This window comes from Rhinolophus sinicus, linkage group LG02 (genome assembly GCF_036562045.2).
Source record: "Rhinolophus sinicus isolate RSC01 linkage group LG02, ASM3656204v1, whole genome shotgun sequence".
Classification (NCBI taxonomy): Eukaryota; Metazoa; Chordata; class Mammalia; order Chiroptera; family Rhinolophidae; genus Rhinolophus; species Rhinolophus sinicus.
The window spans coordinates 59,910,318-60,054,496 of NC_133752.1; the positions used below are offsets into that span (position 1 = coordinate 59,910,318).

The following is a 144,179-nucleotide window of genomic DNA, read 5'->3' on the forward strand; positions in this document are numbered from 1 at the left end:
CCTCTCTTTCATTTATTGCCTGCCCGAGTACCACTGTAAGCTAATGTGGTTGGAACTACTTTGCTGTTCCTGACACTCTATCCTTTCCCATTTTCACCCATACCTGGTAAGGATGAGGTCTTTTTGTAAAATAACATACCAAGTGGTTTAGCATAATAACCTACAACAATATTAGCAGGAGAGGGACAAACATTCAGTTACACAATGAATAAGTTCTGGGAATCTAATTTACAGCATGGTGACTATAGTTATATTATTGTATTATATACTTAAAATTTGCTAAGAGAGTAAGTCTTAAGTGTTCTTATCACATAAAAAAAAATGGTAACTACATGAGGTTTGGAAGTGTATATTAACTTGCTTGTGGTCATCATTTTACAATGCGTTGTATACCTTAAATGCCATATTTTGCCGTATATAATGCACACTTTTTGCCCAAATTTGTGAGTGAAAAATAGGGATGTACATCATACATGGGTAGTACTAATTCCATATGTATATAAATGTTTTTAATTCTTTCATTTATGCTTATGAGTTAAAAGTGTAACTGTAGAAATCAATAACGATATCTGTATGCAAAATAATACCCTGGAATACGATAATCAGTTTTGTTGAATTTACCACAAACTTGCAACAACGAAGAGTTCTTGGCCTTCTATGAAGTATAACTATCGTAAATTTGTTACCACTACATAAAATTTCTTGTACCCTGTATCTGTCTGTTCTTGTGTTTTGTAATTATTTGTTACATAAAATTTCTTGTACTATAATGTTAAAAAATAAATGCTAAAATTCCTTTAGAATAAGAAAACAAGTACCAAAATTTAAACAAAAAAAGTTTGAATTAAAAAATTAAAACGAAATATTTTTTCACTGAAAGTTTGGGCCAAAAACGTGGGTGTACATTATACACCAGAGCATATTATACTCAACAAAATATGGTAATAGTTGTTCAACAAATAATTTGTTGATGCAAACAGGAAAAATCAATCAAAATGTTTTTTGTTTGTTTGTTTTGCAAATGTTTAAGATTCTGACTTCAAAATCTAAACTGAGTACAGGACTATTATACTGAGGCAATGAGTAATAGATGGGTAAGGGTTTTATGTATGTATGTGATGAAACTAGAGATGAAAAAAACAGATACTTGGACAATAAGGTCCTAAGATAACTACTCAATATTTACTGAGTAATTATTAAATGCCAAGCACTGTGAAAAGTGCTTTATGTGCACTCTCATTTAACCCTCATTGTACAGATTGCTAGCTAGAAACTCAAGGCTAGTATTTTGCAGAACTAGAGTTTGAACCTGCCTTTTCTCATTCCAGGGTCTTTGCACTTAAATACTATCCGTTACCGCTACTGATGGTAAGATTAGAAAAATGTTACAAGTCAATCATTTGAAGAACAAATTCCTCAAAGTAATAATACACTTGTATGTGGTGTCTTTGAAGTCTCACGAGCAATTAAATTCTAATCATGGTAACCAGGGTATACACTCAATTTTCTCATAACTTGATTAGCATGTCAGAAATTATAGAAGTAACAATTGTATTGGAATCAATTGTGTTATAGCTAGTTTGAAGGAACTTATCTCCTAGTACAGTAGAAGTATTAGTACTAGATGGTAGGGTAAAAGGTGTTTTGACTCCTTTAGCTCACTAGAAGAAAATACCTTCTTTATTGTGTTTGCCCAATTTTGTGGTGTAAATACTCCCTCCTTTACCTATTTTAAGCTACCAATGTGACATCACATTACTAAGCAGAGCTGAGAAATGTGCAATAATATACAGTTAGATAATACACAATAGATATAAATGTGTATAACCTCAAGAACATAGATAATATTAAATTATAGTTGAAAAAAGTAGAAAGAGGTAAGTTTTGAAATTTATTACTTTTGTTTTTAACATAATTTATTTAACTATAATTTTATATAATCTAACTTTTAATAACCCCTGTATTTAATAACCAGTTTGCAAAATGTCTGAATATCTAACAATTGGCTCTTGTAAGTATTATGAGCCAACTCCAGCACCCTTCTGCCCTTAACTGTCCCTCAGATACACAGCTCCCATAGACACGTTTCTCTAATGTTATAGTATCTCCTGGCCACAGTTGATGAGAGTAAGTAGGCATAGGAATAAGTCCCAAGTCATTCCTCTCAGAATTTAGAAATGGAAGCAATCCAGGGATCATTTTCTCTGTGTGGCTTAACCTACAACTAACATGTGAATATTTGAAGTTAATCACTTTTTTACCATAATGTGGACTGAGTAGCAGATAAGACTGATCTTCCAGTAAAGAAACGAGAAATAGCAAAAGGAAAAGCAGAAATGGGAAAACACACATCTCGGTTGTCTTACAGAATTGTAGTTTTCAACTGTAGTTCTTCCCGAAGCTTGGCCGCATTTTACCCTTGGACTTGGACAGATAACTTTGTTTTCTGTTTAGTTAAACAATGAGACCACTAGACTGAGGAAACTCCAATGTCATGGCAGCCTATGTAAACAAACCAAAACCTAAGTTTGTAAATGCCTCAAGGTTACCAACTCAGAACACCTAAGGACAACCAATCACAAACAACGGATTAGGATTTAAGCTATAGGCCATCAAATAACTCCGTCTTTGCTTCTGCACTTTCTCTACACTGTATAAGTCTTTCCCCTGCCTCCTGTTAGTGGAGTGCTCCTCATCCCTTCTGATTTAGTATTACCCTCTTTCTATTTTTGCTCAAATAAACTCTTAACATTTTTAATATGCCTCAGTTTATCTTTTAACGCTGGTCATGATGCAAAATGGTATAGTCACTTTGGAGGGCAGTTTGGCCATTTCTTACAAAACTAAACATACTATATGATCTAGCAATCACACTTCTTGGTATTTACACAAAGGAGTTGAGAATTTATGTCCATACAAAAACCTACACATGTCGCGTCCAGCAGGACAAGAGTTGTGGGAAGCGAGGAGGGCGGCACAAGATTAAGAAAGACAGTAGATGAGAGTAGAGTGCAAGCGGGGCTAAGGGACTGCAGCCTCAAAGACTGAGCCCCGAATCTGTCCAACCCATGGCTTTTATTAGTTAGATGTGGAAGTAAAAGAAGTAAAGCTTGTCAATCTCAAGATCTGTGAATCCCATACATTACAGTAGGAAACTGATTTAAGCCAATCACCCTTGCCTGCAGGCAGTGGAACCATAAGTCTCAGGATAAGTACTTCACCTAGGGATAAAACCTTTATGCATATGAATAGATGGAGAGCACATCACTGAGTCACTTCCCCTGCAGGTTGTGGGAAGGAATGCAGCCACAGAGGCAGAGGCTCTCCTTACCCGGGGGAAGGTGGGGGGCTGTGCCCACCTCTATCAACCCTGCGAGTTCCCCAGATGGTCCCCACATGACTGTGTCTGGCTTGGGTTGTCGTCATTGTCGTCCGTCCCCCCACTCCCACCCACCCACCCCCCGCCCCGGGAGTTGTGCCCTTCTTTGACTAGCCAGCCATCTTTCTGGGGCCAAACAGGGAGACATAATGTATAAGCACAAAGGTGAAGCAAAGTCCCTGAAAGGATCCGTCTCACAGACTCTCCTTTCTTTAGGGGCAGGTATGAGGAGACAGACGGGTAGGTTGCGGCGTGGCAACATGCACATGGATGTTTATAGTAGCTTTATTCATAATTGCTAAAATTTGGAAGCAACCAAGATATTCCTCAGTACATGAATGGATCAATAACTGTGGTACACCTAGACAATCAACTATTCATCAGTGCTAAAAGGACATGAGCTACCAAGCCATGAGAAGACATGGGAGTAACATAAACACACGTTATTAAGTGAAAGAAGCCAACCTGAAAAGGCCATATACTATATGTTTCCAAATATATGACATTCTGGAAAAGGTAAAACTATGAAGGCAGTAAAAAGATCAGGGGTTGGAGGTGGGGTAAGTAAGACTAGGTGGAACACAAAGGATTTTCAGGGCAGTGAAACTACTCTATATGATACTATAGTGACGGATACATGTCATTATACATTTGTTCAGACCCATTGAATGTACAACAGCAAGAGTGAACCCAAATGTAAAGTATGGACTTTGGGTGATTATGATGTGTCAGTGTAAGTTCATCAGTTGTAACAAACGTATCACTCTGGTAGGGAATGTTGATAATGAAGGAGGGTATGTGTGGGGACCAGGGGTATATGGGAAATCTCTACACCTTCCTGTCAATTTTGCCGTGAACCTAAAACTGACCTGAAACAATTAGGTCTTTAATGAACATAATTACGAGACTTTTTACTTGGGTAAGTTTGGATTTAAATTGTGCCAAACTCTGAAGCAGCTTCTAGGCCATATTTCCAGGGACATTTTAGAAATGTGTGGGGTAACTGGAACACAGATGTGCAGCCACTACTTTTGTGCACGTGTGATTGTGCATGTCTCTGAAGGACCTCAACACAAGCTGTGCTTCTATAAATTAATGCTTCTATTTCAGCTGACTCATTTGACCAGAAAAACCAGTCACATGCCACTACAAAGTAGAGAAAGGTGTCATGAAAAGAGAGAAAGAATGAAAGGCATTTAAAAGCTGAGTAGTTAAATTTACAGTTAGTTAATCATTGCATTTGCTTATCAAGGGCAACCTAACTTTCTAGAGAAAGAAAAACAAGGTAGAAAGCAGATGGATGGTTGGAATTAATATGAGCAGGATTTCTGTAGGGTATTAAGTCTATCCTCCTTATCTCCATCTTAAATCTTAATTTTAACCAAATCTCAAGTAGCCTAACCCACCTTTCTCACTTTCTCCCCTCCCTGCCTCCTTTGATGTTTTTCCTGAGTATTTAATGAACATCTATTACATGGTAGGCATTGCCCAAGACATTGTTTTTTGTGCCAAAATAAGGAGTTTGATCGTCTTTATCTGGAGTTCTCAAACTCACATCTTATACTGTGCATAAGATTCATAAGGATAATTTCTTGTAAATGCAGATTCCTGGTCTTAAACCCAGAGCCAGATTCAGGGAGTTGTTATAATCCCAGGAATCTGCCATTTTAACCACATCTCAAGTTATTCAAGGGAATAACTTGATTGGATTTACATTTTAAAATGATAATCAATCTCTATGCATCTAGTAATTTGGTTTGTGGGCAGTCTTTCTGCAGATTTTTCTCTCTCTGGATTCAGGCTCTCTGTTCTGGTTTAGACTCTGTGGCTTAGCTATCTGTCAAATTAACCTCTGTTTACTCTGTGTTCTAACCTGTGAGGGTATGTGGGTACCAGAATACCTATTTCAGAGAGTTACTGTGCAGATATAGCAAGTAAAATATGTGTGGTGTTTGCACATAGTAGTAAGTACTCAAAAAATAGAAATTATTATTATTGTTTTTGTTGTTGTTGTTATTGGTAGTAGTGTTACCCTGGTTTCTTTTTAGAGGGAAGAGGAAGATGGAAAGTTTTGTCCATAAAAAGTGGCTCTTGGGGCATGACTAAATGATTACTGCAAAAGAGAGAAGGGTTTTCACTGCTTCTATCATCTAGAAATAAGGCCAAGATCATTGTGTCAGTATTGTTAAAAGAAAACCACAGGCCCGAAATGGAGTCATTCATGCTAAAAGCCCATGATACCAAACTTAGATTTATACATGATCTAATTGCAGTTTCAGCCTCTCCCAGAAATCTAATCATGATATAACCAGTCTGGAATTTCCTGGTCAAGCACCAGTAAGGTAATCTGTCACATAGGCCCTCTCCATTCCCATTGGAAGAGGCAATCTGCATGATTGCCCAAAGCTGCTATTGGATGGAGAGTAGCGCTGGAAATTACATGCTCAAATAACCTTTGCTCCTGAAGCAAAACAGCTCCACCTATAGGTTCCGATTGAAAATGCATATGGACGCCAGATGCTCCAGGAAGGAGAGGACCCAACTGCAACACTGGAGAACAGGTCAGAAAACTCAACTTTCTTATTGCTGGTCAGTCCTTCTGTCTGGGCAGATGGGAACACTGGCAGGGCCAAGAACAGTGAACCAGTAAAAACAAAACGAAGGAGGAGGCTCCAACTTCCTGGAAGACAGGACTCTCTCAAGAAGGAAGTCTTGAAAGGAATCCAACCCTTGATTCAAAAATTCAAGGATCTAGGACTTATTCAGCCCTGCTGGTCACCGTATAACACCCCCATCATGCCAGTTGAAAAACCTAAATCTCAGGAATATCAGGTTTGTCCAGGATCTGCGGGCAATTAATGAAATAACGGAGGACCTGCACCCGATGGTGCCTCATCCGTATACCTTGTTGTCTGGCATTCCCGGTACTTCCCAGTACTTCCCTGCGCTAGATTTGAAGGATGCCTTTTACTGTACACCCTGGACCCACAGTCACAAGAGTTGTTTGCCTTTGAATGGCAAGACCAGGACTCGCTAGTGAGAACTGAATATTGCTGGATTGTGTTGCCACAGGCTTTAAAAATTCCCCTACCCTCTTTGGGGAAAACTTGGACCACGACTTGCAGACCTTGCAACTAGTAAACGGAGTGTTTCTGCAATAACAAGATGACTTGTTAATCACTGGTGACTCTGAACAAGATTGCCTAAATAATACCATAGAAACTTTAAATCACTTGGCAGAATGTGGGTACCAGGTCTCTCGAGAAAAGGCCCAGATCTGTAAAAACTGGGTCACCTTTCTCGGGTTCCTTCTTGACCCTGGGAAGAGAAATCTTCTCAAAGACAGAAGGAGTTAATAACATGTCTTGAAACTCCAATAACTAGGAGTCAGTTACAGGGATTTTTAGGAATGGCTGGATTTTGTAGGATTTGGATCCCTAATTTCAGCCTCGTGGCCAAGCTCTTGTATGAGGACCTAAAAGGAGTGGAAAGATTGCCCCTTGATTGGACTACTGAATGTTAAATCACCTTCCAAAAATTAAAGGAGCACCTAAGCTCTGTTCCTGCTCTTGGGCTACCCAATGTACCTAAGCCATTCCACCTATATGTTCATGAGAAACAAGGTTTTGGCCTGGGGATGTTAACCCAGATGATTGGGACTATTCAGCAGCCAGTAGCTTACCTTTCTAAGAGCTTGGATAATACCGTGCAGGGATGGCCCAGCTGGCTACAGGCTCTAGACTCCACCTGTGAACTGGTGCAAGAGGTGGAAAAGTTCTCTCTTTGATAACATATGACTATACTAGTGCCACACCAGGGTTGACATTACTAAAACAAAAGGGCAGACTATGGTTAACGGCTGGGCAAATATCTAGCCATCCTGTTAGGTAATCTGAACCTCCAACTCCAAATGTCTCTGTCCTAAATCCAGCAACACTGCTACTCCTCTCCCATGAACCATTAATACATGCCTGTATTGAAACTGTGGAATTAGTCTATTCCAGTCAGCCAGATCTACAGGACCAACCCACCCAGGACCCAGACTGGACTTTCTTTGTTGATGGAAGCAGCTTCATCAACAATGGGAGATAGAAAGCAGGGTATGCAGTGGTTACTCTGGATGGAACAATAGAGGCCCAACCTTTATCGGCAGGTACATCCGCCCAGAAGGCTGAACTCATCGCACTAACCTGTGCACTTAAACTAGCCAAGGGAAATGAGTCAACATTTACACTGACTCTAAACATGCTTTCCTGGTGTTACATGCACATGGGGCTATTTGGAAAGAATATGGCCTCCTTACAGCTGGGAAGAAAGAAAGAAAACATGCCTCAGAAATTTTACAACTACTTGAGGCTGTCCAAGAACCTGCCCAGGTAGCTGTAATGCACTGCCCAGGGCATCAAAAAGGTGGAGATCAACTGACGACAGACGACAGGCAACAGGCTGACTTTGCAGCCAAAGAGGCAGTCCACCTACTTACAGTTATGGCCTGGTTCCCATAATAGATCTCCAGAGACATCAGCCTGCCTATTTAGAAACAGACCTACAAGAAGCATCCAAGAGGGGCTACACACAAAAGAGTTTGACAGGGAAATGGAAGGTCAACTCTGAAGGGAGACTCTTCATGCCCTCCTCACTCCTGCCATTAATTTCTCCAAGAAATACTTGATTATATAGCTCCCTGGATCACTGGACTTCACTTGCCTCAAATAGCTCAGGGCATTATCAATAAATGCTCAATTTGCCAGAAAAATAATCCAAACATGCATCTAGACTCTAGAGGCCAAGGTTGTCAATACAGAGGCCCGCTGCCTTTTGATGACTGGCAGATTGACTTCACTCAAATGCCCAGAGCATGGGGAAATTACTGGTACCTTCTTGCATGCATAGATACTTTCTCAGGGTGGATAGAGGCATTTACCACCAGAATGGAAAAGGCAGCTGAGGTAGTCAAGGCACTACTCTGAGAAATCATCCCCAAGTATGGATTTCCCCTAAGTCTGCAAAGCGACAATGGCCCATCATTTATCGCTGCCATCACTCGGAGTGTGAGTATGTACCTCAATATTACCTGGAGACTTCACATGCTGTGGAGGCCCCAGTCCTCAGGAAAAATAGAAAAAAATGAATCATACTCTTTAAAAAGACCATAGCAAAACTCTGCCAGGAAACACTGCTATCACGGACTCTTGCCCTGCTGAGAGTCTGGGTAGCTCCCCGAAGCAGGCTTAAATTAAGCCCATTTGAAATTGTTTATGGGAGACTATTCCAGGCCTTATGGGACATAGCTGCATCTGAGTTTAACCACAATTTACATGTTAGAAATTATCTTAGGGAACTTACCAAGGTAATAGAGACCACACATAAATTTGCCCTTAAGAGGGAGCCGGCCCTATCAGAGGGACCATACCATCCTTTCAAGATCGGAGACAAGATACTGCTCAAAACTTGGAAACACCAAGGACCCATCGACCAGTTAAGTGAACAGTGGACTGGACCTTGGATGGTGCTCCTGGCTTTGAACTCGGCCGTCAAGCTTGAGGGAATCCAGCCTTGGATTCACCACACCAGAATAAAGAAGACAGAACTAAATGATAGGAGAGAAGATACTGCAACATGGAGAACCACGCCACTAGGGGACCTCAAATAGTTGTTCTCAGTGCAGGATGTTCCTCAGAAGGACCAATACCATTTGAAAGCTATGAAAATATCTGGGTTTATCTGGCCAAGCATGTATTTAGTGTCTCTGATTTTTGCCTTTCAGGAGGGATGTATGTAGAGCAGACCTTCACCTCCTGCTTAATAGGAGTTTGTACCCCACTAGAGACTATTAGGAATCACACCATGTTCCAATTTATTATTGACAAGCCTATGTCATACTCTGAGATCTAAAACTAGGGTCCTATTATCACCAGGAAGGATAGATAGAGCTATGTTTCCCTCAGGGTCTCTGTGGTGACCCCAGCTGAGGAATGTATAACATTTATGGGTTATACTAACTCTTGTTTTGTCACTACAGCCCACAAAGACCTGAACTGCGGTCCCACCAACTCAGTGAGTTATGCCAGTGGACATGTTAACTGCCTGGTGGTTCCTCATATGTGGAAAAACTGTCTATTCTTATATGCCAACCAATAGTAGGGCCTTGCTCCTTGGGAAGGTTAACTGTTTTGATGCCACAGAGGGCCCACCCAACCAGACATCACAGAGAAATTGCTTTAGACCCTGACTATATTAGTGAGTTACACTTGTTTAGTCCAGCTGCATATGTAGCTTTGTCTCTATTTGTAATGCTGGTCATGACTATTGCCCTGAACGTTGAAATCAGTAGAACGGCCTACTCTATCGTAAAAGCCCTGAATGCTACCACTCAGGCCCTCCATGCTATTGGGGAAGAACTAGGTCAGGTTAGAGAGGCCGTACTAGAAAATCGGGCTGCTATAGATTATTTGTTGCTAAGACATAACCATGGATGTGAGGAATACAAAGAACTTTGCTGCTTTAACCTTACCGATAATTCCCAGTCAATTGAGGGGAAGATTAAACAAATTCATAATACTATATCTAATATTAAACAAAGAGAAGGGTTCTTTGGTTTTGATCTATCCCCACTCACCTCCTGTATCCCCACTGTTGCCAGTTTAAAGGAAGAATTTCTTATTTTTCTTTTGTTTGTAATTGTAGGGTTTATGTCTTGCTGATGTATTCAACATATCCCCACTTGTACGTAGGTCCATTGCCAGCTGGCTGCCACATGCCCTATGGACACCAGAAACATGAGCTTTTCTTCAATTTCATGGTGAACAACTTCACCTCAAGCTAGTCACATAGATATGGACTTTGCCTTTTGACAATAGGGACTTGAAACAGGGCCTGGTTGGGACCCCATAATACAGGCCTTCTAGCATCCAGGCCTCACATTTTTCTTGACCTGTAGCATAATAACAGCAGATCATCCCCCTGAAGCTTGAGCGCAGAATGTCATGGTCCTAGTTCCCAGCTTTAGAAAATTACCCTGAAACTTATGACTAATACCCTTATGCTTATAGATCACAATCTTTATGGCCTAGCAATCTGTTGTCCAGGCTACTCCCACCATTGTTCCTGGGTTGTTGACCACAATAGAGAGCTATGTTGCCAGAGGGAAGCCTCCATGGAGCAGAACAGACCCCCCCTGAACTGTCTTGTAGCCTCTGGAGGAATGCCCAGATTTTCCCTTAAATACCCTTAGCCGGTCTGGGAATGTTAAGGCAGTTTGTGAAGCTGTTAACCTGCTGTCTCCTCAGATCACCGGTGTTCTGACAATAAACACTTACTCTCAATAGCCCAACTCCTGTGTTCAGCTATTAGCTGAGTGGCGGAGGAAGCACGAGCCCCGAACTCAGTTGTCCTCAAAACCAGGAGGAATGTAGGACTTCCACCATTTATATGGGGTTGAGCCAAATTTGTGTGAACATTAAAAGACAATCTACTTTAGTTGATAACTGGGTCACACCTAAAAACAAATGCTTTTGAGGAAAACCAGGTAGTAGTACAGCAACAGAAATGTGGCTAACAGGAAAAGCAGAAGCAGAAGAGAAATCTTTTTAGTGCTCTGTCTTTACAAATGTCACTTCCAATTTTCCCTACAGCTGTAATCAAATAAAATAATCAGTCTTTCTGACTCCATCTTGCTCAAACCTGCCCAGTTCCTGTAACATGTTGGTGAGCAACTTTTGCTTAGCCCTGCACATAGATATACTAATCATTAAAGAAATCTAACCTGTAGCCTGGGAATTACTGAAACAGCCTCCCTGCTCTAAACTACCTCCCCAAAGAGATAAGAAGGTATATACAAAAATAATGATTATTTATCAAAATCTTATAGAAAACTTGTGACTGGGACCACAGCAACTGGAGTTTGTTGACTAAAAGCAAAGAAGTTTCACTACCCCCCTTGGACTCTTGTTGACATACAGATGTCTGTGGTCATCAGTCACCTCCTGATCTCAACCCTCTCCATTTCCCCCCCTTCCCCAGACATAAAAGAAGCCAAAATTCTGTACTTTCTGAAGGTGTTTCTTTAAGATGCTAGTCCACCATCTTCTTGGCTTGTTGGTTTTTCAAATAAAATTGCTTTCCTTGCCCCAACTCCTTGTCACTTGACTTATTGGCTTCCCTTCAGGGAGCAGTTTGAGTTTTCACTCGATATCACAACAATATTGAACTACTCACCTGTGCTTAACTGTTTTCTCTAGCAGACATAGAAGCCCTTTAAGAAAACAGTTTTTGACATAAATAATGATTCTAATTGTTAAGTGGTGTGTAATTTTCCTTTATAAAAGAACTAACAAATGCATTAATCATTACTGACAATATGGAATAAGGATGGCTGGAAAGAATATAAATTGGTGCGTTATCAAGAGGGCAATTGTGCTTTAATTATAAAAAACTTAAAAAGTACCCATACTGTTTGACTCAGAGATTCGACTTCTAGGAATTTATTTATCATAGAGAAAAATATGTAACAACTTAAAATATAAAATTCAAGGAATGGTTAAGTAAATTATGATACTACAATGCTCTACTTCCATTTCAGTATATTTTAAATATTCTTTCTGTGTCTTTGAGGTTGGAAAGTAAAAACTACATTTCCTAGATGCCCAGGCTGTTAGGGTTGCAGAAAGGTTTGGGTTCCACCAGTTGGGATCCCTAGACTTGGGACCCAAACACAGTGGGCTATTTTTGGTGCTTTGAACCCTGGTAGATCCTGCATTGTTCAGCCTGCAACTGCAGCCTCTCTGTTTGAGGACAGCCCAGTGGCAGTGTTGCCTGGAGATAGCAAGATTAAGGTGTCATTCTGGGGAGTGGAAGTTATTTCCGGAAGCTCACTTAGAGCCTGCTTCTACAATTCCAAATAGTTTAAGACATCTAATATCCAACAATAAATTCTTTTCTCCTTAGACTAGATAGAACAGTCTACAACTGAACCATATCCAATAGCACAACCATACAATGCAATATGACATGTCAAATTAAAAATCATCTAATCAAATCTAATATTTAATGATAAGAGTAAATTCTGTAACTTTTTTACTGGACAATTTGTTTTTCACTGATTTATAACTTAATCATTATTTATGTCAAAAACTGTTTTATAAAGGAAAATTACACACCACTTAACAATTAGAATTTCTTTTGCTAGTGAGTTTGAACATTTTAATTCTCACCATACATAAATTACCGTCAAGTCTTTAGACTACCTGTTTCCTCAGAATTTCTCAGCAATGCATTTATGCATTATCTCAAATGATGGGAAACTTTTTGTTTCGTTTTGTCACCCATGTATAATTATTACTAGTTGAATAAATAACTTTAAGATCTAGTGAACCCTATGTTAGTAGGTAGACAAAATTCTCTTTAGGTCTTTCAAGTAAATACCAAGAAAACTTTCTTCTCTTAGTGTCTCCAAAATTAAACTTAGTTAAAGTCTGTAGGCCTTAATTTAAAAGATTATGCAACTTGATTATGATGCAACCAATTCATTTTAGCTGCAAATGCTAGACTGGAATTGTAAATGTCTGAATATCTATCAGTATAATTTTATAAGTTCTGTGATTACTTGTGAAATGGTCCAGGCTCTGAATATCTTGCCACTAACCGTCGGAGCGTGGAAGAAAAGAAGCTCTGTAAGGAAGAACACTGTGACTCAGGGCAGTCTGAAGGGTCGAAAATGCAGCTGTCATCCCATCTTCTGGAACCTGTTTAATAGCGTCACTATCCTTCCCTGATTTAACGTGGCCAGATGAATTCCTGGGGGTCACTCGGGCTGTCAGAAAAACAGTTCCCACATCTTTTTCTTTTAGCAGGCAGCATGTACAGCATCCAGACTAAAATGTTAAGAGACTGATTGATTGATATTTTTTCTATTCCTGGGGCTAAAGATCCTCCCTTTTCTTGCCAAATAAGTATTGGGAGACTTAGAGGAGGCATTAAAGAGGAAGCTTGTTTTATTCATATTTAATGATTTAGTGGGGAAATAACTTAATTCACCTTTGAAACCGGAATATTAATTTTTCACCAGGTTAAGACAAGACTGCATACATACGCATTACACTAAACAGCTATCTTTAAAGGCTATGTTTACAAGACTATAAACTGTCATCACTCTCCATCTAGTGGCAAGATGGGTTAATTGAAAGCAAGTCCCTAAGAAGAAATATTCTGAAATTTGAGTGTTAGAGCCAAATTTTAGAAAGTGAACATTAATTATTAACTTATCAGATAAACCTCATCACTATTTTGTTAAATTTTAATAAAAATCCTATGTAACATAATCCATGATAGTGATTTGATATTATATCAGATGATCTAATTTTGAAATTAAAAGAATACCCTTGCTGGATAGAATATTAATAATTACAGGCCTATTCTTGAAAGTATTTTTCTTAATGATTTTATGATTTTAAAAATCTTACTGTTCTTAAGGACATGCTGAATTATTTCTTAATTGTTTCAGGGAGAAAATTTAGAAAATACATTGCCAATAAATTTAGAGCAAATCAACATCAGAATTGGGCAAGAGACTTTTGGTACAACAACTTTGCAATCTGGGGATATTAATTAGGATATGATGATATGCGTAACTAGCAAAGGTAGCTGGGAGTCCTAAGCTAGCTGGACACTTAGCACTGAGCCCATATAGGTAGTTACAGTGGACATCTAGCTGTTCCAATATGTTCAACTTCTCTTAGGATTAGTTGGTGTTGAGGCTATCTGGTTATTAAATCATTTAGATATTATTCCAGATCATAGGGACACAGGAAAAAATGAAAAAGGAAGAGGACTACAAGTACTATGAAAATAAAGTAAGCAAACCAAGAAATCTTTAAAAGAGAAAGCCAAATTAATAGACCAGCTAGAATAAGAATTTTTAAGAAGTATAATAAATCACCTTAGAGAAATAAAGCAGGAAATTGAAACATGAATCAAGAAAATCAGTTATGAAGGACTAGTTGGAGATATTGAATATAAAGAATCAAATCGATGAAATAATGGAGTAAGTATATTATCAGATATACCTTACTACTGTTTTGTGGATATGTTTTTATCAGAGTGAATACACTTGAACAGTAGTAAGCTAAAAGACTTCAGTTAATATTTCCAGAAGGAATTAGGAAGGGACAGCATGGTGCTAAAAAACTGAGAGAAATTAAGACATAGGCTCAGAATTTTGCAAGCTTAAAGAATGATATTAGTATCCAGATAGAAAGAGCAAAGAGTAAGTGTTGAAATAGGAGAATTTTGGCTCTCTCTCTCTGAACATTAACACAGAGAGGCCATGTGAGGACACAGTGAGAAGGTGGCTGTCTGCAAGCCAGGAAGAGAGGCTTCACCAGAAACCAGCCCTACTGGCATCTTGATCTTGGACTTCCAGCCTTCAGACTGTAAGAAAATGAACTTCTGTTGTTAAGACCATTAGGTCTGTGGTATTTTCATATGGCAGCCCACGCATACTCATAGAGGCAATAGAACAATTCACCCTCTGAGCCTCCAAGAAGGACACCTTGATTTGGGATTTTTGGCCTTCAGAACTGTGAGAAAATAAATTTCTGTTGTTCAAGCCACACACACACAAAAAAAAACAAAGAATTTTGAAGCCAGGATTTTTTGTCCAATTAATTATATGTAAGGTTAAAATAAGTTATTGTAAGGTACACAAGGCCTCAGAAGGCTGACACTCAAAGATTCTATTTGAAAATACGCTGGGAGGAAGTGTTTAAACAAGAAAAAGAATAAATCCAGAAGGTAACTACGTGTGGGAAATGTGAAAGAAGTAACGCTTTTCATTGAGTTCAGATCAGAAACTACTGGAGGCATCTTCAATACAAACAGCTTCAGGGAGAGACAAGATTGGACTGGTTTCTTTATCCCAGAGATTTCGTAGAGTATACATGTGACAAATGTGTCATATGTAGATATGTATATATATTGGAGGAAAAAAGGCCAAAAAAGACCTCCCGTGAGTTTATTAACAATACAAATTGGACATGTGAAAATGCACTGTTTCCTATAATTAGAGGTAATATTTAAAATATATAACACCTAGTACAGCATGGGGCACTGACCAATCAATGCTGACACCAGCCAAAGTGCTGGAGCAGGTTCCAGGAGGCTCCTGCTGTGCCCTTCACCTGGGGATTACATTTGGGTGGGTTTGGGCAGTGGGGAGGCACCAGGGAGAGGTGCAGTATAGCGTCTATTTACCAACAGATATGAAATTGTTCAAAATTGTAACAAATGGTATGGTCATGTACACTGGTAGAATAGCAACATGCCTTCACGTTTGATGACATCATGGAATTCTCTGAAACACGCTTTAATTGTTTTTTGAAACAAACCCTGGATGGATGTTATATTCCGGAGAGACTGAAACAGTTCTGTAGTAAAAAACAAACAAACAAAATTGGCATATCAGAGAGCCTTATCTTCTTTACATTAAAGTAAAAAAAAATTAAGTAGGAGATATTAAGTTATAATAAAGGAGAGACTATAATCAAATATAATTTTATTCAAGAATTTTTTTTCTGACAAATCAGCTTGCAAGTTTTTCACTAGGCTTACTGGATTGTAAATATTCAGTACCATTTTCTCTCCTATATTTTAAAGAAAGGCGATTTAAAACATGGAATCCCTTAAGAAAAATTTTAAAAAAGAATATAAAAGATAGTTTCATTTCAGACCTCAACCAAACTGCAGCTGGAACTAAGCCCAGTAGATTTCAGCAGAGCCACAACTTCCAGCAGACCAGTCTGCACGCCTATGAGTGAGAAATAAATGTTTGTTATATCATTGAGTTGTGCAATTGTTTTTTACATAGCGGAAAATATTCCTTTTTCTCTTGTGCATTTATTCATCATTTATTCGATATACATTGAACATCTCTATGTTAGGCATTGCTATAAAAATCATAAACTGTTTTTTCTTTTAAAAGATTGCTTAGACACATTTCTGATAAAACTAATTAGGAAAAGGAAAGAAGATGCAAATAAATAAAAGCACCTATGAACTTTGCATTCTACAGTTGAAACAGAAAATACAGAAATAAACAGGAAAATCCAAATGGCTAATAAGCAAACGAAGAATTATTTACCCTTACAAGTAATCAAAGAAATGCAAATTAAAACACTAGTTAGAAAACCTGATAATATTAAGTAGTGGTGAGGGTGTTGGGAAATAAGAAACCTCCCATCCAGGTTAAGGGACAGTAAACTGGTTCACCCATTCCAGAGAGCAACTTGGAAGTACTTGGTAAATTAAATACGAGTGTACTTATATTCTCTACGGGATATAGCAATTACATCCTAGGTCTCTTGCATGTGACGGTAAGAATATTTTTTACACAACTCTTTGTGTTAATTAGAATGGAGGAACCCTAGATGTCTATCAGGAGAAGAATGGGAAGTAAAATGAAAGATAGACATATAATGAATGTTCTAGATTAATATATAGCTAGGTGAATCATACAATATTATGGCAAGTGGAAAATAAAGAGAAACAATATGAGATTTATAAAAGAATACCTTTCAAGAACATTGAGTGTACACACCCAGAAAACAACACTACATTTATTTTTAAGGATATACCTGTGTATCTATATAAACATAGAAATGACAGACTAGAAAGGCATATATTAAATACACAAGTGTAGGAGAGAGATGAGGATGGTGGATGAATGGAAAAAACAGTAAAATAAAAATGTGAAAGTAAAAAAAAAGAGGCATTGGACAGATGCTGCTAATGTACCAACTAATACAGAGTGTGATTAATTCAATTTTGTGCACTTGATAGTCTAAAATTACTAATATGTGGTAGAACCTGGAGTATGGGGTCCATGGTAATTTGAGAGAGAATATGAAAGTCAGTGTTGTCTGAGAATGAGGGCAATAAATTAGGTTTCTGATGATTCCCTCCTCTTAGAGAAGATAATAAATATCACAGTAATTATATTTTAATTGTTTTGGTTTGGTAAATGATACTAGAATAAGCTACAAAGCTCTTATTGACATATCTATACATACAGAGGGTGCCAAAAAGTGTATACACATTTTAAGAAAGGAAAAAACTGTATTAAAATTGTAATACTCAATATATACCAATAATAAAAGATGAATGTAAGTCACATTTGACTTCTGCAATTACACATTGCTACCGTAATTCAATTCAACTTCAAAAAGTAATACATAAATAACATCTCTTAAAATGTGTATACATTTTTTCTGTCAATGCCAGTATTAGTAAACATAAATGTTGAAAACATATTTTAAAAGAAAGTGATGTACCATGTTCATCAAAACCTCACCTTGCTATGTGACATATATGGTGATTTTCTTCATTGTGGAATTTCTTTTGCCAATGTCTTGTTAATTAATATAATGATGCTGAAATTGCATTCATATATTTTAATGTGATATCATAGAAATCACTTCAATTGAAGCTATCATTTTATCTTTTTAAAATTATCATTCATGACTTTGAATAAGGATGATCTATGGAGCTCAGTGGCTCTCAAAATTATTTTTCTTGCCTTTATCCTATGCTCTGTGTCCTTACTCTCTTGCTTCCTTTAAGTAATTACAAAAGAAAAAGAAGGCAATGTAGTATACAGCACAGTCTATTAGAGGAAAGAGCTGAGATAATATTTTCTTAACTGTTGAATGTGAATATTAAGAGGATATTATGCTTCCATGTTGAACATTCTATTATATTCAGTGTGTTTTGACCTCACTGGCTGCTCCTTAATTGATGGTGCAGTGAATGTTCCTCATAGGAAAAAATGCCAACTTTGCATCTCAGGAATCTAAAGAATGTCTTTGGCTGCTGATGAAAGAACTTCAAACAGTTAAAGAGAAGAGAGAGAGAGAGAGAGAGAGAGAGAGAGAGAGAGAGAGTTTTAGGGTGAGAAAAGAGACATTACCATTTAAGAAAGAAAAAGATTATGGTATCAGAATAATGATTACAACCCAGCTATTATCTGTGTCTTTCATCTTTTAACTAATGAATAAGATTAGGTTACTTATTTCTTTGACTAGATGAATTGAGAAGGAAAAGTTCAGCAAGATTACCTAAGAAACCTGGTTATTATGGTAAATTGGTTTGTATTTACTCTGTAAGTGGAAGGTGACATTGCTTTCCTTTTTTTTAATCATAATTGCATTTATTTTTTTGTTTTTTTATGTGAATTTTTATACATATAGCATTTCAAAATGTTTTTGTGTTGTAGAAATGATTTTGAAGTCCAAAGACAGATGAACAAACTAACCCTGTGGGATCTGACTGTGTTGGAACAAAAAGCTCCTGCTCAGATTTCTTAGCACGTGCCTGCTGGTTGCCGTTACCCGTTCTTCATGATTTGTTCCCCAAAGAAATAGGATTTATGAGATTTTGTTCCACTTCTGATTTTGATCCATTCCTCCAGGTCAGGCTAAGTCACAAACTCCCAGGTTCACTGTCACAATAAGCAAGGTAACTAAGAATGACCTACAGTACTTTCTTTCAGAAGATCAATCATTCAACTCACTGAATGTTAATTACTAGTTTTGTCCTGGAAGATGGACATTTCCTTTGTTATTCTGTATAGGAAGAAATATACTTCAGAGAGCCACGGTTATTTTATATCCTAATGTAGAAAGGTCATGTGTTCTTTTATGAAACAAACATCTGAAATTCCAAAGTCTCTATTTACAACACAACACAAGCAACATTAGTTTTTGTTTGTTTGTTTGTTTTTCACCTTTTTTCCTTCAGTTGTTTGACATGACTCTATATGAATACAGGTGATCCTTCTGCTAGATCAGGAACTATAGTTTCACTAGTTAAGGCAATTTCATGGAAACTTATCCACATATACTGTATTTTTGTAAGTTTGGAGTTGCTACATCAATTTTTATAAAAAGCTATTAGTTAAAAATGGTATTGTAGGGCCGGCCAAGTGGCTCAAGTGGTTGGAGCGCAGTACTCCTAACGCCGAGGTCAGGGGTTGGAGTCCCACATGGGCCAGTGAGCTGCACACTCTACAGCTAAGATTGTAAACAATAGCTGTCCCTGGAGCTGGGCTGCCGTGAGCAGCCAGAGATTGGTGTAAGCTGCCCTGAGCTGCCGCGGGCTGCTGCATCCTGCCGTGGGCTACCTTGTGCTGCCATGAGTGGCCAGCAGACGGCGAGAGCTGCCGTGAGCTACTGTGATCGGCTGACCTACAACTTGGTGATCGACCACCTCAGCCGGGGGAGCGCAAGACTCATAATACCAGCGTGGGCCAGGGAGCTGTGTCCTACACAACTAGACTGAGAGACAACAGCTTGAACTGGAGCAGGGGAGGGAGGTGGAAGAAGGGAGGAATAAAAATGGTATTGTACATATAAGGTGAGATATGCAGGCTCTTATATCTTTGAATAGATTAAGGTAATGTTGAAATTAGATAAATACTTTGACATAAATATGTATAAAAATAATATATCTCAATAATCTATTAAATATAATCTTGATATTAAAATTGTTACAATAATATCAGTGTTTTCATCTTCTGAGATCTTTCCAATTCATAAAATATTTTCATATCCATCTTTTTAGAAGCAGGAACTATTTTATTGATTTCTATCCCCTGAAGCCCCTAATTGACAGACATAGCACAATAGGTATCTGAAGTAAATATTTATCTTTTGTTCTTTTTTACTCAGAGTACAAACTCCGTTTCTATATTTGGGGGATTCTCCACCATATGCATCTTTGACAGAAGCCCCAAGGGCCATGTACTCTATATCCCATCATCCTTTTCAGGTAGGACATAGGAATGTGATGTGGCATCAACTAATCAGCTGTACCCATTTGACTTTGCACTGGAAGCTGGTGATACAAAGAAGCAGGAATGGTGGAGAATCTACTCTCATAGTGATAGCAGCATGTAAGCAACAACTTGTTCCAAGGCACTGGTGGAAGTAGAACTAGTATGGCATATGGTGTCCAGTGCCAGAGGTGGGTAGCCGTGCAAGTGGTGCATCCAGCATTCACCAATGGTGGAAAGGGTCCCCTCATGACCCTAGACCTATGGCTTCATTTGTGGTTCTGGCTGCTGCCTAGTGTCCTTTGTACCTTCCCCTTCCAGTATGTAGTTCTTTAGCTTTCCTGGGAATTTTTTAGCTATATAAAATCCTTTCAATAAATTACTTTTTGACCTAAAGTAAAGTTGACTTCTGTTATTAACCCCGACCAATAAAATACAGAATTGATTACATATCTCTATAACCTTATAAAGATAGGTTTTATGAATATTGTTTACATATCAGGAAACAAAGATTAAGAAATATTCATTAAATTGGCTAAGATCAAACATTTTATAAGAACTAAGCCAGGATTCAAATATAACTACTCTGATTCTAATTCTGGGGCTCTTTGTCCCTTATCATAGTGTGGCGGTGAACATTAATTTTTCATTTTACTAAACATACAGGAAGTTTATATTTCTCAGCCTTTCATGTCATTAGTTTGGAGCATGTAACTAAGTGAAAGTGACACTGGCTACTTCCTGAGAAGGCCAGGAAAATGGCTCCTCAATTTTGTACATACTCTCTTTCTGGCCCAGTGGCTGGAAGTGCAATGGTAGAGCCTCACCATGGAACAAATACAAATCTCTGAGTCATCACTTGCAGTAGAGTCAGCTGGGAGAGCTACCTGAGCCACATCATGAACAAGAAGACAATTTTATTTTGTATTAAGCCTCTCTGATTTCAGGGTTTTTGTTAAAGCAGCTAGTGATCTTCACTTTTATTAACACAGAAATTGGTAACAGAAGTAACTGTCACAATAAATCCTAAAATATGGCTCCACTATCAGCTGCAATACTGAAGAAATCAGTTACTAGACAATTATGTTATACGGTGGCAAAATTTTTGGTAAATTTGTTTCCTGCTTTTCCTTATAAGGCAGACCATGTGCCATTTTGGCTTGTAGCTCTATAGAAAGAGTTTGGAAAACCAAATGTTAGCATTTTGGGGGACTATTGGCTCATTTGGCAAAGTATAATTAAAAAAAAAGAGAAATGATATCAGGAGAAAACAGGCCAATTGGTTAAAAAAAAAAAAAAAAGATAAGGAGAGAGAGAGAGAAATTCAGTGCCTTGCATGATGGAAGGTTCTAATGTCTAAACCCTCAACTGTAAGAGACAGGCTTACTGAAAGATGTGAATGAAAAAATTAAGCACAACTCGGTTGAATAAAGGGACCCCAGGCAAAGATCAGCTTATGGCTATGTCCTTCATTTGCTCAAGACAGACTCAAAGTTGCTATCATCAAGTAAAAAGGGAATCACAGGGTGAAGAAGCAATACAGATCAGACTGGAGCATTATGTCAAGGAAGAAACTATTGATATGGTTACTGGCACATGCAATTGCTCGGAAATAGGTTAAAAAAAAATTAAATTTTTGAAATAAGTTTGCCAATGAAAGTATAAAAGTGCAATAAAAAACATTTGGGATATTAGGATTTAAAATTACCTGCAGATCCCAATCTGGGACAGGAGGCAGGCTTTTAAATCCAAACATTTTCCACAAAGGGTATGTATCCCAATGCTCTCTTTGGGTGTAGTCAAGGAGAGTAATGGACAAGGAGACTTCCATGGGTTGAGAACACTGGATAATGGAGCTCTCCCCAGAAAACAGAATCAGAGCCTAATCCAGATTTTCCTCTGCCTCGAAGGAAATGTCTACCCAGTGGAATTGCAAAACTGGTTCAAACCACTGACAGCTATGTTTCTTATTCTCCTTCTGAATGGAAGTGTTTCTTGTGGTTATACTATCCCTACTCCACCATTGCAATTATACATGTGTTTGAGTATAGATCACTTACTTGTCTTTTCAGTTCATAGGTATCATGGGGCATCATATCTTCATCGGGGGGGAAGGACTTCCTGTCTACTGGAGAGCCTGGATTTGAGTTGATGCAATTAGTGATTAAAGGTTTTGAGTTAATGTTTGATGTGTTGGACGACGAATAAAAAGGGATGAGTGACTAGAAAGGAGGACTGTGGCGGAGATTGGCTATATCCTCACTAACCTTATTTCTTTCTCTTAGGCATATGGGAATGCTATAGTTCAAAGTGTCTCTTGCAGTTAGATCAGCAAAATTGCGGTCATTTGAGTGGTAAATAAAAAGTGGGCAGAAGCCATTTGTGCTATTTCCAGACCTGGTTCCTTAAATGTCCTTCCTAATCTTTCATGCACTCTCTCTATTGTGCCATGACTATAAGCAAAGGATTCTGAGAGTATGGAGCATCCCTGAGTCAACACTTGGAAGAGAGCTGCTGAAAAGAGTTGCCAGACCCACTTTGGACTATATGACTTTAACAAGTCACTAAGATTTTCAGATGGTAAATAGAGTAACTGTCATATTCGAAGATATGATACAGAAGAAATTATGTGGGCACACTCAATAAATTTGTATATATGATTAATAAATAATCCTTGTACAGTCTGAATTTTATCTCTTGGAATGTTGGAGAAGAAGGGGGACCATATAAAAGGGAATTCTTAGATTCCTTGGAATATTGCAGAGTATATTTCAAGTATAAATGAGATCACTAGTGAGAAGTAGCTAGAAAAGTGGAAATGAATAATTAACTCTTCAAAACAGAATAAAAGCAGAAACAAAATGGGGAAGATAAGGAGTGGTATTAGACAGTGATTCCCAAGTGCAGGAATGGGATGAGAGGAGTAGGAGAGTCATGTAAGTGATCTGAAAATTTTTGTGGTTAGGACGGGGAAAGCTTCAGTGGGTCCTATGGATGGGATTTATGTGTTACTGTGGCTGTATTACCGAAGGAATGGTCTCTGTGCCAAGGAGGATAAAAGGCTCAGAATTATGCATCTAAGACATGAGTGTTTAAGACCTCCCCAGGCAAAATTTAGTTAGTGCATAGTGTTAGGCATGGCTGGAGGAATGAATCGCGAGAGACCAAAGTTGGTCTATTAGAATTTATTTGGCATGTTTGAGCTATGGGAGGCCAGGCTAGAAAAGACCATAACCTCCCTTAGCAAAGAGGGGTATGGAGTTTTATAGGAGGGGGTAAATGGTAAACAAGGCAGTTCCCCCTTCAATGTTTCATTGACAAAGAGTTTCAGGGCATGACCAAGCCCTCCAGCTCCACACCCTGGCCCCAGGTCGCAGTCCAGACCTCCCAGGCCAGTTGATCACACGCCCCTAAGAGATAAAGCAAGACAGGATCAAGACAAGATGGCTTTTCAGATAAGGTTTCTGCTCCTGGCATAAATGTGGCTTAACAATAAGATGATGGAAATGTGGTTTTAAGGAAAGTGAATTATTGAAGTTTGTAAAGTAGAAAGAAAAGCTAACTTTTTGAAAGGGAGTCAGATTTGTTGATTTTTAAACCTTCATTAGTTTCCCATCTTTAGAGATATATTCCATTCATATTTTATATTTTGCAGCACTAGCTCTTCCCTTTAAGATTTATTCTATTCATAAGGAGATACATTCACTCCTTTATCTGTGCTTACTTATCATTTCTAGTTTTCAGAGTATTCAAAGGGTACAGTATACTATGAGTGTTAAAATAATATTCTAGTCATTAAAGAGTTTGTAATTCATTTCAACGAAAACTATTAAGTTCCTACACTACCCAGCAGTGAAGATATAAACATGAATGAATTACAACCCCTACCCTCAAGGAGTGAACAGTCAGTTCTTAAGAACTATTATTCTGCACCTGTCACGGCAAAACATTTCACGTCTTTAAGATGAGTTTTTCTCTTTTGTTTCTCCTTGATTCAAACTGGCCTGTGTAGTCTAATAGCACCATGATTCACTTGTTTCTTTTCTCTCCTTATCCTTCCACCTTTGTATATACTGTGTACCACTCCCTTAATCATTAAGCCCTTAGGACATCAGATTCAGGTCAGCTTCAAACAGTCTTAGGAAAAAAGCCTCAGGGCTGTTGACCACAGCAACAGAGTTTCGGTCCAACTGAAGATAACATCTTGACCTCTGTTGTGTTTCAGCTCCAGATGCATGAAGGTGAGTTGACTCCACTGACTAAATCCCCTGGAAACCAGACATTATGACTCCATGACTGGCACCAGGGCCTGACGCAATGATCAAATCCTCCTGCCTTACTTAGCCCTCGCCAATCAGTAGAGCCCATGACCCCAACTCCCTTAGCTGCCATGACTGATGATCTTTCCCCTACATAACTTATCCCCTACAGGCCATGGAGGAGCCAGCTCTTTGAACACTAGTTCACCTGTGTCTCTAGGCTAAATCTTTACTTACTTTGCTGCAACTCCCTGTTTGTATCTTGTTTGGCTTTGATGCGTGCAGGCAAACAAATCCCCTTTTATTTTGGTAACACACCCAACTCCAATGTGTGGATTTTTCCCCCCACACCAATTCTTGGTGGTGTAGGACACCTGCTGGGTATCCTACAATTCAACTCAATTCTGACACTTATCCATCCATAGATAGCATCCGATTCCACAGGTTAAGAGCTCGATCCTAGCAAACACTTCTCTCTACTTCAGATTCAGTCACAAGTCCAGGTTGTTACCTTTCTTCCGACCAAGATATGTAAAGACACGATAGTAATCCAGTGAAATAGTTAGCATAGTGTTTAAGTGAATGGACTCTTAAACACTCTTAAGCCAGATAGCCTGAGTTCAAAATCAGGTATTTAATTTACTCTAATTAGGAGACCACAGCCAACATTAGAGGACATGTCTATGGCGCTCTCATGTCCTACCACTCATCAGTGGTTGCCCCAAACAGGAAGAGATGTGCCTGGCATCTCAGACAGTCCCAGCCAATGAGAGACTGTCATAACCCAGCCAATGAAAACCTACTACACTTCGAACTCCCAGTTTCCTACAATAGACTCTATTTATAACAGCTCCTTCCAACTTCCCCTTTGCTTTATAAAAGAGTGTTTTTCTCTTTCTTCTCTGGATTTGTCTATGGTTTTGCCATAGCTTGCATGTCCCAAATTGCAATTCTCTACTATTCCTGAATAAACCCATTTTCAATGGTAATATAACAGTTTATTTTTAATGTCAACAATTACATTTGAGGGACTTCACAGACAGTGTTAGTTTTTAGAGACTGTGGTCTGGATGAATCCTTTAGCATAACTCGTCATTCAGAGGATGACATTATGCCAAATGAGTATTTATGCCTATTGCGGTCTTATAGAAATAGATCTGACTAGAAGCAGCTTTATTACATTAAGCGTAATGCTTACAACTTGGTCTACAAAGCCAGTTTCACTCTCGCCCTCTTTTATATTGTATTTATAATAGTTATACAGTTTAATTCTTATTCAGAGTAAAAAAGAGGATTGACTCACACTTGAGAAATTTCCATGTTATTAGTTTTAAAACTTGCTCAACTTAGTAAAAACCAGTGGCTCCTCACTTGAGAGTGTGATGGTGGTTTCTTAGAAATGAGTCAACGACATTAGCTCTAATGGTGGGCAAAAAGATGTTTAAATCACACATCATAATTTCAATGGACTATTTTAGCTTAAAGACTACAAAACACCAAATAACTTGTAAGAAGTCTTTTCCAGGTAAGAATGAAAGGGTTTACTAATCCACTGAAAAATGACTGCCTCGTCTCTGTATAAGTGAGATTCTTCACCTTTTGAAAATCAGAAAACTGTTAATTTCTCAATTTTATCCCCAAGGGACTTTCAAAATTTCATGTTCTTCTATGAATTAGTCTGCACAGCATTTAATAGGCTAAAAACAAAGGGAGGAAAGCCAAAGAGAAAAAGCAGTTTTCAGTATTTGCCCCAGGGCTTTGCAACCAAAGCACCACCCTGCTTTTTGAGGTGACTACACCCTCTCTTCTCCAGGCATTAGAGTCTCTCCTGTACATGTACAAGCATTTCTTTCTCAGACAAAGTTTCATTGTCAGGAAAATTCTAGATAGGGATCTCTGAGTTAAAATCCCAAATGACGAGCATCCACCCACCCTTATATTATAATTACTCTATTGGAGCTTTTAAAAAAATAACTACATACATCAACAGTTTCATAAGTACTTCAGTGAGTGGTAAGATTAGTAGGCAAACTCCTAGAGAAATTATGTGACTACAGTTGTTAATGTTCATGTTGTTAAAGTGCTTGAATGTTATGATGGAACCAAGAGACCAAGTTTGAAGATTCCATCAACGTGATGCTGTTGGCTCGGCACTTCAGAACTAAATTAAAGGGATTTGTAAGGATTGTTGCCTTAGCCATATACTGTCTGCTTTGAGGTTTTTCCACATAAAGAATGTCACGCAGTGTTTTAGGGGAACATTAAGAAATGTTCCTCTTTAAGAACCACAGCTAAAGTTGCCATCTGTTAGCTGCTTTGTTATGCCTTTATACAATAACTAAGCTAACTAGTCATCAACATTTTTTTCTCTATTAATTTCACTTGGTTAAATATTTCCCAGAATTAAAATGAGAAGACAAGAATTTCCTGCATGTATGTAAATCAATTTATAATAAAACAACACACAACATAATAGACTATTAGAATTGGGAAAGACCATAGATATGTTGATTTTACTAATGAATAGATTATGTATTTGGTCCAGGAGGTGAAGTGACTTGCACATTCTGGTTGTGTAAATTTCCTTAAGTTATTCCTGGGCCCTTTACCTCAATTTCTAACTCAAATTAACATTATGTAAGTGATCAGACATTCCACTGACCAGTACTCAATTCTGTGATTAAGCTGGGCTTGCTCGCTCCATTCTACACCCTCATTTTACTGTCTGTCTTTCTGGTCAGGTGGAGGCTAGGACTTGGTATAGCAGCTCACGTTAGTAGGAGTGGTGAATTTGCCTAAGTCTGAGCCAACGCTTACCCAGCTGGGCTCAGAACATCCTTCTATATTGTTCCCATAATATTTTTTCATTTGTTGATTTATTCTTTTTAATAGTGTGCATAAGTCTTTTTATTGTGCTTGTGCCTATATTCCATCTTTATATGGTCCTTTGCACTCAGGGTATAAAAATGAACATCTTCATCATTAAGGTCCTCTTAGAAATAAAATAATTATTACTTTTTTCTTATTATAGGTACATTTATTGCAAACATTTGGAAAAATAAACAGAATGAAGAAAAAAATCATTGTATATGAGATAATCATAGTTTTGAAGAAAAAAGAAACTTTGTGTTGGGTCTTAATCTAAAGAGAGTAATAAATGTTCATTGTAGAAACTTCAGACAATATTGATAGTCAAAAAGAGGTTAAAAATTAATCTGAACTTCATATAACGATACCCAATGTTACATTGTTGTATTTTTCTTTTTTGTTATTCTCTGTGTATGTGTGTGTTTAGTCAAGCAGTTTATTTGCAGGACTGGAAAACATAAGAAATATATTTAAACCCATTTATTTCATTTAATGCTAGACACAAGCATTTCTTCATGTTTTAAATAGGCCTCAAGGTCATGATTTTTAGTAGTTGTATAATAGTCAAACAGATGGAAATAAAATATTTAACCATTCTTCAAGTGACTGAAATTTAGTTTATTTTTGTAATTTTATTGTAAATAATGCTCTAATGAACTTTCATATATGTAAATATTTATGTTTCTCTCTGACTTTTTTTGGGCCAAATTCCTTGAAGTGGTATGACAAAATAAAGATAATTTAAGCTTTTAACATACATTTTAAACATTTAACATTTTCTAATTTACCCTACTGTTTGCAACACTGAATATTATCATTCTTTTTAATAAACTTGATGCTAATTGGTGAACAATGGTACATTTTAATTTTAATTTGCATTTTTTATTTCAAAGGAAACTAATATCTTTCAATAGCTTCACCCTTTGTAGATCTTTTCTATGAATTGCCAGTTATTTATTTTCTTTCTATTGAATATGCTCATCTTTCATATTGACTTTTTAGGAGGTTTTTTATTTAATTAAGGTTATTAATACTTTGTCATGTGCATTTAAATATTTCTTCTTTTTATAAGTTTCCTTCTCATCTGGTTTACATGTTTTTGGAGTAGATTATGGTGGTAGTAACCTTGTTATGAGGAAATACTAGACAGAGACAGATGATTGGCCTGGGAGGAACTGATTAAGTTGGGGGCAGGAATAGTGGTTTTGGATTGGATTAGAATGAGGACGACTGGTTTACTCTTTTGGACGAAGACATTATAATTTTGGTACAATAGTTTCTACTATAGTCATGTGCCATTTAACAATGAGAATATGTTCTGAGAAATGCATTGTTAAGCGGATGTCACAGAGTGTACTTACACGAACCTATATGGCATAGCCTACTACTATTTAATTGTATGTGGTATACTTTTATACGACTGGCAGTGTAGTAGGTTTGTTTACACCAGCATCACCATATACACGTGAATGTTGAATCCGCTAAGATATTAAACAGCTACGACATAATTAGGTGACAGGAATTTTTCATCTCCGTTATGATCTTATGGGACCACTGAGTACATGTGGTGTACTGTTTACCCAAACGTCCTTATGCAGCACATGACTATATTTCTAACCCTCCAAACAACACTTTAAATTGCTATCACCATATTTAAGTCACAGAGCTACTAAAGTGGCAAAGGTAGGATTACAAACCAGGTTTGTCCAATGCCAAGGCTAATTCTTATGACTACACCACTCTACTTTTAAGGATTACAGAAGTGTTCTTTCATCCCTATGCTTCTTCAATATGTTTTTAAATGCCTTCTTGGTAGTCCATACAATTAATTATTTCATAAACTCACCATTATTGAGTTTATTTCTCAACCACATAAATGAAGACACAAAGGAACAGAAAGAATAAGTATCTTGCTCAAGATTATCCAGCTAACAAAATTAATCCAGGAAAAGGGGAGAAGACCAAGAATAGTAAGACATATTCTATCAATCTTTTCATCCTGTGTTTTTTCTTTTGCTTTTTATGCCTAGAAAGTCCTTCTTTGCCTAGAGGTGAGAGATAATCAGTTATGTTTTCTTAATTGTCTCTGGTGCTTGATTGTACATTTATATTTAACTCAAGATAATCTGGAATATATTTTGGTGAAAGAGATGAATTAGAGGTTTTTTTCCTAAGGGGAGGACTTGATGAAATGATTCAGTTTTATCTGGAAGAATTATACAGGATAATAGCTGAGAGATATTTGAAGAGAAGAGTATTTGAACAGGAAACTAGTACTGTCAGAAATTTAAAAAAAAAGATAATTATGCAATAATTAAATCAGCATACACTATTTTAAGAAAAAAGCATCAACTTTGTTCAATATAAAGAAACAATTAAAATAATGTGAAAATCTTTTTTTTCTCAAAGAGCATATTAATTTATTAATTAGGGATTTGGTGATTTTTCAGATATAAATAATATTAAAATAATAATTAAAAAATCCAAACAAAAATTTTAGCAAGCTTACTGCTTGCTTCCACAGCATATATACTAAAATTAAAAACTTACAGACATTAGCATGGTCCCTGCCAAGGATGACGTGGAAAATGGTTTATTTTTCAGTTATACATGATGAATATTATACCTCAATAAAGCTGAAAAAAAAAAGTCGAAGCCTAAATTTTCTTATAACAAGACTGGTGCTTAATGAAGTGTGACCGTGAAATAATCCTTTTTGACATGGTATAATTGCTATAGCTATAAACATAGGTGTCATGGCAGAGGTTGGCTGCAGAGGCTTCTGAGCCAATGAGCATGTATTCACTGGCTTTATTTACGTAGGGGAATGCTTTTGTATGCTCCATACCCCTGACACCTTACGATGCATCTGAAGGCAGGATACTGTCTTCCCTCTTCACCAGAGCACCTTTCTACTTTTGAATTGCAATAGGGTTGGGTCATCACAGATTCAGTCTCTCTCCTTGCTGTCCTTGAATAAAGCAGGAAACTCTTGCTGGAATTAGGATGTTAAAAGAGGTCTCAAGTAGAAAGCATTTGGCCTTGACCTCATGTAGACAAGAAAGGAGAGGCTGGAGAGACCATAATCCCAGAATTGAGGAATTTCAAAAATAGGAGGAAGAATTTTCCTTCAACCTTCTATTATTCAACTGAAAACCTATATACACTTATATGTGGTTTTCAGGATGAGGAACTCAATACCGGAAATGGAAAACAAAAGGCTGGCTATGAGTTCCAAGATTTAGGGGATTTATTTGCCAACTTTTCCCCCCTAAATGACATTTACAGAGGGAAAATGTATTTCATCCTAAGACTAGCAAACTTGGAAAGATACCAACTTTTCTATAGAAATTGATCATTTTGTTTTTCTGCTTCTAATTGCCCCAGATTCTTAAGTAACATCTGATTTGTAAACTCTCCAAATGGTAGTCTGGAATAAGCAGGTTTCCTTGTCTCCATTGAAAATGGAGTACTGCTTAAGTGGAGAATCAGGTCTTATTTGTAGTACTCACATTGTTTAAGGCTTCCCCCTGCCCCCAGGTAAGGGATATTGATATAGAAAAGTCTGCCTCTCTGGTTTGCAAAATGTATAGAAATCTCAACTTTCAAGTGCTAATTTGTAAGGACAGACATCTGTTTATTTTTTGTTTTTGTATTTTGTATTATACATTTTAGCTTAAAGTCTTAGGCATATCAATTTCAACGGCAAAACAATAAATACTTATTGAACTAAGAAATTTAATCAAGGAAAAACTTTCAATTAATTTTGAGACTAGAAGGCAAATGGAAGCATATTACAAACATTATTGATTATTTCTTCCTTACGTTGACCATTGGCTATAGTTTGGTTGAAGCGTAGACATTGATATATCCAATATTAAAGAAGATTATAGAAAGATCCCTCCCAAATGTCTCAGCTTTCTCTTCTAGGAAGACTGTATACAGGCTTTAAAGAAAGTAGATATTCCTTTTTACCTTGTAATATTTATCCCTCTGCAATGTCAGAAGGAAACTTTATGATCATAGGCTGACCTAAGAAAAATAATTTATTCTTTTGGCAAATATTTCTAATGCATAATTTACTTTGACATATCTCTCTCAATACAAAGCCTCTGCTGTGTGATGTAAATGAATGTTTTCAAATCACCTCTCAGGAAGAATAGCAAAATAGATGCACCTACAGTACCTATAGTAGAACAGTACTTTCCCTAAGGCAAAGTCTCTAGTTGCATTATGTGTCATACTAGGCAAGTATACTGTAAGGGCACATGCTACATGTCGGGATTTTTGCCAAAGTTAGTTTCTATATATTATTCAGCATTTGTCATGCCTAATGAGAACTTGTGTATTGTGTATTATATACAAGTGGTTGTGTCAGAACCATTTGGCAATTAATCCATTAAAAATGTTGTTATACAACTTTTCAAAAAAAAAGGGCAAGGTAGAAATTATTAACGTATATCCCTTTCCAGTGGCAGTAAAAGAAATATCTTAAATTATTTAAAAATCCAGGTAAAGATATAAATTAATAAATAATGGGAGAACAGGTGAGAGAGTTTTCAGATGAGATAGCCCCGGATGACTTATTTCTTTTCTTTGGACAAGGCTTATTATTTGCCTGGCTCCTAGTTGTGGTTGATTTGAGAGGAAAGGACATCTTACCATTGATTGTTAAAATCCCCAGGCACCTACTCCTTTTTTAGTAGATTGGAACTATCCGGGGATGGTTTTGTGGCTCACCTATTGCTTGTCTGTCGTTGTTGCCCTCATTTGGTTTCATCGGCTGTTGTTCTTTCATAATGCCTATGACTGAGGCAACCCACACATCAGCTGCCAAAATCAGCCAACTACAATTTGTCAAAGGGGATCACCCTTCCAGGCCCATACACCAAGTCTATATAAGGGCCCAAATGGGCTATGGTGGTAACTGATAACCTCTAAGTTATCTTGTTTCCTCTTTTTTCAGCTTTTCTACTTTTTTTTTTTTTTGCATACTCTCTAAAGTTATACATGCTAATTGGAAAACAAATGAGAGGATGAAAAAGAAAAACTGAGAAAATTAGAATGTACATCAATTAGTTTTAAAAAATAACCCAGACCGTACAGAAAATAAAAATGGAAAGGAATCATTTCAAAATATCATTGGATTAATGCGTTCTCCTTTTTCTCCTCTTTCTCCTTTTCCTTCTCACCTTTTTTCTCCTCCCCATCTTTCTTCTTTCTCTTCCTGCTAGTGATTTCTAAGATAATCCAGGCACAAGTGTATGCAGTTGCAAAATATTCTAGTACTAAGAAGAACATACATATTCTCTCTCTCTCTCTCTCTCTCTCTCTCTCTCTCTCTCTCTCTCTCAAGAGAAAGATAGGTAGATAGGTCTGTATATACACATGCTTGCATGTACATTTCTAGGATGTATGTATCCCATACCCTAGATTGGTTTAAGTCACAAGAACACAGTGTTAAGTCTCTGCATTAGGAAGTACTTCTAGGAATAAATATCTGCTGCATAAATAAGTGTAAGTACATGAACCAATAGCTTACTGTGTGCCAGGTTCTGTGCTGTCCTTTAAATGGATAATCTCATTGAGTCCTCACAGTGAAAAGAACTGCCACAATGGTAAACAAATCCTGGTTCTCATTCATTCATTCATTCATTCATCCATCAAACATCACGTATACTCCTACTATGTGTTAAGCATTGTGCTAGGTACTTGAGATATAATGACAGAAATAATCATGATGATTATTTAAAGTTCATTCTCCACTGGATAGTCTAGGAACCTCAACTGAAGGCAAAATAGATTTAAAGAAAGAACAATTCAGCCACAGAAGCAGAAATAAGCAGAGTGCCAAAGTCTACCATCAGTAATAAGAAACAACATCATGCTGGGGAGAAGGCGAGAGGCCACCTCTAGTTTTTGGATAAACCAGCAGGTAAATATCCACTGTGGGGAAGATGTGTCAGGTACATGGAATTATATAACTAAAGTCTATTGTTGTGATTTCATGCTCCCAAGAAAATATTCTGATAATTTGATTTGCCCCGTAGATTTGCCTACCAGAAAAGAACGTGCTGGTCAGGCCAAACCGAAAAATAAGGCCCACTTAACTAGATTGTCAATATTTCTCATTGTAAATTAACAAAACAAGTTTTCTGGTTATATACTTTAGTTACACAAAAAGATTATATAACTATATGGTATAAATACATTGGGGCTGCTTTATGTATTTTACATACTCAAATATTTGATAATTTGATTTTAAATAGGGATTCACAGAAGGCAACATGGGTAAATTAAAATATCACCTTGTGCATACTATTCATTTTTAACTTTTCTTTATTCATGGACTGAAAAAATAAATTTCTATTTTTATTTCTCAAATTATTTTTCAAGGTTAAACAAATTCACGTTTCTCTACTTGCAGAATTTACACTGCTGTTAAGAGGGAGGAATTGAAGAAAATTCACATTTATTAACAGCCAACTCTTTTTTTTTTTTTTTTTTAAGATTTTATTGGGGGAGAGGAACAGGACTTTATTGGGAAACAGTATGTACTTGCAGGCCTTTTTTCCAAGTCAAGTTGTTGTCCTTTCAATCTTAGTTGTGGAGGGTGCCGTTCAGCTTCAAGTTGTTGTCCTTTCAGTGTTAGTTGTGGAGGGCACAGTCTCCAGGTCCAGTTCCCGTTTCTAGTTGCAGGGGGCACAGCCCACCATCCCTCGGCAACCTTGTGGTTGAGAGGACACACTCCAACCAACTGAGCCATCCCGGAGCTCAGCAGCAGCTCAGCTCAAAGTGCCGTGTTCAATCTTAGTTGCAGGGGGCAGAGCCCACCATCCCTTGCAGGACTCGAGGAGTTGAACCGGCAACCTTGTGGTTGAGAGCCCACTGGCCCATGTGGAAATCGAACCGGCAGCCTTCGGAGTTAGGAGCATGGAGCTCTAACCGCCTGAGCCACCGGGCCGGCCCTGACAGCCAACTCTTATTTGGCCCCTTAAATATATTATGCCATTGATTTGCACAATAAGCCTGGGGTAAAAAAAGTTATTCTCCTTATTTTATAAAAACAGGTTTAGGCATGTTTACTACAATTTACCCTCAGTCACACAACTAATAAATTGCAGGACCGGAATTTAAATTTAAAGAGGCTGGATGACTCTTTTGTTTCTTCTGATTTATTATTGACACATTGTAGCCTAAAATTCTGAAAGAACATATAATCTTGTGTGTGTTTCTAAAAGTTTTAAAGTGCCCTAACCAAGGTTTAAGTGGTATTTGAATGAACCAGATTGGGAGAGGCCATGACTCAAGTCTGGCAGATGTGACGTTGTACAAGGATGGGCCTTAGAGATCTGGGAATCAAGCCAGAGGCCTGAGGCTTCAAGTAAATTTAAAACCTAGAGCATTCTTTGTAAGGTTTTGGGAGGCACGGGGAAATGGGTAGAAAATAAGCATATTAGTCAAAGGAACAAACTGAGTGTGGCTTCCAAAGAATCAATTTAGTGGCAGAGAAACTAACAAATACATGTCTCCATAGTAGGCAATTGTCAGGACGCCTAAGGATAGGGTCAGATACATATTAGATCTGAAATATGGCTACAACTTATTTAAATACTTAATATTAAACTAAACTTACACAGTACTAGAAAATAAGACCATCAATTCTCAGTTATTGTTTTTTCTGAAAGTAGCTTTGTAACTTAATAATTGGATGAGGCATAGAATTACAGGTTCAAAGTTTTTTTCACTCAATATTTGGCTTTGGTGTTTTGTTGCAAGCAATGTGCTGATGAAAAATCTGTTTTTATTATTCTGTAAGGAATCTGTCTTCTCCCTCCAGCAGCATCAGGATTTTCTTCTTTAAGTTGATATTCTAAGATTTTACCATCTTGTCTCTGTGTTTTTAATTTTGCATGGCATTCTCTGGCCCTTTGTGAGATTTTATGTCTTGTGTATAGTTGTGGAAAATTCTGGGTGATCACCTCCTGAATAGTTCTTCTACCACATTCTCTCTAAACATGTTGAGAGATGTTATGCCTGGTGGAGTAATTTGATGACTGGTCTTTTGGGTTATGAGTGCTCTCAGTTCCTGTTAGTGTCACCATCTGTTTAGGACACGGCCCTATTGCTCTCAAGTGTCTTAAGTGCCTATATTCATCTTTCCTGCCTGAAGGCAAATACTGCTATTTCTCTTGCAAGAAGGGGAAGAGTGAGATATGCCAGGATTGCCCTGTCTGGATCCTTCTTTTGTGATACTCCAACTAATCATCCTGCCAATTGCTTATAGACATAGCTTCTTCTCCTAGATTTCATCATCTATAGGCATGGAACATTTGTGTTGCTGGTCTCACCTTCTAGATTAAAACTTTCCCAAGAGAATCCTGGACTGTGACTTCTCCCTTGTCTGTATTTTTCAAAGGTCAATTACTGTTTCAGTAGTTCTAGAACTTCATGTTTATTTGTTTGTTTTTTACTATGGCTATTTTTATTTATTTTAAGAATACAGTTTCCTTAATTTCTATGAATTTAGTAGAGGGGAGATTACATCAAAAATTTTCATTTTGAAACTGGAAGTATGTCCTTCACCCTTTTATTCATTAATATGTGTGTTTTGTACTTAATATTATGGTCAAATAATTAATTATCCATGGAATTATCTCAAAAATTAAACTTAAAAAATTAGATTATTCCCTTGTATTCCACGTTTGTTCTTTACAAATTTAGCTCAGTTCTCATTCCTCAGCTCTGTCCATTTCCCCCCAAAACATACATGTACACAGACATACACATCATACACTTAGGATATGAAAAGACATACACTACAGGTAGATTTACTGTAGTTTCAAGCCATAACCCTTCATTAAATGATGATGAAGAAGCAATGAAGGCCAACTGGGAGGTATGGTTGACAGTATTAAAACAGTTGACTTTTAATCTTATTACCCTGTTTCCCCGAAAATAAGACCTAGCCGGACAATCAGCTCCAATGTGTCTTTTGGAGCAAAAATTAATATAAGACCCGGTATTATATTATATTATAGTATACCCAGTATTATGATATGATATGATATGATATGATATGATATGATATGATATGATATGATATGACCTGGTCTTTTATTATAGTAAAATAAGACCAGGTCTTACATTAATTTTTGCTCTAAAAGACGCATTAGAGCTGATTGTCCGGCTAGGTCTTATTTTTGGGGAAACACGGTAGTCATGACTATGGAACAGAGGTGGGTGAAGCACTCATTTAGATTTTAAGTTATTTATTTACAGCCTGATAATAGTCTTTCTTTTAATTTTTCCTAATGTCAAAAGATTAAGGTTTATGGGAAAGAATCTTTTTTCAGGCCAAGTCACACTGTTAACAGGCAAATTTTTTTTATTTCCAAGAATATTATTTTTAAAGTTATTAATACAGTGGACCCATAATTCATACACTTCTTTTTAACTAGGTATTTGGCATGGAGAGTTTAGCTCTGTTCAACTCTGTTGATTTGCTATTTTGAAATTTTATTTCTGAGTTCCTTTCCATTCTTAAATGTCACAAGCAAATTAGAAATAGACTCTTTCTGTGCATGTCTTCTGAGTTTTTATGAACTGAATCTGTGTTTGACTGGAAAAGGCTTTTGTTTTAAAAAGAAATAATATCTATATCCATAGCTATTATTCTACATCCAAGTAAGTATCTTGTTACAACTCTCATCCACATCTACAAAAAGGACATTAATCCAAGAGTTAGAGGGAAAAGCAGAGCTCACAGGTATCATGCAGAGAGGGCCCAATTCTATCTCTTTCTTTAGGAAACCAAAGGTTTCAATGGGCATTACCCCACAAGATTTCTGCCTTAGTAATTAGCAAATAGAGACTCAAATTGACTTGAACCCAGAGGAGGTTTTTAACTAAAGATGCTCCTTGACTTATGATGGTGTTACATCTTGATAAATGCATTGTAAGTTGAAAATATGTGCTCCGATGTTCATTGCAGCTTTATTTATAGTGGCCAAGACATAGAAACAAAAAAAGTGTCCTTTGATAGATGATTGGATAAAGAAGATGTGGTACGTATACACATTTGAATACTATTCTGCCATAAGAAAAGATGAAATAGTGACATTTGTGACAACAAGGATGGATCTTGAGATTATTATGCTAAGTAAAATAAGTCAGACAGAAAAAGTTGAAAACCATATGATTCCAACTTTGATATGTGGGATATAAAACTGAAAACAGCAAAGGAACAAGACAAAACAATGAAGAAACAAAAACTCATAGACACAGATTATAGTTTAGTGGTTACAAGAGGGTAAGGGAGAAGGGGGGTGGTAGATGAGGGTAAAAGGGATCAAATATATGGTGATAAGGAGAACTGATTCTGGGTGGCGAACACACAATGTGATATATAGTTGATGTAATACAGAATTGTACACCTGAAATCTACGTAACTTTACTAACAATTGGCACTCCAATAAACTTTAATTAAAAAAAAAAGAAAATATTGTCAAGTTGAAAATGCATTTAACACACTTAACCTACCAAACATCATAGCTCAGACTAGCCTATCTCAACAAATGTGCTCAGAACACAAAATCCAGAAAACACTGGCAACACAGTACACTATAGAGTACCGGGTGTTTATCTGCATGACGGTGTGGCTGACTGGGAGCTGTGGTGCTGCTACAGCACAGCATCATTAGTGAGCAATGTGCGGCATATTGCTAGCCAAGGAAAAGATCAAAATTCAGAATTTGAAGTACGGTTTCTACTGAATGGGTATTGCTTTTACACCATCATAAAGTCAAAAATTGTAAGTCAACCATGATAAGTTGGGGATTGTTCATAACTGGATTTTTAGGAGGGGGAAAAGCCCTAGACCTAGAAACAGATACTGCTCAGTTTGCAATGCAATCTTCAGTCAGAAATATCTACACCTATGGGGAATGATTTGGATTTGCAAAAGTAATACAGCAATCTAGGGAGACTCTCCCCCAATATTGCTCCTGGAAGCAGCCTTGAAAGTTACAGGACAAAGGAGTCTTTCTGGGAAGCAAGGTGCAGATTGGCTCATCAAGGACATTTCCCTACTTCCCAGAAACCAAGTCACAACATTTTATAGTACATGCTTCTAACAACAAATCACTTTCCCCCTTTCTTTTCTCTAAATGAGGTCTTTTACTATAGTTACTCTGATTTTGATGTGCCTTTATTTGTCCTTCTAAATCCATTGTCCAACCTCCACGCTTCTCTACCCTACTCTTTTTCCTGGGAGGTTGACCGTATAGACAACATCGAAGGATTCTTATGTCCTGGGATTCCAACTGGGTTCAGCTAATGGGGAGGCAGGGAAGCAGATCAGAAGGACAGGAAAGGAAAGGTCAGGGTACTTATCTCTTCATTCCCTTCCTTCAAAATTGCCTTCTGTGTCCCTCAACTGAAGGTCACTGCTTGTCTCAAGCCAAATCACTCTATGTGACTCTCTCTTCTTTGGTAACTTCTGGCCTGGAGGCAATAGTTCAGCTGCTATAAAACCCTGGGTTCCTGCATTATACCTTGTAATTCCCCCACATCCACACCTTAGTAAATATTCCCTTTGTAAACAATTCCTCCTTGAAACAATTCCTCCTCTTTAGTTGTGCCATCTAGTTCTTCTTGGGGCCTTGATTTGATAGAACAGTGAAACTCATCATCTGACCAAGACTGGTATTTTGAACCTGCACAGGAGAGTCCAACTCAACTGTACTGAAAGAAATTGTACAGAAAGCTTCGACTTGACCACTGACCTTGGGACTTTGCTTGTGAAAGTCTAACAGACATGATTTTGTGTAATTTCCCACTGGAGAGAGGGGTGTTTTTGGAGCCACATGGATTATACTTGGTGGGGATATTTTTGGAGCTATAGGTATGTCTTTGGTTATGTTCTAGGCAATTGAAGAGTAAATTGTAGTAAATAGCCACTGTAGTTCTATTTTATGCCAATAATTTTTCTGTTAATTTTCTGTTTATAAAGCAATCTGGATTAGAACCCTTGCCAATTGGACCCCAGCAGCATTGTTTTATTAGAACAAAGAGGTATAATACGACATAAATTGACCTGCCTGTGCATGAAATCCAAAATGATATGAGTATTTGAGATTTTTGACAAAACATTCACCTTAAATAAAGGAAAGTAACCAGGAAAGTGGCACAGATGCAGTCAAATTCAGTATATCACTGATATTTGCAATATTTATAGTATAATCATATTCTTTTTATCATGATATAGTATTTGATATGACTATTTATTGAAGTGATTATTCACATATGAACTATTGTTCTTTTTCATGTTTTCTTCACCTATATTGGGGGTTTTGAATGACATATAGGAATGCTATGACTAAAAGAGAAATTATTGTATATTCTCTTTAGATAATACTAATTTGGTAATACAATGTCCTTTTTTGAGGAGATTGCAGCCAGTCAAAGAATAATTGGTTAACATGACATATCAAGGTTAAAATTCCCTAAATGGGACCTTCTCAAAACTTGCCTTTATCTATTACAGCCAACATTTCTTTGGGAGTCATTGCTTTCTGACACTTCTGAATAATGCATGAGTATGCTGGGAAAACTGTTATAAGAAATCTTGTGCCACTGAGCCCTACCTTTGCCTGGAGCTCAGTGAGGAGGAATTTTGCATAGCATCCTACACACGCTGGCAAAATTGTTCTAACATCAAGTTATAGTAACCTATTCCCCAATTGAAACTTTCCATGGATCCACAAGAAAAGTCTGCTATCTTGGTTGAAATTAGATAAAATGGTTTTAAACACAAAGTTGTTATCTTATTATAGTTGTCATTCACTGGAGGGATAGTTCTGCCTGAAGAAAGGGTACGGATATTGGGACTGTGTCCTTAATGGATTCACTGCTAAAGAACTTCATACTTTTGACAGCATAATAAGAATTCACAATTAACTCTGGAGATGTTGGAAAGGGGCAAGTACACAGTGGAGACATTCAAATTGATGCTTTGGAATTGAATTTATTGATATGGACAGATGTTATTGTATAACATTAAGTAGACAGAAAGACAAAACCATATGGTGTCAGCTAGGATAGTTTTGGCAGCAAGTAACAAAGCATCCAACTCAAAATGAATTAAAAATAATACATTTATTTTTATAATTATAATTATTAGATTTATAAACCCAATTGATCTAGTCTAGAGGTAAAGCAGACTTCAGGGTTGGTTGATTCAGTGACCCAACAATATTATCAAGAAACCAGGTTGTTTTTCTGCTCTGTTACCCAAAATATTTGCTTCATCCTATAGTTGGTTCCCAAAATAATTGCAAGATAGATTGCAGGTGCAATTGAGTATAACTACTTGCTTCCTAATTCATATTAAGATAGAGAAGGCAAGAATAGCTATCATAAAAGGAATTTATCTAGAAGTTTCTAGCAACCATCTTCTCATTTATCATTTGCTAGAATTGCATCAGATGCTGATTAATAAACTCATTTGGCAAAGGGAATGTGATCCTCTTTACACCAGTCAGAATCAGAATCACTCATTGAGCTAAAGTCAGTTTCCCAAATCAGAGTGCTGCTTGTCAATGAAGAGTAGGATGGAATGCATTTGGAGAGTCTAACACCACTTAAAAAATTATCTATCTGTCTGTCTATCTATCTATCTATCTATCTATCTATCTATCTATCTATCTACCTACCTACTAGAAAATTAGTCCTACAATATGACAGTATCTGGGCAATGGAATTACATTTCTTAGAGATTTTTAAAAATTATCAGTCTATCTGTATCTATCAATAGTCTGGAAAAATAATACTATAAAACGTTGATATATGGACAATAGAATTTCTTTTACATTTTTTTTTTTTTGCTTACCTGTATGTAATATTATTCTATAAATAAGCATGAATTATTTTTGTCTCTTTAAACTTTTAGTTGGAAATTTTCAAATAAATCCCCCCAAAAAGTGAATAATATAATGAACTCTCAAGTACCCATCACCTAACTTCAATGATCAATTTTGTTTTATGTAATGTTTTATAACAAGAAACATTTGAACGTTATGAAGTATTTACCTACGTAACATTTTTCTTTAATCCATACAACTCACTTTTATGCAAATCAGAGAAATTAAGTTAAGGATAGCTCAATATTCTTCTTGTCAGTTGTCCAAAAATCCCTCTCAAATTATGTTCAATTATTTCTTTGAAAATTTGGTTCTGCTCATCATTTTACCCTACGTATGATTCTCAAAAATTTGTACTGTAGTATTTCCGACATCGGGGGGAAAGTACATGACTCTAGGAACTTGGGCATATGAAATGAAATGGCTCACTGAAAGTAGAGTTATTTTGAAATCTCATTTTTATTTTCAAAATCTGTGAAAATTTGCATGTATATGTGTTGAATAGAAATGGAATGTTTTAAAACTACTCACCATTGAATACATTTGACACTGTAGGATGATGGTCCATGCTGGTCTTATAGCTTCCTGTCTTCTGAGGCACCCTGACAAACATCACTATGAACACAAGGTTCCTAGTTTCAGAGGCACAGCCTAGACTTTTCTCTCCACTTAAGACCACACTTCTGCCCTTCAATTTTGTTTCTCTGACTTTGAAACTTTATTCTCTTTAAGGACTTTGGCTTCAATTCAGTCCTCTTGCTTTTCCCACCACAGACCTCCTCAGCTTGTGTACCCTACCCTAGGAATTATTCCTCAGATGCCAACCCTAATGAATCTTGTCCTGGTCAGGCCTGGATCAGTACCCTGTAAGAGGATACTGGACTCACAAACCACACGTGTGAAGGTACTTGTACATTCAATAGGTCTTTATTGAGTAACAACTATGTGTCTGGTACTTAAGAAAGACTCGAGTATATCGTGGATAAAAAGGACAAATCCCTATTTTTAAGGATTGTACATTGTCATGAGGGACACAAACAAATGTAGAGACAATTACAAAATGGGCTAGTAAGTGCTACGTTAGGTGAAGTACTATGTCCTAGGGAGCACAAAGCCGGGTCCCTTAAGTGCCTCAGGGATGTCTTCAGAGAAAGTGATGCAATATAATGAGAGGAGAGAAAAGGAAAGGATGTCTTGGTGGTAATTTTCTATATTTGAATGAAAACTTACTCTTATTCAGCCCCATGCAGAATGGTTTCTTAGAAGTAAAGGGATTGTAAAAAATGGCATTCAATATGGAACATGTTTCCAGGATTCTTATACATTGATCTATCAAGAATGGGCTAGCACGAAGAATTTGATTACTTAGGGGTGTGACTTCAAAAAAAGAACTATATTTCTTTCACATTGAACTTTTTTGGTGAACATCTTACGAGCGTATTGTGTATTTTATTCAAGTGTCAGTACTTTTGCTCAGGGTGCTTCTTCTTCCCAGAATTAACTTTGTTTGTTATCCTTGTGAAATCTTAATCATTTGTGCATCCTTGGCCTTCTGTGAAGTCCCTGACAAGCAGGATCAATTGCTTCATTTTCTCCTCCCTCAGCCCTTTGTTTTCTTACCACACATGGAGCGTTTGTATCTCCCTCTCTTGCTCTGCCTTCCTGCTTGCAGAGATCAATTAATCATTTTACCTTCTAACCTCGGAACTCTGTATAGTCATTAAATATAGTAAATATTAAAAATATATGGATTCAACTAATTCGAATATCATTTTATTTTCATATTCAACTCATTATTTCGATTACTTTATCGTTAAAAGACTATACTCTCTCAGTATTCAGAAATGTTACATTTAGTTTTTCTTGTTTCTCAACAAAAGAATGGGGTAATGGTGGTGACGTTGGCATTTGTTCTGAAGCCATATTGCTTCAGTAAATATGATAGGAAACTTATTTCCCATTGAGTAATTCAGAAGCAAACACACCCAATTATGATGAACTCATCTACGGTGGAGATAGAGGGATAGGCCTCGTCCATGTACAGTTAATCAGGTCTTAGTAACGGAGTTGAATGAGAAAATAGAGGCAGAAAGGCCTGTACTTAACCTTTCCTTGTCTTCCGCAAATATGTAGTACATATTGCACCTCAAATTATTTCAGCAAAAGACTATTTTATGTCTGGACTTTTTCTTTTGCAACTTTAGTTCTCCCTTCTCCCTCCTTTCATATATACACCAGGCATAAAAATGCTACATACCACCGTATGTACTTTCGATACTGGATCTTTGATACTTAATCTTTTCAAATCATGAAGAAATAGCATGTTCATTCTGACAGCCTGTTCAAGGGTTCTATTTTAATAATTTGTATCTCATACTTTTAGAGATTCCACATCTAAGGCAGGTCTCATTATCACTTGTATATTTGTTACAATTTTATTATAACAAATAATAAGAGTCACTAATACATACAAAAACAGATTACTATAGTAAACTAGAGTTCAGGATGGTGACAGGAAGCTGTGGCTTCCAGTGATCAAAATAGCTTTGCTTGTGATTTTTTAGAGAAAAAAATAAAAGAGTTGTTCTCTTAGGTCTAGTTTTAAATACTAAGTAAAAACAACATATTTTATAACAATATTTCTGATAATTCTGTAAATGCTTTTGAGTGACTCTGCTGTACTAGTTATTGTGCTAGATGCTATGAGGAATAAAAAATGAATAAGAACAAAGTTATTTCCTTAAAGGAGACTATAATATCAGTTACCTTTTCCCTTCATTATAATCAAAATCATTTTATAACTTCCAAACAGAGACATATGTGCCAAACATTGTTAGGTTTTGCAGTTCAAATTCAATTAATTTAGTACCACCTAACCTCATTTAATTTGGACTTCTTGTATTAGAAAATATCTTTTATACAGTCATCCATCAAATCATTAATATTGTTAAATATTCCTTTCTATCTCTCTCTCATTTTTTTTTTTTTTTAAGAATGAGGAGTTACGTAAAACTATAGATAAATAAATTTAAAAAAGAAATCCACCTAGACTTTGTATCTTTGACTGGATGTTGAATAGTGAATGCTTCTCCTCAGGCAATTTAAATAATACATATATTCTACTGGTTAGTCTTACAGATCAAAAATAGGTGTTTTTTAAAAGTCTTGAATTTAATGACTTATCAAAAATACTTCAAGACCGGAAGACCACCAATCCAGAAGTTAAAAACGCACTATTAAAGTATAGTAACTAACAACCCTGCCAATAAACTAGAATTAGCCTGACTGGGTTGAAATCCCAGGCTAGGCATTTACCAGTGCCACCTAGGTTAAGTTATATAAGTGCTGGGAAAATCAATGGGAAGAGAATACTAGGAAGTAGGAACAACAAGTATAAAGGCTGTAAGGCAGAACTGAATTCAGGGGGTTAAGAGCACACAGAAGGCCCACGTGGTGGAGTGGAGTGAAATCATAGGTAAACAATAATTTTAGATTTATGATAGATACATTCAATGACTCAACAGAAATCATGGAACATCATGATAAAAAACACCACAAGAAGTATAAAGTTTTATGAAAATTAAGGCACATAACTAGATACACTTGTAAACAAGATTTTAGGATGTTGAGTAAGGCTTTTTCTGTTGCTCATGATTGAAAAGAAGAGCTAACTTACCTCCTATGAGAGACTCCAAAGAGATGCCAAAAATTGGGGACCGACACTCCCCCCTACCAAGGGTAGGAATAAAGTGAGGTGAAATAACTTGCTCTCCTAACAATAGCCAGCACCCAGCTTCCAATATGTATAAGGAGAAAACTAGAGAGAAGGGTGATGAAAATCAGCAAACTCCTAGAGAGCACAGTGTTCATAGGAAAAGGTTACTCCTCTTCACAGAGGAACCAGAAAGAGTATTCTTGTCTCCTTCTGAAGCCAAATGGTGGAAGGCATTGGGTGAATCATGTGTAATGATTGTGTCAGTGTGTCTGCAAGAGGGGAGACTGGCCTCTCCTTCCTCAGCTGGCTGGCTGGAAACTACTGAATACACAGGTCCATCTGGAGTTGCTTTGGCAGAGCAGTACGGTGAGAGTTTTCCTGGAGAAGTTCAGTATTTGCCACCTGAAGTGTGGGAGCCACCTATGAACCACAGGCAGTTGTTTACTTCTAGTCTTCAAATTTTTGAAGAAGAGCCCACTGGAGTAGCTGATACTAACAGGGTAAGAAGGGGCTGTAGTCTAGAGTTTGAGAGAGAATAGAGTTCCTGAGAGGGAATAAATATCCGCCTCTACCCTCTCCTGGTCTTCTGTGGCTCTTGGAGGATTCTGAAGATGATCTCAGTGGTTACAATGGCTATGTGCAAAGTAGCATGGAGCAAAGCAAAGGGGCAGGCGGCTGCTAAGTGGGGAAACTCCACTCGGGAAGGAGTTAGGGGAAGAAATGGTGTCACAACCCAAAGTGGACATAGTTGCTGTCCCTGAGGGATTCCTCAGTGATTGAGGGGCTAGGGTAAAGCTGAACACCATTAAAAGAAAACCAAGCATATCAGCAGCACAGAACTCTCAATAGCAGACTCAATTAGCAGTAGACAAAACTGAATTGAACGAGGAAAATACCTGGGAACTTTCCTACACTGTACAAATGGATGATTATGTAAGATGTCTACTACCTCTATCTCCTCTCTCTGATTCCAAAGTTAGAGGAGCTGAAGAGAGAGGAGTTGAGAAGCCAGACTTCCTTCCAACTTCTCCACTCCAAGCAGCGAGCAACACAGTTTAAGCTTGAATTGAGGGGAAAAGAAGGTGATATTTATATCACATGCACAATTAAAGTTTTAATCTAGACAAAAGTTCTAATAACTGAAATTCGTACAAAATGATGGCATGTGCCAAGATTTCAATAAGAAATATGAAAAGGAGATTCTATACAGAAGCCTTGATTGGAATAAAAATAAAACTATTTCTCATTTATGTACCTGTTGCAATACATTACACAAGTAACCAAGCAATGAAACAATATTACAAACCACACCAGATCTACTAAGGAGTCAAAGTACACAAATCTGAAATCACAATCTCATTAGATTTTATTTTATTTAAATGTGAAATTTCATCCTGCTCTTCTCTTTTGATAAAGTACTGATTCTGTCAATTGCCCCTTTGGTTTAAGAAAGATTGATCTTCCCTCAATCAGCATCTTCCCTCAATCAGCAACATGTAATACTAAATCTCCAGGCCTTTTTCAGGATGTGAACTCAGACTATCTCCTAGTCTGTTCTGAGAGAAGTGATATTTAAGAAAGTTCATCTAAGGAACATGATACCTCTAGTTTAGGTACTTTGAGTTCTACCTTTGTATCCAGCTAGATCAGTGGAAATACACGTTCATGACCACATAAATACAACTCCTATAAAAATCTGTCACCAACTTCAACCTCAAAGTTATGTTCTTAGGTCTCTTTAAATTTGTTATAAGATGATGTATTACAGAATTGTACACTTGAAACCTATGTAAGTTTACCAACCATTGTCACCTCAATAAACTTTAATTAAAAAAAATTGTTATAAGAAATAGTTATATAAAACTCTTCTAGTTTTTGATAAAATATTACTTATACTATTCAATGCATTGCTCAGTGTAACCATATATGAGAAATATCTTCATCCACTTAGTGGCAGGGAAATTCCTCTCTTGATATGTTTCTTTCCTTTCAATAATGAGAATTATAAACTTTCTAAGTTTCCTTTGTTATCCTTACTGCTAGGAAGTTCAAAGCCAAATTTGCAGCTCTAAGAGCAAGTATGTTAAAAAAATGTGTAGAACCTATCTGCATTTGTTCTGTTTTCTTTAATTTGATCCCTATTTTTTCAATTTATTTTATATTTTGGGGAGTGGCTGCTTATAAAGAGATGGCGGATAGATAAATTTACTTCATACTCCAGGAAGAGTCTGTTGAGAAGACTGAAAGTTGGTCCCTCAACATGAAATTGATTAATCTTAAAAAGTTTTATAAGACTAACTGTAAAACACTGTTCTAATTAAAGTGGACCCCAAAATGTTATCTTCTTTTACTCACTAGTTTAATAATATTAACCAGCCTATATTGTATATCCTAATAAATTACACAATAAAAATACTGTTTTAACATTATTATTGTCTATTAATTGTAAAAATCTTATCTCTGGTTTTTACTATGTGTATCATTATGTACTGTAACGCTTAGCAGAGCCTCCCATCGATACAAAAAAATATCTCCAGCATCATGAAGACAGTTATAGCAGATGCAGAATATCTAATGGAGGAACAGAGAAAACAAACCACATTTTGGCTAAGGAAATAAGACAGAGAAAAGGAAAGTTAGTGACAAAATAGTAATAGCTTGTTCTTCAGCGGTATTTTTACATGGTCTCTTTTTGCTGAGATAGAAGGTTAATAATTTTGATGCTCTTTGTTTTCTCAACTTAAACAAATTAAGGTGCATAGGTACCTTCAAAACAACACATGATAGGAGGAAAATGACAATAGCTGTGTTTATCTGATAAATAGATCATTTACTAGTTTATTCACATTGGTCAGTCTGCAACGTACGATGCAATAAATTGACCAATAAAAGGATTGCTTTAGCATTACAGAGACATAACCTAGGTATAACTTTAAGGGCTTCCATAAATTAATCAGACTATCATGTACACACATCCATGTATTATCAGGCATATAAAAAAGAAACTTGTTTCAATGTAGGGGATATTTAAACAGTGATAAAAATCATCCATGACTAGCCACACTGGCACTGTACTTCTTTAGCATACTCATGCTTACAGCCATCACATGCCTCATTGTTATGACATTAATAAGTACAGGAAGGCCTATGGGATAGTTTGTTGGCTGGTAAAAACACCTGTGGTCATGTTGCTATTTTACTAGTTATGCAATGTAACATATCTCCTGTGGGTTTCAAGTCCACAAATATATTCCTTCTGACTCTGCTTTCACATTACACAGAAGGACACAGGAAGACAGATTGCTCTGACCTCAGAGACAAAGAGGACAATAAATCTTTGCATACATTTTCTTTATGCCATAGTTTAGGATGAAAGGATTGCAGAATAATATTTGTGATTTCAGAAAAAACAGCAACACAGGAAATAAATATTTGAATAAAAGACAAATTTTTGCTCTAAGAGCCTTTGTTTTCTCTTTGAGATCAATGAGTTTTAAAATGATTGACTTTGCTTTTGTATCCTACTACTTGAAGAATAACTATGAAAGAAAAACTTAAATACATGAAACGCTCTATTTTATGAAGAATTTAGATCTGATCTTTCATTCCTCCTTTTTTCCCTGTCATTCTTCAAATTTCTACTAAAATGTAAGTAATATCATGAAATTTGAGAACACACACTGCTAATGCTCTTTGAGTAGCTTGAATGAAGGCCATTAATATAGCAAGTTCTCATGATTATCTTTTGATATCTTTAGGCCGACATCCACTTAGCCTCTATTTAATATTGCTTTAACCTCTAATTTTCTATAAATTCTAGCTTACATTCATAGGATTAAAAAAAATCATCTTTAGGTATACATAAACCTAAATATACAGGACCATAGGACCATATAAAAAGATTTATTTGGGTTTGGAATTGGGATTTTGGTAAAATACTATAAAGTCATGAGATTCTGTTAAAATGAGTCTGACAAGTCTTGGCCCAAAGTTACACTGAGAAGGAATCTGTTTTTCTTTGAAAGCAAGAGTGTAATCAATATTTTCATAGAATATGAGTACAAAATACAATATAGTATTACTAAGCCAGAGTTAACATTTCATTAGTGAGGATTTCACTTTTTAAAGGCTGTATAAGAACAGTTTAATCTCATAACATGGAAGTTTTTACTTCATTATTGTTGCCTCTATTTTTGACTAAATTATACTTTTAAGTGAGTAAACAGAAAAGTGATACTAAATATTGAATAACTTCAAGTAAATATACATGTTATTCTAAAGTATTAAGTGATCTATTGGCTAGAAACAAAGGGTAGAGGAGTTGTTCTCTCTAGTCTCAAGTACAGTGGGCCCCAATATAGAGGTTTCTTTGGGTACCTCTAGAGAGTGATTTAATTCTTGGCAGCTTAAGCCCACACTTTGTTGTGCATCCCAACTTCAACATCTGTTCAGATGAGCAATTGGCTCAATGGATGTGTAATAATATTAAACAGTATCTGTTTACTTTCTTTATGGTGATTTTCAGGACTGGTCACACACACCCTTTTATACCTCCCTTCCCTCCTTCCTTCCCACACATATTTTTGAGAGCCCATATTGTGCTAGGAATAGGGTTACTGTCTATTAAAAATTCACAGTCTAGTGGAGTTGAGCTACAAGTAAACAGAAAACTCTAGTATAACATGGTGTGTGTTATGATACCTAATGCGAGCACAGAGGAGAAACACTTAACCTAGTTTACAGCGATTAGGAAAGGCAATTTAAAGATTATACCTCACACAAATACACAGATATTTGCATACACATGTATGAACACACTTTAAAAAGTATATTATTTACTTTCCAGAAATAAGACAGTAATGACTCCGTGTTGGCTGATATGGCTGTCTCCAGTATAATGAAAGAAATATACCGTCTCAACTGGCAGTTAACATTTACAAACTACTTGACTTTTCTAGAAGAATGATGCCACATAATTAAAAATATTAATGCTTTTCTAATCTCTGTTATATTTTCAACAACTGACTTACAGTCAATACCCAAGGAAAACTTTCATTATATGAATGGTAGAGTGGAATGTATGTCAGATGAGTTAAAAAAATACGGGTGTTTTCCCGGTTTGGTGGTTCATAAACTATGTGATTTTGACCAAGTCATTTAACTTAATTAAACCTTGGTGTCTTTGTTGGAAACATGAAGAGGCTGATGAAGATGATTTTAAAGTTTCTTTCTAGATTTAAACATCTGACTTTTGTACATGTTCTGGTTTATGTTAACCCTTTTAAGTTATAATTTTAAGACAATAGCTTTCAAGTTCCCACTCCTAGAAAGTGCTTATAAATGATTTATGTTCTTTAGCTGCCTATAAATTTGACTTCGTCCTACTACTTACACAAATAGCCCCACCACACTAGGCAAGACCAGTCAGACTGGTTCTGTTTAGATCATCAGTGACTTCTTTCTTCACCTCCATCCAACCCACTAAGTTGCTGATAGAGCTCGAATGCACACACTTGATTGCAGACCTCGATCTCCACAGGACTCTTCCTTGCTGGTCAACAATGTATCCGTGAGTTCCCTTTTCCTTCCTCTTAAAGTTAGCTTGCAGTTTAAAAATAATGTAAACCCCACCAAAGAATGTGTAGATCTCTGACTTATTTGTTTAATATAGAAAAATATTTTTGATAGTTAACATGAAATTGTCAAGAAATAGATTTCTACTATTTTTATATTAGTGTTTCCTGTTCGCTTATGTCCCTTCCAAAATGTTTTTCTATATCCTTTCAGAAGAGTTCAACAAAAGATAAAGTTACATGGTGTTTACAGCTGTCTTTTAGTTAGTTTTTCTGTTTGTTTCAAGAACAACAGAACATACTTTTAGCTTGGGCTTTGTCTTATTGAGAAAAAACTCTTGTTTTAGAAGGTATACATGATGAAATAATCTGAAATCATGAAGATCCAAATTACATTTATTTCTGTAGGTAAACAGTTTAAATTTTTAGAAAAGTAGATGTTTTGAAAGAATACAAAATAACTTAAGAAGACAATGTGACTAAATTTTTATAGTTGGATTTTTAAAATAAATCCAATGATGTACCTGGCCACAGTCAACTTTTCTAACAGGTAAATCATAATTATTTTGTGGTTGTTTTCTATCAAATTTGAAACTAAACAATAACAAGGTTTCAGTGTACTAGTTTGGATCCTGAAAAGAATTTTATCTTTAGCTTAAGTTTTTATTTTCTCTGATTGACATATTGGCATATTTTAAAAAAAAAAAAAAATATTTCTGCTTTGAGATGAAAATAGTTTGAAAAATTTAAAACTTCCAGTGGAATCTTAATAGGGAAAAACACTCAGGCTCTGTAGTTGATAGAAAGTTCTACGTACTTGTTACGAGAAATTTAATACTTTTCTATACATGTTAATGAAGCAACTAAGAACTGCAGATATTACAAATTCAGTCAGATTTTTTAAGACACCCTGCCTTTTGCAAGTACTTCCCTATAATCCATGATGGTTTTGTGTTCTACCCTTTTTACCTACATTATCTTTGAGAATAGTACCATAGAAAAGAGTGCTTTTATTTAAACATATAATCTCTATCAAATTCAATATATTAAGTAGATTTCAGGTTTTTTCTGTGCTAGGTGTGGGTGAGTCTGGAATTTGTGTAGAGGAGCTATAAAGTGGGGGTATTGGAGTGAATTTTTCTGCATATAGTCTCTAATTTGACGGCAAATATGTACCTATTTTTAGTTCTGCTTCTGAGTAGATGGAAGGTAACTCACAAGGAAAAAAACAAACGAAAACATCTTCCTGATCTAAAAATTGTATAAAAAGTGGAGCACATCCAAGCTTGAGTTGACTTAGGACATGTTAAGAGAATGGACTAGAATGGAAAGGGATTAAATTTACTATGCACATTTGCTAGCGTAAGTGTACCAACAAGAATGCTTTGATGAAAGAGGTATGATTGAAATACTGGGATATATGTAGACAATTTCTTTTTAAGGAAATTTGTTCATAACTGGGAAGAGGCATATAAGAAACAGGCAGAGAGCTTTTATCAAATGGTATGCTCCTTCCTCTTTTGCCAAATTTCTGATAGTCCCTCCCTCACTTTACCTGTTTTAAATGAGAACCACTATTTTAGAGTTTAAGGGTAAGAAGATAGTATTTAGATCAGATAAACATTCTTCTTATGCTGTTATTTCTCCCAAACTCTTATTTTATACTATTCTTTGAGCATGAAGAGATCAACACATGGATTTTATAAACACATGTCCGCAGTAGAAGGTTAAATAATATTTTATCAGGAATAAGTTTATAAGGAAGACAGTTGGGAAGAGAAAAATATAGTTATTAAATATATTTATTGGTGATGGGGATATATACTAACTGTATTCATCAGCAATCACTGATAAGAATTAAAGGTAATGAGACAAAATTCATAGATATTAATATCTATATACTTTTATATAGATGAAGGTTAAATGAATAATATTCAAATTAACCATAATGGACAACTTTAATTTTTCCTCAGTAGAGTAAGACTATCTCTTATTACATGGCCCATGGACCCCCTGCATTAGATTCACTGGATGATTATTAAAAATAGAAAAGTCCAGTTCTCATTCCAGAAATTCTAATGAATCTCTGGTTGAGGCTTGGAAAATGTATTTTTAAAAGTTATATAGGAAATTCTTATTTGCACTAAAGTTTGAGAAGAACTGCTACAGTGTAAAGCTATAAAAAAAGAAAAACTTGTAAGACGGAAAGAAATTAAAGCAGAAATGAAATGGGTCAGCTTTTAAAAGAGGTAGCTCTTTATTTTATTTAAATAGGTATAATTATATTTTAATGGGAGATGTTCTCTCCCTACCCACCTTTCCCACAAAGGGAAAAGAGTACTCATTTATGCAACATAGTGATGAGTAAGGAAGAGAGGATAATTTCAGAAGGTATGGGAAACTGAAGAGACGATCCTGACGTGATTTATGTAGTTGGTGTCAAACAGGTAGCGTGATCTTTTTTGGATTAAAAACCTGTTTGCATACAGGGAAAAACCTCAACATAAAACTAATCTAGTAATAGTCCCCTTGAAATTGGGCAACAGACAGTGATGCTGAAGGGCCACTCTGTTGAGGGTTAGGCCCAGAATTGTTGTATGATTGTGCCGCAAGTGAGTAACACGGGGTCACACTCCTCCTTCAACCGAGATCACTCCTGGTCCATATAACAGCTTTCAGCAAGTTCTTACTATGTACTCAGTCCTGTGTGGAAGAAACTATCTGTGGAGCACCGATTATAGATTGTAGATTTTGTAAAATGCTATCTCATTTAATTTTGACAATACCTTGAGAAGCAGTTATTGTGATTATTCTTTTAACAAATGAAATACCTGCAGCTCAGATTGTCGAGGGTTAGTAAGTGTTGGATCTAGAATCTGACCTTGGTCTTTCTGACTCTAAAGTCTACACCTTTTCGATTGCAACACATTGTCTATCATGTGTGGGGACCTAAAAGAAGAGTGTGGGGAACATATTTACTCTAACAGAGAAATGGAAAACATGCACACAAATATACCCACAAATGGAGAAAATGTATGTGGATATATACACATACATGCCTATGCAATGTATAGGCAGAGAAACAGATCATATACAGATTAATGTGAAATAATGCACAGACACGCTCAAGGAGGAAGGGTGGTGATATAATTTTATATTTATTGATAGGTTTTAACAACATTTTAAAGAATGCACAGACTGCCCTTATTTGATTTTCTTTAAACTGTCTTTGTATTTAAATAAGATAAGAAGAATGTGACCTAACTTTTCCGCACTATCTCAAAGGCGATCAGTGATTGAGAGTATAGCACTTCAATTGCATCATCACTGTTATATAAAAAGGATTACAACATTTGCTACTGTGTGAACACAAAGTTCATCTTAGTGCAGCATTACATTGAAGGAATTTGTCAGTCTGTAGTAACCATAACTGTCCAATAGACCTCTGTTATTCTTTATTGGTGTCTGCTTTTCTCCAAAAATATGTCATTGTTTCTATATAAAGTGGGAATAGATAGAAACATTGGAGAAAAAAGCAACATAATGTGCTTCAGTATCAGCACTGAGGTTTGTAAGTATGCCTGATGGCTTTAGTGCTTGAGAATGGGGTGAGTTGGGCAGTAGTTGAGCAGGTCTTCTAAGATGGTAGGTGATGAATTGGGTGCTTTGGTTGTATATCTTGGCTTTGTCAGGGTTTGGATTTAAAAGAACTGCACTAAGAACTTCTCCAAGCACATTCCTTTGGACATAGTCTCGTCAAAGATGGTGGGTGAGAATTGTGAAGAATGCTGTCCAGTTTCAAGTATAATTTAATAGATTTGGAATTAGTGGATTAGAGATTAGGAAAGTTTTGAGAGGTTGAGAAAGAAAAATGGGCTGCAGAGACACCAAATCATGCCAGAACCTGCCAACCCAACCTTCTCCCAGGCACATGTATCACCTGTATTATTAGGAAATTTCTGAGATGTTTAGAATAGTAATTCTGAGATGATAGAACTAAGCTTCAGGGAATCCAAAATACCATACAGTCATTATTAAATTCTATTTTGCAACATTTTATCTGAGGTTGTCAGATGATATCTTATTTTTGAAGCTGCAAAAGCAGGTATAGAATGATTTGGCACTGTTCAAAATCAAACTATGAGTCAGTACAGAAGAAAATAATTGCTATCATTTGTTTCACACATACTAGGTGCCAACTACTTTTCAAATACATCATGCACATTTAATTTTATAACAACCTATGGTTATATTATTATGCCCATTTTATAGGTGAGGAAACTGAGGCTCAGACAGGTAACATTACTTGCCCAGAGGCCATAAATGGCAGAACTGGGAATTAAGCCAGGTCTATCTGACTCCAAACCTATGCTCTTAATCACAATGCTATACCATCCTCCTATATCTATTGAGGTGGTTCTATTGTTACGCTAATTTAATTGTCTTGTGTGTTTAAAGATACAAATGTTAATTTTGTAAAGAGCAATGTTATTATTCAATAGATAATCTTCTAAATAGACCTCCGAGGCTGGTAGACAGGAAGCATTGCTGTGTGCGTTCTATAAAGTAAGGGATATAACATTCAAAGATTAGGTAATTTGCATGTGGTCACAGGAATGGGTGCCAGTCAATACTTGAGATAGAATCTGTCCTCCCAGTTGACCTGTATATTGAATCCAATATTGTCATGTAGAAGAGGGAAATTAACACAGCTGTCTACGTGACCCAGAAGATATTATTGCAATTTTTATTACTATCACCATTTAAACAGCAACATGTGGCCTTTGAAAAATTAGTTTTTGCAGATTAAAAGCTTGTCAGGTCACATGTAGTAAAAGTCAGAGAAGGTATTTATAGTAGGAATACATACGAGTATGTTCATATATGTATTTATATATACTTTTATATGTTCTTTATACATAATTCCAACATATATTTTCTTATTATTTGGTACTTATCAATAAACCTGTGAGGTAGACAATGTTAGTATTAGCATGATTTTACAGACAGGGAAACCAAAGATTAGAAAGACTGAGATTTCCACATCTCTGGGGAGTGATTGGTCCATCTGGGGTTGAACATGCGTGCTCTCACTCCAGCTCTGTACTTCCTAGCACTGCCTGCTGCTTGCACCACGTCATGATCCCCGAAATTACAAGTGCTCCCTTGGCTAAGCAAGCTAACTTGCCGTTATTTTTCGAACAACTAGCTTAATCTCAGTGCCTCAACTTTCTAATCAAGAGAATACCAGAGATAATAAATAATAAATCCAAAATATTTCAAACCAATATTTCAATCTATATAATACATTTAAGCCATAAGTAAGCACTTGAACATATAGTACTGGATTCAACAGCAAAGCTAGATTTGGGCTTCTTAAGTAGAATTCTAAATCCTTGCACTAAACTATACTTCATGGCTGACTATTGGCCTCACTCACAGATTCTTAGAATCAGGCAGGTCCAAATATGGGTGGTTTTCCACATTTCCTTTACCAGTTGAATCTCTTTTACATGTAAGGCCTAATGCAAAGCCATGTCACATGGGACAGAGTTGTTATGGGTGGAGTTGTGATAACATGGATGGACCTAGAAGGTATTATGCTAAGTGAAATTAGCCAGACAAAGAAAGACAAACACCACATGACCTCACTTATATGTGGAATCCAAAGAACAAAATAAATGAACAAACAAAAGCAGACTCACAGATAACAGAGAACAAACTGATGGTTGCCAGACGGGAGAAGAGTTGGAGGGCTAGGTGAAAAAGGTGACGGGATAAAGAAGTACAAATTGGTATTTACAAAATAGTTCACAAGGATGTAAGGTACAGCATAGGGAATATAGTCAATAATATTGTAATAACTATGTATGGTACCAAATGGGTATTAGATTTATTGGGGAGGTCACTTCCTAAATTATATAAATGTTTAACCATTATGCTGTACACCTGAACCTAATGTAAAATAATATTGAATGTGAACTGTAATTTAAAAAAATTTTTAAAAAGCAATTTAATTTCTCATTATGAAGGAGGAATAATGACAAAACCAACATTTGTTGAGCGTTTACTGCATGCCTGGCAGGATGCCAATTGCTCTATAAGTGTTACTTCATTTAACTCTTAGAAGAACCCTATAGTTAGGTCCTATCGTCATCCACATTTATAGGTAGGGAAATGTAGACAGAGAGGGTGAGTAACTTGCTCAGAGCCACCTAGCTAGAGAGAGGCAGAGCCAGGACTAAATCCAATCTATCTGACACTAAAGCCCAGACCTTTAACCACTAAGCTAGAAAATGGAAGTCATTTGCTTAAAGTCACAGAGCTAGTTACAATGAGATCCTTGATGGAATCTTGATCTGCTGATTTATTAGTATTAGATGTATTTTATTTATCTCAAAATCATGCTGCTGGAGAATATTAAGTAAAAATATCTTTATCATTTTTCTCATATGCAGAAATTGTAAGAGAATTAGTAAATACGTTTCTTGATGTCCTCTTTTCCCAAAGATAATTACACAAAAGTAACAATTTACCTTAATTGTAACTAATCTGTTTTGCATATTGCAATAGTATCAGATTTAGCTGTGACCTGCAGGAAACCGAGGGTAAAGTAGCTGTCGTGTATGAAATGTAATTTTATTTCAGTTTAATGTTACATAAGTTTGGAGGTAAGCAGGTAAGGGCTGGTAGGGAGGTTCACAAAGCAATTAGGAATCTAGGCTCCTACTATCATGCTGTCCCACCAACACAAACATCTATCCTCCAAATCATTGTTCAAAATGGTTGCCTGACCTCCAACTGGCACATGTGTATTCTGGTTATGACACACGTATCAAGATTCTAGCCACTGGAATAGAGATTCCAGTGGTCAGAACTTACTCAGATGGAAACTCCTATGGACAACGGACATTATTCTATTTTCTAGGTGGCACGGCCCCACCAAAAATCAAAGATTCTATTATTAAGGAAAAAGGACAAATATTTGGGATAGGCTCCTGTGAATCTCCACCACAGACATGTTAAGTTTGAATGATGAGAGTCATATTCTGTTGAGGTGAACAAGTGGATATATGGGTCTGAAGTTAGACAAGTGATCTGATCTGCAGTTATAGATTTAGTAGCCATCACCATATAGATATGAATTAAAGCCATGCATGTTGGTAACTGAAAATATTTGGTTCTTTTGGAGTAAACAACACTTTCCTTATAATATTATGGTATTAATTTGCACAGCAAATTCTACTTTATTCTAACATGAATCTGAGTGTATTTCACTGCATGTTATTAAAATGCCAATATATTAGAGTATAATCAGGGTGAGTGCATAATGATCAATTCCACAAATCTTGTGTTCCATCCAAAAGTTAAGACTCAATACTTCCACGTATTACAGGTCAGCAATTGGGGCAGGAAATACAATAATCAAGAAATACCACTTTTGGAAGAATAATATAAACATTAAAATAGTACATTTTCCAATTGTCTTTCATTACAAAGTTAATTCAGACACGATTTTATTATATACAGAAATTTATAGATTATTTGAAGGATTTTTAGTGTATGGCTTATAGTGCTTGCCAGGGAGATAGCAAACTGGAGGATACCACAGAGTTTCAGCATGTGCTCCAACTGGCATATTTCAATTTTAAGGTCCTTCAGTGGTTTACATAAAATGAAATTTTATGGTCTACAGATTTTAAAACTGACTTAGGATTCAAATAATAAACTTTATGTCTTCCTCATATGTATGATATTGGGATTATTTCAAGTGACTAGCAGTCCCTTATTTTGACCATTCCAAATTATCCGGCAGATAGCCACCAGAAAAATAAAGCATGTTAAGTATTATGTTACAGCTGATTGTTTCATAAATGCTGAATTTTAATTATAATAATATTAACCATTTCTAGGTTATTTGAGGCATGGAATACTAGCTTTGGTAAAAATTAGAGAGCATCTAGGTCAATTAAAATCCCCATTATTTTTTTTTTAACAAATGAAGGAAATGAGATTTCATTCAACATCATACAAGTTGGGGGTTTGGGGAGGCTGAAATTTGTGTGTTGTTGAATATGCTCTTGGATTTCTCATCTGAGAAACTTAGGACTTAGGTGAAAGCACTGAGTCCTTAAATGAAAACCCTTAGGGCTCAGATGCAGGTCATTGATCTTTCATTGCAGAGATATTTACACTATATCACGCCAACTCACGAAGTCATGATAGATTTGGTAGGAAGACATCTAACACTGCAGAAGGTTAATGAAAGTCTGTGCTACATGTTAGCAGCCTCAAGAGTGTCTGTGGCTCAGGTTTCTCAATCATTTTTCTTCTGATAGACCTGCCATGACATACTCACACACTCCCTATTAATTCTTGTTCTTATTCCACATTTTAAAGTGTGTACATTTTCTATGACAAGCTGCAATGACATTCCTTGTCAGTATTTCTGCGGGGAGACTGCTGCTTTTAAAGTTGTTTACTCTCAGATCATACCAATTTATTATCTTTAACTGGAAAGAGTTTGAAGAAAAAAACAAGTATATTAGTGGAATGAAGGATTAAAATATTTCAATTTATAAGTCTATGAATTCATACCCAATTACTTAATAACTTTAATTTTTTTGCACCCCATTTACGTGTGATTGTAAATTTGTAGAGGTCAGGCAAAGTGTCAACTTAAATCTCAGTTTGTAATTTCCCATGCTGCCCCATATTTGGTTGGAAACTCAATAAAGACCTTGATGATAACACTGGAGATCAGAGACATTCCTTAGTGTTGAGTTCCTACAAATACTTATGTAATAAATGTATCTAGCAAAGTCTGATGATATCAGATGCTATCTTCACAACTTCCTATTAAAGTAGGTGGGAGGAAAGATATTATTACTAGAGTTTTACGGTTGGTTAAATACAGAAATGGGTTTTGCTATGGGTTTTGCCTAAGTTAACAGCTAATGAGGGGTAGGGTTTTCTGTCATTGATAATATTTATTAAAAGCTTCCTGCTGTGCTAAGTAATACTATGTTTATTAAAAACTTACTACTGTACTAAGCAATACTATGTTTTCATGTGTAAAATTTCAATAGTCTTTAGATTCTTTATAATGGGAAAACGCCATATGGAGGCATTTCAATAATAATTAGGGAAGTGTTGTCAGATATTTTTTAAAATTATCAGAGCTTAGTATCTGAACTATTTCACCCTGCTCCCCTGTCAAACTGCTTTTACTAAATAGTATTGATGCTATTTGTTAGTATTGAGGAACATTCTAAGAGTATTATAAAACTAATGTTTGTTTCTGTGCTAATATTTTAGAGTACATAGTTCATTACATTACAAAATTTTATGAGGAATTGAAACAGTTGTATTGCCGCTGAACAACTGCTCAGTTTTTATCTTATGGGTGCTGTGAATAATGTATCTGAGCAAGGTTTGTTTGTTTATTTTATTTAGTTCTGTTTTTGAGATTACTGCTAGAAAGTTACAATTTTGTGGCCTGATTTAAGGAAATGTCTAGGTGGGAATTATGAAATATAGTTTTAGAAGTACTCCCATCTTACATTTTCACTTCTGTTTTGCTTTCTTCTTGTATCTCCGAACTTATTTTAATACTGTATATTTTCCATGTACCTCCTTATAAGTCACCTTAATTCAGAGTAGAAAAAGGTGGAATATAAGTTAAAACATTTATAATAAATATAATGAGTTTCCCACCATTTGTCTTGGTGCTGTAAAAAGAAAATGGAAAGAGTTGTCTGGTAATCAGATGACTACTTTGTTGTAATTATACCTTCTCTATGAGAACTATTCATAGTTATTATCATAGGGAATGCACACATGATTCAGTCCAAGGACCTGGCTGGTGCTATTAGACACTTTATAGATGTATCTGTGTTAACAGTAGACAGGACAGAATATATTCCTTATAATTTTATTAAGGAGTAATTTCTTTCCTTTTGTTTAATAGCAATGAAACTATATGATCCATGCACACATAGACAAAATTTTAGTTCCACCCTGGAGTTTTTTATAATCTTATTCTAGAAAGTATAAAAAAGATTGACAATCTTACCAATGCCTGCTGGTAGGAGTCTTCTACAAAGTAAAAAGCATCTGAAGTATTTGTTTGGATAGGACAAGGAGTCAATCCTATGAGCTAAAGAAATAAACTAGAGCCAAACACAAAACAAAAACTGAAAAAAAGTTTATTAATTTAAAATTTAAATCTTAAGTGCAGACTTAGGTAATCAGTAATGTCATAAGGTATTACGCTGTTACTTCATTGTGGTCTCTTTCTTTCTGCTTTTGTTTGGATATTGTAATATACAGACATTCAGTGATCCCAAATAATATGTGTCTCCTGAAATTAATGTCCCTTTATTTGCATTTGTCACTTTCTGTACTATGATAGCACTTTACAGTTGATAGGTCAAATCACAGTGGAAAATCATGTATTTTAAACAGTGGTGAAACAGAAATACTAACTATAAGGCTTGATCATTATATGAAGTGTTTTATGGAAATCAGGCTTAAATAGTAATTATTCTTCACAATGTCTGGCCTATCTTTCATTGTGTATAACATTCCAATTCTTTTCTAAAACTAAGGCAGAGCAGAAGTGCTCTGAGAGACATTAAAATCCACAATGTGGTGCTGACAAAGGGTCGGTTCAATTTGAGTTAGCCAACTTCAATTGAATTCCCTCTGAGAACAACCCTTGAGCACGTGGTCAGAGAATACAGAGATAAGTAAGGCTCAGACCCTATCCCCAAGGATGCATACTTCAATGTGATACTCAAGGGTAAATAGACCTAACTGAAGGGGAGGGGGCTTTTTGAACTGGCTCTTTAATACACACAGGTTTTTATGATGTAAGCAAAGAATACACTCTAAGTTACTCCTCACAGGGGGCAGCAGGAGCAAACGCAAAGAGCTGGAAAGCTCATGGGACAGAGGGGGAATGCCAGGCTAACTGAGGCTGACTGGGTTCCAAGTAGTCTCAGCCACTGACTAGATCACTTCTAGAAACACAGCTCACTGTAATGGAGAATGATTTAGAGACTGGGGAGACGCAAGAGAAACCTATTATCAAGCTATAAGATAGGTTTTAGTGAGAATTGCCAGAACAAGGTCAGTGGCAGTGGGATTGGAGTTAGATTACATGAGATTTGCCATGAGAGTGAGGCTAGAAAATGAAAAGTTCATTCTCGCTTCCCAACACAATTAGCATTGACTTGCAGGCTATCGCTAAGCCAGCCATCAGTAAATGAGGGCCCAAAGGCCATATCCTGCCCACTACCTGTTTTATACAGTGCTTGAACTAAGAATAATTTTTATATTTTAAATGGTTGAAAACAAATGAAGAGAAGAAAACTATTTCATGACAAGTGAAAATTTTATAAAATTCAAATTTCAATGTACAGTAATAACGTTTTCTTGGAACACAGCCATGCTCATTTGTTTACATATTGCCTATGGCTGCAAAGGCAGAGTTGAGTAGCTGCAACAGAGAACATGTGGCCTGAAGTAGTTACCAACTGGATCTTTACAGAAAAGGGTGCTGACCTCTGGCGTAAGTAGTTGATACCAATGCTTTGGCATCACCAGCTTTATAGATACCGTGTGCATATTCATTCAAAATACCTCAGCTGGACTGACCTGGTGAAACATGCAAACTAAGAATATCAGTGCTGCTTACCACTACAGAGAAGTAGCAAAGAGTTCAAGATCCCCTATCAATCAGTTCATGGTGGTGGTATTGAGACGGGGTTTTCCTGGTAAACTTTACGTTGAAGCACCGTGAGTCTTGACTTATTCTCCAGTGCTTACCATGAAGTTTGTGTTAGTATCCTTTTCCTCCCTGCTTTTTTGTTGTTGTTATTGCTTTTCTTTTTTAGTACTATTCTAAAATGACACATTAAAAAGTGATAATGACAATGTAACTGTACATATTACTTGTCTTCTGGTAATTTGGGGCTTATAAAGATGTACCCATATTTTAATTGCTCCATTCACCTGGCATATTCACTGTGTAATCACACATGTCCCCAAATGGAATAGAAAAATAATAGAAAGAAAGTAATTTGATACCACCGAAACTATTAGAATTTAGACAGTCTGCCTGAAGGTGATTTTACACGAGGAGGTCCGGATAAGTTTCAGCAGGCCACCGATAATGATTGGATAAGGGTTTATGTGCAGAAGGGGGTTAATGAAATGTGTCTGTTGATATATGAAATGGTTTTATTTCCTCATTTTACTATTCTTTTTTAGCACACACTTCTATTACATTTAATTTGGGGCAATTCAGTATTGAATCACTTGCTGAGAGAGCAACAAAAAAGTAATTAAGAAACAGGGTGAATCTGTTTTAAAAGCAATGCTGTACAGACTGGAAAGGGAAGAGATAATATTTCAAATGACAAACATCTCAGTAATGCGGTTATTACCATTATTATTAATAATTAAAATAATGATGATAATAATGATAGTCCTTGCTATTTGTACAATGATTTTCTACTTGGAAGCTCAAAGTAACGACATACCTCATCATATTTATCTCTACATAGCTCATCAGGTTAGGAGGGGTCTGGAATTATTATCCGTGTCTTTCATACAGAGAAAAAAAGAGAGTGGATTGAATCTGCTGGTGTAAGACTATACAATAAATAAGTTGGTGGCAGGACTCAGCAACATACTCTCTTGTTTATTCAAAATGTTTTTGATGGTTTGTCTTTTCTCTTTTCCTCTTACCTCCTTCAAAGCCACCAAACAGCATCACTGAAATAGTTGTGAGAGGTGGGGTCTGGACAGGCTCCACACTGATCCTTGGGCATGACAGTGATAGGAACTCCATGAAAAGGTGTATAATCTTCCTTGTTATTTTTTTTGTTTTTTGAAATTCAATCTCCCTCTCTTTCTGTCTGTCTCTTTTTTAATTCAAAAGCTATGATGTTTCTTGTTAGAAAAACTCCACCATAACACAAAAAATACATAAAAATAAAAGTTTATCTCTTATTTCTGTTCATAATTTTGTGTCTCTATATTTTGCTATGCACACACATATCATTTTATTATTTACAGAAACTGAACACAGAATGCATATTATTCTGTAACATCTTTTCAATAAAATATATCCTTGACCTTTTGCATGTTCATACATGTAGCTCTACCTCATCAACTTTGTGGCTTCATTATTTCACTTTTCTGTCTTGATTAAAAGTTCCTATAGAACAAATAGAACTCCTGTCTTATATTTCACAATTCTCCATAGTGATCATATACCTGCGATAATTGTATCATGTTTCCTACAATTATAAATTCATATTCTTCACCTCGTATGTTTTGATATTAGTTGAGAAGCCCTTCTGTCCCTGTATACCCCACCCCCAAGTTTGCTTACATCTGCTACATACATCTCTTTTCTTCTGTAGCAGGGGGATAGCAAGCATTCAGGGATGAAGGAACAGGAGTCAGTTTTTAGGATTCTGGGCACATCTTCACATAAAAAAATAACCTCCTTGTGGAGAAGTCTTTGTGTCTTGCAGTAATTGCTATTCTAGGAACAGGTGTTTGGAATCCCACTCAAGGGAGAACTGGAGATGGAAGAGATTGGGAAGAGGAAGAGGAAGTTTCCTTGACTACGACCCTGTGGGAAAGTCACAGGAGGAAGGGAAGGAGACAAAGTAGAGAGTCCTGGGAGCCTTCCACTACAGCCCAGAGCCTTCAGCAGAGGCAGAGTCATGTAGTGATAATGATGCTATTAAATTCTGCAACAATGTTCTCATAGAACAGAACATGGAGGCAGAGACAGGATGTGATGGTGTGGCAGGGACCAAAAATGATAATATCACTTCCAGGTCATATATCACCAGGAAACAGAATCCCCTTGATTTCTGTAAGCAAAACATAGTTATTGCAAACTACTTTGCAGTTTGCAAGTTTTTGCATTCATGATCTCATTCTGGGTACCACAGTCAGCCCTGTGCTTTAGACAGAATGGGTATCCTGTCCCTTATGAACCGACAGAGAAACTTAGCTCAGAGTCTAAATGATTTGTCCAAGCTGGTAAGGAAAGAGCTGGACTTGGAATTCTCTTTATTCTGATCCAACCCCTGATGTTCCTCTAGGATAACACCACACTTTCCCCTGAGTTCTCATGTACCAGACAGTGCTCTGGAGGTATGAATACATGCTGTTGATTCTACCAGCATGATAAATACTTCAAGAAATTTAAATAGCACCATAGGAAAACTCTTCATCCAACTATGACTTATTGTTTCATTTTCTCCAGCTTATGAGTTTGCTTAGCAACTACTATAGCACAAGGAAACACCAACTTTACTAATCAAACGAAAAACAGGTTGACCAACATTTTTCAGTAACATGTTTTTGAAGGTAGTACAAATAAGAGAGGTTGTGGGAGCCTCATGAAGAAGAGATTTCTTGCAACATTGATAAAATTTAGAGGTAAATATTAGCTCAAACACTCAGGTTCTTCAGAAGAGACCTCTGGTTAACTCTTATGTCCTCAAAACTTGTTTGGAAATAAATCAGAAAAATAGAAAGAGATTGAATTAGAAACTCTATCTGGAACCTGGTATGGTTCAAGCTCTAACGCATTTCATAGGCCATTTAAAATTCTAGAGTGGTAGAAACAGGCTAAACATTTTCATCGCTCCTACAGTGCCTAGCTCAATGTCTTGCACAGAGCCAGCTCAGTAAATCACAGCTAACAGTTACATAGCACTTTCTGTATGTTAGGCACTGTTATAGGCACTTTACATATAGTAATTCATTTAATCCTTATAACAATCCTATGAGATAGGTACTATCATTATCATTTTTAGTTTATGGAGAGGAACTGAGGCACAGAGAAGTCAAATTCCTTGCCAAAGTTCAGGCAATGAGAGCCAGATTGGTTTCAGCAGACTGGAACCAGGGTGTGTTCTAAACAAAAATAGTACTCTACCATCTAAATGAGTGTCCTGAATTCCCCAGAAATACGTATCTGTTTCACCTAAGGAGAGAGTGTGGTGTGCACTGTGATATAATCCATCCATTTGCTTTCTTTCTCAGGTCTTCTGTGGTGAGGGCCAGGAAGAGAGCTTGTTTCAAGCCGTGGGTTATTGGCCTCATCACCTTTCTATCCCTGATTGTCCTGGCAGTGTGCATTGGACTCACTGTTCATTATGTGAGATACAGTAAGTATGGGCCGTGCTGGCGTCATGTGATTTATCCCAAATAGTTTCTCACGTACCTTCCTATTTTGATTAGCCTCAGGTGAATTCATTCATTAGTACAATTCATTTGCATAGCTGGTACAAAGAAGTCTTTACCTGCCTTGTCTCATGTTTAATCCTCACAAGCCTAGGAGGATTCTTTCTTCTGTGTTTGATGAAGCAATGTCTCCTGCTGGGAATAGCATGCCAGTTTTCTTATTCATTGATACGCAATCATTAAGTTTTAATTAGGGGAAGAACATGGCAGACTAGAGTCCAGTGTCTTGAGCTGTTGGAGGTCTTAGGGCAATCACCTTGATTCAAAATAATTCCAATTCACTGAAATCCTGACAGTCTAATAAATTAATTGCATAATCAGGGATCGTAGAGAATAAGTAGGCTCTATTCTGTGCTAGTAAGTTGGAGAAATGTTCACAGTGACATATTGTTGAATAAGTGCCTATTTCTGTTATTTTAAATCTCATGTTGGGGTATATTACAAGTGATTAAAGAGGATAGGATATACTGAGAAGCTTAATGATAAAGAGGTTCACTCTGTGGTAATTGGGTACCTTACTGCTAGATGGAACATGAACACTGCTATGTTATTAGAAAGGTCCCCAGGGTACTTCAGAACTGTTCTTCCAGAATATGACAACTCTTCTGAAGTTTCCTTCTAATCTGCCGCAGGTTTTAATTAGCCAATTCCACTATGACCTATTGGTTTAATATCTCCCTTAGTGATTAGATAATGCTTTGATGTTCAAGACCCTGTAACCAAAGAAGCTAATCACTTGATTCTAATTTAATTGGGAATTTGCAGAAGTTGTCTTCCTGTAAAGAGAAATGGTGATCTATAAATTGGTGATCTTCTTCTGCTAGCAGACACAATCTTAATTCTCCAATCCAGGTGGATCATTTCGGAGCAGTTTAAAGGAAAAAATATTTCATGTAAAGATTTTTTTTTTCCAGTAGAATTTGCCGACATACAGGTCTTTGAATTTGGAGTATCTGTATTTTGATAATTTCTCTGGAGAATATTTTTAATAAAAAAAAATAGCTAAAATAAGTTTACAATTGTACAGTTCTCTTATGAATATATAGAGTCCCCTGGTATTGTTAGCATCATTATTCCTCTCCACGGATGCCTAGGACTACATTTTATTCCCTGTGTATTTCCAGAACAATAGAGGATCTTGGCACATACTAACAACTTAATTAATGTTTATTGAATACTGAATGATAAAAATGAGTGAGTCATACCTATGATAGTTTCTTGGGGGCATACTTTGGCTTGTCTGACTTCAAAAGGAATTTCTAGTAATGCTGGGGTGGGGCGGGGGGGGGCAGGTTTCATTAGTTCAGTGACAGGAAAATTTTCTTACTACTTCTCCTTTGCCTCTTCCCAAGCCAAAGGTTTATAAGGCTTACAAATCTCATTCATATACAAACAATGAAAACCTGGTAAGATTTTTTTTCAGTAACCTGTTCCTGGATCCTATTGTTTCGATGATCAGCTGAGTAATATGGAACACACAGCTTCCGCTACCCACACAGCACACCTGAATAAACATCAACTGTGGTGATGTGTGTTACTGTCATATTTGTGACCTGTGCTCTGTTTAGAGATGTAAACTAAAAACAGAGTGGACATAGCACATGTGCATTTAGAAGATGGCAAACCTAGATAACCAAACTTAAACAAATAAATCTATTACAGAAACAGAGAGATAAAAACGGAAGCAATCAGACTTGGAGAAAAATCGTTTTGGCATAAAGCCCAGGATAGCGTACAATTGTGTATACAGTTTATGTCCAGTGTTCTTTGGGACTGCATTTCTGTCCCCTCTGTGATTTGAATGACAGACAGTGAATCTATTACTATGAGCAACATCATTGCAGGTTATGGAATCACAAATGAGTTAGAAAATTATTAACAAACTCATGTTCATCCTTATTTTTCTTACTTTTCTGCTAATATTCTGCTAATTTTCTGCTAATATTCTGCTAATATTTTTCAGCAACTACACATGTCATATAATTCTGGCAACTGAGAATATATTTTGACACTGAGAGACCTGCTTGAGTCTATCGAGTAAAGTAAAATAGTGACTGTGGATAAGTTATTCATTTGGTTGAAGCATATGAAATTGCTGATATTTGATCATTTTTGACTTATACAAATGGCAATTTCGAATGATCCAGTATAATAATTAAAACAAACAAACAAACAAACACAAACAGGTCTAAGGATATAGAAGAGCGTTCTCCTTCTCTTTAGAAACTTACTATCCAGCATGTGGTTAGGTGCCAGCAGCATCAGTGTCACCTGGGAGCTTGTTAGAAATGCAGAGTCTCTGGCCCAACTTTAACCTAAGGTAAACTATTGGTCACTATTTCAATAAGTTAAAAACCTTACTTGAAATTGTGTATATTTCCAGGGACCTGTCTGCTTTTCAGCTTCCACTGGCCATTCACAGAAGGGAAGTGAGAAAGGAGGGAGGAAGGCAAAACCCCCCCCAGGCCCTCACTTAGGTGGCTAATGTTCAGAAGACCCTGACCTTTCAGTGTCTCTAGGCTGTCATCCATCTCCTTTATGTGTCACTCCAGGCCTTGTCAGAGTATGACTGGTGGCTTCCCTCTCTGTCCCACCAAGTATTCTGGACAGCCAGGGTGTTCTTTTGAAATTTACCAGTGTTTTTTTTTTTTTTTTTTTTTTGCATAAGTTGTAGCTTCAGTGTGTGGATTTGTTTTTTTCCCACCCCAAGAAGCAGTATGTAAAGAAAGTTTGTGCTTTGGGAGTTAGGCCTTGGCTTGAAGCCCAGTTCTACCTTTTCTGGCTATGTCATGTTAGGATTGGGCAATTTATTTACATTTCTGAGACTGTATTCTATATCTGATAAATGTAGATAATACTGTCTTCCTATGGGGTTTATTGTATATTAAATGAAATATGTATATATGCCTGGGACACAAATGCCTAATGTTAGTTTCCTTTTCTTCTGGGGTTTAAGTAAAAAGGGAAAGAATGAGAAGAGAGAAGAGGAGAGAGATTGAGACTGAGTGAGGAGGCATCCCCCATTTTCCTGTAATAAAAATACACAATAGTTTTCATCACCATTGTATTCTAATGCTCAGCACTGAGTCTCTCACAGAAAAGGTCGTTTGGCATTAATGATTGTTGAATGAATCTTCTGAGAGCTCTATGCTTGGTTCATGTACAGGAGGGTAGACAGAATCTTTGCTTTGATTCTTCAGCAGGCTCAAAACACAGGCTGCTTAAACTGGATGCAGAAAGTGGAGACAGTGGCTAAGAAAGCAGACAAGCCAATCCCTGTTGCTGTTGGGAGGAAATACATAGAGCGACCAGGGAGCCAAGTGAAATGAAGTAGTGTCCCCGGAAGGTCATAATAGGTGGCAGCTCTAATTTCCTAAACTTCTATATACTGAACTCGCAGCGTTTTAAGCCCTACCTTCATCTCCTTCTCTGGCCAAAATAAATTTTCTTACACTAGAGTGCTTGTGGCCAGAATTGATGTGTAGTTTACTGAATTGAAAGATATCTACTTTTGGAATATAAAAATGCATTTATTCATGGGAAGCTTCTGAATCCATCCTTGTGTGTATGCTAGGATAGTGTGACTTGGTACCTCTGTGGTTTATTCAGGAATGGATAACACATGACTAATTAGCCCACAGGAACACCAAGCATTTCTTATGGCTTTTTACACTCTAAATCTCATGATGATGAATGTTGTTGTCTTTCCTTCTGAGATAATCATGAAGCTCAGGGCAGGATGATGGAGATGATGACCTGAGTAAGGACATTCTTTCCTTTCTCAGTCTTTCCAGTAAGGACCAGATAGGGAAATGACGATGCTTTACACATATCTGATAAAAAGTATGATGGGTTTTTATCTCTTTCCTTGTAGATCAAAGAAAGACCTATAATTACTACAGCACATTGTCATTTACAAGTGACAAACTATATGGTGACTTTGGAAAAGAGGCTTCTAAAAATTTCACAGAAATGAGCCAGAAAATTGAATCAATGGTAAGCACTGTTTTTTCCATTTCTAGGGCATTTTCTATCATGTTTATACTGTAATTTTTTTGTACTCTAGCTTCTAAAACATCTATTCAACTGATCTTGCATATCTTTGCAAAACAAGAAGAGGTCACTGTGTAAGAGATATAAAACAAAACTGGTAATACATGACTTGGGAAAGTATGGCTTGCAGAAATGAACCAAATGACCTTAGCCATTCTTTTAAGTCCCTCCTACTCCTCCTTCCTTAGCTAGGGCTACACTCTAATCAGCAGAATCCAGAAATTCTTGGAATGTGAGGGTTGTTGTATCCTAGCCTTCTTAAAGAAGACACTTTGAGCAAAAGACCACAAAATGGAAACTATTCAAACTCATACTTGAATTATATTTTAGTATTTAAAATTTTCTAAACTTGGACCAATGTTTGGTACATAAATCTACAGGAAATCTATGGATACTCATTCCATTAGGTTGGTACAAAAGTAATTGCGGTTTAAAAGGTTAAAAATAATTGTAAAAACCGCAATTACTTTTGCACCAACCTAATATCTTTAAGGCATCAATATTCGTCATGAAGGACGAATTAAAATTTTAAAAAGTGGAAAAATAAGCAATATAGGCTAAAAGAACAAGGGCCTAGGTGATAACTTCTCATTGTAAGATTACTTAGAGAATAATTTGGACTTTTCCTGATAGTCTGCGAGGTAATTAGTGGTATGAAGTGAAGGCATTAGACTAGATAATTTCTAAATTGTCTTCCAGTTCTAATACCCTGAGTAAAAACAGAATGACAGTGACTCACCTGGAAACTGCTTAGTAGACTAGAAGTATGAGGATTTGGACACCTTGGTGAGGAGGAGGTCAAATCTTGACTGTATCTCTACTGGTAAACAACCATGGAAATATGTGGATAAGCTCTTCTTTAAAACTAAGTATATATGTAAAATAAAGGAAAGGAAATGGAACTAAAAAGGTCAAGAAAAGATGAAACTATTGTCCTTGTTCTTTGTGCCATTCATTAAAATAAATTTTACGAGACCCAGACTGACTTAAATATTAAGGAATATAGGCGGGGCTCTTTATTAAATACTCTTCAAAATGAAGAGTAATTTTGAAATTATTTGATTAACAAAACCCTTAAATAACAATTTTTAAGTGAATGCTGTCATTAGTGGACACATTTGTACTGTGCTGATTTGTCTCGTAATTGAAATAACTGTCCTTGGGCACAAAGACTCAAAAGTCAATGAAATGCATAAAAATAAAAAGGCTTTGCTTCTTTTAATCAATAGCTTGTAGTTACTGTGTGTAGTAAATATCCTCACACAGAAAACAAGAAACACTTGATATGTTTACTTGGACTCCTAATTTAAAAATTTAAGTTGGCTAGAATTCTTTTTTATAGTAGTAAGAAATATCTCCACAAAATACATTCTTCCACCTTATTAGAGTAAACCTTACCGGATGTGTTAGGCCAAATATCCCAGTTCACATGGGCCTTCTTATGAGCATTTTGAGTGAATTGGGTACAGACTGTGCCAGGATATTGGGCAACTTTTCCACCAGGATTGGGAATCATGTGATACTCTTATGTACTCATTTTTATGACTCAACAATCACTGGGCAGAATTACTTAATTTCCTTTGTCTACCTTTGCCTGTATCTCAGGGTGTGAACAACAGAAACATACTGTTTCAAAAAACAGTATGTTAAATCTCTTTCTGAGTGTAGCACAGCAGATGTTACTCCTGGGCCCCTCTACTATGGTTCCCAGGTTCCTCCAATTCCCAAGGCAGAGTTCAGTGGAAATCACTGAATAGAATACCAAAAAGATTCCTCAAGTTTCAGCACATTGTGAAATGTCAGTCAATGTGTTTTGTTTTGTTTTTAATTTTTTAATGTTTTTAAACTTCGAATTAACTTGCAGAATTTCAGAAAATTGTTCTTGTTGACATAATTTGAATGTTTTTGGAACAGGTGAAAAATGCATTTCAAAAATCTTCATTGAGGGAAGAATTTGTCAAGTCTCACATTATCAGATTCAGGTAAGTAGATCTACAATGATGACTTCAGAATACAATTTAAAGCTAAAGCTGTTAACCTGGTCCTTAATAAATACTGTTTAAAGTGTTGTGATATGATACAATTCAACTCAACAAATACTCATTTGGCACCTTTTCTGTGTAAATCATGGGTTACAATGTGTCTTGCCCCTTCTCTAAATCCAAAAGAAAGCATTTGCAAGATGATTGCAAGGGACAGAGGTGTTATCGGCAGTTATGTTATAGAACTGTTTTTTGGGAAACTCCAATGAGCACAAAAAGGGACCTAAGCTACATCATTTGGTTTAATAGGAAATAGTGTTGTAGATGAGGTTTGTTTTCACCTCTTGGCTCTCCCTATGAATTTACTTTACTTTCTTCCATACCACCATTTTCTGCTCCAAATATTTAAGATGATCTCAGATCTGACCATCAACTATTAAGAAATAGAAGTTCAGAGCATAACATTTTAGGCAAAATACTATATGAGGATCTTAAATAATATGTTGTCTTGATGCAAATTATTTGTATTTTTCAAAACAGGATAGGAGTTTTTTCCAATATTTTCCAATGACAAAAACTCCAAGTTATTTCTTATTCTATTACTTCACTGACATTTTTGAAGTGTTACTTTGAGGTGTTACTTTGACCACTTTCTGCTGAAAATTCCATACTCTCTGGTGTTTGAAATATTGTTCTTTCTTGGATCTGTATCTACTTCTCTAACCCTTAAATTTTCACTTTCTCAAGGAGACTTCATCCACCCACATGTCTTCATACACTAGTGAAATCTAAGTTTTTACTTCTAGTTTAAACTGTTTTCCTGATTTCTGGAACTGTACACCTGCCCATGCACATTTCCTCATGGGAGTTCCACAGAAAATTCTTGAACTCAAGGAAAACCCAATCACACTAATGAGAAACCTGGAAGTCATCATACATTTCTTCCTTTCTTGGGCCCCTAACATTTTATGAATAACTAAGTTCTATCAATTCTAGATTCCAAATCCCTTTCCAATTTACCTCTTTATCCTAGTAATCTTGCTACTCATTATTTTTTTCTCCTGCTACTGCAATAAGAAGAAGTAGAACTGTTAAAAAGATGAAAATAGTCTTAGAGGTGTTGAATTGAGATATTAGGGGACATATGAGCCTTTAATATGAGTCTGACTTGGGTGAAGAAAAGGGAACTGAGATGAAGATTTATATTTGCTTATCAACTCAAAGTATCAGAAGGTGTGGGTATAAAAGGAATGTCTCAGGAAAAGGGTAATGCAGGACAAAAAATGTTCGATGAAGAAAGCTTGAAGAACAATAATATTGAAGAAAATGTAAGAAAAAAACAGAACCTAGGAACTAGATAGGGAAGCAGCAGGAATAAAGGAAAGTCCGGAGAGAGGCACCACTGATGCTAAAGACAAAAAGTTTTGAGACAGTAGTCAGCATTGACAAATACTCCTGAGGGACCAAGTAATGTGGTATGACTGGAAAGAATCAACTAAACATATCAACAAGAAAGTCTTTTGGAGAAAAGACTCAGTGGAATGGAAGGGGAGGAAGCACAGTGCTATGAAGTAAATATGAGGCAGAATATAATTTATCCTTCCAAGAAGGTTTGCTGTGATAAGAAGGTGAGAGATTAATTGAACGGCTGGTGTAGACAGAGTGTTTTATTATTATTTTTATTTCCATTAGCCATCCAATATAGGGATCATCTAAGAAAAAGAAGAAGAAAGAATTGATGTACAGGGTTGCTGAGGCAGCGAAAGGTGATGAGCTAGATAACAATAATCTCTTTAAAGCCCTATTTGTTTCTTCAAATTACAAAAGCAACACAAAATATTTAAATCTCAATAACACAATATTACATAAAATAGAAAGTGAAATCTCCCAATAACTTTACTCTCAGAAATAACACGTCTTGAACATTTATTTTGCACATCTTTTCAATGACTGCATATACACCTATTCCATTCTTTAGCTGGCGGTATAGTATTTTACTACAAGTATTTGTCAGGGTTGATTTAGCCAATGCCCTTTTGATGGACACTTGGTTTTTACATATTTTTCTGATTTAAAAACAAGGTTACAATGAAAACATGCATACTTATCTCCTTGCACAAACAAGAGTGTATTTGAAGATTAAATTTCTAAAAGTAGAAATACAGTATCAGGGAGGATGGATAATAAATTTTATAACAGATAAACAAAACTGACCTCTAAAACTAAGATTCTAATTTATATTCCCATTTATAGTTTATGTGAGTAGGGGTCAGTGCAGGGTAGAAGGAGGAGTAAGTTTCCTTAGGAACTGATTGTGCGTGAAAAAGAGGGGGTGGAGTAGCTGACAATGAGAAAGAGCAGTCAAAGATGGTGACTCAGTCTAAGGCTAACTAATGCTTTATCTTGAAAATACAATCACATGAAGTCAATACAGTTTGGTCAAGCTTTCTAATATGTTTAGGATTAGGAGTTTAGGAGAGCCTGAACGTTGCTTAGGATAAATGATTGGATTTAAGCCACTGGGAATTAAACCTGAAAGTTAAAGCCAGAGTTGATTTCATATTTATTATGTTTTATAGTTGATAATTTTGGGTGGTTGACAAGAGAAGTGTCTTTTTATATTAATAAACATGTACTTACCTAGATCCTTTGGTGGTAACAGAGAGCATGAGCATACTAGCTTACTATTGGGAAAGCTGACTTGGGAGTTCTGTAAGTGGTGAACAATAGGAATATAGAGGGAAACAAATTGGATATTTTAAAATTACATTTATGGATTTGTTTTTTGTCTGTCTCTGTGTTTCAAAATGAATGATAAAGAAAAAAACATACTGTGATATTACCATAGATCTTATTCTGAACTGTCTTTTGAAACCACATTTTTCTTTTTTTTGTCTATAGTAAAGAGGAAAATGGAGTGTTGGCTCATATGCTGCTGATTTTTAGATTTCGCTCTACTGAGGATCCTGAAACCATAAATAAAAATATTCAATACGTTCTACATGAAAAGCTGCAAGATGCTATAGGACCCCCTCAATTAGATCCTGAATCAGTTGAAATAAAAAGTAAGTTTATTTTTCTTATATAGCTTAATTCTCTTACATAGAATAGCTCCATGTTAAGTTTGGTCTTAGGCAATGATTTTTAAAAAGTATTTTGGATGTCCTTTAGTTATAGGGTCTTACAACAAACAGAACATTTCTTTGGGACCAAATTGGTTCTAATAAAGTATTTAAATTTTTCATACTATCCCAAACTTATGCCTCCCATACAAGTCTGTCATTAACTCCTGGGCCTGGGTTCTATTTCTATATTGGACCTTACACTTTAGCTATAGAATTTAATGATAAACAGAGAAAGTGGCATTGTATATTTAGTCCTCTTCTTTTTTGTTGCTTGTATTTTATATATTTTATGTTCTGAAAGTGTGATGTGTGAAAGGTTCATGCCCTCCACATATTTGCCTTCTAATGTTATTGATATACCTTGTTATAGCTTCCCTTAGATCATTTACCAATGAAAAAAAATTATAATATTTTTGGTATATTTTACATTGAATATAAAAAGTCTTAGGGTTTGTTTTTGTTTGTTTGTATGTTTTTGTGGGGCAGGGGACAAATTAAGCAGTGATAGGTCCTCACTACTAGAAAGTAAGAAACGTTGGAGTTCCTCAGTAGTAATAAAAATCTGGTTAAGAGCCAAGTCATGAGCTATAGAACAATGTAAGTCTATAGAAATACTGTGCAGGCCAAATGTATGATCTTAAACTTTCTAGTAGCCACTAAAAAAGTAAAAGTAAACATGTGAAATTCATTTAAATAGTTTGTATATTTAACACAATATATCTAAGGTATTATTATCTCAACAAGTAGTCAATGTAAAAATAATTTATGAGATATTTTATATGCACTTTTTATACTAAGACTTTAAAATCCAGTGTATATTTTATTTTTATAGAACACTTTGATTTAGATGAGCCACATTTCAAGAGGTCAGTAGGCATATATGGCTAGTGGATACAGTATGTAATATGGCAGCACTAGAAACTAGACCATAGGGGGCAAATAGAAAGAGTGAATACATAGTGCTAATATAAAAGCTGGTAGACTTAAGTAGGGGCCTAACCTGATGGTCAGCTACCCTTACTTGCTTAGAAACGGAGACTTCACTAGTCAGGGCCTGCTACATAATTTGTGGGCCCAGCGCAAAATGAAAATATTGGACTCTTCAAAAAGCAATTTAAAAAGACTGTTAAAGGTACTAAAATATAAGACTTTTTTTCTTTCATGGTGTCTTTTGACTTGTCATGGTATTTTTATTTGTTAATTAATGTCATTCTAAATAAAAAAAATTAAAAATTTAAATTACTACCATGAGTTTTACTGTTCACCTTCATACTATGAAATGTCAATTTAAAATGCAAATATAAGAGCATTTAACTTCTATGTGGAATCACAAAAATTATACAACTGTATTTCATAGCTCATACATACATGTATTTCGGTTTTTACCAGATCAATGAAAACACTGTACAAGGCTAACTTGACCTTTTTTATTTCACTTGTTGACACATGCACATTCTATGAATGCGCTCTACCGTCAGCTTAAGTGAGGGTGGACTAAAAAGTCCTTCTACATCATTATTTTTAGCAGAAGTTGTTGGGTAATACAAAGAATAATGAGAGCAAGAAAGAATACGATAGGGTCCCTTGGTTATTCATGTCTATTAGAATGTTGTTGCCTTCTTTCCGCCTTCTAAGCAAGTTCTGGCTGAAAAAGAAAACACGGCCTCCTGGGACTGTCATTGCACTCTGCTTACTTTAGTGGTAGACATCACACACTTATTCTGTACCCACCTGGAGTTTGCTGAACATTGTGGGTCCACCAGAATCCTGAATTAGTAGAGTATTAGTAATACTATATATAAATGGGGTGACAAAAACCTGTGGATATACATATTGTATGTATCTCTTCTGCTCATGCCATACTCCATTTTCATACTGGACTTCACTTTCAAAACACAAGTATGAGATAAAATTATTAAGAGATTCAAGACCGCACACATGAAACCAAGTGCAAGGCCATGCTGAGTGCAGGACCCAGTGTGGATACACAAGTCACAAATCCATGAAGCTGACCCTGTCAGTAGCATCAACATGCAAAGCCAGAACCTTCTCTAAGAAGAGCTAAAGATAGAAGGGAACAGGTTAATTGAAACAGGGAGATCAGTGGTGGTGCTTTTTAATATTTACTAAGAACAAATTGTCACTTCTATCTTATTTTCGCCATTTCTCCCCAAAACAGCCAGAATAGAAAAAGTCAGAAAGAAGCCTTTCTAGAATACAGGTTTGTAATAAGTCAATGCTATTAAATCGAAAAGAAAAAATAACATCATGATTTTTGCATTTGGAGCTCCCATCTTGCCATGTTCAAAGAGAATACTTTTGGTCATTGGAAATCTCCTGAGTCAGGACATTTGAGTGCTTAGAGCTTTATGTATCTGTTAGTTGGCTTATTGTTTGCTTATGGTTTGGGCCCAATTTTTGAGAAGTCAATAAGCTAAGGAACCATTGGCTAGAGTTGAATGACAATATGAGAGTAAATTTTCTTGCTACAAGTTCAGCAGAAAAGAAGACTTATAAAGGGATAACACTGGTTTCAAATGGGAGTGAGAACTAATTTATAGAGATGCCTCTTGGATATGTTAATACAAATGGGACTATGCCTACAGGTTTAATAAATCAATCTGAAATAATGGTCAATAAAAATATCATTGCATTTGAGGAATCAATACTGTGGTTTGGACCAATATTCAACCCAAAGAGATGGGCTACTTGAATGTATTCCCTGGTATAAAACTCAGATTCCTGGGCTTCAATACGAAACTACTGAATCAGAATTAATGTGAAGAGAAACAGGAATTTAAATGAGGACAGTGCTCCCTACGTGACTGTTATCCACACTGTTTAAGAAACACTGTTCAGATCTCCCCTTTTCTCCCCTTCCCCCAAGGCAATGCACATACCACATCTATGATAAACTAACTGTGTTACTTTTTTCACAATCTAGAGATACTATCTTAAAATGGAATTAAGCAGCCTTTAGTATTTGAAGTATTCAGAGACATTATGAAATTCTGATATGCTGACCCTGTTCACCATTTCTGTGTATTTCAGAAATCAACAACACAGAAACAGACAACTTTCTGAACAATTGTAAGTTTAATATATTTATTAAAATTACATTACTTGAATGTAAAGAGTTAACATTAAATCATTTAGCCTTACTTTGTGTGATGTTATAGGGTCAGAACAAAGTTTGATTCATCTGTGCACAGCTCATGGTGCTTTATCTTATCTCTGAGGCACATTTTATTACTAAAGAATAATAAAATTGGTAGTGTTTTGGAGTGAATGTGTCGGGGGACCCATGGTAGATGTGTAGTGGAAGTGAGTTGTGCAGTTGTTAAAGAAGAGACAAAAAATACTTCTTAATATTTTGATTAAAGATTATCTATAATATACTCTCACAAAAGTTTTCTAAAGATTATACAAAAGTAATCTGTACATCGGTATTTTTCAACTACAGGCAGAAAGGCATTACTCTACAATAAATAAAATCTTCTTGATGTTTTTAATCCCATATTATGGAAACCACAGTCAATTATTGGGTTGGAGTATATACTGATGAAATTACTAAAGGCCCAGATAATATATTTCTCATTTTTTAAAAGTACTGATGCTAGGCCTAGTATTTCCTTTCCTCAGAGCAAAGTACTCCACCAGGATTTGGAGAATATATTTGATAGTTACAGAATTAGTACAGAATACATTTACACGTATTTTTAAAGATGGAAGACAATGTACTACTCAATAAACATGGAACCAAAGGATAATCCCATGACCTAAATGGCATATATTCTTGCCACCAATATTAGGTACATATTATGTGCTAGTGCTATGTTATGCAATAGGGATATAAAAAGGATGAGACATTATCCCTGCCTAAAGAAGCTCATATTCTAATGGGACTAGATGTACAAGACTAGTGCATGAACACATAATTCTAAAACAATAGCTCTCAAACAAGGGCAATTTTGATCCCCAAGAGATCATGTCCCACGGTGGCATTTTTTGTGTGGGAAGTGCTACTGGTATCTAGTATGTGTAAGCCAGGGATCCTTCTAAACATCCTATGATGCACAGAACAGCCCCTCCCCCCCACCAACTAAGAACTATCCATCCCAAAATGTCAATACTGCCAAGGTTGAGAAACCTTGTAATAAACAATGTTGAAGAAGATTATATATATCCAAAAAAATGTATACACATTTTAAGAAAGGAAAAAAACTATTAAAATTGTAATACTCAATATATACTGATAACAAAAGATGAATACAAGTCATGTTTGACTTTTGCAATTATGAGAGGTGCTCAACGTGGTTACCACCAGTGCCCAGACACTTCTGATTACAGAAAACTATCTGTTTTCCATTGTGTCCAAAGTGTCAACTTGTATACAGTTTTTTGGCAGCCCCAGTATATATATATATATATATACACACATATATATATGGCACTCCCTCTCTCTCTCCATATACACACACACACACGCACACACACACACACACACACATATATATACACATATACAAACACACATACATATACGTATATACATGTATATATATACGTATATACACACATATATATGTGTATATATATGTGTGTGTGTATATATATGTATATATGGAGAGAGAGAGAGAGAGCAAGAAAGAGAATTTTTTTTAATGGAAGCATTAAGAAAGTCATAATTAATGCAGTTTGGGGTAATTAATGCAGTTTTGGGATAGGGAATTGTTAGAGAAGGCATCCTAGAGGAGGTAATGATTGATTTAAATCTTACATGATGAATAAAAGTTAAATAATGAAACACACAGTTTAAGGAAAGGTAAGAACAAGAGAAAATGTTTGATACTATTTGAGCACAAAGTATCAGAAATTTGGGACATAGTAACATAATTTGATACTTAAAAACAACTGCTAACTAATGCATCATCTCTCTTTGGCAGGTTGTGGGACTCGAAGAAGTAAAACTACAAAACAGAGTCTCAGGATTGTTGGTGGGACACAGGTAGAAGAGGGTGAATGGCCGTGGCAAGCTAGCCTGCAATGGGATGAGATCCATCGCTGTGGAGCGACTTTAATTAATGGCACATGGCTTGTGAGTGCCGCTCATTGCTTTAGAACGTAAGTCCTGAACCTCCAGAGCGATTGGGAGTAAGCAGAGTGTATTGGGGCTTGGGAAGAAGGAAATACCTTATGAAGTTTGATAAAAAGTTTAGTATATAGTAAAGAACATATATGTCACAAAGAGCGGGAAACAAAAACTGCAGTAAGACGTTTTATAGTCTGAAAATGGAAATGGCACTGAAGTCCCTGTAGGTAAATTATCCATTGATAAATAATAATAATTTGTCAAAGGGAGCAGGAATTTTAATGTCATCTTTGGACTTTGAGCTGGAGAAGAGCCATATCTCTCTGCTGCATATTATTAAAGATGGAGGATAGGTAGATTGTAGGTTTGACCCCAATGGGGAAATTTCACATGATGACAATTAAATGTGAAGGAATCTGGTAGTAACAAATTATGCAGATGAATAGCTATATTCCAAGGAATGGAAACCTTTCAAGCCAGTGTAAAATGCTTACAGTATAGTAATCCTTTGTTCAAGTTTTGTGTAGCCATTTTTGTTTTCAGAGAAATGTGTATGTATGTTTGTAGTTAGTTAACATGGTGCACATAGAATACATTTAGTTCTCTCTGTACAGGATATGCTTTCCTGTATCCTTGGAAATATAGTGAGTCCCTTGGAGTCACTGATGCCCAGAAATGTCTAAAGGTCTTAGGATCTGGAGTGGGTGACTCAGCATGCAAAGCAGCATGTATATCCCAAGAAACATGTCATTGTGGCATTTCTACCTGATCTGACCCATGAACCTGATTCTTGGATTGGAAAGAGTTTATTTCTATACACAGAAACTATAATTTTAAAAAGAAAAACTTATACTGACACCTGTACACTAAATTGCTTAGTAGAAATCATTATATTGGTAGCATGGTAGAGTGGAACTTATTCTTCATACTTTCCTCCCCAGGTATAATGACCCATCCAGATGGACTGCCTCCTTTGGAGTAACAATAAATCCTCCAAAAATGAAAAAAGGCATCCGGAGGATAATTATCCATGAAAAATACAAATATCCATCACATGACTATGATATTTCAGTTGCAGAGCTTTCTAGCCCTGTTCCCTACACAAATACAGTACACAGAATTTGTCTCCCTGATGCATCCCATGAGTTCCAGCCAGGTGATGAGGTGTTTGTGACTGGATTTGGAGCACGGAAAAATGACGGTGAGGATCTGAAGAGAAACTCAAATCATAGTAATCTAATTTAGTATTCTAAGGCATTCAAAGAATGGAATGTCTTATGCCAAAATATGTTAGTGGGTTGGTCATATCAACCTGGGCCAAGTCAGGTCCTGCAGGTAAACCAAGTCACTTAGAAGATACATGAATTCCTTTATGCCTTAGGTTACTGTCAAGTGCATCAGTACTACTGTAGCAATAGTGCTTGGCAATGTGTCTGAAAGAATAAATATTTTTGAACTTTTTAACCAGGGAATTAACATCATAAGAGATTAGGGATCATTAATATATCAAATTATGAAGATCAGAGAATCCTAAAACCACTATGCCCTCCTTCCCACCCCCACCCCAAAATACCTTCTAAGCTTAACAATGGAATGGAAATTACTTAAACAACTTGAGGTTCTTTCCTAGGCATCTAAATTTTTATTTAAAACAGGAAAGAATTCTCTCCCCAAATGTTACTATATTTGAAAAAAAATTCATATCCTAAGATTCTATACCAACATCTTGTCTAATAATTATGAAAGACTTTCTTCAGGTTTATAAAATACATGTATATCTACAGATATAGAGACTATTTTTTTTCCCTTTAGGTAACAGTGAAAATCATCTTCGGCAAGTACAGGTGAATCTCATAGACACTAAAATCTGTAATGAACCTCAAGTTTACAATAATGCCTTAACTCCTAGAATGTTATGTGCTGGTTCCTTGAAAGGAAAAAGAGATGCATGCCAGGTAAGTAGTCTGACCTATTAGCATGCTGCACAATTTTTGTTCATCTTATATTTTGAAATAATTATAGATTTACAGAAATTTGCAAAAATAGTACAAAGGGGTCTCATGTATCGTTCACCCAATGTTCCCCAATGGTTACATCTCACATAACTATAGTACAATATAAAATCTGAAAATTGACATTGGTACAGTGTGTGCTTCTAGTTCTATGGCATTTTGTCACATGTACAGATCTATGTAACCACCACTACAGTTGAGAACTGTTTCATCACCACAAAGATCTCCTTTCAGAGTGACACCTACTTTCCTCCCCTAATCCCTCTCTCATCACTAACACTTGGCAGTCACTAAACTGTTCTCCATCTCCATAATTTTGTAATTTCAAGGGTGCTATATAAATAGAATCATACAGTAACTTTTTTTTTAGAATTCTATTTTTATTTATCTGTTAGTGTTTTTGACTAGACTATCTCTTGGGTTATCCTGTTTAGGGTTTGCTAAGCTTTTTCAGATGCATGTTTATGTTCTTTGATAAATTTGGGAAAATTTCAGCTATTATTTGTTTGAATATTTTTCAGCCCCACCTTCTTTTCTGCCTCCTTCCAGGCTCTAATGGCAGGAATGTTAGTTCTTTTGTTATAGTCTCATAGGACCCTAAGCTTCTGTTGTTCAGTTTTTCTTTTCAACTTCTCTTTCTCTCTGTTCAGATTGGGTAATTTCTATCATTGTATCTTCGAGTTCACTGATTTTTAATTCTGTCATCTCCATTATCTCCATTTTTTTGTTAAGACCATCCAGTAAGTTTCTAAAATACTTATTTTGATCATTGTATTTTCAGTTCTAAGATTTCCATTTGACTCTTCTTTATATCTTCTATTTCTTTGTGGAAACTTCTTATTTTTTTCATTTGTTTCCAGCATGGTGGTAATTGCTTGTGAAGACATTTTTGCAATGGCTGCTTCAAAATTTTATGTTAGACAATTCCAACATCTGTATCATCTCAGTGTCGGTGTTTGTTGATCACCTTCTCTCATTCAAGATTATCTTGGTTCTTGGTATGAGAGTGATTTTCAAATGCACCTTTGATATTTTGAGTATTGCTACAAGAGTCTGGATGTTATTTAAATCTTCTATTTTAGCAGGCTTCTACTGACATGACACTGGAGGGGATAGAGAAGTGCTGCCTCATCCCCACTCATCCTCCTTTGACACTTGGGTGGAGGAGTAGTGCCTCATTTTGCTGGATGGAGGTGGAATTTCAGGCTCCCCAGTAGGCCTCCGTTGATATCAGTCTGGCTGGAGCACCTTGTTACTGTTCCCTTTGGGGCCTCCACTGACAGCATGGGGTAGTGATCTCATTCCTGCTTGGCACTAGTGAGAGTCCTGACTCTCTTCTAGGTCTCTTCTGGTATTACGCTAGTGGGAGGGAGAGTTATACCTCATTACCACTGGATGGTGCTCTAGTATCTCCCCAGCTGGTCACCACCGGGAAGTTGGAGGAAGCCTTTGTTGTCACCTGGCAAAAATGAAAGTCTGGCTCCCCACTCAGTCTTCTCTGACACCAGTTTGGTGGGGGCGTTGGGCCTCAATACAATGGCAAGGGTGGAATTCCAAGTTCCCCACATAGCCTGTACTGACAGGGGCTGGGATGGGGCCACATGCTTTTTGTTTGTTGTTTTTGTTGTTTTCTGCATTTGGCTAGAGTAGAGAGGATATTGTCTAAATGTTTTTCTGTCTTCCTAGGTTACTTTCCTTTCTGGTTCTTTGATTAGAGAAACAAACCTTTTCTTGAGGCTTCTTTTTCATTTGCACCTGTTGCCAGGTTGCTGGTTTCTTCAGCTCCATGCCCAGGATAAATGAAAGGACAACAACAACAACAGCAGCAGGAGCAACAACAACAACAACAAAACAAAAGCAAAACAAAACAAAAAACCAGGGTCCAGGGAGCTCACTCCTGTGTCATTCCTTGAGTCCTGAGGTTCTTGGCTTATCAACCTTCTTTGCTCTACCTTTCAGAATCCTTTTATGTTTATTTCTAATGCCCAGGATTTTTTGTTTTTGTTTTTATCTGTATTTCACTTGGGTAAAAGGAGTGTCTATTCCATCTGGATCCAGAGCCCAGACATCTTTTTGAACCTTGATTTTGCTTTCCAGTACATAGGCTAGCACTGTCAACTTTGTACTTTTGTCAGCTATGACAACCATGACATCTACATCTTCATGAACACGGCTGATAAAATCTTTGAAGGAATCAATAACTGATTCCTTGGGTATGTCTCTAAATACGCCTATAATTTTTATCTTGTGATTTGACAGACTTAATATTTAATGTGCTCTTTAAGCCTCATATTGGTCTTTGAGATTTCATGGTATTCTTTATGTTTTCCAGTTTGGATTCATAGAGTGGATATCATTCATTTCTAAGATTTTTTTTTTTATTTTTTTTTTTTGCAACTTTCCATTTTTTCCTCTCTCTCATACACACTGCACCTGTTTTTTCCATTCATGGGCTTCACTTCCCTTAATGCACAGCTGACTTCACCATAGTCCTTTTCCAACGTTTACCTCTGAGTCGGTCACTTTAGTTCAGTTGGTTACATTAAACTCTTTTACCCAACTGTAACCTTTCTGCACACTTCTGGCAAATGCTCAAAACTGAACTTATTTCCCTGTGTTTCTTTTTCTGCTCTGAGGCCCTATTTGTTCACGAAGGAAGACATGAAACAATGTAGTGTGGGTCCATTACAAAATTCTACAGAAAATTCAATTTGATTCTGTAAATAAATGTACTAAAATAAACCAACTTAATAAAAATGTCACTGGAAATACACTAAATTATCATTATTTGCAGATTCCATACTTGTGAATTTACCTACTTGTTAAGATTTGTTTGAAAATCTCAAAGTCAGTACTCAAGGCACTTTCATGATCATTCTCGAACACGCACAAAGTGGCAAATAGCTTGAGTCACCCAATGAGCATGCTCCCACCTCAGGTTGTAAAAAGTGATGCTGCCTTCTTGTTCTGGCTTTAGTACCACAAACTTATGTCCTTTTTGTGGCCTATGTAGTGCCACATTTTTCTGCTTTTTGTTGGTGATTTTGCTATTTAAAATAGTCCCCAACTGTAGTTCTGAAGTGCAAGAAGGCTGTGATGTGCTTTATGCAGAAAATGTGTATGTTAGGTAAACTTCATTAGGCATGAGTTTTAGTTCTGTTGGCTGTGAGTTCAATGTTAATTAATCAATAATATATGTTAAATAATGTGTCTTTAAACAGAAAACATACATCAGAGGTGCTTATGTATTGATTAGTTGACAAAAACCTGACTAGAGACTCATGGAAACCTAGCCCTGTAGTTCTCCTAGGAGCAATGATTGACTATTCACTAATTCAGTGTTTACAGCAATTTCATAGAACATAGCTACCATGAATAATGAGAATCAACTCTATTTTATTTGTCTTGTTGATAGTCATAGAAAACAGAATCTATAATCATTATTTAGACATTATTGTAGATCTTCTCTATCTTAATCACCTTCATCCTACTTGCCTCCAACTTTACTAAAACCATTGAAAACATCTTGTGCTTTCACATTTGTGATCATCATTTACGATCTTCATTCAAACACCTCAGCCTCTATTTATAGTAACTTTCTTCCTAAAAGCATCAGAGGAACAGTTGTATTATTTTTTAGTCTTTCATTTTTAATTTTGTTACAGAAATTTCAAATGCACACAAAAGTAGAGAGAACAGTAAAATGAACCCCCATGTACTTATCACCCAGCTTCAACAATTTTAAACTCATAACAAATCTTATTTCCTCCCTGTATATCCTAACACAATCCTCTCAGCCCTCCCCTCCACTCCAAAATTACAGATCTATTTTGAAATAAATCATAGATGTCATACAATTTCATCTGAAAAATATATCCCGTATTCTACAATGCTACTTTGATGATGGTATTAAAGATGAATGTTCTTTAAAAATTTGGGAAATTAAAGATGGATAACCAAGTTTAGCCCTGGATTACAGTACTTTACTTTGTTATCTCTGGAGGCAACTGGCACCCATCGTTTTTTTGTGTTTTTTTTTCTTTTATGTCTAGCACCGACAATTTTGTCATTTGACTGGCTTCCTATGTTTTAATATCACAAAAATCATCAATAGCCTCACATGCAAAAATCTTTACTTGTGTCTCCTATTCTTTCCCATCTCAGTGGCATTTTGCTACCTATTCTTTGTTAAAATATGATCCTTCTTTTGGTTCTATGGTTCTGAAACATGCTGTTTTCTTCCCCTCCTCTCCAAGCACTCAGTTCTGGTCTCTTCTTTTGGTTCTTCTTTCTCTCCCTCTGTCTAAGCCTGGCTTTGTCTCAAGACTCAGATCTCAGATGAAATTTTTCTATTCTCTATATATTTACTGAAAGAAGCTATCTTTTCTTTGAACTCATCTGTCACTTTAATGACTTCTAAATCTACATGTCCAGAACTAACCTTTTGTCCAAATTTAGTCTCATATTTCTGTCTACTCCCAACCCATGTTCCTTTATGTGTATATGTTTTAAGTTGTAAATATAAGACTAAAATTTGTATATGTGTAATGACAAACTCAATGGGCATCATGAAATGTTAAACGGGATTTCCCATTTTCAAGTTTCTCACTTATGTTATCAGGATTCTTGGAATCTTTTACTCTTGTATCTCCTTCATGTGGAGTTAATCAAGTCCTAGAATATTTCTCCCAGATTTATTTCTTTTGTCGCCATTCATTCTGTTAACACTTTATTCCTTCATTACTTCTTATCTTGATCACTAAAATTGCTTCCTGGTTTGGCTTCTTCTAATTTTAAAAGTTTCTGTTATGTGCATCCCTGAATAAACTTCTGGTTCTATTTCTCACTGAACCACTCACTAAAAATGTTAGAATTTATGGGAAAAATAGGGTTAGAGACAGACCAACAGATCCTGCAAAAGCTATACAACTTTGTAACTAGAGAACAAACAACAACAAATAATTGTATCTTGAAAAATAACTTGGATGGTGTAGACAGGTAGAATGCGCAGGTTGGCTGGTGGCTGACTTACGGGATGTTAAAAATGCACAGAAACAATAGAGGAGAAATACCAGCTTCCTGGGGCTGACACAATGCATGTGGGGATGTAGCCCTGAGCAGAGAAGGCAGTGCAATAAGCCAAGATCTAAGAACTAAGCCAGGCTGGGTTGTGCATTTTTGTGTATGTGTGGTGGTGGTGGTGGTGGTGGTGGTGGTAGTGGTGGTAGTGGTGGTGGTGTATGTGTGGGGGGTGATTCTAGGCATAGGCACTTTCTAAACATTTTGTTAAAATAGGGCCCCAAAGGCTTCTGCCTATGAATAGCTGAGTTGATAGCTTTTTCCTTTTCTCCTAAAGATTATAATTCTCTTCCCATTATTCTGGCTTCCCTGAGTGAGACAAACACATATAAACCATCACTTCCATCTTATACTGACACAACTCCCAATTCACCAACAGTGCGTGGGCTAACTAGTGTTAGCAGAACAGACTATATCTTTCTCTATTTGATACTTGCTGGACATCACTGTATTTTTCATCTTGTATTGCTGTTAAGTACTTTGCCGTCTTTTTTCTTTGATTACTTTATTCTCAGACTCCTTTACTCCTGTCTCTTAAACAGAGTTAAACTTTGTTGTCTCTGGCATCAACTATTTCTTCATCCTAAACTGGTCTGCCTAGAATTTGTATGACTTCCAGTTTCTTTATTGTTAAATGGAGAAAATAAAACCTAATCCCATGTTTCATTGCCAGAATTACAGGAGTTAATGAGATAATATGCTAATTAATTAATTAAGAGTTTCATAGAGTGCTTAATACTTAATGATACCAGGAATTTGAGGAATAATCAGTCAGTCCCTTGTTTTTATGACCCTTTTAAGGAAATAGCTTTCTGGAGTTCACAAGAAATACACAATTGGCATTTGTGGTTTTGTATATGTATTTACTAAGTCCTGCTTTGTGCCAGGCTCTATGCTAATCACTTTGCCCACTGTTTTACATAATCTACAAAATAATCCTCAGAGGTAGGTATTATTAAGAGCATTACAAATAAGTAAATTAAAGGTCTTAGCCAGCTTGGAAGAGCCAGACTTGAGATTTAAACCCAGGTGTCTGACTCTAATGTTTGTGCTCTTTATCAGTGATAGACTCATCACCCTTCTTTCGGGAGGTGTGTCACACTGATAAAGAGGCAACCAGTATGGATAGTTATTTTGTCTGACATACCTGACAGGTTATGAACACTGTTCTCCAAAGAGATGGAGACTTTAATATCAGTGTTCTGAACCCTGAGGCTAAGCCAATTCTCCAGGTGGTGGAGCTCTTCCTTTATGTGAATTACTGACTTAGAGGGAATCACTTGTGCATTTGAACACACTGAAGATGTTTGAAAGCCCCCCTTTCATTAAACTCAAGTTAGAGAAATAGTAAACTCCTCCATAGTGAACGAATTATTAATTACTAATCTCTTCCTTCTCCTTTAGGGTGATTCCGGAGGACCACTGGTTAGTTCAGATGCTAGAGATATCTGGTACCTTGTTGGAATAGTGAGCTGGGGAGATGAATGCGGGCAACCCAATAAGCCTGGTGTTTATACGAGAGTGACTGCCCTCCGGGACTGGATCACTTCCCAAACTGGTATCTAAGAGAGAAAAAACTAGTAGAATGGAATGCATTTTTGTTCATTAGCCATTCTTCGAAATAACAGAATTGCAGAAGCTTTGCAGATCCCCTGGATCTGACCATAGAATGAAACTGTGTGCCTGATGCATAATTTCCATCCTAGCTCTGCTCCACATGTGAGCATCCTGCTTCTGTGAGATGGATTCAGTCTCAACTTATATTCATTTATTTTCCAGTTTTCTGTCATTAAAATTTTTGCCTTGTAGACATAAATTTCTCATGCATATATACAATAAGTAGTGATCCCTTCCTTCATTTTCCCAGCTTCTGTCATTTCAGTAAATTTCTACTTTCAAGGTGCAGGACAAAGAATAAAAGAAAATATAAAAAGGAAAAACTACATCTTTATATACATAAAAATATTGGGTGTTTTGTTTTTTCTCAGCAGAATGAGGAAAATGATTATGTTCATTATGGAAGGTCAAACAGAGACAGCAGAAGGTCAAATACTTCATGATGAAAAAAGAATAGGAACTAAGTTAAGGAAATATAGAGAGAAACCAAGATATAGCTTTTGTGTGTGTGTGTGTGTGTGTCAAACAACTACAGAAATAAATGTGGGGAAGATTCTATTTTCTTGCAACTGACAATATTTATACAAATTCTATATAATGTATTTGTTCTGAATAACTTAAAGTGAATAATATTTATTTAAAATTATGTATTATAATCATGCCAATGAAGCTAGGAGTTCATACCAACATTCTGAAATAATTGCAGATCTTCTTCCCTCGCTGCTGTGGTTTCATCCCAGGCTTGCACGGCGGGCTTATCTGGGTCCAGATGGGAAGGTATAGAGCAGATACCCTGGAAGCTGACTTCCTGCTAAATCTAGTATGGCACTGAATTGCTAACTGCTTGGATACAAAATGAAAGATTAAAAGCCTAATAGTAGCCACCTTCATAATTTTAGTTTTGGTAAATTACTGATGAGCTGTTAGAGACACATCATTCAAGTGGTCTAGGCCATTATAAAGTTAGGAATGGTGCTGTGACATACATCATGCTGATGGCGAGATTTCACTGAATCTTTCCTTATCCTTCCCTCAATTGTATAAAGCTACTCATACAAGTTCTGTATTACACCACACCACTTTGAAAACCAACATTAGTATTTTGACTTTTATTGTCCCAAATAACATTGGCCTATGAACTGATAAAATTCAGGCACTTGGCTAAAATATGAAAACTGGCATGAATTGATAGTTAAAAATTTTGCAGAAACTGTTTTTATTCCATTTAATAAAACATTTTGAGAAGAAAACAAGATCAAAGGAAATGATGAATTTTAAACAAAGATTTAAAGTACATTTCAAAGTAAATTACTTTCAGTGTTCCATTAAAAAATTGGTCCCCCTTATTTCATACATTCTGCAATCGGGCCTCTAGGTGGCATCTGCAAGCTACAGGAAGATACAAGGAAGAAAGGTATCTTCAAGTAATAATAAAAGTGTCTTGTAAAACAGAAAGAATACAATTCATATTTGAAAAGCCATTTAAAAATGAATCCATGTAAACTGGCAATATGATTATTATTTTGCAGATTTCTGTAGGTATTTCCAAAATAAAATAAAATTTATTAACATGTGACATTAAAATCTGCTCTGCAAACAAACTTGAAGAGATTTAAATTGACAAATTTTAGAATGGCATCATATTCCTCAGAAAAATATTTTAGAATGGCATCACATTCCTCATATTCCTCAGAATATGGCATCATATTCCTCAGAAAAATATTTTTGATATTTTCTTTTACAAAAGTTGGAGAATTTGAGCTTGGGTCACAGTGAAAATATGACTAATAGTTCAAACTTTATATGCATAGAGAAATAGATAATACAGATTCATATTTTTAAAGTGAAAGATATTATCTTTTGAAAGATAACCTATAAAGGGTTTCAGTATTCTTAGACATGTCTGTTTTAATCAATTCATCGGAGAAAGTTAAGTCATGACAAATAATATTTATTAATTGTACAGAGGGCAAGCGGTTCTATATCTTTTATCTCTCTTCCTACAGCACCTAGTAAAGTGCTTTGTATCTAATAATAGTCTTTCAATAAATGTTATTAAATTGATCTTTTATTTTTGTATGATGTGGAAAACATAATTATTGTTTACACTTTGTTTACACTTTGATTTTTAAGGAATGAGTACTGCCAGATTTTACACTAACTGTGTGACTAAAGCTTGTGATTTAAACACTCACTAATATTTACCTGGAATGATTGCAGTAGGGATTAAAATGAGGCAACGTTTGAGTGCTTAGCACAGTTCTTGGAACATAGTAGGTGCTTGACAAGTGGTGCTATTGTAACTGTTGTAATGAATTTACAGTCTTACTTGATCATAATAGATTGAATAAATGTTTTTGAAATGAAGAGATAATTAGACCAACAGAATGGGCTATTTTTTCTTGTTTGTTTTTAATTCTGATTCTACAAAAGAAGTTTTTTTGGGATCATTCCAAAACATGTTGTCCAGTTTTTTTCTGACTGTTATTCTAATTTTCATTTCAACTTTTAAAAATGATAGACCTTATTCATCATAGGGTGACTGGATTATATCAGGATCTATCGTTTAGTTCAAATGATGCCTCCTCCATGAACCCTTCCTTGATTCCCTCAAGTGGATGAAGTTGAGGAAGACTTCCTCCTTTCTGAAATTACTATTAAAAAAAAAACACGAACCAAAACGCTTTTTTATTTTCAGACAATCGTAGACTCACGTAGAGTTGAAAAATATAATACAGAGAGATCCTGTGTATCTTTTATCCAGTTTCCCTCAATGGTGATATCTTGCTTAGCTATAATAAAATATCACAACAAGAAAGTTGATACTGAGACAATCCATAAACCTCATTCAGATTCCACCAGTTTTAAAAACACGCAATTATGTCTGTATGTGTGTATTTAGTTCCATGAAATTTTATCACATGTGGGTTTATGTGAGCACCACCACAGTCAAGGTACAGAATAGTTTGAGTACAACAACCCCTCATGCTACTCACAGCCACCTGTCTCCTTCCCTCCCTGTATCCCCAGTCTCTAATCCCTGGTAACCACTAATCTATTATTTTTGTTTATAATTTTGTCAATTCAAGAATGGTACATAAGGGAATCATACAGTATGTAACTTTGCAGGTTGGCTTTTTCACTCCACCTAATTCCCCAGAGATCAATCCAAGTTGTGTGTGTCAATAGTTCATTCTTTTTTACTGCTGCATAGTATTTCATGGTATGGATATATGGCAGTTTATGCATTCACTCATTGAAGGGCAAAGTTGTTTACAGCTTTTGGGTATATTATGAATAAAGCTACTATAACATTTACGTGTAGGTGTATAGGTTTTTTTGTGAACGTAAGTGTTTATTTCTCTGGGATTAATGGCCTAGAGTATATTAACAGTTGTATGGTAAGTACATGTTTGGTGTTTTAAGAAATTGCCATATTCTCAGTCATGGAAGGGAATGGGTTTTTATCATCTGTGGCATGTATGGACCTGGAGGGTATTGTGCTGAGTGGAGTGTCAGACAGAGAAAGACAGATGCAATGTGATTTCACTTACATGTGGAATCTAAAGAACAAAACAACAAAACGAAACACAGTAATAGATACAGAGAAAAAACTGATGGTTGCCAAATGGGAGGCGGGTTAGGTGAATGGGTGAAAAAGGTGAAAGGATTAAGAATCACAAATTGGTTGTTACAAAGTAGTCATGGGGATGTAGGGTATAGTGTAAGGAGTATAATCAATAATATTATATTAACTGTGTATGGTGTCAGATGGGTACTAGATTTATTGGAGTGATAGATGGGAGGGGATTGGGGACAGGGTAAAAAAGGTGAAGGGATCAAGAAGTACAAATTGGTAGTTACAAAATAGTCCTGGGGATGTAAAATAAAGCATAGGAAATATAGTCAATAATATGCTAATAACTGTGTATAGTGCCAGGTGGGTACTAGACTAGTCAGGGGGATCTTTCTTCAATTATATGAATGTATAACCACTATGCTGTACACCTTAAATTAATATAAAATAATATTGAATATCAACTGCAATTGAAAAAAGGGGAAGAAAGGTGAAGGGGAATAAGAGATTCAAATTTGCAGGTATGAAACAAATAAGTCATGGGGATGTAATGTACAGCATAGGGAATATAATCAATAATATTGTGATAGCATAGTACGGTGTCAGATGGTTGTGGACTTATCATGGTGATCACTTCTTTAGGTATATAAATGTTGAGTAACTATGGTGTACACCAGAAACTAATATAATATTGCATGTTAGCTATATTTTTAATAAAAATCTTTTAAAAAGAAACTTCCATATTCTTTCCAGACTGCTTCTTACCATTTTTAATACTCTGTGTACCTATACTCTCTACTCATGTTTTATAGATATGTGTGAATAGCTCTGAATTCAACACTAGATTGTAAGTGCCAGAGGGGTAGGGAACATGACTGATTTCATTTTTATAACCTTCCTGGTCCATAGGAAAATATGCTATTTATAGCAGTGCTCAATAAAGATGAATTAAATAAAGACTGAAGATAGTAATAACAATAAGCAAACATAGCAATACATGTATAAAATAGGAAAGAAGAAATTATTTTGGATAGAAAAAACCAACAGTATTGCCTTTATGAATGTATTATGCTCTAATTTCTATAATTCTGGACTTTAACACAGTACCTCCAAATACCCAATATTAGTTTATATAAAAATCTTGTTTTCCACTTTCCCACATGACACACACACACATACAAAAAAACACACTAACGACATGGTTTATATGATGAGTATCCTCATGCTTGAATTCACTTCCTGATATACAATATATTTCATGGTTTTCTGATACATCTGTATCAGCTTCTATGCTCTACTTGTGGAATAAATTCCAAAAGAGGGATATAATCAATAAATATTTGTTGGCCTTAGTTTTTATAACTATGACTCTATAATTCATTTGTTCTAATACAATTTTTATTGTACAACTCTCAAGGTGGAGTAAAAGAGCGAGGCCTATGAAATGCAAGTATATCTTCCTTAGTTGACAATGATTCATTCATTAATCAGTACGTCTTTGACACAGCCATATTCAGCGTAAATTAATACCACAGTCAATTACTATAATAACAGTTTTGCATATACCTTTTACTCCTGTCTTGCTTTTCTATTGTTTTACCTCTCTGTGAAACTTGCTTTTTACTATAACTCTAACGAAATCCATATCTCCACCTTCTCTTTTCCTATACCATGAAGTTGAATTTGTTAGGAGAAGAATACACAACCACACTGAATGGTCAAATTTCAAATTCATGATCAGAATTCTCCAGCATACTCTTAATGCTTCCCCACCATCATACTATACTGCTCCGTTCACTCTCCCCTTCTCCTAGATGTCTATTTCTCATCTTTTCCTCTCTTCAACTCCCTAGCACCTGCTTATCCATCTGCATTCTCCACTGATGATCTTGCTTCCATCCACTTTCATTGAAAAATGAAGTATTTGTGAGAGACTCTCCACTATCTCTACCCATTTACCAGCAGCTACAACCTCACACTTGGCCTTCCTACCTGTTGATCAGGTACTTGGATTGAAAGCTGATCTCTATACCTGCACTCTCTCCACTTTCTCCTACCTTCTCTCACCTACTTAAGGAACTTGCTCCAGCAACTCTTCCCTCCCTCTCCTATATGGTCAATTTTCTTTTTGTTATTTCCTCCATCTTAAAACAAACAAACACCAAAAAAAGAAAAAAAAAAGAAAAAATATTATCTTCACCCCACTCTCTCCATCAGTTGCTGCTCCAAGACTGTTGGAGGAAATCGAAAAGAATGATCTATATTTACTATCTCCTACACTGCTCCTTCCATTATTCCTTAAGCACGTTTCAGACTTTGGCTCTATAATCTCACTAAAACTGCACTTTGCAAGGACATTTATAGTCTTCATGTTGCTAAATCTAATGGTGAATTCTCATCTTACATATCTTATCAATAGCATTTGGCACAGGTGATCCCCCCCGCCCCCTCGCCACTTCATTAATCTTCTTCTTTGTCTTCCAGGGCACAACATACTCCCAACTGCCTGCTACCCTCAGACTTTGTACTCATAAGCCAGTCTTATTTTCTGGTGCTATCCTTGTCCTGAAGGCCTCAATGTTGAGTTACTCCAGGGCTAGGACCTTGTTACTCTTCCTTGGTGATCTCATTCAGTTTCATTGTTTTAAATACTATACACATGATATTTCTAGATTTTTATCTTCAGAACAAACCTCACTCCGCAAATCCAAACTTATATGTCCAATTGCTTGTTGGTTCTCTCCATTCAGATGTCTAATAACAGTCTCAAATGCAACATGTCTTTTCTCTTGATGTTATAGCCATTGTCTTCCCTGTCTTGGTCAATGCCATTTTTCCAGCTGTTCAGGCCCCAAAACTTGCTATTCTCTTGACTCCCCTCCTTTTCTCACATCCCACATCTAACACTTTTCTAGTATATTAATATTTTATAGAATACTGTCTAAACTCAAGCTCACTTGTCAATTGTTAGTAAATTAATTTTCTGCTTCCTTTTGAAAGAATGTCATTTGCCATTTCTCCCATTCTCTGAATTGCTATAATTCCAGAGACGTTAGCTTCATTAGTCAACTAATCATTTTCAACATTGTTGTTACTATGGAATAGAGTTCATGCTGGGAAAAGAAAAAATGAAAGTATTTATAATGGCAAAGTAGCTCCCTAAAATCTTTTCTTTCCTTTGAGTTTCTGTTATCTACAATTCAGCTTCTTGTTTATGGATTGTCGAGGCATCTCAATTAATCTATATCTGACTCTCTTTAGACATCAATTGGAATAATCAACTTGTCTAGATATTTCATCACAAGAATTGGTCTCCAGTTACCTCAACGCCCAAAATTTATATTTCAAGTTACAACCTTTTCAATGAACTCCAGTCTCGTATAAGCAATTACCAATTCAACATAGATATCTAAAAGCCCTCTCTAATGGAGCATGTCTAAAACCTAGGTCTGGATTTCCATTTTCCATTCCCTATTTCTCTAAATGTTACCATCACAGTTAATGGCATTATCATGAACCCAATCCCTCAGGTCCCAAACCTTCTACCACATTCAATTCGTCAGATCCTGCCAGTTCTACCTTTAAAATATACTAGACTTCAACAATTTCTTATTACCTGTGTAGTCCAAATAGCCATTGTTCTCACCTAGACAACTATAACAGCCTCTCAACTCCCTTACTCCTGCCCCTACTGAGCCCTGACACCCAGCTTCACAAAGCCACTGGGGATACCCACTCCACATATAGGGACAGTAGTAAAAGGGGTAGGGAAGTAGTCATCACTTGAGAGGGTGGCAAAGAAATCTGTGTACTAGAGGAAAATCAGGTTCTAGTTAGAGCAAGATGACAAGGATGTTTGGAGAAAAGTCTGGGGACATGAAGAATTTGAAGAAAACATACTGTGACTTCCCGAGAACAGCATAGCAGGATTTAGAGTTGAGGAAGGAATGAGAAGGATTCATATTAGAGAATGGGACAAACATGAGCTGGGAGTCAATTTTTGTGTATAGTAATAGACAATCTCGTTTCATTCTTTTGCATCTGGCTTTCCAATTTTCCCAGCACCATTTACTGAGGAGGCTTTCTTTTCGCTATTGTATGTTTTCCATTCCTTTGTTGAAAATTATTTGCCCATGTAAGTGTATGTGAGTTTATTTCTGGGCTGTCAATTCTGTTAAATTGGTCTATGTGTCTATTTTTCTAAAAGGGTGAAGGGGGTCAAATATCTGGTGACAAATTTGACTTTAGCTGGTGAACATACAATGCAATATACAGATGATATATTATAGAATTGTATACTTGAAACCTATATAATTTTATTAACTAATGTCACCTCAATAAAGTTAACAAAATTAAAAGAAATAACAGCTTAAGAAAAGAAAAAAAAGAGCCTCTGTTAGCTCGCTAGCCAAGCTAATCAACATATTATTAAAATTGCAAAAGAAAACAGTATAGTATTAATAAGAACCAAATACTATGTAGGAATAAGTAAACAATAGAAAGAAGGGGTCTTGCTTCCTGTTCTATGTTGTAGGAATCAGACAATCAACCTGTAAGTTCTGATTAAGAACCTAGAATGTATGAAAAATTAATATAAGGCATAAACCCTATACTTCAGGACCTTATATCTACTTGGAGAAACAAACATGGCACAAATAAAAAATAAATAATTATTATTTGTTAAGAGGCATGTGCAATTTTATCACAGAAAATAATAAAATTAATGTGAGCCAGAGTTACTATAGAAGATTCAGTAGAGTGAAAACTGGAAAGTCACATACAAAAGAATGAGACTAGATGGCTGTCACCATATACAAAAATTAACTCAAAATGGATCAAAGACTGAAATATAAGATATAAAACAATAAATTGCATAGAAGAAAACATAGATATTAAGCTTATGGACAATGGTCTTAGAGAGGATTTTATAAATTTGAGCTCAAAGGCAAGGCAAGTAAAAGCAAAAATAAAGGAATGGGACTATATCAAACTGAAAAGCTTCTACATAGCAAAAGAAACCATTAAAAAAAAAGGCAATAGAATGGTAGAAGACATTTGCAAACAACACCTCCAATAAGAAGCTAATATCCAAAATACATAAAGAACTCATACAACCCAACAACAAAAAAAAACAAACAATCCAATTAAAAAATGGGCAGAGGACCTCAACAGACACTTCTCCCAAGAAGACATAAAATGGCCAACAGATATATGAAAAGATGCTGAACTTCACTAGCTATTAGGGAAATACAAATCAAATTGGATACCACCTCACACCTGTTAGAATGGCTATTATCAACAAGACAAATAAATAACAACAAGTGTTGGAGAGGACGTGGATAAAAAGTTTTGAAGGATTTTTAAGATTTTGAAAATAAATGGATTGAACTGGGAATGAAGAAGTTAAATTGTCACTTTTTGCAGATGACGTGATGCTATATATAGAAAACTCTCAAGACTCCACCAAAAAGCTATAGAAACAATAAATGAATACAGGAAATTAGCTGGCTACAAAATCAATGTACAAAAACCCGCTGCTTTCCTACATACTAGCAATGAAATTTCAGGAAAAGAAAGAAAAAGAAAAACACCACAATTCCTTTTCTAATTGCAATAGAAAGAATAAAATACCTAGGAATAAACTTAACAAAGGATGTGAAGGACCTATACACTGAAAACTATAAGATGTTCTTAAAAAAAATTGAAGAAGACACCAAGAAATGGAAAGACATTCCGTGTTTATGGATTGGAAGAAGCAAAATAGTTAAAATGGCCATATTACCCAAAACAATATACAGATTTAATGCAATCCCCATCAAAATTCCAATTGCATTTTTTAAAGAAATAGAACAAAAAAATCATCAGATTTGTATGGAACCACAAGAGACCCTGAACAGCCAAAGCAATCCTAAGCAAAAAGAATAAGGGTGGAGGTATCACACTCCCTGACTTCAGATTGTACTACAGAGCAACAATAATCAGAACAGTATGATATTGGCAGATAAACAGACACATAGACCAACAGAATAGAATTGAAAACCCAGAAATAAACCCACCTAAATTTAGACAGATAATTTTTGACAAAGGAGCCAAAAACATACAATGGAGAAAAGACAGCCTCTTCAATAAATGGTGCCAGGAGAATTGGAAAGCCACATGCAAAAGAATGAAACTAGATTGCCATCTGTAACTGTGTACCAAAATTAACTCAAAATGGATCAAATACTTAAGCATAAGACCTGAAACAATAAACTGCATAGAAGAAAACATAGGTACTAAATTTATGGATCTTGGGTTCAAAGAGCATTTTATGAATTTGATCCCAAACGCAAGGGAAGTAAAACCTAAAATAAATGAATGGGACTATATCAAACTAAAAAGCTTCTGCACAGCAAAAGAAACCATCAACAAAATAAAGAGGGAACCAACAAAATGGGAGAAGATATTTGCAAACAACGCCTCCGATAAGGGACTAATATCCAAAATATATAAGGAACTCAAACAACTCAAGAACAAAAAAGCAAACAATCCAATTAAAAAATGGGCAGAGGATCTGAACAGACATTTCTCCAAAGAGGACATACAGATGGCCAATAGACATACGAAAAAATGCTCAACATCACTAATCATCGGAGAAATGCAAATAAAAACCACAATGAGATATCACCTCACACCAATTATAATAGAATGGCTATCATCAGCAAGACAAATAATTAAGTGTTGGAGAGGCTGTGGAGAAAAAGGAACTCTCTCATACACTGTTGGTGGGAATGCAGATTGGTGCAATCGCTATGGAAGGCAGTGCGGAGGTTCCTCATCAAATTAAGAATAGAATTACCACATGACCCAGTAATCACTCTGCTAGGTATATACCAAAAAAATCTGAAAACGTTTATCTGTAAAGATACAGGTGCTCTGATGTTCATTGCAGCTTTATTTACGGTGGCCATGGAAACAACCAAAGTGTCCTTCGGTAGATGATTGGATAAAGAAGTTGTCATATATATACACAATGGAATATTATTCTGCCATAAGATGAAATAGTGCCATTTGTGACAACATGGATAGATCTTTAAATTATTATGCTAAGCAAAATAAATCAGACAGAAAAAGTAGAGAACCATATGATTTCACTGATATGTGGGATATAAAACTGAAAGCAATAAAGGAACACGACAAAGAAAGAAACAAAAACTCATAGATATAGACAATAGTTTAGTGGCTACCAGTGTGTAAAGGGCGTAGGGGGTGGTAGATGAAGGCAAACAGGATCAAATATATGGTGATGGAAGGAAAACTAACTCTGGGTGTGAACACACTATATGATATATAGATGATGTATTACAGAATTGTACACTTGAAACCTAGGTAACTTTAGTAACCATTGTCACCCCAATAATGTTTAATTAAAAATAAAGAAAACAAAATAAAATAAAATAATTATCTTAGAGAAAAGTAATGGGAAAAAAAAAGAAAAGAAATGGATCTAGATACAAATACCATCATAAAACTTTTGGGGAAAATATAAACCCAGGAAGAGGAAGTTCTGTCATGGGGTGAATAATTCCAGTTGCTACAGAGCGTTTAATTAATTCTTGCCCAAGCTGACAGCAGGACTTCATGGTTGAATTAACTGTAACATGCAGTCTGTGGGAGTGTCCTTGGAACAGTGTATATTCTATAACTCACTCATTAAACTATGATAATTCAACAAGACCATAAAATGACATGATGTATGTGCTTTTCTTTTATAACTGACAGGATGTCCATGGTTATGGGGCCAAGAGGAGAAAGGTGACATAAACACTGAACTTTTAGGCTTTGTTAAAATGGAAGAAAGGCTCATCTCGAATAACACTGAAAGTTGGAGAATCGTACCAGTTCATAGTTGTTATTTCTGATATTAGAAGCAAATCAAAAGGAAGAAGAGATGCATATGAGATGACTGGTATCTAATATAAATACATATATATATGTGTATATATATATATATATATATATATATATATATATATATATCTCTTAAGTCTTATTTTAAAAAGATACATTGACTGTAAATATTATGTGACATCTTTATTAGTTACAGATAATATTTATATTAGCTTTTCTACAAATTCCTGAATCTCAGTGAACTGGTGAAGTGAAAAGCTTATTTCAAGTTTTGCAAAGTCCAAAATGTGGTATGATTGAAGGGTAGGTAGCAATTGTTATAGTGGTAACTATGTCAGTTTTGACAACTTGAATTTTTTTTCTAGGAATTTGTTTACTTCATATAATTTAAAAAATTTTTTTACAATAAAATAATTATTTCCCAACTTGTCCTATAAGGCCAACGTGACTTGGATTACAAAACTTAACAATGACATTAAAGGGCCGGCCCAGTGGCTCAGGCAGTTGGAGCTCCATGCTCCTAACTCCGAAGGCTGCCGGTTCGATTCCCACATGGGCCCGTGGGCTCTCAACCACAAGGTTGCTGGTTCAACTCCTCGAGTCCCGCAAGGGGTGGTGGGCTGCGGCCCCTGCAACTAGCAACAGCAACTGGACCCGGAGCTGTGTTGCACCCTCCACAACTAAGACTGAAAGGACAACAACTTGACTTGGAAAAACGTCCTGGAAGTACACACTGTTCCCCAATAAAGTCCTGTGCCTCTTCCCCAATAAAATCTTAAAAAAAAATGACATTAAAAAACAGGAAAATTAGGTCATTCTCTCTCAGAAGCTTGAATGCAAAAATCCAAAACAAATAGCATAAAAACTCAGTGATATATAAAATGTATAATAAATTGCAATTGAATTGGGATTATTCCAGAAATACAAGGCTGGTTTAACATTTAAATATCAATCAATGTGATTCACAACATTAATCAAATAAAGGTAGAAAATAGATATGGTTATCTCAATAAATGGAAAAATGATCCCATTTGATCAAATTCAAAATCCATTTATTATAAAACTCATCAAAGTAAAAACAGAAGAGAAATTCCTTAATCTGATAAAGTGACACAAGCATCCTATGCAATACTGAAATACTGAAAGCCTTTCCCTGAAATTGGAAACAAGAGAAGCTATCATCATTATATTTGACAGTGAACAGAGTTCCATGAGATAAGGCAAAAACAATCAATCAACCAATCAACCAAACAAAATAAAAAAATACAAGCAATGGAAAGGAAGTAGTAATATATTCTTATTGACAGATAACTTGATAATGTAGATATTGATAAAAAGTCCAAAGAATATCCAATAGAAAAACATAAAATTAATAAATGAATCAATCAAACAAGTTTTCTGGATACAAGGTCAATATACAAAAATCAATTGTATTTCTATACGCCAAGAACAAATTTAACATGAAATTTAAAGAATAACACCACATAAAATAGGAGAAAATAAATCAAATGCATAATACCTAACTAGGAAAACATGTACACAACTGCTACTGAGATACTTATAAAGCACTATTGAGAGAAAGTCTTAAAAATCTAAGTAAAAGAATGTACCAAATTTATGAATTGGAAACCTCAGTATTTTAAGAATTCAATTCTCTCCTATTTCTTCTATAGAGTCAATGCTATACCAACAATATTTGAGAAATTTTGTTTTGAAAATTGATCAGATAGTTTTAAAATTTATAAGGAAATTCAATGGACTAAAAATAGCCAAGACAACTTTGAAAAGGGAAAACAAATATGGACTTACAGATATCAAGGCATTCTATAACTTCACTAATTAAAGCAGTGTGGTATGGCTCAGTAATAGAAAAACAAATGAAAGAAACAATGAAAAGTTCAGAAACAGACCCATATTTGATTTATAACAGAGGTAGCACTTCAGGGCAGTGGATAAAGGATTGCATGTGTACGTTTCAATAAACTGTGCACAATCAACTAATAGTCATGAAAAAATGTATCTTTCTTTCTACTTTATAATGTACATAAAAATGAATTCCATATGAACTGTTGATCTAAGTGCAAATGGTAACATGTTAACATTTCTAGAAGAAAATGTGGGACAATATCCTTACGAAAGACAAAGAATTCTTAAAACACTGCACACATGTACACGTCACTAACCTTAAAAGGAAATATTTATCAATTTTAAACTAAAATTAAGAAATTTCATTTTTTAAAAGTCACTAAGAAGGAATTCTACTTCCAGCAAAGGTAAAGTATCTTATGTTGAGCCCTTCTAGAATTAATAATTGTAAACCTTGGAAAAAATATAAAAACTAACTATATGACGGCAATGGAGAGTGACCCCAAACCGGCAAAAACTGTTGGACAGTCAATAAAGGGAGAGTTAAAGGAAGAAAATATACTGGATGAGATTTGCATACATATGGTTTCTTGACGAGTCCAGGTAGCAAAAGGCAGCTAAAAAGTCTAGCAGAACGCCACAGTCTTAGTGGCTTTAGGCCTCAGAAAAAAGATTGGGGCTGTTGCATGGCTGAAAAGTAAAGGGAAAAATACTGAAGTGGTACAATATTAACTCTAAGTGGAGACTATGATAAGAATGTACGTTTTTAGTTCCTAGCATAATCATTAAAAAAGCAATGCAAAAAAGGTCAAAATGTTGATTGTTACATTAAGTCTTCATGTTAAAATTTATGTAAAATTACAAAAATAAAATATAGAACTGAAAGGAGGTGAGGGGAAATGTAATCAAAACCTTTTTAGTGATCTATAAAAAGGTCAGGACAGGAGAAAAATACACATAAAGAGAAGGAGTGTGGTAAGAGGCCAGAAGTGTTTGGAAAATTAGAAATGATCAAAATCACTTCAATTTTATTTAAACTTTTTGCAAAATTAATACAGTTAGAGTAGTTCTTTCAAAAACAAAAGTTCTGTATTTATGTAGATTTTTTTGGAGAAAAAAATGATCATGTTTGCAATGAAAACTAACAGATGTGTATTTTATTAATTAGTATTTCTTAACCTAACTGTCTGTGTGTTTGTATGTGGGGTTCTACTTTTTTTTAACTCTTTGAAACTGTCTCAAAAGAAATAAGCTTTTGGTATTAATATAAGCTTAGGAATTAAAGATTATAAATTCAGATACCTAACAGCAGCTTAAACAAAAAAACCATTTTATTTTACATTAAAAGCAAAGGGAAAACAATATATAAAAAATGTGCAGCTTATGATAAGGGAGAGTCATATTCTAGGTTAAATTCATCTCAGCTTGGTTATTTGATAAGCAGATTCTCTATTTATTTATTTACTTGCATTAACAAGTATTCTGTACCTTTACTTGCCTCGACACAAAGAGAAATGGCTTATAACTAGACATGAATGACAGCAACAAAACTTGTGTAAAAATATAAAAATTTAAATTTTAGATGAAAATACAGGAAAATGCTTCCTAGAAATCAAGGTGGGAAATATTTCTTAACATTTTATAGTTCATAGTGTGACAAATTAGACTAAGATTTTAAAAATGCTCTATGCATGAAAATACCCCATTAAATAATGAAATGTCAAGTTGTACCCTGGGATTAGGTAATTATTAAATAGGTGAACAGAATTGGTTAATACCCAATTCAATAATATATATTGAAATAGTGATGCAATTCTCTTTTAGTCTGTCAATATGATGCATTAACTGATTGGAATGTTGAACCAGCCTTGCATATCTGGGAAAAATCACACTTGGTTGTGGTCTATAATTCTTTTTTGATTCAATTTGGTAATATTTTGTTGAGGATTTTTGCATCTATATTCATGAGAGATAGTGGCCTATAATTTTCTTTTGTAATGCTAGTCTCATAGACTATGTTAAGAAATATTTCTTCTGCTTCTATCCTTGAAGGAGATTGTAGAGAACTGATATAATTTCTTCCTTAAATGTTTGGTAAAATTCACCAGTTTTTATTTATTGGGAGGTTTTTCATTAGTGATTCATTTTCTTTAATATATATAGGCTTATTCATAATACCTATTTCTTCCTGTGTAAACTTTGGCAGACTGTGCCTTTCAAGCAATTGGTGCATTCCATCTAGTTTATCAAATTTGTAGGCATAAAGTTGTTCAAAGCATTCCTTTATTATCCTTTTAATATCCATGGGACTTGTAGTGATATTACTTCTTAAATTTCTGACATTAGTAATTTGTATCTTTTCTTTTGCCTTAGCTGGGCTATTGATTTTCTTGCTCTCTCCAAAGAACCATCTTTTGATTTAATTGATTTTCTTCATTTCCTGTTTTCAATTACATTGAATTCTGTTCTACTTATTCTTTTCTTCAGCTTATTTTGGGTTTAATTTACTCTTTTTTTTTTTCTAGTGTCCTAAGGTAGAAACTTAGGAGTATGGATTTGAGATCTTTCTTCTCTTCTAATATATGCATTTGATACTATCAATTTCAGTCTGAGCACTGCTTTCACTGCATCTCACAAATTTTGTTAAGTTGTGTTTTTGTTTTTATTTAATTCAAAATATTTTTTCTCTTGAAACTTCTCTTTTATCCATGTGTTATTTAGACGTATGTTGTTCAATCCTCACATAATTTGGAATTTCCAGGTACCTTTCTATTAGGAGAGCAAGCATTGCATGATTTCTACTTTTTGAAATTTGTTGAGGTGTGTTACATAGCCCAGAAAATGGCCTATTTTGTTGAATATTCCATGTGATCTTGAGAAGAGTCTGTATTCTGCAGTTAGAGGAAGTAGTCTATGGAAGGCAATTATATCCTGTTGACTGATGATGTTAAGTTCAACTAAAGTCCTTACTCATTTTCTGCTGCTTGGATCTGTCCATTTCTGAATGAGGGGCATTGAAGTCTCCAACTATCATAATGAATTCATCTATTTCTCCTTGCAGCTCTATCAGTTTTGCCTCATGTAGTTGGACACTCTGTTGTTAGGTGCATACACACTGAGTATTTTTATGTCTCATCAAAGGCATTCTTCATTACTGTTAGTGTTTTCTAGCTCTAGCATTTCTTTTTGGTTCTTTCATAGGATTTCCATCTCAATGTTTACATTTCCCATCTGTTCTTGTATGCTGTCTACTTTATTCATTATAGCCCTTAGCATATTAATCATAGTTGTTTTAAATTCCTGGTTTTATAATTCCAATATCCCTGCTGTGTCTAGTTCTGATGATTACTCTGTCTCTTCAAATTGCATCTTTTGCCTTTGGTATACCTTGCAATTTTTTTCTTGTTAACTGAACATGATGTACCAGTTAAAAGGAATTGCTATGAATAGGTCTTTAGTAATTAGTGGTGAGGCCTGGGGAGACAGGAAGTGCTCTATGAGTATAGTTCTGATTAGGTCCAGTCATGTAGTGAGCCTACGCCTCTGGACTGTAAACTTCACAAGTGTTTCTCAGTTTTCCTATCCACTCTCAGGTAGGACAGGATGTTTGGAATGGTTTGAAGTTGGGTCTTGCCTCTCACAAGTTGGTCCCAAGTTGGGGACCCCTCAGGTCTATTAGGCTCTGAAAATACCCCAGCAGTTTAGACTCTGGTTAACTATTTAGCCCTGATGGCAGGCCTTGCCAAGAAGAATAGAATGCTCTGTAATATTTCAAAATGGTTCTTTTTTTCCTTCCCATGCCAGAAGCTGAAAGGAATTTTTCTTCAGTATTGACTGTGGGAATCTGGTGGAACTTTGTACTTGTTAGGATGGAAGGGTGATTTCAAAGCACCTTACATGCAGAAGCACAATATCCAATATAAAGAGAACTCACATATATCCATAAGTAAACAGAAACAACCAATAGAAAAAAAATAAGCTAAATTTACAAAAAGGAATCTCAGAAGAGGAAACCCAGATCCTCCCCCAACCAATATATGTGAAATGATCATTCTCACTGGTAATTAGGAAAAAGCAAATGCAAGCCACAATGAAATAAAATTTCATTTACATCGAAACAATGGCAATATAAGTTATATTGAAATGCACTGTACACCTGAAGCTGAAGCTGAATGTCAACTACAATTTTGTGTATATATATAGTTACAAGAAGTGGAGACAACATTAGGAATAGAGACAGTGGAAATATAATGGCTGTGTGCGATGTCAGAGGGGTAGTGGATGGGGGAGGGGGTTGTCACTGTGTGAGGGATATGAATGTCTAACTATCACATTGTTTTGTGCACCTGAAACTAATAAAAAAATGTTAAAAATAAATAGATACATAAAATAAAACAAAACAAACAAAAAAAGAAATAAATACCTTGTGGTAAGTCATTTGTCAGAAACTTCTACCTAGTTATAGCTAATTTCATTTGAAGCTAGTATAATGGATTTGGTCAAACAGAGCTAGGATTATGCCAAATTACCACAAAGCTGTTTCTTGGGTGTAACTTTTAGGTGACCAATCCAAGACTAGGCTATTTTTTTTTTTTTTTAAATAGCCAAGTCAGGGAAATTTGGATGACTCCTATCTTGAAACTATGGAAATATGACAGTCATTAACACTAGTCAGACAAGTTTCATCTATTTTGTTCTCTACATTTCACCTAGCCCATAAAAACAAACCAACCAACACTGGATGTAGCAGATAAACCTGTGAAACATCGACCACCTTAAAAGCTACACGAGAAGGTTCTTACTTTTATTATCACTATCATCGTTGTCATCATCATCATCACCACCATTGCTCCTGATTCAGCCACAACAATCAGAATATTATGTACAGGTAAATGGGATTTAATTTGGGAAATCAAATCTGCAAAACCTAACAAGTTGCTACTGAGTATCTTCTAGCTTTTTGTTAATTAATTGCTTTCTATAATTTAGATTTTTATTTCTGGACACTGTCAAGAAATATGCTATAGAATATGTTTCTGAGGTCTTAAGGCCTTGCAAAGTCTCTAAGAAAGTTTTAGGAAGTTGGAAAAAAGAATCAGATTTCAGTACTGACTCTGGGTGATGAACACACAATGGGATTTATAGATGATGTAATACAGAATTGTACACCTGAAATCTATGTAATTTTACTAACAATTGTCACCTCAATAAATTTAATTTAAAAAAAAGAAAAAAGAAAAAAAAAAAAAAAGAATCAGATTTCAGCAAAATTTTACTTACTTTTTAAAAAATCACCCATGAGAGCACTACCATTTTTGTTCTATAGTTGTATAACTGAAATCAAATTTTCTAATGTAAAAATATTTTATAAAAATCATTTAAATATCTAAATATCTTTATAGATTTTTGGAATAATGTACTTTATAATACACATCCTGGATTAGTAGCTGGCAAACTGCTGGGGTCCTTCAAAACTTCATAAATATTTAAATGAGTTCTAATCCTAGGGCACTTTGCTTTTCTAGAGAAAGCCATTCAACTCATTTGATTGCTAATTTCTCTGTTCCTTATTCAAAACTCTCTCCCTGGTGATTTAAAATCCTCTATGAAAAATAAAAAGTTTGTCTTTATATAATTTGGGGAATTTTGTACTAGAATCTTACTTTAACGTTCTTCACTGTATAACAATTTAGGTGCATCTTATTCAAATGGCCTATAAATGAAAGTCTAATAAATAAAAACTACAATTTGTTATGGTTTACAGTTTAACTACTAATGCAATACCAGAATGTGGTTGTTTGGAAATCTAATCTAGGAAAAGACACCTGTTACAGACTGTGGGATAAATTATAGTGAGATTAATGTTTTACAATTGTGAATAACGTAGTTACCATGATTTTAATCAATATTAATATTGTAATTTGATTAAGGTAATGGTTGATTATACCAGAACAGCTATGAGCTTTTACTTGAAGTAGATTCAATCCAAAAGTAAGGCAATTATAGTGCAGTTAAGTATATGGAGTTGGTTAAATTTATTGAAGATTAAAATTTTTAACCTATTCTCTTTGTTCAATGAGTGGTTCATTGTGGAATTAAAACCCCTACATTAAAAAAAAAAAATATGTCCAGACCGGCCTGGTGGCTCAGGTGGTTGGAGTGCTGTGCTCCTAACGCTGAGGTTGCCGGTTTGATTCCCACATGGACCAGTGAGCTGCACTCTCTACAGCTAAGATTGTGGACAAGTGAGCTGCCAACTAGGGACCAACTGCCTCACCGGGGGGGAGCATCAGGCTCATAATACCAGCATATACCAGCATGGGCCAGGGAGCTGGGCCCTAGACAACTAAACTGAGAAACAACACCTTGAACGGGTGGTGGGGGGGGTGACTGGAGGGTAGGGGGGCAGAGAAGGGGGAAAATTATGGCCAAAAATTAATTTAGTAAATGATAGAATGTTTCACGAATGGACCTTTTTTTGGTATTTAGAACATCATTTTAACATTTCAGCTATTATTCAAAAATAATAATAAATTCCTTGAGTTTGTGCATTATATTTACTAGTGTTTAATCATAAACTACTGTATTCTTTTAGATATAAAAGAAATTCCCTAATTGTTTATGATAGTAAGAAATCCATAATGAGGAGAGAAAAAAGCCATATCAGCACTATTGTCAAAAATATGTATCCTTTAGAACTTTCCAGAGTATCTACAAGGGCTTGCAAAGGAAAACATTTTACAAGCTGTAAGGTAGGGATTATTTGTATAGAAATCATTGTAGCCACATAATAATTACCATTCAGGCTACATAATATTTGAGTCCCTCAAACCAATATGCATGTTTCAGAAAGAATAAACTACCAGTCTAAGTGAAAACGGGTAATCCAGAACAATTTTTTTTACATTTATTAAATTTATTGGGGTGACATTGGTTAGTAAAATTATATAGGTTTCTAATGTACATTATCTATGTATTGCATTTTGTGCTTACCACTTAGAGTCAGTTCTTCCATTACCACATATTTGACCCCCCTTTTTCTCTTCTCCCACCTCCTTACCACTAAACTGTTGTCTGTGTGTATGATTATTTTTATTTTTTGTCGTTTGTTTGTTGCTTTCAGTTTTATATGCCACATATGAGTGAAGTCATATAGTTCTCAACTGTTCTGTCAGACTTATTTCACTTAGCATGACAATCTCAAGATCCATCCATGTTGTCACAAACGGCAGCATTTCATCTTTTCTTATAGCCGAGTAATATTTCATTGTATATATGTACCACATCTTCTTTATCTAATCATCTGTGGAAGGACACTTTGGTTGTTTCCATGTCTTGGCTATCATGAATAATGCTGCAATGAACATAGGGGTACATATATCTGAAAACATTTATCCGTAAAGGTATATGTACCCCTATGTTCATTGCACCAAAACAAATTTGAGATCTCAATATCATACTGCACTTCCAGTCATTAGAAAAAGCATATTATCAGATAGTAATAGGATAATAAATACTGTTATTAATTACCTAATTGCACATTCCTTGAAAAGCATGATTCATCTAGTACAAGAAACACTTGTACTAGTGTTGAAATAGCCTTTTTTTCCTCTGAGGATGAAATTAAACACCAAAATTCTAGTATGAAAGTGTACATGAAGAAGGGAGTTTTCTTTGAAGAGCATTTGGTTTTGGGAACACTAATTACAAGTCATTAAAAGAGATATGAGGAAGAGGAAGGATTAAGAATAGAGAACAAAGCTGAGAGGAAAGAACTGGGTGGAGGTATGCAATGGAGGCAAAAGATAATGTTTAAAAAAATTGTTTAAGAAACCCCAAAGAACTTTCCTACCTAAAATTCAGTTGGTCCTGGAGGGATTAGAACAACAATAAGATTCTCATATTCATAGGGAATATCTAATCTGCCTAATGTATCCGCTGATTACAAACTCTTCTGTTTTGTACATTTTGTTTAGGATGATGCAGAACAAAGCTACTGAGGGAACAGCTGAGGCAATTTTGAAATTTGAAATCAGAAATATTTTTAATGTTACAGGCCTTCCTCCAAATGGAATATTCCATGACATCATGTCTTTTAAGATACAATGAATAATTAGTATCTACTCCTTATATAGATTAGACTAAGGATAGTCATAAGACTTTACTGTAACCCTAGATCACTCTTCCTGTATGATGCCAAGTCACTATATTTTCTGATTATTTTTTATCTAATTGATTTTGATGATGAAACTTACCTATCTATTAATTTATATTACACAAATAATCCATGTTATTGTAGAAACAGAAACTGTAGTTAAAGAATAAGTAAACAAAAAAGAAAAAGTAAAAAAATCTATCGAAGATCTCATAACATGAGATAACTGCAGTTGAAACATGATGTTTTCTTCCACATTTAATTAAAACTTATAAGTGGTTGCACTGTATAGTTGTGTTTATAAATCTGTATATGTCCTTGTACATGACATGGCTATAGTTTACAAAAATGCAATCAGACCATACCTAATGTTACACGGTCTGATTAAGATAAATAACAAGAGCAAATAAGTTTATCCTCAGTAACATAAGGACAGAAGCCCTGTCTATTTTGCTCACTGCTGTACCACCTGCAGCTAACATAGTACTTATATATGCTTTGTTAAAAGAAATGAGCATTAGGTCTATTCTCTTTGAGATATTTGTGGTTTCTAAGTTTTCAGCTAATATAACGGCCTAATGCATAAATTATACATTGTGTTGTATGAGTTGAAGGAGAAACTTAGATTTAGAATGTCTACCATCTGATTTGAGCCATTTCCCCCTTTTATAGGTACAGCACATTTGCCCGGAGATCTTGGCCACTATGGATGACAATTCTTACTTTTCTTGGAGTGATGGCAATTTTGGGAGTAACTATTGGTCTCCTTGTTCATTTTCTGGCAGTGGGTCAGTACCGACGTTTTCATTTTCACCCTTACTACTACTAAATGTCCTCTTACTTTAGAAATTGTCAAGAAACAACAGAAATATTAAATTTCTTTGTGGGAAATTTCTCATTTACTTCCTATTTTATTTAAAAATAATATTTTAATATTATTTGATACCAAATTTTATAAATTTTTTTGAATTAGATGCCTCCTTGTTCTACTCTGTAAGTTGTATCACCAATTACGGGAATTTGAGTAAGACTGAAATGTTCAATACTTTGATGCTAATATTCATGTATAGTAGGTTCATATAGTAGGTTTGTAGTTGAGTTGTTATAGCTTTTAGTAAATATACCTCAGACTATAGAGATCACTGCTCGTCTTAGCTCAATTCTGGTACTGACAGATTAATCTGCTAATCTGCAAATATCCAAGTTCAGCGTATTGGATGTAACAGTACGTTACACATTCTAGTTATTTGCTCTTCTGTTTAGTGATAAACTTTACAGATTAAAATTATGAAATGGTAGGAAAAAGAGGGTCTTGGAGTTTATTTATTGCAATTTAGTCTTTGTAATTAGGAGGGAAAAGTCCCAGAGAGCTAAAGTTATATGCCAAGTGACACAGCCAATATTTGACAGGGCTTAAACTAGTTCCTCTAACTTCATACACATTATTCTTTACAGAATGATCTTAGATAACTTCTTAGAACCTGGCATTTGCTTTGCATGCACACTGGTTGCCATAAGGAAAAACATAGGAAACTAGGATAGAGGAAACTAATTTCTATTTTAGATTGAAATGATATTTCTGACCTTTAGGAAAATGAATTATTATAGCTTAAGAGATCACAATTTTCAGTCTACTATTAGCACTCCTTAAAAACTATGTAGTGCTTTTTTTTTTTTGAGTTAGACTTTTTTTTTTTTTTAATTATTAGTTTCAGGTGTAGAAAACAATGTAATAGTTAGACATTTACACTTCTCACAAAGTGATAACCCCCCACCCCCAAGCGACTACCCCTCTAACATTCTATATAACTGTTACAATTCCATTGACTATTCCCTATCTTGCACTCCACATCATCTGACCATATATATATTAAATTATAGTTGACATTGTTATTCAGCTTCAGTCTCAGGTGTACATTAAAAAGCAACACATAGCACAGTGTAGATGCCTGACCACTGCACTATGTAGTGCTTTTTAAGGTGGCTCAAAATCTCAATTGTTCTCAAAATGTATGAATGGCTAATAGCTTAACCAAAACAGGATACCATTTTTATAGTAGTTCTTATTTTTAAAAGTATATATGTGACCTGGAAGAACTACCTCAGGTCTTATCCTGTTTTAAATTATGGTGGTCTAGTATATTAGGGGAAGCAGTTTACATTTGGGGGCAGAAAAAAATGGAGAATGTGACACCTGTGATGCATGCCAAACACCAGCCACCATATGCTGTTGGGAAGTGCACGGGCAGGATGAAGTCCTCAAGAAATGATTCCAGGGACTGGAAAGCAGACCAACAGGCAGTGGGCATAAGAGAGAGGAGAAGATCATTCAGAAAGTGAAAGGAGATGTTTGTAATGTTTCCTGTATCAGAACTACTTAGAAAGATTTATTGCATAATAACTAGGTTAAGAATTTCAATTATAACATGAAAAAGAGTTTTCATCTCTAGTGAATACTCAGGTAAATTGCTATTGGTTGCCTGGGCTGATGTTTTGAGGAGGATGTTGAAGGACAATAATGTCTATTATCATGTGTAGTTGCCATTTCTAGAATAAGTGGATATTCATTCCCCTTCATTTCCATCCTCTTCCTTTCTCCCACCCTCTGCTTATATCTAAAGCTGGGTTGAATTTTAATTTTGAGATAGAGATTTGGAGGGACTTAAGGCCAATTACTATTTTAAAATTCTTTGAGTAGTTCCTTATTTCACAGGAAAGATTTACCATTACCAAGGTGATTTTCATATTTCTGGAGTCACATACAATGATAGTTGTGAAAACGAAGCTTCACAAGCTAGTTCAGATCTGAACAAAGATATTGAGACTAAGGTAAGTCAGTGATTTCTTTCATTAATTTCATTATAAATTTGATTGAAATGGACATGATGGATCTTTTATTTTTTTTCTCCTGACAGATATCTGATGCATTTCAAAATTCTAGTATGTACAAAGAATATATCAACTCTCAGGTCATCAAACTTCTGTAAGTACAAACAGATTCAGGGTATTATGGAAAGGGAAGTAGGTGATATGAAACATCTCAGCCCTGGTTTCACATAATAACAAGAGCAAAAACAACAGAGGGAGGGAGGGAGGGAGGGAGGGAGGAAGGGAGAGAGAGAGGGAGGGAGGGAGGAAGGAAGGAAGGAAGGAAGGAAGGAAGGAAGGAAGGAAGGAAGGAAGGAAGAGCACTTTATAAGTTAAAGTATCGTTTTATTTAAAAAATTTCTGTTCACAGTAGGAACTGTTCTGTACAAATCTGTAATCTCTATACTTAAAGAAGAATTGCAAGTTGTTGGTGGCAGCCAGTCCTAACTGACATCTATAATAAAAGATAACTGTAACTCTGTGGAAAACAAGGAGTCCAACCTGATTGTTTCCCCCCCTTATATTAGCCACCTCTTCACCCATCCATACCCAACTGGCCATAATTTTCCTAAAATGATCCTCTTTTGATCTTCTTAGTATTACCATTATTGTAATAACTGCGGAGCAAAGTGAATCATTTAAGATAACACATGTCTATGTAAGTCTTTGAAGTGTGCTTGAGGGTCGAGGGGAGGGGAGCAGGAAGGAGGGCATCATGGAGCATAGGGGATGCATGAGAAAGAGCAAGCACACTTCTACTTTGCTAATTGCCAGTATCTATTCTGGGGAATTCTGAATTTCCAAACAAAATAAATGGAAAAATCCAGATACCCAACCTCCAACCAACCAAATATTTACCTATAGACAAACAAAAGCCTTCAAAGACCCTTCCACTGATCATAATTATTTGGAAATAAAGTTGTGGTTTTTTTTAAAAAAGTTGTGATTCATATGGCTTTTGATTTGAAAGTCTTCTAAAATGAATGAATCTCCTTTCCTGATTAATAAAATGCACTGAATGTTTAAATAATGGAGATTCTCTTCATGCTGTAGAGTTGTCTTTCTGAGATTTCTCATTGTAGAAATCTATTGGGGTAGACTTGTATAAGAAACTATAGGAAGATGCTTAGGACTGGTTCCTGAATACATTCTAGAAGTTATCTTTTGAATAGTTCCCACTCCTACATTTAAATTCTCATTTGTCACAATCTAAAATTAAAATATTAGAAAAATATCTGTTTGAGAACATGGTTATGATAAAATCTCATGTGAATCATTTGTTGGCCAGTACTCAGTTTCTCCTATATGTTTAAAATATTCTGATTTCTAGTTTGTGGTTTACATATTCCTTTATGAACAATACCTCTAAACCAGTTAGAAGGTTTCTGGGGACAGTTTCCCTTTATATATAATAAGACAATATCTGTGTATTGTTGTTTGATATATGTAAAGGAAATATAATCAAAATGTGAGAAATTCATTGTATTTACAAAACATGAAAAATCAAGAAGCGACACAGCAGGACATTTCTGTTGTTTCTAGTCCTAATCCCAACGGTTCAAGTGTACAGTTGCAGCTGACATTCAAGTTTCCTCCATCAAAGAGGGATAGCATGAAGCCTGAAATCAAAGCTATCTTGCATCAGATATTGGAAGACAACATGTCATCTTGGAATGCAGTTTCAGCTTCCATTAAACTTATAGGTATTTTACCTATTTCCATTATTTTCTATTCTTAGGTTTTTTTTGACTATTTTTTTTTAAGTACTAGAAAAAAAATAAATCAAGAGTTTCAGAAATTTATTCAGGAAATAATATGCTTCTCAAAGTCTGATACTTATACAATGAAATGCAGAAGGGGCAATGCCATAGGATTTTTATCTGAAGAGTGATAGAAATGAGGGTTAAACTGTGGACAGATATGTAAGTTTGGAAGGGTTTGCTGTTTTGTATGGAAAAGGGGGTGACAGGTCCTAAGTGAAGTGTTATTTCTTCCTACCCTCTATTCTTGTCAGAATCTCATTATAGAAAACAGATTTAGGGGTTTCTTGATCATGCAGTGTAGTGATTACAGGGGTAAGTGTGAAATTGGTGATAGGAAATTCTCATTGTTTCTTGTGGAAGAATGGGAGTAATACTATTAAAGAAAAAAACAAAAACAAAAAACATAACCTGGAAGAATTCCTTAGAAAACAAGGGAAGAAAATGATAGGATTTTGCCCAGTACAGAAAGCAAAGTTTGTAAAGATCTTCAAGGTCCTGCAAATGTCTTGAAACTTTCACCTGGATTGTTAAAAGTTCTGTTAGGTGATAAGCATGTGGTTGCAGAGCCCAGTTTTGTGGTGCTTCCTGACTGGCGGCTGATCCTAGTGTCCTTGAAGACTGCCAACTGCCAGTTATAGTTCCTCTGCCTCAGACTACTGACCCTACCACCAATAGGCCATTCATGGGAAGTGAGTTTGAGGTAGAACTGCTCAAAGGAGCAATACAATTCCTCTGTGGGTAGCTGTGGGAAAGAAAGCTGTACTAGTTACTGCCCCTGTGCGTTCTTATGTGTCTTCCTTTAGTTTCCTACTCTCCCTTTCTATCTAACATCTCTTCCCAATAGAACAGAGATTTAAGTTAAATTCTCAAAATTTCATAACTCAGTCTTAGTAATGAGATGACTCTAAAAAGCAGGATAGGCCCAATGAAAAATAATTTTAATTGGATTTTTTCCCTTTAAACTATAGATAAATCTGAGCATTTCAGAGTAATGAGAACTATCACAGAGAAAGAAATCCAAAGATAATGCCCCATCCCATTTTTAGTAATAATGTCAGTTTCTTACCTGACTAAATATTTTACTACAATTATTATAAAATTGAGAGCTTTGTATTTTTCTTTTATTTTCTCTTTTCTTATACTACTTGGTAGAGATGCAGAGAGATGGTCAAAATATAACAAGTAGAAGTGAGAAGGGTTGATAATCAATATGTAAAATAGTCTGAATAATTAAATGTGGGTGTAATTGGGCTAGGAGAGTTTGCATCTATGCACTTAGATTGAAAATAATTACTCGGTGATATTTTATCAATTTTATGTTTTTTAAATTTCAGAAATCAGCAAGGCTAATGCTGAAATGCTTACCAACAACTGTAAGTTTAGAAACCTTACTGTAAATTTAACATATTCACAAATATTTCCCCCATTATTTTCCTAAAAAGAATCTTGAAGTACATCATGTAGAAATCCATAGTAGTCTTTCAAAATTATTGGATATACCAGATATATATCTGGAATTTCTTTTTGAAAAACACTGGCATATGAATTTTTAAGATTTGTAAGCACTTGTCCAAAAGGAGGAAATAAGAACTTATTCCGAAGAATACGATCATGAGTAAAGAATATTATATCTGAATAAATTAAAATAGGAAAGCTTGAAGAAACAAAAAGGGCAACTTAGGATAATAAGAAAATAAAAAACTGGGCTGTATCAAAAACATTTATTATAAGATGAAAAACAGTTCTGTACCTTTTAAATAAATTCTCTTTAGACTGTCATATTGCTCACAAGATACAACCCTGCATTCATTCACTTAATGGATATTTATGGAGTATCTATTGACCACATGGGGCCTTATAGACAGCACTGCATATGCTATGCAAGGTGCAGACATTAATGAAGCAGTCTTCACCTTGAAGAATTTTGCAATTTACTTAGGGAGATGAGAATTATAACAAATAGATAATGAAAGTCAGTGGTTGCAAGATGCTTAAGACTGGAAAAGAAGATTAGTAAAAGACACCCAAACCAAGATGGACTGGGGTGCTGTGATAACAGTATGTTCCAGGAAAGAAACAGCATCACTTAGGAGATGCCAGACAATCACTGGAGGGTTTCAAGTAATGTTTTTAAGATATATATTTTATAAAGCATAACCTAAGATATCTGCTCCTGTAAAAAGAAATTCTTTCTTCAGGTTGTGGGAGACAAGTGGCCAATATCATGAAAGCAGGCAACCGAATTATCAATGGGAAAAATTCTCTGGCAGGGGCGTGGCCATGGCAAGCCAGTATGCAATGGAAGGGCACACCTCTCTGTGGAGCATCTCTGATCAGCAGCAGGTGGCTATTATCTGCAGCTCACTGCTTTGCTAGGTAAGTGTGAAAGTCTGACTAAATGTAGGATTCTGGGTATTGGCTTATTTGGGGTAGTCTTGGGGGTTAACCTAAATGTGTGAAGATTCACCAAGGCCAGATGCAATTTACAATTACTTGCATAATTGAAGGGCAGTGGAGGCATCTAATTTGGCAAAGACAGGAAAGTGAATGGAAGCAATTCAAATTTTCCAAATAGCTACTTTGGCCTGATACTATAATAAATGCTTTACTTATATCATTTTACTTCATCATAACAATAATTTTGTGTGGAAGGTATGATTAAGCCTATTTAAAGATGAGGAAACTAAGGTTCAGAAATAGTGACATAGCTTGGCCAAGATGATACAGCTCTTAAATAACAGAAATTGAATGTGAACTCAGGTATGTCTGACTCTAGTTACTAGATGCTTACTTGTCTTGCCCTCCCGGGGTTTACAATCTAGTTCAAGAAATTCAAATGTCACAAAATAAAGGTAAGGCCGCATAGTGTAGTAAATATCTCATGTATGGCACAATAAGGGCTATGGAAATTTAATGAAGGAAGATAGCATATCCAACTGTGATATGAAGATGTAAGATTTGTTCTGGACCCTACATAGGTGTATAAGATTTGATTGATGGGGTAGGTGGATGGGAAAGCATAATATGTGTTTTCAGTTGAGAAAACACTATTCATCAAATGTGCTGAGATGGAACAACACAAGTTATATTCTGTGGACAACTAACAAAAACAACAATTTGAAGTAGAAAGGAGTTTGTAAAACGAAACGTTAGAAAGTAGACTTAGAAAATTTACTTGGGGACATCTTTAAATGGCAAGATGCTTTCTTACTGAAGTAGTCTCTCACAAAGCATTTGATAGGATTTGTCTCCGATGTTACTTTCAAAAAGTAGTCCGTGGACCATGGACCACCTGGGGAACTTGTTAAAAGTACAGATTCTTAAGTATCACACTACACCTTTTAGTTATAAATCTATGGAAGTGGTTGATTCTAAGGGAATGGAGTTTAAGAAACACAGCTGTAAGTATGTGGATTCACTGGAGGTTTTAGAATGGTAGAAAGATTAAAGAGTGTCACTGTTACACGAGGGTCTTGAAACCTTTAAAGAAGCATCTGCTCTTTTGAGGGAAGAATAGTGAAACAGGATATTAAGTACTAACTTGAGAAAGAGTTTCAGTGGGGAACTGGATAAATGGGTCATAAAATCTACATTAGAAGCTAACATGCAGTGACTTGGTAAACATAATAGGGTAGTTGGATGAGAATAAGTCGCAATATTTTTATCTACGCAGGTGTCCAGAGCCTCCAGGCTCTTGGAATTCAGGCTGGAAGAATGATTCTGGCCCCATCCACTGAGGCTGATTCCTACCTAAGTCAAATGCTCAGGAACTGGATGGGGCTGAAGTAGTAGCAAAAGACATCAGTGATGCTAGTTAGGAGGCTTTGCAGAAGGCTGATGGCTCTACTAGCCCTTAGCACTATTTTTATGTGACTGCAGCATTTATAACATTTCCAAGTCAAAGGCATCTGTTAAAAATAAGAATTTAAGTGCTGGGTGGCCAGTTAGCTCAGTTGGTTAGAGCGCAATGCTCGTAACACCAAGGTTGTCAGTTTGATCCCCTCATGGGCCAGTGTCTAGACTGAAACAACTACTTGACTTGGAGATGATGAATCCTGGGAAAAATACACTTAAAATAAATGAAAAAGTAAAAAATAAAATAAAATAAAATAAAAAAATAAATAAAAAAATTATGTGTCTTACAGTATTGTTTGAAAACCTCATGCCTTAAAGTTATGAGATAATAACCACTATGAACACTGTTATGACACAGAAACTGAGTGTATTTTTACTGAATTATGTCTAACAGGAAAAATAATTCAGAAGATTGGACTGTCAACTTTGGAACTATAGTAAATAAACCATATATGACACGGAAAGTCCAAAACATTATTTATCATGAAAATTATAGCATGGCTAGGGTTCATGATGACATTGCCCTTGTGCAGCTGACTGAAGAAGTCTCTTTTACAAAGTACGTTCGTAAGATTTGTCTTCCTGAAGCCAAAATGAAGCTCTCAGAAAATGACAGTGTTGTAGTTACAGGATGGGGAGTACTTTCTATGAGTGGTAAGTTTTTCTGTAAAAACATAATAGCATTATAGGAATAGTTATTTAAATACTCAATCAATCAATCACTGTAGAATGCAATTAACCAATCAGTAAATATACTGAAAAGAAAACCAAGTGGTGGGATGAAAAGTGTGGTATTACATTCAATTTCTAAAATTTCTCTGGAAATAAGAACAGGAAAAATTGTGGTTGTGTGTGAGGCAGCCAACTATAATAAACATCAGAAAGAGACTAATCTAATCTGGGACTGGCCTGGCTCCTGGGGACCCAAAGAATCTGCTGTATTTTATAGATATTTTTTGTCTCAACAAACAAGGTTAAAGTCCCCATAATATGCAGAATTTGATGCCTTTAGGTCCTCTTCCAAGGATACTTCAACAGGCCTTTGTGAAGATTATCGACAACAAAGTTTGCAATGCTCCATATGCATTATCTGGCCACGTGACTGATAATATGCTATGTGCTGGATTTATGTCAGGAGAAGCTGATTCCTGTCAGGTATGTCCAGATACATTTTCAAATAATTTTCTCACAAAGTACTGATTATATGGAAGTTTTTATCAACACAAAGTATTTTTCTGTGTTAATGATTTCTGCGGAGCAGCTTCTTATTTCAACCCACATAACAAACATTTATTAATCCTTTTTATGTACCAGACACCAGCCTAGATGCTGGGATTCAGTGGTGAACAGAATCCCTGCCCTCACGGAGTTTTCAGTCTAGGAATCCATACAAAGGATAATACTTACAAGGAAATAAAATAAATGTGAGCCTATTTTCTGGGCAACCTACAGATCTAGAATGCTGCCTTCTTCTTATCCAGAGGTGCAGCAGGAGGTTCAGCATGTGCAAATGTCTCCCATTGCTCAGAGCAGCTGAGTCACTTTCACCATAGTCAAGGTTGAACTCATTATAAAGTCAACTTCTAGGCTGCCCAATCCAACATTTGGCAGCTGTAGGTAATGTATTCTAATTTGGAGTTTTGCTGGCATTTGAATAAACCCAAGATTTCTAGGACCAAAGAGGGCAGATTGTTTTCAGTGCCCAGGGGCTATTGAAAATGCTGGAGGAGAGGTAAAAGGAAATTCGTGGACAGGACAAGAAACTTTTTTTTTTCTCTTTTGCTTCTAGAATGATTCTGGTGGACCACTAGCTTATGTTGATTCCAGAAATATCTGGAAACTTGTTGGAATAGTAAGTTGGGGTGATGGATGTGCTAAAAAGAACAAGCCAGGTGTCTACACTCGAGTGACTGCTTATCGTGACTGGATTACCTCCAAAACTGGACTCTGAAAGAAAAGTAACTTTGGAATGAAACATAAAGAAAACTGCCTCAGGGTATTCTTGTCTGTTGCTTTAAAATCTTCTTTTGATTGTTGGTATACCAATCATTTTCTTATATACAAATATATAAAAGTCTTTATCAATATTTTATCTCTAAAACACTATTTGTTTATTTATCTACTTACCTAATATAGGAAACTGCAAGAAAAAAAGATGGCCAAAATATTTTTATTAATAGCCTAGTTCTGATTTATCCTATCATTATATTCAGAATTGACCTTAAATTATTTTTCAGAATTTAAAAAACATATTTTGTTAGTATGAGAACATATATGCTGGATCTACAAAATAAATTATTTTTCATACTATAAATTATAATTGCATTTTGTCTCACAGGAATATGTAAGACATATAAAGTACGTTTTTTATTTACATGTGAGATAGTTTGTGTACCTCCTAAAATAATACAAGCTTTGAGTGGAAAAGGGATATTAGAGGTTCAGCTAGACCGAGTCTCTCAATTTGTAGATCAAGAAATTGAATACCAGAGAGGAAAATTTGTGTACTTAAAGTCAATCGCCAGCCTCTCTGATTAAGTTGTAACCCTCATGTGAATTTCCCCTCACAACGGTTCAGATCCAAAATTCATCAGAAATTTAAAAATGATTTTAAGTTGCAATTATTTATATAACATTTTGTTCATGTCCTTCTTTTGTTATTTGTTGGCTTTCACTTGAAGCAAAAATAATGTGAGCTCCTCAAGGGCAGGGGACTGTGTGGCATTTACTGCAGTAGCTCTAATCTCTGCAAATAATTTACCTTTTGTAATTTCCTGAAATTAAAAAGTAGCTAAAAATTTTAAAAGCAGCTAAAATAAAGTAAAACTACTCCTTTCTTTAATGTTTGTGATATTACTTTTTAATTATAAAGTATGACTCAAATGACATACATAATGTCAAGACAATCCACAACCAGGCATGACAAGATGGTGTTTTTCTCTCTCACTCTTTTCACAGGCAGGTCACACATATTTATTGAGCACCTAGTGTGTTCCAGGAACTGTCAGGTATATACAGACATGGAGACAATGCCTTCATTCAAGGATGCTACATTAAGTAGATAAAGAAAGGCAGTATAAACATAAATAAGGGAATTTTGGATTGTGATAAATGCTAAGACTAAGAAGTAAATAAAAAGTAATATGATAGAAAATAGTGTGGCAGATGAGGAATACGTGAGACTGAGTAGTCTGAATGACTTCCCTAAGACAGAGCATTTGAGCTGGACCTAAATGATGAAGACACAAAATATACAGAACATCTGAGGGAACAGCAAAACGAAGGAACAAATGTAAAGTCCTTGAGACAGAAACAAGTGAGGTGGACGTGTGGGCAGAAACAATTTTTCTGTCATCAGCTATTCCTTCTCAGTTTCTTTTGCTGGACCTTCTACATCTTGCAGTTTTCACTGATTCTGGTAGGTCCTAAAGAAAAAAAAACATGAGTCAACTCCAGAAAACAACAACAAACAACTAAATAAAATGGAGACAAGCAACCTACCAGAAACAGAGTTAAAAAAATGGTTATAAGGATGCTCAATGAACTTAGGGGAAGAGTAGATGAACTCAGTGAAAACTTTAACAATGAGATAGTAACCATGAAAAAGGACATAGAGAGGGGACAACCAAGGTGGCAAAGTAGGTAAATGCTTTGCTTACCTTCTCTTACAACCACACCAAAATGACAACTAATCTACAAAACACCCATTATTGAGAATCACCTAAAATCAAGCTGAACTGAAGCCTTTCAACTAAGGAAAGAAGCCACCTCCAGACTGGTAGGAAGGTCAGAGTCATGGAACAGGCTGGTCCCACACCCATGTGTGACCATTAAAGATTGGGAGGGCTATTTCAGCTGTGGGGGTTCCCCCCCTTCCCCTAGAGGAGCGAGAGATCTCAGCCCCACTCCAGCCCAGGGTTCCAGTGCCAGGGAGAGAAGTCCCCATAATTTATGGTTGTGAAAACCAGCAGAGATTGTGACTCAGTGAGACTGAGTGTGGCTGCACTCACAGGCGCTCTTCTTAAAGGGACCGTGTGTGGATTCATCCACCAATGGAATCACTCGCTCTGAGCTCCAGCACTGGAAAGGCAGCAGGGACAAATGGTGGGGAATTGAGTTGTCTGGCTTGGGACAGGGCTGGAGAGGTGGCTTTTTCCTGGACAGGGGACCTGGTGGAGGCCACTGTTTCTTTGTTGAGCCCTACCCCTTCTTGGCCTGTAGATGCAGGCGGCCACCATATCTGAGTCTCTGCTGTTCATTCCCCACACCCTGGCTATTAGAGACCTGACCCCCACCCCCAACTTTCAGGCACACCCAGCCTGCTTTCAGTGGCTTTTTTGTGCAGACAGCTCTAGCTGTAGACTTTACTAGGGTCTCTCAAAGGTTTGCAGAACCCAGACAAGCAGCATCTGTCTTGAGCATGTCCTGTACCTCTGGCTGAGCAGCCCTAAACCAGCACTAGCAGCAGCTGGCCTTGATTCGCAACTTGGCCTCTCAAGGCACTTCCAAGCACAGCACGGTGGCAGCCACCTGCGGATTTCTTTCTGGCTCTCACTGGGTGGCCCCTGGTGGGGCATAGGCTGTGGCTAAAATTGACCTACAGCCGATTCCTTCCAAGGTGGTCCTGGGGCTGGCGCCCCCAATAGCCAGCTTCAAAATGAGATGGAGCATCACCCAGATGACTCCAAATATGACACACCAAGGGATGGATTGAGCAAACACCAGAGTTCTGCTGAGGCAAATCCTGCTCCATAGAGTCAGCCCCTGCACAACAACTCTTCCACTGTAGTTAAGGCCAGTTCTCATAACCAGTGAGTCCAGGGGCCGGTACCTCCTGTTGATGTACACTTATCAACCAAGGCTCAATTATAAGAAGAGGGCACACACAACACACACAAGGGACACACCTGGAGTGCGTGGCTCAGGTGACCAGAAAGACTATATCACTGAACCCCACAGCACTCCTACTACATAAGGCCATGCTACTAAACCGGAAGACATAGCAGCCCTACCTAGAAACAAGCACAGGGAGGTAACAAAAATGGGGAGACAAAGAAACATGTCCCCCCAAAAAGAACAGAACAAAGCTCCAGAAAAAGAACTAAGCAAAATGGAGATAAGCAATCTACCAGACAAAGAATTCCAAACACTGGTTATAAGAATGTTCAATGATCTCAGATAGAATTTCAATAGACTGATCGGAAGCATAAAAATGGAGATAAAAACCATAAAAAAGAGCCAGTCAGAAATAAAGGATACAGTAACAGAAATGAAGAATATATTACAGGGAATCAACAGTAGATTAGATGAAGCAGAGGATCCAACCAGAAGATGAGGTAGCAGAAAACACCCAACCAGAAGAGCAAGAACAAAAAAGAATCCAAAAAATTGAAGAGAGTTTAATGGGCATTTAGGACAATATCAAGTGTACCAACATTCACATTATAGGGGTACCAGAAGGAGAATGGAGAGAACAAGGAATTAAAAACCTGTTTGAAGAAATAATTACAGAAAACTTCCCTAACCTGGTAAAGAAAATGGACATACAAGCCCAGGAAGCACAGAGAGTCCCAAACAAGATAAAGTCAAAGAAGGCAACCCTAAGACACATTATAATTAAAATGGCAAAGGTTACAGACAAAGAGAGAATCCTAAAAGCAGCCAGAGAAAAGGAGTTAGTTACCTACGAGGGAGCCCTCATTTCTAAACAGAAACTTTGCAGGCAAGAAGGGAGTGGCAAGAAATATTCCAAGTGATGGCAAGCAATGACATACAATCAAGATTGTTTTATCTAGCAAGGCTGTCATTTAGAGTTGAAGGACAGGTAAGGAGCTTCCCAGACAAGAAAAAGATGAAGGAGTTCATCACCACCAAACCAGTATTACAAAGAATCTCACAGGGACTTCTTTAAGATGGAAGGAGGTTTAAGCATGGGTGAAAGGAAAGGGATTAAAAAGTACAAATTGGTTGTTACACAATAGTCATGGGGATGTAGGATATAGCATAAGGAATATAGTAAATAATGTAATAACTAGGCATGGTGCCTGATAGGTACTAGATCTATCGGGGTGATAGATGGGAATGGGGTTGGGGGCGGGGTGAAAATGGTGAAGGCATTAAGAAATACAAATTGGTAGTTAATACAGTACTGGGGAATATAATAAACAATGTTGTGTAGATCATGTAAGGTGCCAGATGTGCACTGGACTTATCAGGAAAATCACATCATAGACTGTGTAGATGCTTGAACAATGTGCTATACACCTGAAACTGAAGTAAAATAATGAATGCCAAATATAACTAAATTTATAGGTATATGTATAGTCATGGGATGTGGAGTACAACATAGGGAAGATAGTTGATGATATTGTAAAAGCTTTATAAGATGTTAGAAGGGCAGTAGCTTGGGGGTGGTGTTATCACCTTATGAGGAGTTTAAATGTCTATTACATTGCATTGTACACCTGAAACTAATAGGAAGTAAATGAAAACAAAAGAAACACCATTACATGAAGAGGCAAGCCACAGATGAGAAAGATTTGCAATGCACATAACTGACAAAGGTTTCATATCCAGAATTTAAAAAAAAAAAAAAAAAAAGACACAGCAATGGAAAAATGGGCAAGAACACGCTCTTCATTTCACACAAAGAAAATACAAATGGCAAAAAAACATATAAAAGTTGCTTAGCCTCATTAGTAATAGAGAAAATGAACTAGAATGAACTACTACAGACCCAGAAGATGACTAAAAGTACAAAGTCTGACAGTGCCAACTGCTGGGGAGAACTATTGTTGAACGGACAAGAGAGCTCTTACACATTGCTTGGGTGAGCATACTTGTATAATCATTTTTGAAAACAGTTTGGAGTTACTTTTTAAAGTTAAGCATAGACATTCCTATAACCCAGCAAATCTGTTCCAAAGTATATACCTAAGAGAAATAAATGCCCAGGTTGAGCAGTAGATATGTACAAGAATGTTCACAGCAGCATTATTTATGATAGCCCCAAGTTGGAAACAACCCAAAGGTCAATTAGTCGTAGAAGGGATAAATTATTAGTGGTATAATCACTCAGCAGAATGTTGTATATCACACTAAAAGTGAATGGACTACAGTTGCATGCAATTCTTATAAATAATGTGGAGTCAAAGAAGCCAGACACAAAAGTAAAACACTTAATGACTGCCTGTATATAAAACCCATAACCAGACAAAACTAAAAATGTCCCAGTCCCCACAGTCTTTCAACACTTTCTGTACTTATGAGCTACATGAAGAGTGATAATAAAAGATGGAGTTGAAAACAAGTTGGGGAATCACTCTTTTGTCCCCAGCCACAGCCAGTACCCTGCTAGAATATCTCCTGTTTGGAGGGGTGATGTGAGAATGGTCTTGGAGGTGAGCTGAAAGACAAACAGGAGAGTCAGACATCCCTTCTATGGTAGTTCATTATGATGACCTCAGTGACATTTTAATAAAATCATTCAAGTAAGGAGGTCATAATGACAAATTTCTAGTGTGCTAAACATTCTTCAGAGACTTGGAGACCATGATATGGGACAACAGGCATGGGCAATTTCTGAGGTGCCAGCCAAAATGGGGTCACACAATTTTCACAAGATTCCCAACAACAAACAATTAAGTTTGGTATATGTTCTTCCAGTTTTTTCATGGTATCTAAACATTTTTTGTTGTTATAAATATGGGATTATATTACACATACAGACACTTTAAAAAAAAACAACAATGTTAGGTTAAGTTAAAATTTTAACACATATAGAGAGATCTACTTCACACTTTAGGGGGTGACTGATATATTCATTATCTTGATTGTGGTGTTGGTTTCGTGGGTGTCCACACAAGTGAAAACTCAAATGCATATTTTAAATATGTGTGGTTTATTGTATTCCAGTCATACCTCAGTAAAATTGGAAAACTATTGTGAAAAAAAAAAAAAAAAGAGAGAGAAACCATAAAAAGAACTGGTCAGAAGTGAAGAATACAATAACTGAAATAAAGACTTCACTAGAAGTATTCACAAGAAGACGAGATGAAGCAGAGGACAGAATCAATGATTTGGAAGACTAGGTAGTAGAAAACACCCAATTGAAACAAACAAACAAATAAACAAAGGACAGAAAAATAATTTTAAAAATGAGGCTAGTTTAAGGGACCTCTGGGACAACATCAAATGTAACAACATTTGCATCATAGGGATACCAGCAGGAGACAAGAGAAAGCAAGGGATCGAGGACCTACTTGAGAAAAAAATGACTGAAAACTTTCCTAACCTGGTGAAAGTAATAGACATACAAGCCCAGAAAGCACAGAGAGTTCCAAACAAGATAAAGTAAAACAGACCCACACCAAGACACACTTTAATTAAAATGGCAAAGGTTACAGACAGAGAATCCTAAAAGAAGCAAGAGAAAGGCAACTGGTTACTTACAAGAGAGCTCCCATAAGATTGTCAGCTGATTTCTCAACAGAAACTTTGCAGGTCGGAAGAAACTGGCATGAAATATTCAAAGTGATGACAAGCAAGAAACTAGCAAGACTACTATGCCCAGCAAGGTTATCATTTAAAATTGAAGGTGAGATAAAGAGCTTCCCAGACAAGAAAAAAAGAACTAAAGGAGTTCATCACCACCAAACCAATAGCACAAGAAATGTTGAAAAAAAGAAAAAACTTCTTTCAGAACAAGGGGGAGGGGAGGAGAACATAAATATGAATAATAAAATGGCAATAACTATGTATCTATCAGTAATCACTTTAAATGTAAATGGCTTAACTACTCCAATCAAAAGACATAAGGTAGCAAAATGGATAAGAAAACAAGACCCATACATATGCGGCCTACAAGAGACCCACTTCAGATTGAAAGACACAAAGACGACTGAAAGTAAAGTGATAGAAAAAGATATTTCATGCAAGTGGAAACAAACAAACAAAAAAACTGGGGTAGCGATACTTATATCGGACAAAATATAGTTGAAAACAAAGGCTTTAATAAGAGACAAAGAGGCATATTGCATAATGATAAATGGATCAATCCAACAAGAGAATAAAACCCTTTTAAACATTTATGTAGCAAACATAGGAGCATCTAAATATATAAAGCAAATATTGACCAACCTAAAGGGAGAGATTGACAATAATGCAATCATGGTAGGGAACTTTAATACCCCATTAACACTAATGGACAGATCTTCCAGACAGAAAATCAATAAGGAAAGAGTTGCCTTAAGTGACACACTAGAGCAGATGGATTTAATTGATATTTTTAGAACATTTTACCTCAAAGCAGCTGAATATGCATTCTTTTCAAATGCACATGGAACATTTTCCATGATAGACCATATGTTAGGCCACAAAACAAATCTCAATAAATTTAAGAGGAGTAAAATCATATCAAGTGTGTTCTCTGAACAAAATTGTATGAAACCAGAAATCAATTACAGAAAAAAACTGGAAAACACACAAACACATGGAGGCCAAATAACATGCTACTAAATAATGAATAAGTCAACAAAACAATAAGATCAAGGAAGAATTCAAAAGATACCTTGAGACAAATGAAAATGAAAACACAATGATACAAAACGTATGGGACACAGCAAAAACAGTTCTACAAGGGAAATTCATAGCAATACAGGCCTACCTCAAGAAGCAAGAAAAATTTCAAATAAACAATCTAACTATACTTAAAGGAACTAGAAAAAGAACAGCAAACGAAGCCCAAAGTGAGAAGAAGGAAAATAATAAAGATGAGAGCAGAAATAAACAAAATAAAGCCTAAAAAACAATACAAAAGATCCATGAACCCAAGAGCTAATTCTTTGGAAAGATAAACAAAATTGAAAAACTTTTAACCAGACTCATTAAGAAAAAAAAGAGAGATGACCTAAAAAAATAAAATAAGAAATGAAAGAGAAGTGACAACTGACACCACAGAAATACAAAGGATTATAAGAAAATATTATGAACAATTATATACAACAAATTGGACAATCTGGAAGAAATGGATAATTTCCTAGAAACATACAATCTTCAAGACTGAATCAAGAAGAAACAGAATATCTGAATTGACCAATTACTACTATTGAAATCAAATCAATAATCAAAAAAAATCCCAACAAACAAAAGTCCAGGACCAGATGACTTCATAGGTGAATTTTACCAAACATTCAAAGAAGAATTAACACCTATTCTTCTCAAACTATTCCAAAAATTTCAAGAGGAAGGGAAGGTCCCAAGCTCATTTTATGAGACCACCATTACCCTGATTCTAAAACCAGATAAAGACATTACAAACAGAGAAAATTATAGGCTGATATCTCTGGTGAACATAAATGCAAAAATCTTCAACAAAATATTAGCGAACCGAATTCAGCAATACATTAAATAGATCATACAATATGATTGAGTGGGATTTATTCCTGGTATGCAAGACTGGTTCAATATTTGCAAATCAGTTAACGTGATACACCACATAAACAAAATAAAAGATAAATGTTATATGATTATATCAATAAATGCAGAAAAAGCATTTGACAAAATCCAGCATCCATTTACGACAAAATCTCTCAGCAAAGTGGGAAGAGAGGAAACATACCTCAACATAATAAAGGCCATATATGACAAACCCACAGCTAACATCATACTCAACAGGGAAAAGTTAAAAGCATTCTCCTCAAGATCAGGAACAAGACAAGGATGCCTACTTTCACACCTTTTATTTAACATAGTATTGGAAGTCCTAGCCACAGCAATCAGAAATGGAAAAAAAAAAAAAAAAAGAAATCCAAAATGGAAAGGAAGAAGTAATATTGTCGTTATTTGCAGATGACATGATACTATACAGAGAGAGAACCCTAAAGATTCCATTAAAAAATGGTTAGAACTGATAAATGAATTCAGTAAAGTAGCAAGATGCAAAATTAGTATTCAGAAATCAGTCACATTTTTATACACCAATAATGAACTGTCAGACAGAGAAATTAAGAAAACAATCCCATTTACAATTACATAAAACAACAACAACAACCACCACAACAACAACAAACCCAAGGAGGTAAAAGACCTGTACTTGGAAAACTATAAGACACTGAAGAAAGAAATTGAAGAAGATACAAATAAATGGAAGCAGAAGCATATACCGTGCTCATGAACAGGAAGAATTAACATCATTAAAATGTCCATACTACCCAAAGCAATCTATAGATTCAATGCAATCCCTATCAAAATGTCTATGACTTTTTTCACAGAACTAGAACAAATAATCTTAAAATTAATATGGAACAACAAAAAACCTCAAATATCCAAAGCAATCTTGAGAAAGGAGTATACAATTGGAGGTATCACACTATCTGATATCAAACTATATTACAAGTCTATAGTAATCAAAACAGCATGGTACTGGCATAAAAACAGACACATAGATCAATGGAACAGAACAGAGTGTCCAGAAATAAACCCATATGGTCATTTAATCGATGACAAAGGAGGCAAGAATATACAGTAGAGTAAAGACAGTCTTTTCAATAAATGGTGTTGGGAAAACTGGACAGATACATGTGAAAAAAGAAAGGAAACTAGACCCCTTCTAATGCCACATGTAAGAATAAGCTCAAAATGAGTTAAAGACGTAAATGTAAGACCCGAAACCATAAAAACTCGTAAAAGAAAACATAGGCAGTAAACTCTCTGACATTGCTTTTAGGAATATTTTTTGGATATGTCTCATTGGGAAAGGTAAACAAAAGACAAAAATAAACAAATGGGACTACATCAAACTAAAAAGTTTTTCCACAGCAAAGGAAACCACCAACAAAATGAAAAGAGAGCCTACTTAAGGAGAGAAGATATTTGCCAGTGATATATCTGATAAGGGCATAATATCCAAAATTTATAAAGAACTCATACAACTCAACACCAAAAAAAAATATATAAAAATATATATATATAAAATATAATAAATATATATATATATATATATATATATATATATATAAATATATAGAGATAAAAATTTTTATATATATATAAAAATCGGCAGAGGATCTCAATAAACATTTCTCCAAAGAGGATCGACAGACAATAGACATATGAAAAGATGTTCAACATCATTAATCATCAGATAAATGCAAATTAAAATGAGACATCACTTCACATCTGCAGAATGGCCATCATCAATAAATTAACAAACAAGTATTGCTGAGGATGTGGAGAGAAGGAAACCCTTATACACTGTTGGTGGGATTGCACATTGGTGCAACCACTAACAAAAACAGTTTGGAAGTTTCTCAAAAAATTAAAAAGAGAATTACCTTATGACCAGCAATTCCACTTCTGGGTATTTATCCAAAGAAATCCAAAACACTAATTTGAAGAGATGTATGCACCCTTGTATTCATCGCAGCACTATTTCAATAGCCAAGGTATAATAGCAACCCAAGTGCCCATCAATAGATGATTGGGTAAAGAAGAAGTGGTACATATATACAACGGAGTATTACTCTGCCACAAAAAAGAATGAATACTACAATTTTCAACAACATGGATGGACCTAGATGGCATTATGCTAAGTGAAATAAATCATACTAAGAAAGACAAACCCCATATGATCTCACTTATATGTGGAATCTAAAGAACAAAATAAATGAACAAACAAAACAGAAACAAACCCATAGATAACAAATTCATGGTTGCCAGATGGGAGAGGGGTTGGAGAACTGAGTGAAAAAGGTGAAGGGCTTAAGAAATACAAATTGGTAATCACAAACTAGTAACAGGGATGTAAAGTATGACATAGAGAATATAGTTAATAATGTTGCAACAACTATGTATAGTGCCAGGTGGGTACTAGACTAATCAGGGGGATCACTGAATAAATTATATAAATGCCTAACCACTATGTTGCATACCTGAAACTAATATAAAATAATATTGAATGTCAACTATAACTGAAAAAAAAATAAATCTAGATATTTGTATCCAAAATGTCTAAATAGCCTCTTTATTTTTGGTTTTTGTAAAAATTTTGTGTTACCCAAAAACTTAATCCACATTCACTTAATAAACAACTCTTGACTATGTCAATTAGTTCCTTTTCTTATAAAGAATTACCAAAATAGAACTGAATTTATTACACCAAAACCTACCTCCGTCATCCCATTCCTACATAAGAATTTTTAGGTTAAGCATGCTACCAATGAATAATGCTGTAGCAGAATTATTGTATCAAAAAAACACAACTTCTATTTAAGTCATTTTCAGAGACTGCTCTTATGGGTACAGTTGGTTTTACTGAGGAGAAGCTCTGTGTCATTACAGAGATGAATGGAATCTGAGTCAGAATACTGATTCACAAATCTGTGGTCCTATTTCTTGGGTGGATCTCTCAGGTGACCAATCCAGGTTACGTCTACTGTGTTTTTCTAAACATCCAACTCAAAGAGGACTTTTCAGTTCTTCCTTTAAACCACAGATCCACAGCTGTCACCAACACTTGTTAAACAAGTTTCCCATTAATTACCTTCTGCTATTGCAACCAACCCTTAAAATCCCAAGTCTCATTGTGGTTAGCACATTTACCTGAGAACCACTGATCAGGACAAAAGAAGTGAAGAAGTTTTCTTTATCTTTATGATACCAACAGCCGAAATATCAGCACATTATGTATAGGTAAGTGGAGATTTGCTTGCCTAAAATTCTGACATAAATAGAAGTAACACTATTTCCCTACTATGACTCCCACCCAAAAGTTGCAGTAAAATAACTGAGTTTAGGAGGAATTTGTAATTCCTCCACAGCATTTTAAATTTCCAGCATGGAGACAACTCTACCACATACGTGCATTTGTGTCTGGAATCTGTAGTTTTATGCAGTGATTTGGGGAGTGCTTCAGAAAGGTGACATGCGGCTTGACATCCTGTGAATGAAAAATAATACGAATGTGTGATTATTGTAAGGTGGAGAGGAGGAAGCAGAGAGAAAATTTTTTTCTCTTATAAATCAAATGTTAAATTGTTCTTGGTGGTGATCATGATTATGACTCCCTTGTATTTTTTAAACATCTTGTGCTTTCTAAAGTGCTTCCATGAATATTTTCTTGAATTTTAACAGTATCATTGATTCATAGGTGTTTTCTATAGAATCATATATACAACAATGTATTTTTATCTGTAAAATGTTGATAAACTAGAAGAGTTTAATTATGCATAGACATGTGCTGTTTATTTTTAAAGTATCTAACTAGATAATTATTATGTTAATGATCATTAATGCCATTCTAAAACTGTACTTTTAGCTCATATGGTGTTTTCATCAAAATATACTCATATGCAAAACAGTAAAATTCAGAGAACCTAATCATAAAATATTTAATGTTCAGACAACTGTGAAATATAAACACGTGCTTTATACAAATATATATTTTTAAATGTGTACATTGAGTCAATAGTTGCGCTCTTTAAGACACACACACGCATTTTCACAGTATCAGTATTCATGTAAAACATTATTAGAAAAAGTGTATTCACTGTGACAGAATATACAAGAACATTTTTGTCTTGAACTAAATAATTTATGGTTGTGTAATTTTTTTTATTAAAGATATTATATTATAACCCTGCCGTTTCCCTGTTAGCCACGTCTCTGATCTATCGGTGAAGAATCATTACTCACCTTTAAAAGTGAAGAGGAAACAGTATGATTGTTTTGTTTTGCCTATAAGATAGTCATCACTTTAATGCTGGGTGGATGATTTTCTTTTTATTTATAGGGCACCTCCTCCTTCTCCTTCAACATTTTGACACTTGTGTGCAGTCCTAACCTGAATGACTTCAAAGGATTAAAGCCACTGTTTCTAAGCACTCCAAATTACCTAGGGAAAATTCAAGCACTAATTCATTGGTTAGCTTCTCAGAGTGAGGCATTTATCTGGTTGCTCAGAAGGGCTGGGAGGGATTTGGCAACATGGTTGCTTTTGCAGCTGCATTTGAGGAGACTTTAGTCAATCCAATGTTTGCATTTGGCTGCCCGAATGACAAACAGCCAAGAGGAAGGAAAGAACACTAGAAGTAGAAATCAAGACTTCAAAACCACATTTTATCAATTTTAATTTTTTTATGGTATTCCTATAGGATGGAATGGGTTGAAAACACTGTAGAATTTTACATTTACAATTCCTCTTTTTCCATTTTGATTATTGCTTGTCACCAGCTCAGATACTTCTCTGGGTTGTAAAAGAAAAAAAGCTGTGTTTAGATCCTTGTCAAGGTAGCACTGAGAGTTCATGGTCAGAGGTTTTTTTAATAGCAAAATCAAATTAATAATCTGGATCCTTTTCTGGTAATTCCCTTTACATGACTTTTCAGGAGAATTTGTAGTATGGACTACCAAAAATATTGGCGAAATAGCTGAGTGATTTTTCTGCCTGGGAAGTCTGTCATTTTTAAGCAGCTATTTAATCTACACCATGGTTTGTAAGATCTTTAGGTTATGAGTAAAAGGTTGCTACAACTCAGAGTAGCATCTGAGATAGTGACAAGCAATAATCAAAAGGGAAAAGGAGGATAGGAATTGTAAATGTAAAATTCTGCAGTGTTTTCAATAAAGATCAATTAAAAATAAATTCTGATATCTGATGTCTCCAGTTGTGTACTGGAAATTTAAATTACTCTCAAACTCAAGATATAAAATATTTATCATTTCCTCCCCACCTATTCTAGGCTTAATTTTACTCTTGAGTTTCATTTCAGTTCTCTACTTTCAAACCATTGTGTCTGGATGAAGTCTAAAACGTCTTATTTGATTGAGTTTTAATAGACTTAGATTTATTTCTATACTTAAAAGAATAAGAGTTCTTAAAACAACTTGTTGATTTAGGGAAAAATTTGCCCAAATCTTTATGAAGTCCTGTTCTGAGGTAAAGCTTTAAAAATAAAACTAGTCAAACATGAAATGTATAAATATAAAGTAATTAGTAAGAGTTCATGGGAGACAGAAAAGTAAAGAAAGGGTGTGGGGCAGATTAAAGAAACAAGAAGTGAACAAAGTAGTTTTGGTGGGGCTAAATGCTTATGAAATGAGGTAAGTGCTTACCCTTCAAAGAAAGGTGAACTATATTTTGAATTTGATAGTTAATAAATATGTACTGAGAGTTTAAAATCTTTTGAGAGATATCAAACAGTAAGACTTGGAAATTTAGGAAAGGTATGAAAAAATGAGATGAATTAGTTGTAATTACAATGGAAACATAAGTTTGTCTTAGAAAGAGAAGTATCACTTCTGTACAATATTTTATACAACATGTACTATATTAATATAGTTTCACATCTTTGTTTCTTCCCTGTTTTGGGATGACTCCTATGTTGACATCCCAGTTATGTTTCCTCAGTTAACTACCAGTCTGATATCTCCAGTTGTGTATTGGAAATTTAAATGTCTCTCAAACTCAAGATATAAAATATTTACAATTTCCTCCACAAGTTATCTCTTCTAGGCTTCATTTTATTCTCTTTTACTTCTCAAGGTAAACTCTTGCATCATCTTTAACATATTCCCATCCTTTACCAATATAGCTAACTAAATTACCAAGTTCTGACAAATATTCTACTCTAAATTTTCTTAAATCCATCATTTTCTTTTATTACTACCATCATTTTCTTTTATTACTGTCCTTAATAGCCCTTGATTCATTCATTCACTCCTCAACATGCTTGATCTATAAGGTGCTAGACACCACACTAGGCTCTGGGTATATATAACACAACAAATAATGACATGGCCCCAGGTGATAACATGGTCAAAACTAGAGGTAAAAAGACTTCCATGTAAAAACAAAAATTATTTTCAATGTAGACCCATAATTGGCTGGGCCATGGGAGACTTCAGAGATAATGAGATGACAGAATTCAGTGACAAAGTTTGAGTGGTAGCTCACTGGGCAGACTTGAGGCAGATATTTTAGGCAAAAGGACCAGAATGTGCAAAGACATGGAGTCATGAAGGAGTCTGGTTGAGCGTGGAACTCTGAGTAATTTGAAATGACTGGCACATAGGTTAGAAACATAGGTTGGAAAGTAAGATGAAATGGTGGAGAGGTTGGCCTAGGACAGAGTCACAGTTAATTAATAGAAACATGGAAAAAGAGCAGAGTGTGGGGTACAAATGAAGAGAAGTTCACAAATGTGATAATGGCATTGTAAATATTCTTTTCTGATGCCTACCATTTTCTCAGTGGGCTAGGAAGTAAGGTTATCAGCTAAGACTAAGAATGGGGTGGGTGGTACTGAAGGTTTGAGGAAAAAGAAGCATGAAATAGTTTTAAAACAGAGTGAAAAAAATCAATAGAGGATGGATTTAAAAAATAAAAAAATTCTTGTTCTCCTGAAAGCATCAACCCAATTTATTTTTTATCTGAGATCAAATACATAATACACACTGCCCCTGATGCTACTTTTAATCTGAAAAACTTGACAATGTGATGTGGCTAGATGAAAGATAGATGTGATTTCCTTAAGACATCACACTACTTACTAAGTGAGAATCTGCATCACCAGAGTGTTAAAGTGCAAATTATTTGGCCTTTTTAGGAATTTGAATTCAGTAGATCTGAGGTAGGATATGATAGTCTGCATATTTAATTAGAACTTCCAGGTGATTCTGATTAAGATGATCCTCTAATCATACTTGGAGGAGTCCCAATTTTTAAGACAAAAATCTCAACATCTTTGTGTGGCATCAAAAGTCCTTCTTGTTAGTGCGTCTTTGTCTGTAAGTCAGGATTCTCCACAAAAACACAACCAGTAAGATCTCTAATAGATGATAGATAGACATAAATTCATGGGCATATAGATATATATGATATACTATAACCAATAGTATCTATCTATCTATCTATCTATCTATCTATCTATCTATCTATCTATCTATCTATCTATCTATCTATCTATCTACCTACCTACCTACCTATCATCTATGTATCATCTATCTACCTGGAGATTGAGAGAGAGATTTTATTTTAAGGAATTGCTTCACACAATTGTGAAGTTGGCAAGTCTGAAATTCATAGCATAAATTGGCAGGCTGGAAAATCAAGCAGGATTTTTATGTTATATTCCATAGCAGAATTCCTTTTTCTCCCAGAAACCTCAGTTTCAGCTCTTAAGTCCTTCATCTGATTGGATGAATACCACCCACATTATCGTGGGTATACTTTACTTAAAGTCCCTGATTATAAACGTTTATCACAGTTACAGAATACCTTCACAGCAACATGTCAAACAGTGTTTGACCAAACAACTGGTGCCTATGGCTAGGCACCATAGCCTAGCCAAAGTTAACATGTAAAATTAACCATTACACTCTCTAACTTCATTTTTGGCCAATACATGGCTCACAGTTTGCTGCACAAAAATTGAATTGCTGGCCTTTCATTGAGCATGGTATATTGTTCCCTCTACCTACATGTCTTTCCATGCCTCTTTGTCTGGAAAGTTCCCACAAATCCCTGTTTCAACTTAGGTAGAGGCTCTCAACATGTATTTGCTGTATAAATGACACACAGTGAAAATACCTAAATTATTTATTGCAGATTGATCATAGCATGCACATCTATAAAACATCCCTTTAAACCACAGCCATAAACAAGCTAGTAAGAGAGATGGACACTACTCTGACCCAACATAGCACTTCATTTTTGTGTGTGTTCTTTGTATATAACAAGGACATAACAAATAATATAGGCTCATGATCATACATTTAAAAATTTATGATAGGCTTAGGCATAAAGAACTTCTGAGACATTTTCATTCCCCACTCCTCTTTCCTCCCAACCTGGCAAGTTCTTCATTTATTGATACTAACTAACTCTGTCACTACCCATTGATTATGGGAGGGAGCTAGATGCTAAGTATAGATAACTTGGCACCAACTCTTAGACTCCTGAAAAATAATTTCATAGCACGATCCACAGAGGTTTGATCATAAACTTTCAGGTAAGCTCATGAATTTTTTTCTTCCAGTCATCTGTCCCTCGCTCCCTCTCTCCTTTTTCCCCTCCTCCTTTCCTTCCTTCCTTCCTTCCTTCCTTCCTTGCTTCCTTTCTTCCTCCCTCCTTCTCCCTCCCTTCCTTCCTTCTTTCCCTCCTTCTTTCCTTCTCTCTCTCTCTCTCTCTCTCTCTCTCTCTCTCTCTCTCCATGTCTTTTGCCATTTTGCCTAAATTGTGGAGTTTCTAAGAGTGAGCAAGAGGAAAGAAATAAAGATTTGGAATGACTGCTTTTTCTGATGTATCCTTCATATTTATGCCTTTTACTTGCAGACCAATCAGAACTTCTCGTACATCTTTGCCACTATGGATGATTGCCCTCATTGTGTTTGGAGTGTTGGCAATCCTGGGAATAACTATTGGTCTCCTGGTTCATTTTTTGGCAATAGGTTGGTAAAGAATACATTTCTATTTATTTCAGTTTGTTGTAAACTTTATTTCCATTTCTACAAAAGAAAAAGTGACAGTGACAAGTAATGAATTATCTCCCTTTAAAATTCTTATTTCTGGGATTTTGGGAGATCCCAGAAATAAACATTAACATTTACCAAACACTTTATCATAAACATTGTTTTGAATATACACAGGTAAAAATATATGCCATATAGAGATATGAATACATAGATCGATAATTTATAGATACAAAAGTACTCTATCAAGATTGTATTATATATGTCACTTTATAATTAAGGTATTACACTTACTTTATGTGAAAAAGAGAAACCAAAGAATATTTAATTTTGACTAATTTTTCCTTATAACAAAAACATTAATAAAAAATCCCTTTAACATGGATTAAAAAAGACTTTGGAAACATAAGTTGGAGTTGTTTTTAAAAAAATATGTTTTAACTTTAGACATAATCATATTTATATCCTGCTATGAAAGACAAGAAAATCAGCATACTTATACTTCTCATTTTTCTCCCACACTTCCCCATAGTTTATTAACAATATTATTATTTGTCAATTATCAAAGTTTATAACACTTCATTCTGGTTTGTAATCATAATCACTACAGTTTTTTAATTTTGAATATGCATATATTAAATGGAGGATGTGGTCATCATCAACGCTTTTTCTGTGACTTCGTCATGTTTGGATTTTTTTTTTCCTATAAAGCTATACGTACTCATAATTTAAAGAGTCAAATTGGCAGAACTTTTTATGAAAAATGCAGCTCCTCCCTATGTCCCATTTCTCAGAGGCCACCACTTTCAACTCTTTAAGTTGATTTGTAATATCGTTATATCCTAATTTTTCAGTTATTGGTGTTATCTATTCACTTTCTACTATGCAAGATGAGAATTCCATACTCATTCACACCCTGGCTACATAGGTCTTGATTTGAGATTTCCCTTCAGCAACATTTTGGGGATGACTTTCAATTGTCTCCTGGTTCATTTTCTGGCAGTAGGTTGGACTTAATTTCGTAATGATTGCATTCCGTATTTCCTTTTAATTATTTTATTCACTCAGTTGTGGTGAAATGTATATTCTAGGAGCTTTGTAAGAAGTATACATTTTTGGCAACTTGAATGTCTACTCTTAACCTTAATTAATAGTATAGAATTCTGAATTGGAAAAAAAATTTTCCCTCTGAATTTTGAAGATAAAGCTTTATTGTCCTTTTGCTTTCAAAGTTTCTGTCAAGAAGTCTGATGTCATTTTGATTCTAGAACTTCTGAATAAAATTTCTCCCTGAACTTCTGAAACCTTCCTGGATCTTTTTCTTTGTACTCAGTGTTTTGAAATATCATGGTAATGTAACAGTGTGTGGATCTTATTTTCATCCATTATGCTGGCAGTTAGTAATGTGACATTGTCTATATCTTATTTTTATCCATTATGCTTTCAATCTAGAAACTCATATACTTTAGCTCCTGAAATTTATTTTAGATTGTGTCTTTGATAATTTTCTGTCCTCTTTCTCTCTCTCTTTGGAGATCTTATAATTTGGATATTGGACTACCTAAATGTTGCCTCTAATTTATGTATATTTATCTTTTTGTTTTCTACTCTTAGTTTTTTGTTTTTTTTTAAATCACTCTCTTGGTCATTTTCTCAAATTTATTTTCCAATCCTATTGAATTATTTGTTCCTGTTATATATTTAATTGCTAAAATATATTCTTTATTACCTAGCTATTTAGATAATATATATTATCATGTTCATTTACATAATATTTTGACTTTCTTTCTTTCTTTCTTTCTTTCTTTCTTTCTTTCTTTCTTTCTTTCTTTCTTTCTTTCTTTCTTTCTTTTTTAAGTATACTGATAATTAGAGTTATTGCAACAAAACAACCTAGATAGAACGGTCTATATTAAAAGTCATTGTCAACAGACACTCCTTTCATAAACAGCTTCCAGTCAGCTCTTTAATCCCCAATCTTGAAATTGTAGAGATTAATGCATACACAATTGTGAAGTTGGCAAGTCTGAAATTCATAGCACAAATTGGCCTTCCACAACAGCAGATTTCCAACTGCAGATCAAAAACAGTACAGGTATTTATTGAAAATAATTTGCATATAAATGGATCTGCACAGTCCAAACCCATGCTGTTCAAGGGTCAACTGTATTTCATATTAGATAACTTTGTCAAATATATGTTCATCTTTTAGTGTCTGCTGACATTTAAGATTGGGGATTAAAAAGCTGACTGGAAGCTGTCTATGAAAGGAGTGTCTGTTGACAATGACTTTTAATATAGATCATTCTATCTAGGTTGTTTTCTTGAGAGAACCCAAATTATCAGTATACTTAGGTTTTTGCTCTGGGATTGGTAAGAATTCCCAGATGAGAAAAAACGTTTCCCTTGTTTTGTCCAGTGGAGGTATTCTGGGCTTCTGGCTTTCTGTAGTCAAGTTGTGGGGGGGAAGGGAGGGCAGAAATCCAGCATATAAATTTTGGGTACGATGTACCTGCCCTCAATTGTGTCTCAGTTTCTCTGATCTAAAAACAGCAGTTGGGTAAGACACTGGGATCTAGCTGTTTCAACCAATCTTCCTATTTTTAATCACACTTTCAATTCTACTTCCAGAAGTGCCTGATGCCATTCAGGGATCTTTGGTTTAAAATGGCACAAATTTTTACTGCCCCCATTGCAATACTTTTTATCCTTTGGATTCATCACATCTAGTCTGTCTTAGCCTCGTGGTCATAATGTATCATTTTTTCTTAGAACACAACAAGCCCTTTTAAACTACAGATTCAAATTCATTTATTCAATTCTTTTGTCAGGAATATCAATTATGCATTTGTTGGATCACCTTTGCCTCTCACATTGTTTATTCCCTCAATAATAATTTTATACTGGTTTCCATTTCCATTTCCATTTGCTTGTTTTGCTCAAGCCTGTCTTCCATAGCACAACATTTTAAATCTATATCTGTTGTTTCCAGTGTGGCTTTCATATGTTATAGTCTTACTTTCCTCTTTCATTTCTTTACTGAATTCTCCAGATTTTCTTCATCATTAAATTGTTGTATATTTTGAGCTCTTTATTCTACAATATTTTGAAGACAATAAGAAGTAGTAGTTGAAACTCTTCCTCTGTTACCTTGATAATTCCTCCTTTAATATTTATTTATATTTTTCCTCCTTTGGCTTTTCTCCCCTTCAGCATCTATGTACAAACTCCCTATTGGTTCCATTGTAATTGTTATTTACTCTTTTTGATTTGGGTGAGACTGTTTTCTAAGGAGCACTGTGGGAAGTGAGTCTAGGGTTGGCTCATACACTAAGGGAGTTTGCAACTTATACTTTGGTTTGTCCTCTCAAACATTCTCTTATCCAGTCTGTTATTGTCTTTATTACTAGGGCACATTTACCTTCAGTTTTTAATAATTAAGAAGCTAGGGTGGCATTGAGGAAAGCTCCTTAATTCTCAGACTCTCTAAATTATGATACAGTGATGCCAACTTGTTCCTTTCTCTACCCTGGCTTACTTCCAGCAGGTTGCCTCAGCTGGAAATTGGATCAGATATAATAAAAATGGCACAGTAGTATGGTTTCACTTCTATTTTCACTGCTGACATTCTGCAGGGTCAAATAGGTGTCTCCACAAATATTCCTTATCTTTTTCCAGAACCTGAAGTCTTATTACTCAAATCATGGAATCATTGAGAACTTTTTAGAAAATCTTCATTTAACACAACTTGTGAGAAGATGTATCTCTGATCTATGTCATTCCTTAGCTTAGTGTATATTTCACAGCTTTTGGCATGTTTGCTTTATAGTTTCTAGTTTGGAGTTGTGGCTGTTTTCTTATTTTCCTTGGAATTGAGCCCTTTACCCTTGTCTTTCTCCACACCCCTGCCAGGGCATAGAAGCAGGACAATGTAGAAGAAGTGCTTATACTCTGCCACCTTTAAATATGTGTTGTCATAATTCATGCTTAAACTCTGTTATTGCACCTAGAGAACACTCTCAGTACAAACAAACAAACAAAAATGAACATATCATGTGTTTGTGTAAGTTTTCTTTAAAGAAATAAGTTATAAGTAGCAAGTCATGGAAAAGTTGTAAAACAATTTCCTTCTTTCTGCCCTTTATCCATCGTTATCAATTCCTATTGGCATTTGAATCACCTATAGAGATGGGAATATAAATCATGACTTATTGATATCCCATCCCAAAGGGTTATTTTCATCTCATCAGGTATCAACAGAGTACAATAATTGTATTCCCAGTGGCCTCAGCATAGTGAGCAATCCCAGTAACCCATTAGGATTGCTACATACAATTAAATTAAAAATAAGATACTTAAGAGTTGATTTCCTTGTTCCAGAGTATGGTTGGTTAGTCTTAAATGTCTTACCCATTACATATGCACTTTATTCACTGCCTTTGCAAAAAGTGTTCCAGTAATAAAACTTGTCCGTATCTTGCCGAACTGTTTTTTTTTTACATTGAGGAATATTCATAGCTGTCTAATTGCTATAATAGGTAGAAATATTTAGGAATCTAATTGAAGAACTGAAGGATACATTGTGAGTATTAAATTATGAAAAACAGAGTTGAATCATTTCAAAGTCTATTTTTTGCTACTTATTGTAAAACCTAATAAACTGCCATTGCAAAGCTTGGTCTCTATAGTAAAAGATCCATAACTTACAGACAAATTAATTACAATTAATAATTTTCATTTACAAATTATTATTTATAATCAACCCATTTCAGCATTTTGTTTAGAACTTTCTGACTTTTTTCCCATCACCTTTCTTACTGTAAAATATTTTCACTGCATTTACAATGACAGATCATATTTTATTTTAAGTATAGTATCTCTCTTCTCTGCATTCATGTAGGACTCGTAGTTGAACATTTAACTATATCACTCAATTAATAGCTTATTAGTACCTCATTAGTAATAATTTCATACATATTGAGCCTGTCTCTTCCGAAGATGACTTTCAAAGGCAATGATCATATTGCAAACTAATATTAACATTTATTTAGTGCTTGTCATATGCAAGGCACTGCCAGATGCTTAATATCTATCACATATTAGAGGTAAGATATATTATACATCAAACAGCTTGGTATCTATGAAAAATTAGGAAGGAAATATAATGGATTCAATGTGGGCTTTGGACTCAGATCAAGTTTTGACTTGGCTTTTCTTAATAGCTATATGATATTTGATAAGTTACTGAATATCTCCGAAACTACATTTCTCTAAAAAGTGGGTACACTTCATATCATTTTTATAAAATAACTGTACATAGTAAATACTTAATAAATGGTAACTATTTTTATTCAGTATGGGAACTGTTTATTCTAGACAGTAATCTTATTTATAGTATATGGTCATATGTGTCTCAGTCAAGATGTGATTCTTTCTGACCTCTTTCTGATATATGTGTACTTCATTCTTGGTCTAATAAACAGTTGCCACAATATCCAGATTATCTAATCAACTGTGCCAGGAAAAGTCACAGCATTTACCAAAATTTAATATGAGCATAATACTTACTAGGTGGTGTTACTATGTAATTTATATCTGGATTTGAAATCCATTTAACTTAAATAATTATTGGGTCATTTCTTTATCTCACAGAAAACAGAACCTACTACTACCAAGGTAGCTTTAAAGTGCTGGATATCCCATTTAACATGAATTATGAAAGGGAGACATCACCAGAAAATAACTATCTTAGCAACATTCTCGAGACTAAGGTAAATAGTTTTTAGTATTTCCTATATTTATTTGTTAATTTTCTGACATATAAATGTATTATTGGAATTTGATGTTTGACTATGTTCTCTTTAACAGATGGTTGATGCATTTCAAAATTCTAGCCTTTACAGACAATATATCAATTCTCAAGTCATCACGCTGGTGTAAGTAGCAAACAATAACAGA

General features: G+C 35.5%; 3 protein-coding genes across 4 annotated transcripts in view; all 3 read left to right on the forward strand.

Annotated features, from left to right (window-relative positions):
* The first annotated feature begins 50,469 nt into the window (after positions 1–50,469).
* Positions 50,470–89,338, forward strand: LOC109436815 (transmembrane protease serine 11E). Its single transcript, XM_019715642.2, has 10 exons — positions 50,470–50,534; positions 65,620–65,744; positions 69,695–69,816; positions 71,788–71,855; positions 74,757–74,920; positions 78,032–78,070; positions 79,927–80,104; positions 81,014–81,273; positions 81,885–82,027; positions 88,568–89,338. Exons 1-10 carry the CDS (start codon positions 50,527–50,529, stop codon positions 88,727–88,729), a joined length of 1,269 nt encoding a protein of 422 aa, XP_019571201.2. The 5' UTR covers positions 50,470–50,526; the 3' UTR covers positions 88,730–89,338.
* Positions 89,339–102,602: 13,264 nt separating this feature from the next.
* Positions 102,603–120,705, forward strand: TMPRSS11B (transmembrane serine protease 11B). The gene is made up of 10 exons (XM_074324814.1): positions 102,603–102,640; positions 110,941–111,056; positions 112,982–113,097; positions 113,184–113,251; positions 114,679–114,839; positions 116,234–116,272; positions 117,098–117,275; positions 119,149–119,408; positions 119,767–119,909; positions 120,544–120,705. Exons 1-10 carry the CDS (start codon positions 102,603–102,605, stop codon positions 120,703–120,705), a joined length of 1,281 nt encoding a protein of 426 aa, XP_074180915.1.
* An 11,623-nt stretch (positions 120,706–132,328) lies between these two features.
* The window catches only part of LOC109436813 (transmembrane protease serine 11B-like protein), an 18,785-nt gene continuing 6,934 nt past the window's right edge, over positions 132,329–144,179 (forward strand). The window contains exons 1-4 of one of the 2 annotated variants that reach the window (XM_074318171.1): positions 132,329–132,443; positions 138,085–138,200; positions 143,874–143,992; positions 144,090–144,157. In XM_074318171.1, coding sequence (XP_074174272.1) covers positions 132,436–132,443; positions 138,085–138,200; positions 143,874–143,992; positions 144,090–144,157 — 311 coding nt within the window. In that variant the 5' untranslated portion in view covers positions 132,329–132,435. Of the gene's footprint in view, positions 132,444–138,067; positions 138,201–143,873; positions 143,993–144,089; positions 144,158–144,179 lie in introns of those variants that run through there. The other variant, XM_019715639.2, reaches the window with a different exon arrangement.

What these genes read in the sequence shown, in the direction of transcription:
- LOC109436815 (XM_019715642.2), top strand. An exon ending in TGAATCAGTTGAAATAAAAA is followed by an intron (nt 74,921 to 78,031) that starts GTAAGTTTATTT and finishes TGTGTATTTCAG; the next exon opens with AAATCAACAACACAGAAACA. An exon ending in GAAAAAGAGATGCATGCCAG is followed by an intron (nt 82,028 to 88,567) that starts GTAAGTAGTCTG and finishes CTTCTCCTTTAG; the next exon opens with GGTGATTCCGGAGGACCACT.
- TMPRSS11B (XM_074324814.1), top strand. Translation starts at nt 102,603, where the DNA reads ATGGAGAGTGACCCCAAACCGGCAAAAACTGTTGGACA. An exon ending in TGTTCATTTTCTGGCAGTGG is followed by an intron (nt 111,057 to 112,981) that starts GTCAGTACCGAC and finishes CTTATTTCACAG; the next exon opens with GAAAGATTTACCATTACCAA. An exon ending in TGAAATGCTTACCAACAACT is followed by an intron (nt 116,273 to 117,097) that starts GTAAGTTTAGAA and finishes TTCTTTCTTCAG; the next exon opens with GTTGTGGGAGACAAGTGGCC.